General features: G+C 48.6%; 1 protein-coding gene across 4 annotated transcripts; it reads right to left on the reverse strand.

Moving 5' to 3' along the window:
- Positions 1 to 18,458: 18,458 nt before the first annotated feature.
- On the reverse strand, positions 18,459 to 112,745 carry TBX5 (T-box transcription factor 5). 4 transcript variants are annotated; one of them, XM_080391508.1, is made up of 9 exons: positions 61,792 to 112,745; positions 57,883 to 60,694; positions 56,130 to 56,224; positions 53,402 to 53,521; positions 52,512 to 52,659; positions 50,141 to 50,293; positions 41,358 to 41,449; positions 30,068 to 30,294; positions 18,459 to 21,761 (listed from the first exon to the last, which is right to left on the reverse strand). In XM_080391508.1, exons 2-9 carry the CDS (start codon positions 58,099 to 58,101, stop codon positions 21,178 to 21,180), a joined length of 1,638 nt encoding a protein of 545 aa, XP_080247634.1. In that variant the 5' UTR covers positions 58,102 to 60,694; positions 61,792 to 112,745; the 3' UTR covers positions 18,459 to 21,177. The 4 variants fall into 4 exon arrangements, with proteins under 4 accessions (XP_080247634.1, XP_080247635.1, XP_080247636.1 ...); XM_080391509.1 differs by lacking the exon at positions 61,792 to 112,745 and having other exon boundaries at positions 57,883 to 58,058; positions 60,539 to 61,531; XM_080391510.1 differs by lacking the exon at positions 61,792 to 112,745 and having other exon boundaries at positions 57,883 to 58,058; positions 58,230 to 61,530.
- Between the last annotated feature and the right edge of the window lie 31,434 nt (positions 112,746 to 144,179).

Raw genomic sequence — 144,179 nt, forward strand, 5'->3', positions numbered from 1 at the left:
CAAGCAAATGACATTTCCCCACTGTGGTAAACCTGGAAAGGCACTATGTTAGCACTGTCCAAGTCAATTTTTTCCTTATGTTCAAAGGAAACCCTAGATATGTTTTCTAAATGGCTTTCCAGCCCTTTCAGCGAACAGGAGGCTTTGAAAACACATTCTGAAACCCTTCTCTTCATCTCAGTGCATCTGTTCTTTTTCTTCTCCATCTGGACAGCAGCACAGGTACGCAGACTAGACCTTGGCCTTTGGCCGACATGGTCTTTCCAAGTAATTTTTGGACATGAAATAAAAAATCAATCCAAAGCTCACTCCTCAAAGGGCTTTTATTTCCATTTGAGTCCACTTCAAGGGGCTGCAATGGTCTTAGTTATGTTATTTTTGTTCCCCTTTCCAAAATAATAGCCGAGCAATCCAAAGTTTGGATTTAGAGAATTATCGGACTGTTACTGAAAAAGCAAATAGCAGAAGCTGCGTCTCTTTGCTTGTATCTCTAGAGCTGGGTCTTGACCACTAATTGCACATGAGATTAAGTCCTCGCTGTCATTCTCTAATTCAAGATCAGACTCCTGGACTAACTTCAGAGAGTTGCATTAGGCAGAAATAAGAGCTGGCACAGCCAAGCGATGCCATTATTCATCCAGAGGGAAGAGCAGAGCTCTGCAAGTGACATTGGCTGGTAGGCAGCAGGCACCTCCCGGAGGCAAGACCTGGCTGTGAGGTGGCACATGCTCGTGGAGCCAGGGCAGAGGGTCCAGCTAACACATCCAAGACAAGTAATCTACTGCCACACCTGCAGTTAAAATCCAGTAAGGGAAGAGGTGGAGGGAGATAATGTTGTTGGCAAGGGCGGGGGGGGGGGGGGGGGGGGGGGGGGGCGGGGAAGAGAGACAACTAATAAAGCAGCCAAATGCTTCAGGAGAGAAAGAAGGAATCATACCTACCTGCAGTTTTAAAGAAATAATCATACCAGTCTGGGAGGAGCATCTCTGCCAACTTCCCGCAAGGATTTGAGTTCACAGAGCAGGTGTTTTGGCTTCTCGCAAAGCGCTTTGGAAATCATGGAAGGAGCAAGTGAGCTGAAGTATGGGAAACCAAAGCAGCCAAGGCTTCCCAGCAGGGCAGCACCAAAGCTAGTTTGGGAAGAGGAAACCAGCCTCCAGCTTCACCCTCCTCTGCCAGAAGCTTTGCTGCCTACAGGTGACAGTGACACTGTGCCCTGGGGGGGACAGGGCCACCAGGAGGGCTGGGAGAGTGGCTCCTCTTCCTCCCAGGAATGCTGGCTGGAAAGGCACAAAAGAGGACAGGGCTGGAGGAGAGGAAGGCAAAGCACGTCCATGTTTAGATGAGGAACTTGGAGCTTGCTTTTCCAAAATAAACCCTTGGCCTTCCGAGCCTGACATCCTGCCTCCCCAGGCAGCCAGGACATGATTCCTCCTGTGTAACGAGCCACCCTTTCCATGTACAAACACTTTTTTTTTTTTTTCTCCTTTTGAGGCCAGATGGGAGGAAGACTTTAGTGCTGGATTCAAAATGGCCAATGTCTTTTCCATTCATGGTAGATTCTATAATCTATCTCCCCACACAGAACACACAGCCCCTGCTACATGACCTAGCATTAGACAAGAATTTGGTCTCTGAAGACTTCTTCAGCCGCTTCCTTTTATTCCCCCCTCTTTGAGCTGGGGAGGGATGCAAGAGGAAGCACAAGGCTAGGATTTTAGCAGAGATTAGCAAACTGAGAACCAGAATGAACTAATTCTGTTGTAGTACCAGTTGCCTATTTGTTGGACTGTCCAACAGTAAAATTCACCGATAGACCCCCTCCTGCTGTCCCACAGTATATGGCCCATTTTGCAGAGCTGATCATGCATGACTGTTGTTGACATCCAGGTTGTAAACCAGTGACTAATCCAAGCACAGCAAGATTGGAGCCAAGTCCTAGAAAGCTTTTTTTGTGGTTTCTACAGACAGCCATTCCCCTTTCACTCATGAATTGCCTTTCATGTTCATCTCTGAATGCAAGGAAAAACAAAAACATTTCACTTTTTAACTCTGAAGCAATGTTTTCTTTCTCTCAATTCACTTGGGCCAGGAAGAAAGTTTCCACAGATTTTCCAAGGTCTCTTCTTTAAGAGTAGAGCAAAACTATTCATGGAAAACAGTCCTCATCTTCTCGCATGCTGAAATGTTTGCTTTGGAGGGTAAAAGAACATATGCATCAGTGGGGTGGAAAATGGGGGTTAGGTATTCTCATGCAGCTATTGATCTCCTGGGTCCACCTCTGTAAAATAGTTGAGCAGGTGCATAACTAAATTCTCTGCCAAAAAGTGAAAATGCAAGGTGAGCCTGTGTTCCATCAAGCTTGAGAACAGCGCTGGTGAAGACACAGTAGTGTAAGCTCAGCTCATGCCCAACATCAGAGGTGGTTTTTCAGAAATGTTTTTCAGAAATGTTTTTCATTTTGTTGCCTGCTTGTGCAAGCAAATGCTATCATCTCACCTTCACTTATCTTGTGGCCAAAGGCTGGACAGTCCCTTAAGGTCAAGGGATGTAAACACATTTGATGTTAAATATTATGGATTTTCACTGACCTAAGGCTTGGTGAAATACAGTGTGCCCTAAGGTCATCTTTAGGCAAAGTTCTTGGCTTTACAGAGGCCATCTTGCCTGCCTCCGTACCTTGCCAAGTACAGGGAAACCAGAGAGTCTGACACTGGCCATTGATTTTGCAAGCCCAAGCCCACATCTGCTAGAAAAGTTCCCCACTCCACCACACAGCAGGCTTGCCAGTGCCTGTTGGGACTGTTTGCATTCCAAACCCCTTGGTCTGCAAGGGATTTGCCATCAGTGGACGTATTTCTGTAAGAAAAGGCAACAGACTCAGTAAAGGACTACAGGAGCCCAAGAGGGGCAACATCTGATGAGCCAAAAGCCACCCAAAACTCTGACCCCTTCCCAATAGCAGGCAGTGGCTGTTGTCTTTTTTTATCATCATGCTTGAGCGATCCATGGAACTCTCTGCTAAAGAAGCCATCATTTTTCTAACACTAGTAAGTCCACAGCTACCTTATACCTAAAACAAGAAGGAAGTCCTGGACCAACAGGCTTCAGCCAAAGCATGGTTGAGTCAATAGTCCATGTGCCATTTACCTCACCAATGCCTCGATCCCAGCAAATTTGGCTAAAGCAGAGATATTTTGGTTTTGACTAGCAGATTGACCTACTGCCCGACAAAGAACGGAAAATTTGTTCTTTACTTGCAGTGCTGCATCGGGCTCCTGGGTGTTGAACCACCAAGTCAGCCCTGGGGAAAGCCTGAAGCCAGTCAGTTTCCTTTTGTAGCACTGTATCTCTCTTTCTATTTCTAGTGCACTTTAAAGTACAGGAGGTTGTGTGCTCCTTATCGCTTCCAAGCAGTGCTATAACACAAGAAGCAAGCAGCAGACAGCCCATGCCAAAGCATGAGTTAGGAAACAGGCCTAGTGGGGATTTTTGGTTGTTGTTGCTATGATTATTATAGTGTTGTTGTTGACTTTGTCTCTGCTTTAAAAGAATGTAACCACTACCAAGAGCAAATATCAGAATAGAAGCTGCATTTCTGTTGATCCAGCCAGTTTCGCATTTCTGTTTATCTTTCTGTCTAGGCATACGAGAGGCTCAGAACAGAAATCTGACTCTGTGCCAACTCCACGTCCTCACCCAAAGCCAGTGCATCATCTCACACCGCTGGGGCATCCCTACAGCCATGAGCTTTTTCTGTACTTTTGCTGCGGTGCTGACCTGCAGCATCTCTAGGAGCCAAAGGACATGCATGTTGCTTCAAGAAAAGCCTGGACAGGTAGCTTAAATTCAATGCCTACACTTTAAGTTGCTAAAATCAGATGACTCCCAGCCCTGACTGCAAGAACAGCTGATGTCTCTGTGCTGGTTTTGGCAGGGATAGAGTTAATTGTCAAGGAAAGCATAAGTGGGGATGGGGTTACACTGCCAGCCATGCCCTGGAGGAGTGACAGATACTGCACTTGCCAAGGTATTGCAAATGCTGGTACAGTCTACTTAAGGTAAAAGCTCTCCAGTATATTTTAGTAGTTGAGGGGGTTTTTTCAGCAGGTTGATGATTACGATGCTTGTAGGAACATGCATCAGCTGGATGCAAGTACAAGATGCAGCTCACAGGCGTGTTCCCAAAAAAAGCTTATGGGCTCAGCTCCATTTGGACCTGCTCTCCTCTAGTCTTGGTTCAAGGCAGCCTCATACACAAGACAGAGTGAGAATTTGCTGGGAAAAAAAACCCTTTCAGGTTGGCATTAGGGAGGTCAGGACACAGATCACAGCAGACAGCCCTGCAGACAGTTCTCAAAAAGAGCTGTGAGCCCCAAACCACATCCCTGTGCCCATTTATCGCACCCCATCCCCTTCCCCACTTATGCTCACTCTTTTCCCTCTAAGCTGCCTGCACACAGTTCTTTTCCTATAAAAACATCTAGCTGGGTCTTAAAAGCACATAAGGCCTTAGTGGTCTTCTCGGCAACTGCCTCCATCACGCTACTGCCCTGTCAGGGAAGAGCTTTGCCTAGAATTCCCTTTTTACTAATGGCCAGACAGTAGCTCCGCTGATTTTGAACCTCCTCCCCAATACCAGTATGAGCCATTTACCCTGCTCAGTCCCTTCCTAAATTGGAAAACCTCAGTTTAGGGGTTTAGCTCTCCCCCCAAAAAAAGTACACTTTGGACAAGAGCTCATCCTAATTGCCCCAGCCCATAGGACAGTAACATCCTTCCCTACAACCACAAGCAAAAGCAGTCATCGTTTTGAGCGTGGTCACTCTCCTAAGGTGATGCCATCACTTTATCTTGTCTAAGTTCCCAGCTGGTTCCTTGCTATAGGGAACCCCAGCGTCCCATATTCTTTTTCTAGCTGTGGTTTTTACCCCATTGTAGCTTTAGAGCTGAAGACATCAAAAGATTTCTGTGATTAATGAGAAGGCTTTATGCCTTCCCTCCTTTCTCTTTTGTTCTAATAGTCTGGCTTCTCAATATGACCTTGAAAGCAATTCTGATGTCTCATCATAGGATTCAGCAGTGCACATTTTCGTGCCAAGAAGAGTGATTATTGACCGGGAATGAAAGAGATCTTGTTATTTAGTCTCTGGAGAGCAGAACAGAAAGAAGCAGCTTGGTACCTTGCCTTGAGTAAGAGCAGAAGCAAAGTCTATAAAGCTGTCTGCCTCACTCCCTTTTGGACACATTTTTTCAAAGCTTCACCTCCAAATGTGAAATTCCAAAAGCTACAACCTTATCAAATAGGGGGAACACAGCCCGGCCATTGTTATTCTTTAGAGAATTCAAAATGACATAAAAACAAATAAACCCAGAGATTACATTACAGAAAACTCTACTGATGCATTTGAAAGACAGTATATATAGGGCTGCATATTCCAGACCCTCAGGCATTGCAAGCTCCAGGGATGTTCAAACACCTTCATTTTGCCAACATTAATAAGACATAGCTTGAGGTCAATGCTCATACCAAAAGCGAAAGTTATCCAGCTTCTCTTATCTGCTCCCCTGTCTTCACCCAGCTGGAAAACACTGTGTATTCATTTAGCCATCTTTCAGACACCATCAAGTTATTTATCAGATCTTAAAATGGAGGTTTCGCTGCCTTGGACAGAGCATGAGCACTTAAAAGAGGAGGGATGGATTTATCAGAGCCATGGTTTGTGACTTGTGGCTATTGTTCCCCAAGGGCTCTGTGGCTTACATTCAAAGGGAAGGGTTGGTGCCAGCGGGCTTGATGCTCATCCCTGCATTGGGAAACTTTTCTGAGACTCCGGACAGACCGCTGATCAAAATTATGGTAGTTGAAAAGAAAAAGGAGGGGGTGAAAGCCTCCCAGGAGTTGGAGAGAAGCAGAGATGGGATGAAAGTACAGCCCAGCTTTATTTTCTTTCATTTCTAATGTAATTTCTGCCACTACATTTACTCCAAGGGGAGCCAGCCTGGATGGGCACCAGGGGAGACCTACAAAGCCGCGGTGGACTGGAGAAGAGAGACTCTGAACTCACCGGTTGCACTCAGCTTTGCTGCATGATTCCCACCATTGTGCCCACTGCCCAAAGGACTACTCATCAGCTGCTGTATCTCAAAACACCATCCCCTGATTTCAACTCCATCAGCCAACACACAGAAGACCAGTCCCTCTCCTTGCACAAGAAAACTCCAGTCCAAAGGGGCATCCTGGGAGCCCCTGATATAATCTTCTCCCAGCTGAAGCAGATAACCCTCCACCACACTGAATTGCCCCCAGCTGCCAGGAAGAACAGGAGTGACTGATGTCAGCATAAATAGCTAGATGGACAGACAGACAGGTCTACATATAGAGCAATGTGTATACACAAATATATACATACACATTGATTTGGATGCATAGAGAATCACAGTTTCTTGAAGCCAGTTTCTGGCCCAGAGCTTATTTGACCTTATATTCCATTTCTCCCTCGCTAAGCTAATAATCTCACTTGCGGAACCTTATCAAGTGATGTTTGACAATCCAGTAACTAGATTGCATCCAGGAGTCTTTTGTCCTGCACCATAGCAGCAATATCTCCAAAGAACTCCTACTAAAGCCAGGACCACTCCTCGTAAATCACACACACACATTGGCCGTCTCTTAATCAATCTTCCCCAGGTGTTCCCTCACTCAACCTTACCACGATCATCTTGAGGTTTTCCTGGCAACTCTGATTATTTTTTTTTTCCCCTAAAGCAACTGCCTGACTGTGTTCAGGGTCTTTGGCTTTTGTGTTTTCTCCCTGGTAACATCCTTCCTTTCTTTCTGCAGAAGACACAATGTTCCATAGATATCTCCCACAAAGATATTATGCTGGCATCTCTACCTCAGTGTTTGCTTGCCCACCAATCAAGCAGATTCAAAATACTTTATAGACATTTTACAAATACCATATATATATATATATTTAATCAGCCTGCTTCATTCCTTTTTCCTATCACCACAGCATGAAGTTACATATCTCCAGGAGCCCTTCCCTGGTACCCAGAGAAAGATTTTTCCCTTGAAACATTTTTTTTTTTGAGAGAGAGAGATAAAATGTAATTTTTCAACAGAACAATAATTTTTTAAATTCAAATTACCTGGTGTATTTGAAGACAGTTGATAAATCATTTAAAAAATGAAACATTTCTCTGCATTGAATGATCTTGTAATGAAAAAGATTAATTTTGCCATAGCTTCAGGTTTGGACTTCTTTTTTTTTGGCTTTCATCTAAGCCTCACATGAAAAACATACTCTTTGCTGGTAAAAACCTCTCCTACTTTTAATCTTAAAAAAAGCATTTTAAAAAGCAGTGAATGCATTTTTAATTCCTATTTTTGGTAATAGCTCAGGCTTAGCACCCCACTGACAAAGCTACATGCCTTCTAGTACGGAGCTGGCTGACATCCAGCCAGCTGAAGGTATGGGCAGCGAAGGTCACGTCTGCTTGCAAAGGACCACATAGACATCCCCTGAAATTCCTGAGGTTCTCTGCCTAAACACACAAGGTGGCATCAAAAAAAAAAAAAAAAAAAAAAGCCCCATTCCTGAGACAGTTTTTATCATCTTTCACAAACAGGAGTTAAGAAATAGTCCCAGGTTCACCCTTCTCCATTCTCCCTGGCCTTTTCCTAGCCCCTGTCAGGCTCCCAGAGAATGCTTGCGGTGGTGGGACGTGCTGTGTGACACCACCAGGTAGGGACGTCGCTGTCAATGTGCCTGCAGCAGCACAGAGCTAGTTTAACCCTCCTCAGCCAGCCAGAGCAGGGTTCCCCAGAGCCACCCTGGGTACACAGGCCACTTCACAGCGGTATTTGAAGTGCTTGAGCGTAGCCCCGAGAGCTAAGTGCCTTCTCCGGGGCAGCAGGCCGTCCCCACACAGAGCCAGGAGCTGCTGTGGGACGCTGCTTCCAACGTGCACGCCAGTGGCTTCCCCAGTGCCCATGCTGAGCTGGGTACCAGGCGCATCCCTCACAGCCCTTCCACCAGCTGCACCCTGGGGCTGCATCAGGCTCAGCAAGTGTCACAAGTCAGGGGAAAAAAAAAAAGCTTTTCAGAGTGGTGTCTCTCTATTGCTGCCCTGAAGCCCTCTGTTTGGGTCAAAAGATGAAAAGTTGTCATGTTTCAGCTTTTTTTTTTATTTTATTCCCTGTCTGGTAGTAAAACGTCACATCCCACTCTCCTTCTCCCAGGACCATTTACATGAGACCTCTGCTTGAAACCATCACTGGAACTACCTGAAAACCTTGGACTGTCCCAACAACCTGACCCTATTTGGGATGTTTGAACAGAAAGGATTTCATAGAGGCGGGGGAAAAAAATCAAGTTTCTAAGCAGCTTTACTATACAGCCATGGGAGACCAGCTCCTCTGAAATTGAGCCTGTTGTGTCTAAAGTGTTAGCCACTTGAGATAGCACAGAAAAGTCATGGTCACTGCCCTTTTTATATCTATTACCTAGTTCTGGAAACCATCCTGTGAGTAGCCACTTGGACTTTAATAGGATGAATCATTGTTAAAACCATCATGTGCTTATAAATGTTTACATGAGTGGGCCTTAAATGGAGATACCATCACAGGCAGGGTGTGGAATTAAGTGAAAAGCTGCAGCCAGAGCTGAAAGACACTCGTCTGGAGGGTTTCAGATCTGCTGTTTCTTGATTTGACATCAAACCATGCCCCCAGGTACAGAATTACTAATCTCAGCACTTAGGAGATCCCCAGAAGTAATTTCCTTTGCTAACAAGCGACACCAGTAACAGTAGTGCCTGATGCAGAAGTAATAGCAATAGATGAGTAATTCAAGGGAATAAACGTGTCCTGGCACTAGGAGTCACAGGACTATTCACATGGTGGGAATGGCTCGTGAAAGGGTCTAACCCTGCAACAAGAAGCCTGTGTCCATCCAAAAAGAGATCACTAGAAGCAGCAAAGGGCAGCCTGACAGTGCCTTTCCCCTGAGGAGCATCTGAAACACATGTACACACACTTATTTCACTCCAGTGGATGATGTTGCTCTCTGCCATCTACCTTCAGAACAACTTCCTACCATCCCCCAGTCATTAATCTGCTACATGTTCCTTAGTTTATCCTTTACTTAAGGTATCACATCGTGTATGCAATATCAATTCTAGTCTTAGACTAAAGTTTAGGAAATTTTTTGGGACTGTTGCTTGCAACCACATGTGTTATTTTTATATAATGTGCGCACTCAGAGTACTGCCAGATAGGCAGGGTATGTTTAAGGGCACGGTAAAAAAAACTCCTCAGGGTTAGCGGTAAGATTCCCACCAACTTTAGCAGCTTTCAGATCAAGCACTCTACAAGATAAACCTTAGGCCCCTACCAGACTTCTCTGGCATGGGATCTGGGAGGTTTGCCGTTGGCTTTGAGACTTTGAATCAGGGCCAAATGATTGCAGCTCCTGGTTTAGTGGAAAAGGAAACAGAAAGGAACTACAGGCTTAAAGGATTAGAAGGAAGATCTAAAAATAAAGTACCAGCAATGCCAGACCCCAACATTTACTGCTTTACTTGCATAGAGGATGGGTTTTCCTGTTGTTTTACCAAGGGGAATCAGCATCTGCACGACTTGGAAGAGCAAGACACTGATTGAAAACTTGGTGATATTACTCTCCAAGAGCAGACTTGTTCCTGTTGCTCTTCCTGAGGACTCATCCTCTGCCTAAACGTGGAGAAGAGCATATGATTCAACTCCTTCCTGGTGAGCATTTCTCAGGCACAACAGCCCATCAGTGCCAAACGATAACACAATTAAGGGGCATTGGGCATTTCTACTAGCATGGCTTGCGATGGGGACCTAAGAACAGAGAAATACTCCTGCCTTTACTTCCTCCTGGATTGCTGCCCATCTCCCCCTGCTTTTTCCTTCTGGTCTACATTGTCCTTTCTGTATCATCCAGGCAGAGATGACACTCAGGAAACAGGGGTGGAAAAGAGGGTGTGGGAGCAGTGAACTGAGGGACCAAGCTGGTTGGAAGGGGTGTGGAGTGGGAGGGTAAGGAGGGGAAAGCTGCATGGGTGATGCTGCTTTTGAGATGGGGAAAGGCAGTCCAACAGGTTCCGTGGGCTGGAGATATATTGTCACCTACAAATTGGGAACTAGATGTGATTCCAGCTGCGGAGACAGGAGGGCTCCAACACCACCATAAGCCCAGCTCCTAGATGAGCATTAGCCCAATCATGGGATGTTAGCAGAGCACCTACTGAGCTTTTGAGCATCACTTGCTGTTGACATTCAAATCCAGTGCTGTGTGAGGCCTGGCTCATAGCTAGGATTACCAAAATCCTGCCTGAGCCTTTGGAGCAAAAATCCTAGTTTTCAATCTAGGTGATCCTGCCTTAGGGCCTGGATGACCTTTTGGAGTCCTTCAGATCCTATCTCCCACCTAGTCCCTTTCCAGGTCACCCCACTGCAGATGGAGAACAGGAGCAGGTGCCACCGGGTCACTGCTCAGCCAATTAAGGTTCAATGAGGATTTTTTCTGGGAATGAAAGAACAGCACAGAACCCCATCCAAACTTCTCCTGAGCAGACAGTTCACTCTTGAGAGAGAGCCCAACACTTGGACCTAAAATACTGTACACACACAGATATGTTACATATTTATTCAAGGCAGAAATTGGCCAGGAAATGGCTATAAAACACACATTTTGAATAAAAGGAAGGAGATTTATGGCTCTTTTGCGAATCTGAGTCATATCTTTCTGCATCCCCCAGGCAGGAATACTCTAATCACTAACATACCCAAAACATGTACACACAGTGGGCCGAGAATTGCTTCCTTCTGGCCACAGCTCCAGCTAAAGACGTGATAGGGATTGAGCTACTTTATCTGACAGTTGGTAAATGAATTGCCAATTCATTCTGAGCTCGGAGGGGGATTTTTTCCCCTTTAAAAAAAAGGGTCTTTTTATATATGTCTTTGATCAGTCAGGGCCTTGACAAATTATTTTCCAAGGAATTTCTTGAGCCCTAATGCCATGAGGAAGGGGGGGAAGAAAGAAAAAAAAAAAAAAAAGATTTGCTCTCAAAGAAAAGCTTTTATGTCTCAAAAACTACAGCGATATAAGGGGGTTTCCTCCATTTCCCCTCATCTCGTTCACTTCAAGAAATGGAGGCAGGTAGCCTGAAGATTTTTCCATCCCACCTAAAGCCAGGAGGCAGATGGGTAGGAAGCACTGCCAGGTCTCCCAGCCTGATTCCTCCCCAGCACAGGGGAGCACCATGAACTCTAGCAGAGAATGAACGGAAAGGTCATGGTCATCAATGACACTAATAAAGAGGCCCTTCAGCACTAGCATGAGCAATGGGAGCAGAGAACAGCTCAGGGTTGTGTCACCAAGAAGCTGCTTGCTTGCTACAAACGGCAGCACTAAGCACTTTGGAAGGGTTGAGACACAAGGGAGCATCTCCCTGCCGGCACTGCTGGGGTCACTCCGAAGTGTGAGATTAAAGCAGTGTTTGCTTGGCTTTTACTAGAGCCTGGGGCAGTGGGGGAAGTTTCCTGGGTTTCTACTTTACTCTTTTTATGCTGTCATTTAATCCCTCTTCTCCAGGCAAGTACCATGTCCCCATCTGAATCCCAAGTGGTACAGGCAATGAGTTGCACAAGCCATGTCTGGACAGTGGCTGCGCTTTCTATTATCATTAATGTACAAATAACTTACCCCCTAGTTATCCCACTCATCTGTCCTGCAGGAGGACAGACTCCCAATAGCACAGGATTTAATTAATATATTTCCACCACACTGAACTTCATCAGGATGGCTCAGATTCAAAAAAAAAAAAAAAAAAAAAAACCACAACCACAAGACCTTTTTTCCAGCTTAACCCTGCATGGGCACATATGTAACCTGTCTACAGGAGCATTCCTACTGAATCCCAGTAACAGCCCCACTGCAGACAAGACTGATGGATAAAGCCTTTTGGTTAGAGGTTAGATGGTCCAAAGACTATGTTGTAGCTTCATTTCCTAAAGAAATGAGCCTAATCAAATCACTGCAGCTGTCTCTTGGGAGCTTTTCACATTCCCCAGCAAAATTCAACCACCTTCAACAGAAAGACAATTAAAAATTTCAAGTTAAATATTGTCAAGGGTCCTCAGTAAGAAGATCTTGAGCTTGAGGAGTTTTTCAAGCTAATTCACTTTTTAAATAGTACCTGTTAAACTTTTCCTGGCTCACAAAGCCTCCAAGATTTGGCTTCAGAGTAGGTGCTCATTTAGGTTATATATAGCTACCGTTACATCTCGGCTAGCTGCACCTCGCAGGAGTAGGGCCACCTCTCCAGTTCTTGGAAGTCAGTCCTGGCCAGAGCAGCAGCCTCCTGCCAAGCGGTGGGAACAGGAGACAGCACTACAGCTTGGACCCAGCTAACGAACTGAGGGGGTTCATGTCCCATCCATCAATACCAAATTGAGTTGTCCTAAAAGCTGCCACAACCAGATGAGAAAGGAGATATCACACACAGCTTTCCTGTACTTTATTAACAGCTGTGTAAATATGAGCAAAATCCAAGCAACCAGCATTAAAAATAAACCCATATAAGGATCAGCAATACCCTGGGATGGTGATAATCCTGCGCAGACCAACAGCTCACTTCCTTACAGGCAAATATTGGTATAGACTGAACCACGATGTCTGGAAGACAGGCATTACGAAAATACTTAAGACTTTCTTTTTTTTTTTTTTTTTTTAATGCTATAGCAAAATTAAGCATGAGGTAGTCATCTTCTTGGTTCCTAGTCCTGACTTTGCTATGTTTCATTTTTTCTTTTGAATACTGATTAGAGCTGAGCAATATTTTGGGATGGTGGGGTGGCATGAGGTGGGAATTGTCTTTTTTCCACCAAAAAAAAAAAAAAAAAAAGCAGATTACATCAAATTGCCTTTACATAAACGTTCAACAACCACCATGAGAACTACTTTTACCTCCCAACCCAGAAGCAACGTTTTATGTGAAAGTTTAAGCAGCTTTGATGTTTCCAATTCTAGGAGATGCTTTACATAGACAGATATTTTATTGTTTCAGGTGATTTGTTTAAAAATGGAGGGAAAAGTACACCTATTTCTTTGTGAGCTTAGCAAATGATGTCATTCAAGCCTAAGCAGTGTTTTGGTGCTGGTTAAATACACCCAAAAAAAGCAGTTATCCACATTTGTCCTAATATTGGTATTTAATTTCCTTTGCAAACCGTTTCTGGAGGCTTTGAAGGTCACCCAGCCACACAAGACTGCCTCACCTGTGGCCTGTGACCCTGGCTATGCAGCGCTGCCTCCTTCCCTTGCTACACCATCTCAGTGTAGGACACTTGGAAATGAACCAGAATAGAATTTTATTATTTGCTCCCCACGTAGGCAAGTGCTGCAGCCACTGCCAAGCTGGGTTCGTCATCACCACCTTGACTGGCATCGACCCAACAGTAATATTGGTGCCTGTCACTCAGCGAGGCTGTCAAAGTGTCTGTGTACAGGCACACGCTCTCATAACTCACTGACCAGCTCCAGACTGCTTACAGCATCATGGACCATCCGTGGTCCATTGACCCTCTGCCTTAAATTAAAAGCTCTCTGAGTTTGCAATTACTTCTCCTTCCCTGCCCAGGCAGCCCAAACGCCAGGCTCAGGCAGGGTAGCCAACACTACTTGAACAGCAGCAAATAGATCATGCTAACTTAGCTGCTCAAATAGGCTTCGGCTAGGCTTGCTTTCCACAGGTTTGTACCCCACAAAAACCATCCTGTGTTTTAGCGGGCTGCAGTGTTTCTAATTAAAAGCTCTGATGAAGAAGGTACATGCAGACATCCTCAGGTTTACAACGATCTTGAGATAGAAAATGCTGGGGGACTCCCAGCCTAAGTTTCTACTGAACACTGGGACCTGTAACTGCCTTTGACAATTTCCCATAGTGTTCTCCGAGTCCAAACTGGCAAGGTACAGACTGGTTAAGTAGACAACAAGGTGTGTGGAATATTGGCTGGACCATCAGGTGCAAAGGGTGATCATTAGCAGCAAAAAGCCCAGTTGGTGGTTGGCTACTAGCAGCATCCCTCAAGGGTCAGTATTGACACCAATGTTTGTTAATGTATTCATATATTAATGACTGGGGTGATGGGACAGAACACTCACCAAGTTCACAGATGATACCAAACTGGGAGAGCCACCAACAGACTGGAAGGCAGAGCTGCTACTCTGACAGGCATCAACAAGCTGGGGACGTGGAATGGCAGGAGCCCCATGAAGTTCAAAGGTTCAAAGGCCAAGCCCTGCCTCTGGCATGGCCAACCCCATAGCTGGGGCTAGAGAGCAGCTCTGCAGAAGAGGACCTGGGGATCCTGGTGAACAACAGGTTGAACAGGAGCCAACCATGGAACCTTGCAGCAAAGATCAGCTGCACCCTAATCTATACGAGCAGAAACATAGCCAGCAGGTCCAGGGATGGGATCATAAAGGATGTATTGGAAGTCCAGACACCAAAAGCAGGAAAAGAGGAAATAGTACTTCATCATGACCACCTCATTACCTTTTGATGAGAATGTTCCCCTGAAAACCCCAGGGACAACAAACAAATTTCTGATTCATCACAGCCGAGGTCTAAGTAAAAACTGGAGTGAAATATTGATGACTTGGGGATCCCTGGAGCTAGCAAGGAGGATATCATAACGAGCAATGAGGAAACCCTGCAGTGATACAGGCACACATTAGTAATGGCATTCTCCACATGCCAGATCACACAAAGTAGAGGAAAAGCAGCGTATTATCATAATCATAATAAAAATAGTAATACATTTGTTTGGACTTATGCAAGAAAAACATCTCAACACCACCCTTCACAGACGTAAGTACCACAGGAGCCCTCAGTCCCTTATTAAAGGGCTCACTATGTGCTGCAGCAGGTTTCTGCCCCTTCCCCCCTCCAATTTAGGGCTGTATTTTCTGTTCATAACTCAAGCAACGTTTTTTTGCCTTGAGGCAGGTTACAATTCATTTGTTAGGTCTTAAGCAGAGGCCAAACCCCTCCTGACTTGTAGCACATCATATGCTCCTGAGCGAGAGCACTGCATGGGTTACATAAAAACCCATTCATAGGGACCAATTTCCACCTCCTCATCACATCCCCATTTTTCACTTACTTGTGCTTAAACGTGTTCCTGAGAGCAGCAGGGCTGTGGAGCTGACAGCATCACTAGGAACTGCGGATGCAAAACCTCTGTGGCAAAGCCCAACCCTGCTCTTGTCTCTGCCTTTAACCCCTGTGGTGGGAGGGCTCATCCAAGTGGAAATGAAGCTGGGGGCAAGCCCTGGGGAGCATCTCCAGCTGCTGCTGCCTAACTTAGGGCAGCTGCAGGTCCCACAGGACTTTCCCCCTGCTGATGGGCAGCAATGGGTATTGCCCAAGTATTCCCAGGAGCGGGGTGATGCCAACAGCACAGCCACCTGGGATGCTCAGACAAGCAGCAGTGCCCCACCACCAGCCCTTCTGACTGTCAGTAGGAGCTGTCACACCTAAACGTCTGTATTTGTCCCATAGGGGAAACACGGCAGGCACTTGCTGACCCTTAACTATCCTTTACTGTAGCTGAGCCCTCCCAGGTGCAGGGCAAAGCCTGCAAAACCCACCGCCAAGCGCAGGCAGAACCAGCCGCTGGGGCTGGAGGGTTGGTTTCTACAAGGGAAGCAGAAGACATCAGAGCCACTGGGTGCTGTGGGCTCCGAGTGAAACACGTCAGTATTCCACTCGGAAAGGACTTCAGGTTGAACAATTTCCTTTGAAATTTCAAGAGAGTAAAATCTTCTAAATGTAAACAAACTATTTCTCCTTTTTTGGGGGGGGTGGGAATTTATTCCAGCCACTTTCTGAATGTTTTCCATTTGCTTAAAACTTGGAAATTTTTATGACTCAGAAAAATGCAGCAAAAGCATTCAGTTTTCCAGAGAGAACTCAAAAAAAAAAAAAAAAAAACCACCAAATTATTTTTTGTCTGGTGATGAGTTCTAGTCCCGCCTCCAGACAAGTCATTTCTTTTCTCTGCCTCACTTTCCAGTAAAATTTCCAACTTCTCTACGTATCCTAAAACCCAACAAAGAAGGAAAAAATGGGGTGGGGGGGAAAGACTCAGAATCCCCTGAGAGTCTCATATAATCACAGGACTCCAGAAACTGGAAACTTTAAGAGAAGAAAAAACAAAAAAAAACACAAAAAACAACAGTTTTGCAAATCGCATGAGATCCATCATAAAATTGTCAGAGTTGGCAGCACCATAAAATCTATGATATTGTGGCCTGGATTTATGACCAAGAATCCTGAGGCTTTGGGATATTTTTTCCCTCAGCCCTCAAGGCACAAAGGTAGTTTTTGGGAGGTCGGCTCTGCCCTGGGAGCACAGCACCGAGCAGCAGAGGGGTTACTGCCCCTCTCAAGCATCCTTGTCCCTAGGGAAAATCTCACCAGTGCAGATTTGGTAGCTGCTGACCCCAGCAGGTACCAGAGTGGGGAAAAGCCACCTCCCAGAATCACTCAGCATCCCAGCTGTTGAAACCTGAAATGCGGAGGGGAGCTGATAGGGGCAGACAAAGAGCTCTCTGTGTGCCTGCGCAGGGCATCTGCAGCCTCTCCAGGTACCAGCCACAGTAACTGCAGGGAGTATTTTAGCCCAGGAAGGCAGCTGAGAAAACAGCATTGTGACCACAGCCCAGGAATTCGCGTTCGCTCTTTAAAAGATGTTTTTAACTGAGGCTGGGTTTCTTTCTCTCCTTCTCCGCTTGAAGGAATTGTGCAGCCTGCACTTATTTATTACAGTTCATCTATAAAGCCCTGTTTTTCTTCTGCCTGGTGATGTTTCATGGCCACTTTCCATGCTGCCAGAGCATCAAGCTTGCTCCAAGGCTCCTCACCAAAAGGGAGAGGTTTGAGGCAAGGAGGTCCCCTGCCCATGAGGAGGAGGACAGGCCACCATTGCTTCCCCTACCCACCAGACCAGCAGCCCTCCTCCACTGGCTTTGCAGGGTTCCCTTTGGAGCCCAGCTCCCTCCTCACCAGCAACACAGCTCGCCCCCCAGCAAGTCCAGCTCTCCTGGGCTTCTCCAGCATTCCTGTCACCAGGCCCATGGCAGAAGCACCTCAGGTCCAGCCCACCTCTGACACCCTCAGTGGCACTTATGGGAAACCACCAAGCAATGCTGAGGATTGTTTTGTGGCTCCTGGGACTTGTAGGCAAGAAGGGAAAGGCTAGTGGTGGCCATGCTTGGTCCCCTGTACCACGGTCTTCCTCAAGTTTCAAGGCCTCTTATGGATAAATTGCCAGTTTAGCTCTGAGTAGGGTGAATTTTGCAACCTCTTTTGTCCAATTCTTCCAATGACAGTAACTCCTATATAATTTTTTCCCTTTTTTTTTTTTTGTTGGTTTGCTTATTGTTATCGTCATCGTTATCATACTCTGCCAAGGAATAAGTCTGTAAGAAGAGAAATGAAGGAAATTGCTTCAGGCTTTTTGTAACATTAAATCACCAACCAATCACACTCTCCTCCTTGACAGCTCCCAGTATTGTTCTGGGACAGCTGGGAAGAAGTACAAGCTGTTCCTCAAGGTTCAACATAGACCAGACATGCTCACATCCACGGTGGGATTCACCATGGGTCTTTGAACAAGTCACCTTTGTCTTTCGTCTCCTAGCCACCTCCTCAGAGTTCTCCTGCTCATTCAAATGGCACAGCGGGCTGCACTCATGCAGCACAACTGGGCTCCACCAAGGCTAAAGCCCAGAAGTGCTATATTGAAGCAGTAGCCAGTAACAAACTCTTTTAAGAAAAGGAAAAGGCTATGTCGCACCCTCCCACCCACCTTTGCCTTATCCCAGATTTTGCTGGTGTGACAGGTCCATCCTCCTGCTGCTGATGGCCTCCTTGCTCCTCATGCCACCTTGGAAGCACAAGGATGTGTCCTCAGGGAGCCACCTGGCTTTTCAGCAGCCAAAACCCAGCGATGAGAGCCCACTGTGCCACCGCAGACTCCACCAAAGAGCCTCGGCGCTTCCCTGAAGACCCAAAACAGCTCAGAGGAAATTAGGCACGTTGAAAGCTTGAGGCTTTCCTTCCAAAGCTTGAGAAGGAATGTACCACGTGTGTTTGGCTTCCTTAATACTCTTTGAGATGCATGGCACACATTTCTGCTAAGACTTCTTTACTTACAGAGTAACTGCTGGCCATTTAATTACATGTAAATTACCATATAGTGATAAGATGATTACATGATTAGCAGTGGGGTAACAAAGCCTGGAAAGTACAATGTAATTGACAGCTAAATGCAGTGTAATTTTCTTATTCCTTAACTCAAAATGCAACTTAACTTAGTCATTAATCTGGGACAACTTCACATTCTGGGAGGTGGCTTCACGAAGATGAAGTATAACTTGAGGTCCCAGCCATGCTCACAGAAGGGTTACATGATGCCTGCGTCTCCTCCTGCCTGCAGATGTGGCCGATACCCAGAGCAAGCTCCCAGGGTAGCGCAGCATCGCATTTTGACTGTGTCTGACCCAACATTTATGAAACCCAGTTGCTGCAAGCAGAAGCCTGTAGAAGCAGAGACAGCTGAAGGAAGAAAGCTGCGTTGTAGCCAGCGCTGGGATAGCCCCAGCAGACACCACCCCCTAGGTCCCCTCTGCCATGGGACACTTAGGTGGGAGCATCACCCGTGAAAGGGCTTTACTAATCCTACTCACCTTCTGTCCCTTTGCAAGGTGTCCCTAGATGTCTGGTGCCCAGAGGCCACCAAGGCTGCCAGCCACGCATTGGCAGTGCCACTACCGCAGCCGCACTAGCTGCTGCCAGTGGGCAGGCTGGGGACACCTCCTCTGTTCGTTCCCTTGACCTGGCCATGCTGCTCCCTGGGGTGGCCATGGCACACCAGCCACACGGAAGAGATGACTTCTCTGCTGGGCTTCTCAGTTGCAATCTCTTTACTTCTGTCAAGCTGATTTTCCCATCTTGTTTCCAACCCACGAAGCACCTAACATCCTCTCCTCCTTTGCTGAGGTTGGGACACGGCCCCACACCTCCCCTGGGCCAGATGTCCCCCACCAACCCCACCAACATGGGAATGGAGGGCAGCTCTATCTCCACAAGGGCTTCCCCATGTCACCCCAGCACCCACCCAGATTCCCAACGTCACTTCTAAATCTGCCTTGATGGGAAAGTGACCCCAGGAGAGCACGTCCCTTGGGGACGGGCTGGGTGGGAAGGACCTGTGGGACCCAGGCAGTTCTTCAACGGACAAGCAACAGCCCCAGACACAGCAGCCTCAAGCTCAGCCCATCACTGCCTAACAGCCATCCTCATAGGGATGCTGTACCTGTTGTGGCACACCAGAAATAAACAGAAGTCACGCCTATGGGCATCAAGCAGAAAGAACAAAAAAAAACCCACACCAACAAAAAAAAAAAAAAAAGTGGGCAGGTCCCTTGCCGTTGAGAGTGCGTGACATTTATTAGACATAAATTGGCACACAAGAACAGGAAAGCATAGCCAGGTAGGGATTATTTTCTTCTTCTTAGCTACATGGCTTTGGATACCTGCCTATAATCCCTTCCACGCGCATACTGGCATTCCTGCACATTCACACCCACGTTCTCAGTTGCTGACACACAGGTATACCTCTTTTGTTAATTAGAATTACTTTTAATTAAAAATATATGTAAATTATATAGTGTGCACAGCTTGGAGAGAAAAAAAAAAAGAAGAAAAGAAAGCAAACTTTGGTTTCAATAAAAACTTTAACCCCTTTGAATCAGCTGCTTTGCTGGCTTTGTGACATACTATGAGTTACTTGAACTCCCATGTATAAATAAATAGTACCAGGAAATTTTACACCTGAAAATTTTTGCAGTAGACATTTTTACTTACACACATCTGCTTTTTCTTCTCTTCTTGCCTCCCCCCACTCCCAGCCTCTCACGATCACAGTCTGCTCCTTTTAAACACATTTACTTAATATCTCACTTAACATACTCAGACCAGTATCCCTTTTTTTTTTTTTTTTTTTTCAGAAAGGAAGAAAAAGAACTCATGATAAAACAAAAGTCCAGGATTGCAAACAAGCATCATCATCATTTTTATGAGCAAACTTTTTCCTTTCGCTGTCTGCACGCTCCCCCCCCCACTCTCCCCCTGCCGCCGCTGGCTCGGAGCCTCGCTTTCCGCATGCCGGTAAAAATTCGGCAGGAGACAAGCTGCGGATGTTTTCAACTTTGAAAGATACCCCACGCTTCTGTCAGAAACAGCTGATGGATCAGGAAAGACCGGGAGATGGGAAGGAAAGAACAGTGAGAGAACTACACACAAGTGGGAAAGGAGATAAGTTTATGGGGCTGGCTCCTGCAGGGACACGTTTTGGGGCGTCTTTAAGGACACATGGCACCCTGCAAGGAGCAATTCCATCGTGGTACAATGTCTGGGCGAGGTAGGTACCTGCTTTTCTTATTTGTGGGTTAACAAGGATAACACTAACAAAAAAAAAAAGAAACACCACTCCAAAATCCACCCTTGGTAAAAAGGGCCAGTGTGCCGGTGTCTTTTTTTTTTTTTTTTTTTTTTGAGAAAATGGAAAGAAAAAAATATATATTATTATTTATTATATAACATTGTCAACATCAACACCACAAAAAAAAAAAAGTAACATCCTAGTTGTTTTCATTCAAGCATTCTGACTGTGTTGAGAAAGGCAGCAGGAGTTTGGTGTCCCTTGGAGAACAAAAAGAGCAGGAGGGTGGGGGGGGGACGAGGGCACAGGGCTGGTGGTGGCTGCAACACAAACTGGGTGGGGATGGTGGCAGGGGAGAAGTGTGCTGATTTGTTGATTTTTTCTTTTGAAACAAAAGAAAAAGGGGGGGGGGGGGGTAAGTCACACCGAGGCCGATGACTATTTCATCTGTGGTTTCAATCAGTGTCCGTCCCTCTCGAGTGCTATCGGTGAACATTCAGTTAAAGCAGTCTTGCAAAATACTTTCACTTTTATTATCGACAGGGTATTTTTTTCCTTTTTCTTTTCCCATATTTATTTTTTTCCCCCGTGGCTAATGCTCTTGCACTTTCCTGACCGCCTCGTTAGCTGTTCTCGCTCCACTCTGGCACCATGCCCACGCCGTGGACCGAGTGGTACTGGTGGGGCGAAAGGGTTCGAGGCACGCCGTGGGAATACAGGAATTCTGCGGGCTGTAAGCTGCTGGGGGGGGACTGGATGCCAGTTTGAGGTCCACACTGCCGGACGATGGGTTGGTGAGAAACCGAGGTTTGGTGCTGAAACATGCTATGGGTATCTCCTATTTGGGGGGAGGTATGGTTGGCCACGCTGCTGAGCCGGGGCATCAGCGGCCCCGAGGTGAAGTGGGCAGAGAAATGCTGGTAGGGTAACCTGTCCATCGGCTGCATGGCAGACACTGTGCAACTGCTGTAGGATGGCACGCTCGGCCAAGTGTTACAGCTGATGTCTTCCAGGCTGGGCACAGGGTCCGTGGGGGGAGCGGAGCTGGCATACATACATGCTTGGCGCTGGGCTGATTCAGTCCTGTATGAAGTGTTCAGTCCCTGCTGCTGGGGGTAACTGGACCTGTAGAAAGGATCCTCGTCTGCCGGAGAAGTTTCCATGTAGGGCTTCTTGTAGGGATGCTCGGTGGTGGAACATTCCTCATCTGTTGGGAGAGAAAACTCCTGGTAGCGGACAACAATACCATGCCCTCGACTGAACCTCCGTCTCCACAATCCTCATTTTCCCAAGGACACAGCCCGCACAGGGCTGATCCAGGCACTTCTCTCAGTTATATCAGTGTAAATCCAGATGCCTTCCTTGGAATCGATCTGGATCAATCCTGCTGAAACCAAGTCTTGCACTTGGCCCTGTCTGCTGGACTGGGGCAGGGATTAGTTAGAAGCTCCGGGAGGAAAATTAAGGCTCTAAGATGCTGGAGGGATCCTGAGGCTTAGCTTGCTTGGTGATACCCCATGCACACCCCCACACCCCCATGTTCCTTGTCTCCTTTCTGCTGCCAGCACTTTGACCAGAGGAGTAACATCTGCCTCCAGATACAGCGCACCTAACAGAGATCCCCGCTCCCAGCTGCGAGCCTCAGAGCTGCAAACCCAAAGCCTTTACAATGATATATTTTCGTGATAAATGAGAAAAAAATGGAGATCACAATAAAAATCCCCCCAGGAGAGCATCAGCGATCGCACAGTTGAGACAATCAGACTTGGCGTTTTACAGCTCCAGTCTTTAGCTGTGCCAAGGGAGCTGGGCACATAAATCCACGCAGGGCTGTGTGCTGGAGCCAAGTGTAACAAGAAAGAAAAGTAAATTTCACAGCTAGAAACAACAAGGCACAGCTTGCAGAGCCCTTTGTTTCCTGGAGCATCCCAGGCCAACAGAGGGAAGGAGATAAACAATTTAGGTGAAACCTCTAGGGTGAAGCAAAATGAATAAATAAATATGCACTTATTTATTCATTCACAGGGTCATCAAATGAAATCCAGCTCTGCTGGAATGGATGGCAAAGTTCCCAGGGACGAGCACTTCACCAAGAGATTTTAAGGACAACAAAGCAATGGAAGGGGAGCTTGTTCTGACCCAGATTAACTTTGCGGTTGCTTCAAGAACAAGATTTCTGGTGCTGGCAGAGAAACATCCCACTTTGCTTACAGCCTTCTTGGCTGCACCCTTTCAACAAGGGTAAAAATTTCAAAGAATACTGCAAGAAATGGCCCTTTTCAAATTTTTTCAGCCAACATGTTTTAAGCCATAATCTTTTTACCTCCAAACTACAAAGGAAAAAAAAAAAAAAAAAAAAAACAAACAGTTCCACAAAAGAAGAGGACTACAAGCATCTGTCCCCCAAGAAGCACTTGCAAAAACACAGGTGCTGTTTCTGGGCTGCTCCAAGGCGAATGCCCAGGTCTCCCCTTCAGGAGGTGCAGATGGGCAGTGCAGGCACCTTTTGTTTCTTGTAAGCACGCACAGCGCACACCCTTATTGCTATAAACAGCGCCATGCTTTCTCCTGGAAGCTGCACCCACTCCACTTGTAATACAACCCATTACTCCAACTCAGGTGTCTACCAAGTCCAGCTGCCGTTAGTCTTCCTGGCCCGACAACCCCAGAAAACCTCAGGTACTGAGGTAACACACCTCCGAGACTTTCCCCTTCGTGTCCTTTGTTAGCAGCTGCCTGTAAATCCAGCTGGAAAGCTGCAGTCCCATTTCATCCTTTCTTCCTGACGACAGCAAAATGTGGCTCCTTAGTCCCAGTGATGCAGAACCCTGACAATAACGTTACCTTCCTCCTCTGCCTCCTCTTACACCGGCACAGAAAGCAGGATGGGGTGAGAGAGCAACACAATTGCATCTTTCCAACAGCTGCAATGGTCAGCAGAGAGGCACAAAAGTGTGTCACCCTCCTCAATCCTGATCAGGTTCATTTTATATAGAAGTGGTGGAGAGGATGCCGTCCCCTGAAAGGCAAAAGCTGGACGCACGGGTCCAAGCTCCCTCCTGAACACGGGGCTGTCACAGGAGGTACATCTGGGAGAACAGCCTGAGCTCTAGCTTTTACAGACAGCTCAAAAGTTTTGGATCCCTAACCCACTACTGAGTAATAAGAACACTACGGTGGAAAAACAATGTCTTGTAAAATAAAGCATTGTTCTGCTAATAAAGTTTTCAGCATTAAACCGCATTACTCTGCTGGCATTAGGAATCATTGGCTTGGGGTTTGACTGTTTATTTTATTTTTATTTTTTTAAATATACAACACAAAACAGTCAAACTCTGTTTTTCCGTTGTGTAAAAATGTGCCTGACTTACAACCTGTGGTTGCTGATTTTTCCATTTAGCCCAGACATTTCACCGCCTGCCACAGCCCAGCCAGGCAGAGCCACAGCACTATGGATCCGCTTCCAGAATTCATCACAGGTGAAGAGAGAAAAACAAAAACAACTTGGATTTCAGTGGAAACCCTATAGGTTTCTCTCTTCTTCTGTAAGCTCTCGCGGGCACTCTGCTGGTTTCTCTAGAGCCAGGCTCACCAATGCCATATGTGGAAAGGGCACCATCGTTCCTGATTTTAAGATGTGTAAGGACACTGCACACATCTCCAAAGAGGACATTGTCACTAACGAAGGATTACTGCACACCCTAACAGCATCTGCCTGCCCTCTGGCCCCTCTTCCTGATGATTTTCCCATCTATGTAATCTCAAAGTGCTGGAGAGGGAAGAGAACAGTCCGTGTTCATCATCAGATGGGATGATGCAGACCAGAGATCCTCAGCTGGCACCAGCTGATGAAGTTACACTGGTCCAGACTCTCTAGTCTGATCTGGCATCATCCCATAGCTCCTCACAGAGGCAACCAGAGCCAGCACAGAGCAGGCAAAGGGCATCCCCATGGTGCATGGAGCAGATCTGGGAGTGGAAAGAGGACATTCTCAAGTAAGAGAACGGCAAAAGGAGGACAAGTCAAACAGAACTCTCACACAATGCTGAAGGCTGCAGTTTAAATTCATCCCCACTTGCTCTGGAGCCTGGACAGTCTTTCTCAAGACCTTAATCCTCTCTTTGAAGGTCCTCTCACCTCCTCAGCATCAGCGTAAGCAGAACATATGACACAACTGACCGGTCTGCCCTGGGTTTGATTCTTGATGTTGGTTCCCTGATAGCACTTCATTGTCCTTTTCCTGTTGCCACTGAGCCCTAGGAGGTTCTGGGCACTTCCAGGAGATGCTAACCATCCTTTGCTTTTGTTGCTATTCTTGGAAGCCAAGGGTGGTGATCAGCTCTTGTGACCAGCCCCTCGATACTGCGCAAACCTCAAAAAGCAAAAGGTTCTGCCAAGCAGGGGAAGCTGCCAGCGCTTGGGAGAAGCTGCTCCAAAGTGGATCCAAGGAAAACGGAGCCTGCAGAATGGGATGGAAACTGGCTTCCTCACAAGGAATTTGATGATCTATCTAATGAAGGAGCTTGAGCGAGAGCATAAGCAGTTCCAAGATTTCCGGTATTTACTACTTCCAGCTGGGTTGTAAATACCACACAAATGGCTTTTTAAATGGAATTTTCCCAATTCCAGGATTAGGGCCATCCAGAATAAAATGCAAACATGTAAAATCTCTGGACTTCAGGGTGCACTGGGCCCACCGCTTCCCCTGGTGTAAATCAGGAGAGCTCCTTTCCCATTCATGACAGTCAGCTCCCTGGGACGGAAGACAATGAAGAATGGGACCCAACTGGTTTAGTTTTTAAAGCTCACCCACACTTCCAGGGCACTACAGCAGGTTCCTTCTGACTTTATGAGGGAGACACAAAGGGTGATTATCACCAACACGGTTGTTTTATCCAGTCTGGTTTCTAGTGTGAATCTAGCATGAGCCTGAACAGCCAATACTGGTGTGCAAGACTGACAACGATTGTCAAAGAAGAAAAAAAGGTGGATTCAACCAAAATGAACATCCCTAGAGGGCAAATAAGATATACATCCCAGGACATGAGAGCTAAGACACAGTAATTATTTCAGCAGTCGCACAGTTTGTGATACAGCTGTGTTGCATTGCAGGGGAACACAACAGAAAAAGCTGGAACCCCTTCCAGAGGCAGCGAGCTGCTGGCACTGCCTGCAGAGGAGGGCAGGATGCTTACATGGTGCTGCTGAAACTACAGGACCGCAAGCAACGTGGCTGCACAGCAAAAGATGGGTGCACACCAGCCCCCTGAATATCTCCCCACCTTGTAGGCAGGCTCTTCTTCACCCTCTGTGTCCCAGCAGCCACCTTGCCCTGGGCTCCACTGCATCTACCCAAGCTGCAGCACAGTTCAAGTCTTGGCCAACTCGTTGCATCCGCTAACATCAGGAGGACAAACAGCATGTCCTCCAAGAAGACATCTCATACCTGACTTTTGTCCCACAGAGTCTTTGAGTGAAAGAAGGCTGGGTGGGATGAGGGAGAAATCAGTTCAGTGTCTCCACCCTAACAGTGCCTGTTCTTGGGGAGAAGAGGGAAAGGCATTGCTGTATCTCCACCGACCTCATCAGAGCAAGACGGAGATGAAAAATAGATTCTTTTTCCCGGTCAGGGTCATGTCCGAGCTAGGTGGCTGAAGGATACGGTCCTCGCTGGTTGAAGCCAGTGGATTCTGCCACGTTCCTCTTCTCCCTCAGAGTGCCAACATGACAACTTTTATAACCTCCCCGGGGAGAGGCTGTTCCAGTCGCCTCCTGTTCAGCATCACAAGCATCCCAGAAATCTGCCAAGTGGTTGAGATTGTGTAAGGCTGGGAGGGAGCAGAGGTTTAGAGGGATGGCTTTTTAGTTCACAGGAAATCTGAGGGAGAGGATAACACAAGGGAAAACAAGCCCCAATGCCTTAATTGGGACGTGGGGCTAAAATGAAAGACAGAAAGCAAGCTGCCTGCTGGTAAGTCCTTTTGGGCTTCTCTGAGCACAACAATGAGAGAGGGAGAGATGGAGAACAACCAGAAAAAAGGCAAAGCTCTAACTGGTCTTTGTTGCAGCCTAAAAATCCACATCAAGAACTGAAGCCACTCCTTGGTAGAATACAGGATTGGAGTTAATCCATCCGCTCAAGACCAGTGGCTCAGTGAAATGCCATAATCAATCTCAGTGTGGAGCTGGGATACAATGCAGGATGATTCTTGCCTTGAGGATTGCCATTCCCCAGTGTTCAGCACACTCAGAACATGCCTGGAGCAGCAACCCCACTGCACCACACTGGGGTCATTCCCAATGCTGCGACCTCACAGTCCCACCTGCACACCAGGAATTGCCAGATTTGGAGGTCTGGGATGTGTCCTTCCTTCCTTCCTTCCTCACCCAGAAGAGCATCACCTCCCTGAAACAGAAGACCCTTCAGAGATAACACCCCCTCGCAGCCCTGCTGCTCTCCCCTAATGTAACCGCATATCAGATCTCCTGAGCGAATCCATCTTTGCCTTGACAGCTAAGAACAACACTGTCAACCACAGAGCTAAATCTTTGTCTTAGGTCACCAAGGAAGTAGAAGTCGAATAAGGTGCCTTCGAGTCGCTTGAACACAGACCTATTCTTAACTGAGCCTAAACGAAGACTTGACCTCCTGATTAAAAAGGATACAGAGAACCACCATGAGATGTCAAAGCTGGAAGGAGCCGTATCTGAGAGACTATCTTGGAAAGCAGTGGTGGCATTTGCTACAGAAGATACAGACGCCAGCTGGACTCAAACCCAGCTGCCCTTGCAAGCACTTATCCTTTACCACAGCCTTAGGAAAAGGAAATAATCTGCTTGAGATAAATCCTAAACTGACTGAAGAGGAGTCCATGTTTGGGGAGCTGTTGTCCAACAAAATCAATAAAACTTCCAGTCCAGAAATGGGGACAGGGGTGCATTAGGAGTAAACACGCTCCTGCTTACATTTGTTCTTAGATGGTGAGGCTTGGCTTACGCAGAAAAGTAGGAAAGCAGGCGAGCTGTGAGGGAAAGCTTAATATTACACTTAGAAAGGAGAGGTTGGAAAAGGAAGAAAAAGACGAATATTACAGGTAAGGTTATTTTCCCAAGTTCAGTAAAGATCCTCACTCAGTGCTAGAAGAAAGTGCCACGCTCAGTTTGAGTTTGGGATGAAACCTTGGATCACTTTCTGATTTATCTGAACAGAATTGCTCATCTCTAGTGACTTTTTTTTTTTTTTTTAATTAATTTCACTTTGCAAAAAGCTGCTTGGCAGCTTACGTTGGCTCTCTGTTTCCCATTAACTTTGTGTTTCTTTTCTTTAAGCCCTGGTGGCTGTTTTCGATTTACTAGATGTGTGGGGAGGGGGAAATAGGCACAGAGAGGAAAGCAGAGACTCAGGCTCCTGAGACGTATGGCTTCGCGGAAGAAGCCGGTGGTATCGCACAGGACACTGCTTCTCTTTGATTAAAGCATTTGGCGGCTTCGATAAAAGGCCCTTAACTGCTTGTGCCACTCAAGCCATCGGAGAGATAATGAGGGGCCATCGGCCGTACACACAAGGGCTCCCTTTGCCAGTCTCCAGCACTTTCGCAAGGGCCACGCAGGCCAAAAGGGGCCGGGGAGCTTATTACAGGGCAGATAGTCGTCTCTTTTGTGACAATAAGAGGAAATGAGATAATTGGGGGATTGAGGGAAACCACCCATGGAGACACCACTTAGCGAGAATCCCAAAACTGGAAGGAAACCTCTGTTGATTCCTTATCACGTTACAATGTGGAAGCGAATGATGAATTGCCCTGCGGTGTGGGGACACGCAGCAGTCGGAGATTGTCCAAAGGGGTTGTTGCCATTTGGGCCAGCTTGTTTTGGTTAGTTTTTGCAAAGGGGAAGAGGAGCGGTGAAAGCTTGGCTCCCAGGGCAAAGGAACACTGAGGATGGATTGCAGGCTGAGGGATGCCAACAGTGAACGGGACCTGCCTTTCCATGGCTGACAGTGGGGCTCTGCAGCAACCCAGTGGTGTCCCAGCACCTCGCACCCACAGTCCCACACCAGCACGGGGGTAGCAAGGGCCACACGCGCCACCTCTGACCTTAGGGGACACTCTGGGAGGCCGCTGCAACTCCTTATTCCCTACCTTACAGCCAGCTCAAGTCCAGCATCACCATTTCCAATCACAGCTTTGATACACTCTATACGAGCACAAGGATCACCTGGTCAGCTGCAGGGGTCAGGAAACGATGCCTCTGTTTTCCACTGTTTAGCTTATTCTCAGGAAACTATTAAGATTTGTCAATTAGTTTTATGTATATATATATACTTGTACACCACACGTGTGCTTTTACAACATTCAGGGGATTCACCAAGGAGGTGACAGAGATTTCCACTGCCCTCCTGCTGCATCTGCCAGCACTTCCCAGCATCCGCCACCTTAGACTGTGTGTCTACAGCGCACATCCCAGCACCCCAGGGGTTACGTTACTAAAAATAATGACATGTGGCTGACTGATAGGACCATGCAGGGAAGCAGGAAGGGATCTGCAGTGGAGAGAGGCTAGTGGGCTGGAGAAATTCTTGGTGCATGTAAATGCCATGATGCATGCTGACTCCTGTGAGCTTTTCCCATGCAATGTAGACTAAATTGCTCTGAGAAAGGGCAACACGGCTAGGCAGCAACCATCCCCTGCCCACCTCACAGGGTTGCATTCAGCTCTGGAAATTCCCTATTTTTTTCTGTAGGCCTGTGGTGGAGCTGATCTGAGGCTTTTGCTATCTCAGTCCTGCAAATGTTTCTGCACCTAAGCATTCCCATTGCTTTGGGAGAGGAAGGGAGAGACTGCAAAGTGCTCGCTCCTGCCCGAGAACAATTATCCCATCGATATCATGGGGCTCTTCACGCCAGGACGAGCTGAGCAGTCAGTGTAAAGCCCTCACAGTTTGATCCCTCAAGCTCTGTCAAAGCAGGTCAGTCGCACCAGAGGGGAACGAACATGGATATCATGATTTTCAATCCCACGCCCCATTCATTAGACCGAGCATTTAAGTGGAATTGCTTTCTGCAGACAGGCAACTGTCTCCCAACTGTGAGACTCTTAGTGGAAAACTGTGCAAAATCCAAGCTGTCAAGGTATCTCCACTTGGAGATTAAGCCTGTCTGAGGGGCTATGGAGGCAGATAAGTCATCGTTATCTCCAGCACCAGCTATCATACTGAATGTGGATTCAACGTGGGTGAAAGGTACAGCCACCCCTCCAAACCACTCACTCCCAGCCTAGCAGCAAAGACAGAATTTTAGGCTAGTGCTGGTGAGAGAGAGGAGCCACCCAGCCCATCGGGGGGGAGCTGCCCACCTCCAGAGCACAGCCTTCATCCCTTACTCATCCTCAAGTGTCACCATAAAGCAGGCTGGGGCTGTCCAGCCTGTGGGCAAGGGGAAACATCAGAAAACCACGCTGACGGTCATGTTAGGAAGGGGAAAGAAGCGAGCGGGGAGCAGCCAAGGTCTGACCTTTTCTCTTGGTGCAGTGGTAGATCTGGCTGTGCTCCTGGGAGATCGGGTAGGGGTTGGCAGGCGGTAGCAGGTCCTGGGAGGTGCTCGACACCCCATTCTCACACTGGTACTGGGAGCCCAGGTTGGAGGAGGCAGAAAGGACCCTGGTCTCACCACTGAAGGGGCTGTGATTCGAGGACACTTTTTGTCTCACTGTGCTCCTGGGAACAACCGGGTACTCTTTACTAAAAGCAAAGAAACAAAACAACAACACAAAAAAAGGCAGAAAAGGAATCAATTAATAAATAAATCAGTGGATTAATAAATGAAGGCAGCACATTAGTGTCATGGTGTTTGTTTAGACTTTCAGAGAAATAGAGACGTGCCTCCCGGGAGAATGCAGCCCCGTCACACTTTATCCATGCAGCACTTTTCTATTTCCCTTTCCTTTTAGTATCTCTCCCTTTAGATTTGTGCCTCTCCACCACAACTGCTATTTTACACCCATAGACAAAATAGATATATGCATTTATAGCAAAATACACAAGATCAGTATTTACATACTATGATAGCATTTCTAAACTATATTTTATTTATATTGTATATGTGGACATGCACATGCCTGTAATTAAAAACTTCATTTCTGCCAAGCTGACTTGGAGGTGGATTAAATATTTAGGTCTACTTTTTCTACCATATGGTAGCTGTCCCCATTCCTTTTCCTCAGAGTCTGCCAGCCTGGTTGTCCTGGATGGGGGATCCCTGGACCAGGGAACAAGCTCTGCTCCAGAGCGCTCAGAAAAGAGAAATAAATAAATCACCAAGACCTGATGCATGCCAGAGCCACACGTCTCAGTGGAGCCAGGCTAGAGGGTGAGCACTAACGGAAAGTCTGGTTCGTTCCCTTGCTGAAATCTGGTTTGAAGCAGAGATGCTTTGCCAACACTGGCTGAAAATCCCCTCTCCTACGAGACCCTACAGTGTGTTTTGGAGACATTTCTCTAAGCACATCTGCAACGTGGCTGGACAAGATTATTCCTGCTCTGCAGGGGGAAGAACTGAAGCTCAGTAAGGTGTCCCAGAGAACTCCAGCGAGGTGCAAGCCTCCTCCTGGGCTGTCTCCAAGGCAGCTGGGTGCTCCCTGCACCCAAGGACTCGTCAAAATGCATAAAGATCAGGTGGTTCAGCACCATCTTGTGAAGTGCCACCAGGCTCAGAGCAGCCAGAGCCTGGGTCCCAACACAGGCTTTCTTCTTTGAGGACCAAGCTGGCTTTGAGGTACCCTACTCACCTGCCCCAAATCATTATGCTGGAGCAAGGACAGATCCTTAAATGCCATAAACAGGCTCACCTGGCCACTTACATGTGGAGGAGGAGCCTTGAATCTCCAGTTATGCCCCTTAGAGAGAACCTATCACTGTAGCAACTCAGAACTTATTTACAAACTTTAACAATACCAATTATATAAACCTACTCACAGCAGGAAGCTTTCATCCAAACCACTGCTGTGGTGGCTGCCAGAAACATCAGCAACTGAGCTGCAGTGGAGGGGAAACTCACCCAGGAGCTCAAAACCAAATAAATGTGTCTCTTATTGTGCCATGAAAGCTTTCCAAACCCTGGCACTGGTGGCTTGCTGCGGAGAGCCTATTCCAAAGGTGGGGGTTCTTCCCCTGAAGCCCAGCAGCTCCTCCCCACAGGGCTGTCAGGAGCATGGCTTTCCACCCACTTGGGCTGGCTTACCAGGCAGCTTTTTCCCAGAACTGAAATCCAGGCTGTGCGTGAGGAACAAGAGAGAGACGGATGGGGAGGAAGCAGAGACTTATGCCTCAAGATACCCTGGCATCCATGGCTGTCTTGCATATGCGGTGGGCTGCAGAGGACCTCTTTGCCTATGGACACCCAGCACTAGCACTTCCACCACAGAGGCTCTTGCTAGAGGGCAGCTTTGGTGGCTCTTCAGGAAGGTCAGGGTCTCCAAACCTCATGGGTGACCTTCAAATCTTCTAGGTTCTAGAGGCTCTCCCAGCCCTACCAGATCACGGTGCTGAGCTGCCTGCTCCTGTCGTGCTCTACCTTCACACAGCAAACTTCATGGAAATAGTACCAGCAGGACACCCCAGAGCTGCATCCCCACCATGTTTCCCTTCCAAGAGAAAATCCATAAGGAGGTGACACATGGGCCTTGCCCTTAGCTCTCCTCCCTAATGAGAAGATGCTGCCTGGATTGGCTGCTTCCTTATTCCTCAGCTCCAACACCACCAACACTCAATCCCCCAAGAAAAGACAGAGCCTCGGGGGGGGGTGGGTGGGGGGGTGTTTCAGTGGGATACCTGTGAGCTACCAGTAGCGGAGAAGGAGAGACATAACATGGCGTGATGTTACATCATGTTCTCTTTGACTTTTTTGGAGGATGCACTCTGGATGGGATGTCTCTGTGGGACATGGATTAGATCTGGATGGGGGTTTCTTGCAGTAAATCCTCACAGTAGCTCACAGGTATCCCACCACATCAGACCCTCACTGTCTGAAGCACCACACAAACACTAAGAAGCCATCCCCATCCCAGATACTTCTCACCTAAATCAACCCTTTCTCTGTCTCAATGGAGAGCTGAGAGGGGAAAATTTTAAAAACTCAATTGTTTTCTCTTGATAAAAAAGTATTTTCTTTCCATTAAGGAGCTGTATGCCCGGAACAGCAATATTTTTACCCTGAGTGCCAGCACAGGTGGTGTCAGGATCCCACACTACTGTTGTGCGCTGGGGACCAAATCCCTTTCAGACTGCACTTCCCAGGGGACACGGCAGCCTCCAGGGCCATAAGAGAGGACCGTGATGTTCTGCCGGAGACATGGCAGGAGCAGGGAGTCACGCTGGAGAGGGAACAGGTTGGAGACACCAAGTTTCCAAACAGCAGTTCCCAGGAGGTATCACCATGACTTCTCTCCAGACTGAAATGTTTCCATTTCAGTCAAAACATGTTGCGTGTTATTTTTGCCAAAAAATCAACTATTTGAGGAGGGAGAGGAAGGAAAGTATTTTTTAACTGAATATCTAAAATATTCTCTTCACTTTGCTGTTTTTTTATACACAAAGGCAGTTATCTCTGTATTTCTACTTTTTTCTTCCTTATAGGAACCAAGCTTTAATAAAAAGGTGTCTTTGGTACCTTGTAAAGCAACAGTCATCTTGACATTTATACTGTTCCCTGAGCCCACTCAATATGCAGTGTGCACAGCTACCATTATTGGTCTTTAAAAATGTATCTTCTTTTTTTTCCCCCCAGTACCTAAAAGTCACCATTTCCAAAATAGCTGGTTGTAATCCTGAGCCACAGTTTAATGGAATGAAAGGTTTTGTTCACTGCTGGCACAAAACGACTGTTGTGTCCAGAAATTTTGCTCTCAAAAAAAATTGTAGCAAGGTAGGTAGGGGAAAAAAGCACTAAAGCCTGACTCAGACAGGCAATATAGGAAATTGTCCACACAGCAAGGCAGAGACTGTTTGTTCATGGGCCAGAATGTAAGTTTTACACAGGGGTGTTAATGGGCTAGGTTTTGTTGGGTTTTTTTGCATCAAAAATTATAAAATTAGAAAGAAAAAAAATCAAAGTTGGTTGGGGAAAGAATTTACAAGGAAGGAAGCTGTCACTGGTCTATTTAAAGTCTGTTGGAGGCTAATGATGAACATTGTTAGCGTGGTCGGTGTATTACCATAGCAGAGGGGGACAGGGAGGAAGGGGGGAGCCACATCGTGCAAGGTGCTGTGCAGCTCTGCACCACCAGGCTTCCAGCTGAAGGGCCACCAGGAGAGAACGTTACCTGGATTTTCATTAGAGCTTGAGGGAAGAAATCAGGGATGAGGATAGATGTTTCCCAGACCCGTGGGATCAGACACCAGCTCCACATAACTGCCTCCTAGTAGCGCACACACATTCCTCTTTAGAGTTCAGCGTATAACCCTGGCCCTACGGATCAGGCCTTACAAGTAAATTCTTCCTGCACTTCCCGAACACTTCCACCCAAATCAGACCTCTGCCAGGTGGAATTAGCAAACTCAGTCTCCTTTTCTCTCATAGTATCTTCCCCCTCCCCCAGCCAAACGATGCTCTCACCACAACAGACTCAGGAGCTCCATAAGATCACTTATGCCACAAATTCATATCTAGCAAAGAAGTCAAAGGAGCAAATTCAAGAAGGTTTTGTAATCTCAGAGCTGGAAACCATTTTTGCTTCTGCAATCTAATACAACTTGTGGAAAAATTATAAATTTAATTATAAATATAAACCATCACAGAGTGACATCCAGTCCACTTTCTTTCTTATCACTATGCTGTAAGAAATTAATACTTTTCAATCTATTTTCATGTGCAGACTTGATGCTTCCTAATGTATCAGCCAATGCATAGTAAACACAGCTGCCAGCCAAAAACCTTGTTAGAAATCTCCTTGAAGCTCCACAGTTTATAACCAGGAAGCTTCTGCACTGAAGCATCCAACCCTACTGGCCCTAAGCAGATTATTTGAGATGAAGATGCTTCTGCTACTTCTGCAACAAAGCGTTATATACCAAGGCTTTCCAGAGCTGCTGTAGCTTACAGGAACAAGACTTCAAAAAACTTATATGATCCTTGTGACCTGACATTTGATATCTGTTCAAGGTCAAGATGAGGCATGATACAGATTTCCTCATGGTTAGCTGCCACCAGGTTCTTACAGCATCCTTTGAAGCTCCTGAGCTAAGCACTGTCTAGGTCTTGTTCACAATGACAATTCCCAACCTAAAATCTGACAGAAGGTATAGCAGTGGCCAAACACGGTGATTCCCCTCCACGCTTTCCAAATTGCCAGGAGATTTTAACACCTCCTTGGTCAGTCACTGCAAAAGGACAAATGTTTGCCATCCATCCTAACAGTACTGTTCCATCCACTCACCCAGCACCCATGGATACAATGGTACAGAATCAGACCCCAATTCCAGGTGTGCAAATATAACTCAAAGGCATTTGGGTTTATATTTCCCAGGCCACCAACTGTTGGTCCTTCCTGCTGAGACTCAAGAGTAGGAAAGAAATGGAAGTCAGCCATAGCAGATATAGAAAGAGGAATGAGAAAAAAAAAACAAAAAACAACTGACTGGAATAAATATACCATCTTACAAGAAAAATAATAAACCAGAGAACAATTGTCAATGTGCATTCATTACAGCTTATTTCCAGCATGTTAAAATAAAATTGAACCACCCTCAAGAGACTGTCTGGAGAGTCTGAAGTGGACAAACTACAGCAGGAAGGGTCTTGGTAGAAGAGGAACTGCTGAGTACTTCCTTCAGTCAACCTCAGATCAAGTACGAGCTCTCTCTGCATGGGGACTGCAGGCCAGCCCCACAGAAAATAATACCCTAGGCTGGATGTCTGGTAGTGCAAGTCAGAATGATCACTGAGAAATATGGAAGGCTGTTCACTGCAGCATTCTCCACCAACATATCAGATGTCCTGACTTCTTGCCAGAATGTGAAGGGGTCCAATAACCCTGGTTTGGGTGCATGGTATGTTAACAACCAGTGCTTCCATCACTCACCTGAGCAATGCAGCCCAAAGAGATCACTGCAACAAACCCAAGAACCAGCCGTGAAAAGAACGAGCTAGAGATCTAGAGCCGTCATTATCAGACAAATAAAAAGCTAGATTCCTGCAGACAAATCCCACTGTTCATGTGGGAGTAAAAGGAATACGAGAGGAGACAAAGAACGGCTGTTGGCCAACAGCGGCAGCATCCCTTCATGCTGGGCTGAGCTTCTGCAGATCAGGTCCTCCTGGGCAGATCCCCCAAAGATGGGGAAAAGGAGGAAACTGCAGCTACCCTGTGCTTCTTGAGCTGACTTTCTCACTTTAAAAGAGCTGCAGATACCCTCCAGTGAAGACTGTAGAGCCTTGGTTTGGATTTCCTCTGAATTCCATCAGATTCCCTAGAATACAGTTCAACCCTACAGTTTCCACTGGGGCTTTGACCAGGAAAATTCCCTTGGGGACATTTGCTGGAGGAAAGCATCATCTCTTCAGCAGATGTTATAACTCTATGTCTCACACTGAAAATGTTTCAGACAACACATGGCTCTTGGGAGATTTCAGTGACAGAACATGGGAAACAAAAGTGGAAACGTAAAGATGCAATGAGAAGGTGCAAGAAGAGCAAGGCATCTGCAGTGGACCAAGACCTACTTGCATTAACCAGCCTGGTACCTATCAGTCCAACACGGTGTTAGCATGCCAGTGTAGACAACCCTTTTGGAAGCCTAGAGGCTCGTCTATTTATTCTACAGGCATCCCAAAAGACACCCTCTTCTCCATTATGCCAGCTCCAAATCATGGTACTGATTTTACGTCCTTCGTGTCTGGCCCAGTTTCTGTTCTCAGCTACACCAGGGAATCCTTGGAATAATTCCTTTGGAGCCAGGAAGATTACTGTGGATTAATGCCAAAAGGCAGCAAACTGTGGTTCATGATCTTTGACAGAGAAAACACATACATAACATCAAACTACACTGCCACTCTTCTTTGTCAAGTGGATCATTCTGGATCTTTTTCTTTCTTTGAAAGGGCCCAGGATACCCATCAAGGGAGCTGAAAGCTACCCTTTCATGTAATCATCTTTGCTCTCAATAGCTTTCCCAATAAGAAGCTTCAAGGACTAAATTGCATTAATTTCAATGAACAGTAACTAGGGCCCAAGATTTCCAGAAGCTCTTCTGCACCCATAATAACACTGAAGACAATGGGAGCTACAGATGATCAGCAAAAATTGGTTAAATAGTTTAACAGTATTGCTCTTTTACAGTGCTCTAGCCCCAGACCCACAAACACTTCTCTCCCCTGCTGTCTTTTGGCAGTCACAGATTAAAAAGAAAAAACAAACAAAAAAAACAAAAGCAATGACTTGCATGCAGCCCCCCCCCAAATCACTCAGTAGCTATAGTTCATTAGTACAGTTCCAGTGACTCTCATGCATGGGGAATTTTAAGGGCGAAGTCCTACACTGGCATCTGCAATGCAGATCCCATCAGCTCTCTGCATAAGCTTCACCCTCTGTGGATTTCTGCCACGTGTTTTGCTCTTGCTCTCCACACCAAATTCCCCTTGGCACAGGCAGATGTTCCGAGCGGAGACAAAAGGAATTTTTACAGTACAGAGGGGCAAGACATCCTAAAGGAATACTTTGCCTAAAATTCCCAGCATCACAACTATGTAATTTTTACCTGATTTATGCTTTTCAATTGCAGCAGAACCACAGGATACAGATGCAGTATAACTCACATTACTCTACACATTTTCCTCTAGTGTGTTTTCCTTTATTTATTTATTTATTTAATCAAGGAAATAACAAACTTGATCTCATGCTCAGAAACTTACAAATTTTTGAAAACCCGTTCTCCCAAAGCACTCATCCTGTCAGAGAAACTGCTAAAGGGCTCCTGTGTGTCTCAGGAAAGAAAGGCAGTAGGGGAAAAATGAACATGTATCAGAAGTCTGTGTTCACTGGAATTTGGATCTCTCTGGAGCTCATGGCTATTCTTTCTGAATGAAGTTGTCTGCTGCTGCTGAAAGGCTTAATATCACCACTGAATGAAGTTTTCTGCCTGGACAGACTTACTAACTTTTCTTCTGGGAGATAGGAGGAGAAAAAAACGACCCAGAGACCTTGCAAAGGAGAAAGCCAGGGAGAGGGATGGACTTGCAAAGACATCCCCATCCACCCTGCAAAGCTCCTGTCCCCCAAGGCCACCCAGGCCAACACATTGCTCTTGCTTGGCCAGAGCACACAGAGGCAAGCAGAGATGGAGGGACAGTCCTCAGCAAGGCACCCGAGACCTCACTCTCAGCACTGGAAGTTGTTTGTCTTCCCTGCTTCCTCTTCCTTCCTCCCAGCCCCTACCATTTGCTAAGTGTGGATGTTCAGTGGATGAATTGATAAGGCCAAGCCTTCACCAGCACCTAGACCTACCCCTACCCCACTGCAAGACCTGCTCTGAGGTCAGTGAAATCAGTTGGGACCCAGCAAACTGGTCTTCCTCCCATCCTCTGACAGCCGAAGGTGCAAGGAGACCACCAGAGCCGGCCAGATGGCAATTCTTTCTGTTAGGGTGGGCTTTATCTCATGCAGTTTTAGCTGTTCAAAAGCAGGCATCTACTCTACACAAAACATTCGGAGTCTGCAGGCGAGACAGGCAGAGGGAGGGCTCCTCGCCCACCCTGCCATCCATGGGGTGAGCTCTCAGGGCAGCAGCTTTGCCCTCTGAAAGTGCTCATCACGCTCTGCTTTGCACAGAGGGAGCCCAGGCACCAGCCCAGCCCAAGGATGCTGCTTCCAGACGGCATCTTCAACCACCACGCACCTGATCCAAGCCCCACGCAACACACGAGGACCTCGAGGTTTAGGGCTGGAAGCACATCTTCCCCAGGACTCAGGCCTCCAAGGCTGCTCCAAGGTGGGCGAGCATCGCGGGGTGAGCAGAGGGACATGCTTTGGCCATAGCTGGGGCCAGCCTTCCCCAAAGCAACCCATGCAGCATCACCAGCGATGTCTGCTGGGCTTTGCTTCTCCCAGGGCTGCTCTCAGCTAGGAGACACCTCTGCAACAGCCCTACGCAGGGGATGAAGAAACTTTTGAGATTTAAATAAAGAAAACCTAGAGGTGCCGAGGCTTTCCTCAGCATGAAAAATTAATTCCCTTATTCCTTCCATGGGTAACCCCCTTAAGGAGATGACCAGGGACCTGATGAATGTCAGGTCACCAGTTTCCAGTACAAAAGGCTGTGCATTGTTTAAAAAAAGTGGGGGTTTTCCAGCTACTTCTTTTCTATAATGAAGGAATAGCACTAAAAATACATCCCACCATATTCTCCAAGGGCATAAATAGACAGCACTCCCCTAAAGCCAAGATAGACTTACTTATACCTGCCTGGTGGGGAGTGGGTCCATCACTGGGAAGCAACTTCACTACATACACACGCACACATTTATATATTAAAATATATATTTTATATTTAATTATATTTTAATATTATTTATATGTTAAACCTATATAAACCCACAAAGGCAGGTCAGATTTCTCTAGCATGCTCAATCCTGAATGGTTCTTTATGCTATATATGCAATTTATTTTTTATGTATATAATTTATTTTATATATGTTTTCATATATTTTTATATATCGTTTTGTATATATTCAGATATACATAAAAAACCACAAAGGTGGGTGCGTATTTGTCTAATATTTTCAACTTTGAATGGGTCTTTATTTTACTAGAACAATCTATCCCGCTCTCCCTTAAAAAAAAATGACATTGTTGTAAATGTGCTCAGTCGTTCCTACGCTATCGGTACAGAGGACAAGTTATTAAGGAAGTGAGCATCAGAAATCATCCTGTAAAGTCTACGCTGTCGAATTTAACCCTTTCGACCCTGCCAGCTCTGAGTGGGTATATTTATATATTCCAAGTGTTTCTGTTCACTGTATCACCAACTATGACTGCAGGCCAGCATAAAAATGCCAAGCAATTTTTAGCACAAGCTCAGCATGGCTAGATGCCGTGCTCTTCATATGGCACAAAGCCCTTCTAATAGTCCTCACTGTTCTACCTCCTCCCTTCTCCTCCAAAAAAAACTCACGATGAATGTAAACCTTCACACCTTTCCATCGATCGTAATTAAAGGGTAGTTTAGCAGCAAAAATGTGCGGGGGACATCGTCACTTAGGTTCCAGTAGAGGTTGGGAGGCTGGCACGGGAGGGGGGGGCAGGGAGGGAAAGCTATTTCAAGTGGAAGTGCACCCATAAATAAATAAATATTGACATATTATGCCAGGATCTGTGCTGTCGTTGGAAAGAGCAGGCAGGGAACACAGGACACATTCAGAAGACCACAGAGATGATTTAGATTGAGAAGAGTAAGTGTTATACATACAATTTTATATATATATATATATATATAAAAATATATGGGTTTTGGCTTTTCTGGGTCTGAGCCTGAAAATGTTTGTACACAGGGGTACATTTGCACATTTGAGCAGGGTTACAGGCGCAAGCGTTCGCAGGATTACAGGCAATATTTGTTGCCTGCCAGTGCAGTTTGCACAGCTACAGAGAGCCACACGCAGGTCACCAGGTATGGCAACCAGAAGAGACTCCGGCATCTGTACTCCAGCCTGCAGTGACCACCTACAGCCAGCTCCCGGGCAGGCTGTGGAGAGAGCCCACCCAACAGAAGGTCACAACGCAGGTCCCTACAGCCCTCCACCGAGAGCCAGCTCTGCTGGTCCCAGAGAACAAGGGAGCTGAGTCGCGCGTGCCCTCCCGGATGGAAAATGCTATACTGAGCATCTACATCTGTCTTAGCTATCATCATGGGTGTGGCACCATTCCTGCAAAACATTTGCACCAGGAAGCAACTTGACACATGGACAAAGTTCTCAGTGAAGTGAAAGGCATGAAGTTAATTACCAGCAGGACCTGATATTTAGAAAAGGGCTTTAAACAGGATTTTTAAACAGGATTTAGGTTTGATTTTCAGCTTAAGTACTTACATCCAAAACTGAGATTCAAAAAGACCTCTTCAGCTACCTGGCCCTGGAGATCCCAACGTTTTCTAACACCCGCCTTCTTCAACCTGAAACCATCACGTCTACGCTCTTGCCCTGCAGATCCAGAACCGACCAGGCAAACATGCCCCTCCTGCCAAAGACCCTCTGAAAGCCAAAAACCAGCACAACACAGGTCTCCACACCAAGATCTCTAGAGGCATCTCGAGCATCTTTAACGAACCCGCTCACTGAACAAGGCTGTGAGCTTTGTCTTTAAAGCACTGCCACCTGGGGCAAAAACACCCAACGGCTCTGCTGCCACAGCCTGATGACCAGAGCTTCTCCGAGCTAGTCCAAGTCTCTTGTTGCTTTCAACAGGTTCAAGGCCACATGCGGCTGCAGAGACATCTGTTTAGCACAAAGCTAGAGGTTGTTCTGATTGAGGATGTGTCAGAAAGAAATACAAGGTCCCTGTGGCCAAGAGAACAACCCGCACGTGGGAGCCTGCCTCTCTAACCCGGCAGCTAAGACATTCATCTCAGGGTGGGAAGTCCTGGATTTTGGCCCCACGTCCTGATGATATTTCAACAGCTTGACGTAAAACGCATATGCAGATGCCAGAGAGGGGACTGCCACCAAGTCTTGGCTTAGCTCAAGCCACAAGTGACATGCAAAGCAAAGCCCAGGCAGCTCTCATGGTCCTGAGCGCCACGCCAGAGGCACGCGTTACCTCTGCATCCTGGACATCCTGTGGAGCTCCATGTCGTCGCTGCCGCGGAAGCCTTTGGCAAAGGGGTTGTTCTCAATCTTTAACTGGGTGATCTGAAAGGGAGGAAATGCAACGAGTTCATTGCAAGTCCAAGGCATGGCCTGGGAGAGAGGGGATATTGTTTATTAAACCCAAGTCAATAGGGATGTGGAGGGAAACAGCTTTCAGGAACTCAAGTCATCCTTCAGCTCAGGCATTGACCGTTCCACATGGGCCTTCCCCTAGATCACTCCACTGGAAAAATACCTCCTGTCAACAACCTCTCGCTTCTCTCAAGCTTGTCCCGTAACTAACACGTGGAACTGCACACACACAGAGATTTCTCTCTGGGGGAAATCTGCTTTCTTAGTGTTAACTTTCTTTTTGCTTGGGGATAGAAAGGGCTGCACTAACCAGGCAACCAGGGTGGAAGTCATACTGCTTGAACAAATCCCACTGACACCAACAAGTATTTTCTCGTCAGTATACAGCCATGACCAAAACCTTACCTCACAGACTGGTGAGGCTCATCCTTTTCTGCGTTTCAGACCAGCTAAATGCACCCTAGGTGCTTTGCATCTGAAATCCTTCCCCAAGAAGCCCCACACCTGTAAGCACTGCATGGGCTACGACTTGGAGGGCAACTCCACCTCTGTCCATCATGTCTGGGAGGAATATTTGTTGCCCCGTTAATTCTGGCAGGAATCAAGAGGGACTAGTTTGCTCACTTAGTTGGCTACCTTCAGCATCTGAGGCTTGCTGGGATGAACCCCTCTCAGTCTCTTAACTTTGGTTCTCTTATAACATCTTAGTTAAACATTTAAAGTAGCTGCTGTACCGAACACACCCGTATCCAAAGCAACTGTGCAGCTCAAAGAGATGCAATTCCCCCCTTCACATACCTCTCCTGAGGGCTTAGGTGAGCAGGTTTTCTCAAGCCAGGGGTTGTCATTTAAGCAAATATTAACCGGCAACGCCCTCAAATGCCCTGCTGATCTTGTACAAACTCGCTCTGTTTGTCACATGCCAAATTTGATGCAAATGCTTTGGTGTCTGCAGAGCAGGACAGAGTCTGGACCAGGTGTGACCTAGCTGTGATACCCTAACAGGAAGAAGAGGCAACACTTCCCCTTCTTTTCTTTCTCCATCACCACCTAGCAGTGCGAGCCCTCAGCCAGGAGTTGGGAGAGCCACTTGTCCAGGAGGAGAGACAACCCTGTGTTTGCCACCAGAGGAACTTGATGCACTCACCACATTTTATGGAAACACTGTCCCTCCTTCCTATTGAAAGTTGGCCAACAGGAAGGAAAAAGTCCAAGATTAATGGCGGGAGAACAGAGAGAGGTTCATGTTCACCAAGTCAAGCACACACAACTGGACCCACCTCCTTGCCAAAATTCAAAGAGAAAAATCTGGCCCAGTTAGTGTCAATAGCAAACCTCGCCAGGTGTCTGCATGACCAGATGATTCTGCTATTTTCTCATCTTATAGCATATTTTTTTCCAAAGGCCATTTGTTTATTTGCCATTTTTGCCTAACGCAGCCCCAATCTCACACAAAGACCCCATCACCCCTACACTTTTCCCTATGGGCATTTCCATTAAATCAGGACCTAATTTAGTACATAAACAGGGCATTGCACTTTTTTTTTGTCACACATTTCAGATTTCAAAGAGAAGGGTAAACAAACAATCTATTTGGTCCAATTTGCCATTTGAGCTGTTCTCTAGCAGTAAAACAGGGGCGCATTTTGTAATTAAAAACCCTGAATAATTAGACAACCAGCTGTGTATTTTGCAAAGAAACTGCCTATCAATTTCCACGAGAGTGGTGGTAGCACTTTTATAATGAATAATAGGCATTATTCAACTTTTTGAATGTTTCTATGCAATTTGCGTTCTGCAGCACACTAAATGTACGAGTTGTCCTCACTTGCCGAACCCAATGGCAATATTTGCTCGCATAAGTGAAGTCCTTCACTGAGCGAGGATTTACAGTATTGGCACCAGCACACAAATGTACAAAGGGCCAGATTCATCCTAACCTAACCGAAGGCATTTTAACCAAGGTGCCTGCTCTGGGAACCTCGTCTCCCGGTGTTCCTGCTGGAATCAATGGAGAGAGATGGGGACTGCCAGAGGGCACTGGGGCTCTGAGGTGGGTAGCATTGCCTTCACAGGTCCCCAACACTCTCCATTCACCAAAGAAGCAGCCGTCAACACACTAGCCCCTAATATAAGATGAATGCCCTGTTTGATGAATCAAACCTTTAGTCACCCACAAAATGGACAAAATATCATATGGGACCTCGATCTTGCAAATATGTTGCTTCATAAGTAGAGAAGTCCCCTAACCCACATCAGGAACACACTTGCAAGCAAAGGTGTTAAGGTACGTGTTGGCAGCAGAAAGCCCCAAGCAAAGCATGGCTGACTTCAGCCTCCTTAAAATGAGAGATCTGCTAGATTGAAGGCATCTAGAAACCAGGGACTACAGAAGGTTTTATATTAGGTCTCAGCTCTTTGGTGTGCTTCAGATGGATTTCAGCAGCTTTCAGAACAGTTTCCCTAGATGATAACTTGTGGCATCAGCCCTAGCACTAAGCCAGGAGAATCCAAGCCAGATCTACCGAAACCGTACACAACAAAATAGAAAACAGAGAAAAAGTTGGTGAATCCCTGCTTCAGAAAACAGCCTGTGGAAGATATTTTGTTTGGCCTGGTTTTGTCTGACTTACAAACTATTTCAGAGGTGGAAAAGCAAACAAATGGATGGAAATAACCTTCTCTAGATCAACTATGCCATAGCAAAACTCTGTTTAATTGACACTAACTCATTGAGGAGGGAAAGAAAAAGCTGTCAGAAAGTCAAATGACAATTACATCATGAAAAATAAAAAACTACAATGTCCTGCAAGGTCATTAAGACAGAGTGCCCAGGGCCAAATTACATAGCACAGATTCAATAAAACTGTAGGGCTTTGTGTATCTGTTACTGAAAGAAACTGATGGCAAAATTTGTTTCTGACCACTGATTTCTAAAGCTCCTGTGGACCCTTCTGAGACAAGAGCTTTCCAGGGTGAAGCCTCCCAGATTTACACTTTTCAGGGCTTGTCTGACCCATGGGTTCATCTTCACTTTAACAGGAAGCGACAGCTCCAATGACATCTCAGCACCGCTCCTCTGCATTCTTTTCTCTGGGCTAACTGACCACAAAGCACCTCTGCTGAGACATTTCCAATGGCATCCTTAGCTACAGCGTGGTAAAATTTAACTCTGCATCTAGTTAAGTTGAGGAAAGATTTTTTTTTTCCTTTTTTACTCCCATATGGACATGTATTTATATGGGTATTTGTGTCTACGGGCTCACAAATATTGGTATGGCCAGGGTCAAAACTACCACTTAGTACTACTTTTTATCAAACACTTGCCATAATAAGCTTTTTCTGAATTGCTTCTACTAACTTGACGAAATATTCATAGGGCTGAAATGTTCCATACCAGGTACATGCCCCAGGTTCCATTCTATTTACTTACTTTTCTATAAATCAAACTAGTCCCAGGGTTTTTTGAGCCCTTCAGCTGAGGGAAAACACACCACCCTGACCCCCTTGGGCTCTTCTGGAGGCTCCTGAAACTGCCCGAAAGGCTGGGCATTCTGGGAGAGGGACTTCACATTCTGCGTGGGATGGGGATCTTTAGTTTCTGAGCTCTCATTGTGAACATCTGCCCCGCTTGGACAACTTAAAAGCCTGAGTGGGAAAAAAAAATCACCATTCAGGTCTCCCCATTTAGTGCTGAAGAGGTTGAGGTGACTACCCTTGAGCTGAGCATGCACGGACCTCCCCGTGCTTTGGGGATACATGCTGTCCTTGCCCCGCAGTAACCATGGTCCAGGACCATCACTGCCACCACTCCAGCCGTCTGTACCGGGAGCAACTGGGAGGCCGGGCTTTGGGCTTGAAAGCATAGAGCCTTTTTCTTTTGCACTCTTGCATACATATCCCAGGTGGAAACCAAGTCAGCGTGGAGGAGGAAGCCAAACCAGAGTAGTGGGAAGGAAAGAAGTTGATGAAGACAAGGTGCCTGCTAAGACTACGTACATCTGGCTTGGACAAAGACAGGAGTTGGACAGGGAGCTGGGACTCGGAGCCCGAAGTAAAGGCCAGGGGAAGGAGGGGCTGCAGGCTGGAGGGAGAAGATGCTGAACCCAGAAGCCAGTGAAGGAAATGGGAAGGACTGATAGCCAAAGGCTGGTCAGAGGTACCGGTGAGAGACAGAGGGGCTCATTGAGGAGGCTGTTGGCTGAACTGGGAGACAAGGAGGAGGATGAAAAGAGACAGACCTTGCACAGTGTTGGGTTGCGGGGGAAGGAGGTGGGTCAGGAGGCAGGAATGGGACTGGAGAGAGATAGGGTGCCTTTGCAGAGCTTTGGGAGGGGGTCTGGACTGAGTATCAAAAGGGCCCAGGGGCTCGGGACTGGCTGAGCACCCTGTCTTGGGGCTGGCAGGGAGACAGGGACAAGACTGAGAACAAAAGGGTAGAGGGAGACAGGGCTGGTTCAGACACAGGTTGTGAAGGACAGAGGACCACTGGAAGGAAGCACTCTCCTACCAAAGTCTGGGACAGGACAAAGCACTTGAGAGCAGAGATGTGAGGAGCCCCAGAGAGGGTCAGTGGGAGGAGAGGAGCTCACTGTGGTCCCTGAGCAACCAAGGGCTGCACAGAAGCCACCAGTCCTGGCAATGAAGAGGAGATACATGGTCTCACCTCACTTAACCCCAGGGAGCCCTGCCTCTCTCAGCTCTTGAAGGATCCCCCTTCGGAGAAAAGCCTGCCCTGAGTAAGGAGAGGGGCTGCCCCTTCTTGCCATGGAGGTGGAAAGACACAGGGCCACTGGCCCCAGGCGGAGCAGGGTGAGTCTGAGGGGGACAGCTCTGCCGGGCTTCTTCGGGGGACCGGACTGGGTCTAGTCTCTGCACAAAGGCACTCCATGGGATGCCAGCCAGGTGGCCTCTACTGAAGTGACAGAGGTGGCCGCCTGCAACCAAAGCCAAGAGGAACTGAGTTCTCACGGCAAAACATCCCAGCCCAAGGGCCTGCCCACCTCCAGCAGTGACTACACCTACTCAACCTTGCAAGATGCCTCAACAGAGTGGCACAGGGCCACGTGCTCAGAGGAGCCATGCAGGCAGCTCTCCAAAATCTGGCAGGATGAAGCACCAGTTAACCTGGCCAACTTAACACCACTCTTTTAATACAGAGATCTTTCCGGGGGTGGCATGAACCTATATATTCAGAAAGCCCACCAGCTACCTGGGAGCGCATCAAATTAGTCTTGGGCTAGGCCTTTCCCTGGTCCTCTGCTTTGCTGTAGTGCACATAGCATTTCTGGATGCCTATAGCATCCCAGCTGGGACTAATGTTTCCTCAAAAGAATCTGGGCTACCAAGAATGTTAAATAACTTAGGGGGGGGGAAAAATCAGCATAAAACTGGATATCCTGAGGGGGGGAAACCAATATAAAGCCCAAGTCCAGCTAACAGGGAAAGTAGGTTGTAAAAATTAATGAGAATAATTGTTGTGAATTCTTGCTTTTGAAAGAACCCTCATGAGGGCAGAACCTTAATTATTTCTGTCTATTAGGGTTCATTTCCTGGTCCTAAGCAGAGAGCTAGTACCTAATAAATACAAGCTAGTAACTCAATGATTTAAGCTACAGCAAAATGGTACTTAACTGCAGGGGAAGTTAATATTTAAGAATCAACCTGATTGCAAGCACCCATTGTGTAAATTTCAAGGAAATGAAATGTGCATGTGACCTATTTTAACACCTCAATATTTCTGGGGTATTTTTTCAAGGTTGCAGAGAGGGAGGAGGTGGTCGAGCAAGCTGCTGACAACTGCACTGAAAACTTTACCAAAACTTTCTTCGTAGCTTAAGCCTCCTTTTTGGGAGTAGAGCTGGGGAGGGGGAGATCCCCATGTGCTTAAATATCTTTTCAGGCTGTCTAAAATATCAGGGGAAATAAGCACAAGCCCTACACTGGGATTGCAGCTGTGCTATTGAAATAAATTGATGGATCTGAAATCAGGCAGGTATTTCTATAAGCTGTGTAAGCATAGACTCAAATGCATTTGTGGGCAAGTCATACAATTAATACTGTAATATAATTCACCTATAACGTAGCTCTGGAAACCTAAAGCACATGCACGTATAAATTTGTGTAGATCTACACGTGTGTGTAAAATACATGGGTGTATAAAAACTACGTGTAAAATGTGTTGGTGTATACAACCTGTGTGTGATTGAGTGGACAAGAAAGTTTGTATGAAGGATGCGCTGCAGGTAATGGGTGGAAGTGAGATGTGGCTGTAAATGGGAAAAAATAGTGCACTGAAAAAAGGACGTGGGGACGGAGAAGCAGACCCTCCTGGGGGGCCTCAATGCAGACGGGTGGTACTGCAATCATTGAGGGCCACAGGAAATAACAGCCTGCATTGCAAAATGAAAACATGTTTTGCCCAGCAACATCTCAGCTGTGAAAGCTGAGAAAACTCAGGTTTCTGCCTGTGGAAAAGACCCCACTTAGCCACTCAACTCAGCTGAAGGATCTCACCCCTTGCGCACAGCCAGCATCTGCAACAGCATCAGCTGCGCGCCGCCTCGGCCCCAATATTATTCTCCATCTGCAGTGGGGCAAGCTACAAATTCTATTCCCTTCCCTGGAGGGAGATGCCATTTAGGGTAGATCATTCCCTAGTTTATTTTTATGGCTCTATCTTTCTCAGTTGAGTCTTTAACTTGGGGCTACAGCCACTCTTTGGTTGTTCCCCCAGTGATTCAGTGCAGCAAGAGGAGGAATGCGTGTGCTGGGGGGGCGGGAGAGATGTAAGTGTATGTAAGATGTGTAGAGGGGTGTGTAAAATATGTAGTGGTGTCTGTGCGCGGGTGCATGCGTCTGCTGGGATGCGAGCGCGTGTGTGTCTGTAGGGATTCATGCATTTGTCAGTGTGTATGTTTTGACAGAGACGGATACGCAGATGTCATTTCTTATCAACCAGATGTTGCTGATTTACAATCAAATATTCTTGCTCCTCCTAATATGGCAGTTTTCCCAAACTACTGTACTGACATGCTTCTGCTTTGCTTTTGTTTTATTTGCATGATAATTTCTTTTTCTATAAAACAGTCCTATTTTTCTTCAAAGGAAAGCAGTTAAATTCAGGCCTGTTTTCTCACAGGGAAATGCCTTTAAAGCAAGCAGTGTGTCCTGTTTTATTAACTCCCAGTTCTATTAATATTATATTCTTTCTCTGAATCCATCAAGCAGAAGTTAAACTTGATTTTATAGCATCCACAGTGGAGTTATAATTTAAGGCATAATTTGGCGAAGACTCAATTTGGATTCAGTTTGCTTGTCCTGGTCGTGCCAACAGCTCCTATTTTAAAGGGCAGGGAAGTATTTTCTTTTCTCCCTAGTTACGGTGAAACACTCGTTCTTCCCCAGCCTGCCTCTGCTCTCTGCATCTCCCTTGCCAGCTGATGAACGGAGGAAATGCAATCATTTCACGCAGGTTTAGGAGCTTCCTACTTACATCTCCAGGAAAGCATCCAGGATTTATCCAGGATGTTAAATAACCTTTCTCCATTTGAAAAACAATGATTTTGCCCTGTCAAGTGCAAAGGAGCCACCCTACCTGCCCTACGTACAAGGAAAAGCTTGTAATAATCGCTTTCTATGCAACTGGGGGAGGAATTTTGGGGTTTTATGAAGGAAAATTGGCTTTTCATGGGGCTTGGCCCTAGAGAGTGTCTGCGGGCAGCAGTGAAGGACAGTGGTGAAAGGCATCCCTAAGTCTGGCTGAGAACTACCCCATGCCTAAATCTTCCTCCCCAGCCCTGCACCTTCCTCCTCCTCCTTCCTCACTGGGTGAGGAAGGCCAAAAGCTGAGCAGGGGAAGGACAGAGGGCAGCGTGGTGCCCCTGCAGGGGCGGGAGTGACAGCAGGAACCCACACGTCTGCCCATTAGCACCCCAATAAAACCCTCATCTTTTTTTTTTTTGTTTGTTTCTTTTTTTGCGCTTTGTTTTGCTTGGGCAGGGAGGGAGCTGATTTCAGGGAGAGAGCCTCCCTTTCCTTCCAGGGCCTCCTCACTGCCAACCCCGCAGCCCCCCACCGACCTCCCAGCAGGGGGGGGCAGCCAGGGCAGGACTCCTTCCCGAACAAAGGGCCGGAGCGCGGCCAGCCCGGGTTATCAGCGCCCCGGCTGCGGAGGGGAGCGCCAGGCTCCCCCCACCAGATTACAAGGCTTTGACCGATGCTGGGGTGGGGAGAAGATAAAGCCAACTTCCTCGCTTGGTCGTCTCCTCTCTGAGCAAACCATCCTGTTGAGCTAATTCCCCCTCAGCTCACCCTCAGCCCTGTCTTTGGATGCTTTGTGTGGCCAGGAATAACAGAGGGGATGGGATGGGTGTGTGGTGAGAGGGAAGGGGAAAAAAGGAGAAAGGGGGGAGGAGAAGGAGAAAAAGAAAAAAAGGAGAAGGGGTGGAAAAAGATGGGGCAAGGAGAAAGGAGACAGGGCAAGGAGAAAGGAGACAGGGCAAGGAGAAAGGAGACAGGGCAAAGAAGAAGGGGGAAAGAAAAAGAAGAAGGTGGGGGTGGATGGAGGAAAAAGGGGAGCTGAGGCCCTCAGGAAGATCCCTGGGAGCAGGGAAGGAGAGGGGACGTTGTGTTGTTCGCGAGGGCAGCCCAGCCGCTCACCTTGTGGTTTTGGTAGGAGGTGACAGCGATGAAGGCCGTCTCCGGGAAGACGTGGGTGCAGAAGGCGGTGTTCTTGGAGCCAAACCCGTTGTTCTCGTCTGCTTTCACGATGTGGAGCCGGGGCTGATATTTGTGCATGGAGTTGAGGATGATCTGGGCAAGGGGAGAAGGAGAGGACACCCCGTGGGAATGGAGGGGACACAGCCCAGTACAACCCCCCACTGCCCAGGGAGGGGGAAGAAGAGAAGCAGGGCCCACATGTCCTTGTATCCCTTTCCCCAAAATCTTCTCCTTCTTCAGGGCTCCCCCAGAGGGCTGATGTAGGTGCTGGGGTGGGGGGACATACCTTTCAAGGACACCCCACACACTCACACACATCCTGACTAAGGAGCCCATCAGGGCCTGGTGATGCTGCTCCTTACCTGCTGCCCCTCTGCCAGCACTGGGCTGTGCTGCTGTCCCCCCAACACCCTCTGAGGGGCGGGGGGCAGGTGGGGATCCGGAGCTGCCCCCCCAACACGTGTTAGCATCCTGAACCTGCTGCTACTGGGGGGGGGGGGGGGAGCTTGCCACCTTTCCAGGCCCTTCACAGCCCCCCAGACCTCCCAGCCCACCACCACGAAGACCTGCACACCACAAGCCCCCCCGGCCCCCCACCGGAATGGCAAAAAGGCAGGGAGGGGGAAGGGAAGCGGAGGGCTGGAGGGATTTATCGTGTCCCCCTGCCAGCCACCCGCAGAGGATAGGAGAGGAGGGTGGCAAAGGGCGGGGGACACGACAAGGACAGCGCTGTGTTCAAGATAAAACGCGGTCCCTGCTCGGAACCGGGTTAATCTCGGGGGAAGGGGGCGGCGGGGGGGGGGGGGGGGGGGGGGGGTGCGGCGGGGGGCCGCTCGGTCACGATAATGACTGCCGGACCCTGGCGACAGCGAGACGCAGCGCGCCCCGCCGCCGCCTCCCCCGTCCTGGGGGTTTAAGCAAATTGCTTTGACATCCAGGAAAGTCGTAGACATCAACGGTGAACGATCTAATGGTTTTTAATTTCATTACAGCGACTCTAATTGAGAGACTCCTGGTGCAGCTCCTCCTCTGAAGTCCCTTATTGTCCTCTCTGCGCCTTCGGTTTCTTTAGAGGGACTTTTCCCCAGAGCCGCCTGCTCGCAGCAGGGAGTGCCTGGCCCCGGCCCCCCCCCCCCAGGCCGGATCCCCAAAACCATCCCGGGGGTGGGCAAGGTCCCCCCAGCTGAGCTGCTGCGGAGTCCCTGCCCTCCCCTCCCTCTTCCTGGGGAGGAGCGGGGAAGGTCCTGATCCCTGGAAAGCAGCTCTTGCAAAGGGCTTTGCCCCCAGCTCAAAGCAAAAATGAAATAATCAAAAGAAAAAAAAAATCGACACCCCTCCCCAACTAGAGGTGGAAAGGAGTGCTGTAAAAAGATGTTCAGCACTTCGGTGTGCAGGGGACTCCGTCTGGCTGCTTTGCCCAGCAGCATCCCCCCATCGCTTCTCAGCGACCACGTGAGCGAGGATTTAATAGCACAAGATTTATCATTAAAAAGCGAAGAAATAAAAAACTTGGCGGAAAAAAATGAAGCCGAAGTGTTGAAAAAGAGACTGGAGAAAAATACGCTTTTGGAAGGGATGGCAGGATCTGGATTCGCATACCCGCTTAAGTAATTATATTTTTTTTTTAATAGACATATATATTATTCATATTGCACATATATATTTGCTCAGAGGAACACGCATCTTTGGAGACCTCCGAAGGAGGGCTGTTTCTGGCTGCAGAATTCACACAAGCTTTCACAGCCCCACGAGTCTAGCAAAGACCTTTACATGTCCAAAAAGCTCTAGCGGGATTTCAGTTTTTTATTATTATTGTCTTTAATTATTGTTGCAATTTTTTTGGATCGAGGGATTCGCGTGGTTTTATGTCCTATTTCCTCGAATAATTATGTCTGATTGATTTTACCTGTTAGGCAAATCCATGGAGGCAGTGAGCAGATTTGAACGCTCCAGGACTCCCCATGAGATTAAATCCAGGTAGCTAAATACTCAATTAAGCCGGGCGAGTTTCACCCACTCGTGGACTCCAGCCCCCACGGTCCGTAATCAATTCCCACACAGTGCTGCGGAACAGTTCATTTTTAAGGTTTATGCTTGCATCTGGGGGGGGGCCTTCACCGGGGTTCCTCCCCCCTCCCAGGGAAGAAGATAACAGCCCAGTAACGCAATGGATTTGGGGGTGGGTGACATCGCGTGACCTCGGTGGCACTGGCAGTGGCGGGGAAGACCACGTGTGGGTGCCGTGAGCACGCGTGGGACCCCCGGTAGCCCCCCATAGGCACGGTGCCCTCCTCCCACCCCCGGTACTTACATGTCCGAAGGGGTCGAGGTGGTTGTTGGTGAGTTTGAGCTTCTGGAAAGAAACCAGCTGCCTCATCCAGTGGGCGCCTGTGGCCGGGGAGTCGGGGTGCACGTACAGCCGCCCGGGCATGGCCGGCTCTGCCTTCCCCGTCACCGACCTGCGTGGGGACACAGGCACTGAGCTGCGGCCGGAGGGTGGGTGCCTCCCGTGGGCTCCTGCTCCCCATCCATCCCCTCCGGCAGGGTCCCTCCCGTGGGCTCCCTATCCATCCCCTCCGGCGGGGTCCCTCCCGTGGGCTCCTGCTCCCCCCTGTGGGTTCCCTCCCACGCAGGTGTCCCCGTACGCGGAGGCAGCGCGGTGCCGGACAGTCATGCCGTGCTTGGGGAGAAAAGGCATTTACAAACACTGCTCGGGGAATTAATTGAGCTCTTTGGCACCTTTCCCGTCGGAGATGGCTCTCGCTGTTTCCCCGTTTAACCCATCCTTCTCCCTTCCCGAATTCCTGGCACACAAAGCCAGGAGCAAAGGACGGACCGTGTACCTATCCGTTAAAGATTTTCCTACCCAGAGATATTCATTTCCTTAATATAATTAAACTATCGGCTCCACAACCGCCAATAATCTCATCGTCAAACAGGATTACAGCTATCATTAGCTAATTGCGACGGACTTTTCTCTTTTTTTAAAAAAAAAAAAGCATTTCTCTCCCAAGGGGTGTGGGAGCATCCCGAAAGGCTCAGGTGAAGCCCCTGCAGCTCAACATCCCTCCTTTGCAGGGGAAAAAGAAGAATGAGCTGCTGATTCAAGGGCATCCCCCAACCTGCGCTGCCTAGGTTTGGCCAGCCCAGAAAGCCCGACACAGAGGTCTCCTCCCTCCCCTTTCCCCCACGCATGCATACCATTTATTATCTGCAAATTTGTATCTGTGGTCATCCGCTGGTACAATATCCATCAACAGTATGTACTTAGTTTTTGGATTAAGCCCAGTGACCTTCACTTTGTAACTGGGAAACATACGCCTATTAAAAAAAAAAATAAATAAGTAAGTATAAAACCGGAGAAGGGAAATTTTTCCGAGGTGGTTTCGTGTGTGTGTTTGCAAGGAGGAAGAGGGAGGGCTCGTTTAGCAAAAGAGCAAGGCCACACTCCCAGCCGGTCCTGCCCGAGAGGCTGGGGCAGAGGAGGGGTGCGCCCTCCCCCCCGGCTGCGGGCGATGCTCGGGTACCGCTCCAGGTCCCCACTCCGGAGAAACAGGCGATTTATCCAGGCAGAATTGAAATTAAGAGACTGGGGGGCTGGTTTATTCACCAACTCATATGCCTGCTCGCCTATTCGTATTTTTATTAATTACTTGCTTCGCCAAAACTTCGACTCTCCCTTCCTTGAACAAATCTGATCGTCAGAACTTTTGGAAGCAAGTTACTTCCCCTCTATACATAAACCGCTGGAAGAGGAGGGGAGATTTCCGGAAAGAAAAAAAAGTGTATATATATTTCTATAAATATATTTTAAAATATGTATATTTCAGCCACCCGTGTGTGTGTCAACTGGTCTATGTGCAGATGCGAGAAAAAAAAAAAAACCACAAACCAAAAAAATAAACCCTACACGCACTCAGGTGTAGCACCAAATCTGCCCGTACAGGGACATCAGCAAACACACCTGACAAATACTTGGAAGCCCTCGGGTACACACTGAAGACAGGGGCTTTTCGAAATATTTTCCATTACTGCAAGGCAGGGACTTAAAACACTGGTGTTATTTTAGTTTGAGCTTTCCAAATATTTAAAAATAAAGCAGTTGAAAACGTATCCCTGGACTTAAAACACGCATAAACAAAACCCCCACACCTCTAAAAATACTGCACTCTTCTCCCAGGCTGGGGCTTATATCTCTGCGATAGAGCATCGGGGCTGGGGTTTAATTCGGTTGTAAAAAAAGCTGGGGCGGGGGGTGTGTGTGGTGTGTGCTATTAACGGGGATTTAGCTTTAACGCTTTACGGGTGAAGAAACTACTAAATTCCACCTGAAGAATGATCTGTAACCCCGTCGAAAACACCTGACCAGCAAGAACACAGATTTCCAACAATAAATATGGGGAAATATATAAATGAGGAAACTTATCCCGTATCTCCCCTCAAGCCCCCGCACTGTAAATGTCTATTTTATTACTCTCCAGATGAGATTTCTGTCTGCTGCCATATTTGTTTGAAATTTCTGCAAGGTGGTTTATGTCTCCCCTCCCTGCGCTGCTTTTTTTTTTTTTTTTCCTGTGAATTCGGCTTTTTCGAGAAGTCCCTCCGCTCCCCCGGCCCCTGGCCCGGCACCGGGGGGCGGCAGAACCTCGGCCCCCAGCAGTTTCCCCCCTCCCCTTGGACACAAGACCCTTCTTTAAAACCGATTTTTCCAGCAGCAGCGAGGTTCAAAAGGAAGACGAGCCGTAAGACTGATCTATTCGCTAAAATTTTATACAACCAGCTCTATTATATTTTTTTCTCCTCCCTCTTCAGGCAAATTTTGGAAGACCACAACAAATGCCAGATGACAGAGCAAAATGAAAGTTTGACTCTGTGTTGTTTATTGTGCCCTTGCAATCTAAAGCTACTACTATTTTCCACCCCACTTCCTCCGAGTATTATAATTTAAAATCACAACGAAAAGAGCCTCTCTCGGGCTGCCCCCAGTTTGCCGTGGGACTGGAGAGACTACTTCCCTGGGTCTCGCTGGCTTAGGCACTCTTCAATATCCTCCAGCACATTGATATTAAGAATAATATTAAATCGCCTCAAACGCACTCAAATACACACGCGTACACATGCAAGTATCTATGAATCAGGTTTACTAAGCCGGTGATGGAATCGATTACGCGAATCCCAATAAAGTTGGATTTGCAAGGCTGTATATTTTTCTACACGCCCACGCAGACAAACATACACATATAGAAACGCGTATCTGGACGCAGTTATATCCGCATGCTATTTATTTGCGGACACATCTATCTGTGCATCTAAACAGCTTTGCTATCAGTATATAAACAGTAGCTTAAGACCACATATATTTTTCAATGGGGTGGTGTGGGTGTTCGGGATACGTTCGCCTCACCGTGTGCAAAGTAAGAAAGAAACTTCTGTAAACAGCGTAAGGGGTTGCAAAATCGCAGAAAGGGCCGAGCAGCTCCTTTAATTAATAATAATAACGAAATCGCCGAGAAAGCTGCTCTAAACAAGGTTAGCTTTTGGCCAAGTAGTTGCAACTCGCGTTCGCCTGGAAAGCTTCCAAAGGCCTGAATTTGGGATTAACGATCCAACTGTTCTGGTTAAAAAAGAAGCCAGAAGAAACAATTTCTTCTGAATATAACCTCGCAGGGAGGGCTCTCCGCCCGCCCCGGGGGGGCATGGCCGGGCAGGGCTCTGCGGGCGCTCGGGGGCCGTAGCACACACACACACGCGGGGCGGGGGGGGGTCTCGTACACGAGCGACGTGACCGTACCAATGCCAGGGAGAGCGGGGCTACGGCCACACGCCACCCCCCACAGGCAATCCCCCTCCCCGGACCCACGCACAACAGAAGGCAGATTCAACCACGCAGACACGAAGGGGAACGCGCACACACCCCCACCCCCCTTACCTCCCGGCCTTTGTTATGATCATCTCCGTCCCCACTTCGTGAAATTTCAGCCACAGCTCCCGTTCGTGCAAAAACACTTTGATCCCCTCCATGCCCTGCGTGGGAGGAAGGCACAGACCGTCAGGCCGGGCCGTGCGGGGAGACCCCCGGCGGGGAGGGGGCGACCGGGCCCCCACGGCCCCGGCGGGAAGCTCGGAGGGAAAAGGCCGGGCGATGGGGACCGGAGCGCGGGGCATTCCCGAGAAAACCCGGCCGCTTGCGCCTTTGCGAAACCGGGGAGAACAGGGTCTCAGGCCGGAGCGCGGTGATGCTGGTCCAGGGGGGCGTGGGGCAGGATCCTGCGGGCCTCGGTGCTGCCGGGGAGGGGGGAAGGGGGCAGGGAGCCCCCGGAGCCGGCCCCAGCCCAGCCCGCCGTGGGGACAAACACCCCGGCGCTTCGGCCCGGCTGCCAGCCCGAGATTTACACCCCTCCGACGGGTGATTTACACCCGCCAGCTCCACTTCTGCGGGCTGGAGCACCCTGGGGGGCCACCTCTTCTCCCCTCTCCCGTTAATTTTAAACACCTCCCCCCCCCAGCCCACCTCCCCCCAGGGCTGCTGGCGTGGGAGCCCTGCGAGCCCCACGGCTAGCACCGCAGGGCCAATACATCCCTCTACCGTGGGGTGGGAGGCACAGCCCACCCCCTCCCCTAAGCCAAGCACGTATTGCCCCCACTGAACACGGCGCCCAAGCGCCCCACCAAACCCCGTCAGGGGTCGGTTTCCAAACGCGCCCGGTGGCCCCGGTAGCCGCGGCCGCTCCGGCCCCGCCGCCACCTCCCGTGGGCGGCATCCACGGCGGCGGAGGTCTGCCGTGGGGCTTTACCTGCCAGGGGACCGGCGGGGCTCTCCAGAGGGGCTCGGCAGCCGCTGAAGGCGAGGATACCTCGGTGGAAAAGCCCCTCTCCCCGCCTTGCCCCCCCCCCGGCCCCGGCCCGGGGCTGCCCGTGGGACGGCTCCCAGCGCCGCTCGGCCGAGGAGGGCGAAGCGGGGAGGGGGCTGGCCGCTGCGCCTCGGCCGGCTCTGCCGGGCAGCGCGGGGGGCGCCGGGGCCCGCCTGGGAGCCCACGCGTGTCATAGCAACACGTGGCACCCGGGGGGCGAGGGCTGATGGAGGGTACGAGGGGCACCCCAGGGTATGCCTGGCCCCAGGGTCGTTATGGGGGGTCCACGCGTGACACCCCCTGCCCTTAGGGCCCATTGCGTGGATGCGGGCAGAGCTGTGTGTGCGTTGAGTGCAGCTGTATCTGGAGGTGTGTGTCTGCGCCTGGGTGTACGAGGGGTGCATACATATATGTTTATCTCCTACACAAATATGCACGGGCATAGCAAATGCACACACGCAGCTGTCCGTGCATGTGCACCTATACACTCAGGCGTGGACACCAGTGGGTGTGCGCCTGCTGCTGCATCCGCGGGTTTCTCGCTCTGGTATTGCGGGTGCTTTTCCGTGGGTGCCCCTCCACACACCCCAACATCCACGCGTGCCCTTCCACGCCGGTTTAGTGCTTGACTGCCCCCCCAAATCGCACTAAAGCAGGATGAGGCCCACGGTCAGGTGAGATTTCCCACTCCCGTGGGGCCTAAAACGACCCTTCGCCGCCCAGAGCTGCAGCAGCCACCCAGCTGAACTGGTATTTGGGGGAAAAAACGCAGAGAAAAGGGAGGAAAAAAAATATTGGGGGGGGGGGGGAGAGAAGATTGTGGGGCCTTACCTGCTGGGTGAAGGCTGCCTGGGGCGAGGTGGGGGACTTGCTGGTGGCCCCCAGCTGAGTGTCCTGCTTGGCTTCAGCCTGGAGCTCCTTGGCCTCCGAGTCAGCCGGCGTGGTCGGGAGCCCAAAGCCTTCCTCGCTATCCGCCATGTTACGAGCTTCCTTCGCTGAATCCCCCACTGCAGGCACACATCGAGGAGAGAGCACAGATAAGAAACGCATAAGTTAATGCTGACGTTTAATAAAATATATATATATATATATATACACACACACATACAGAGGAGATGGAGAGCGAGCCAAAGCACTAGGCAGGGCTACCCGGCAAACCCGCTCTGCCCACAACTCACTTCCAGCTGCCCGGGGAGGGAACAAGGCCCTTTAACTTTGGGAGAGGGAGAAATAAAGACTTTTATTTATTATCGCAGCCCGCAAGGGATGATAGGATTTGGGGAGGGGGGGGAGGAGGGAGGGGAAGGGGGAGGCGGTATTATTAAATGCATCTTTTGGAAAAGGTAAACAGTGTATTTTAGCTCTGTCTGGCAGGACACAGGGAGCAAGGAATCGGGGGGCCGTGGACTGGCCAACTCATCACATAAGTGACTCCAGAGGTTGGGGGGGCGAGCTGGGGGGGTAGAGTGTCCCCCAAGCCTTGAACACCTCCAATTCCCCTGGGCTCACTGCGGCCGAGGGGGCTGAAAGCCCCCACTTTCCTCCCAGGGAAGTGGGAGCTTTCACCCCACTCCAGTTTCAACCAGGCAAATGCCATCGACATGCGAAGCCCCTTGTTTAACCCCATTTTCAAAGAAAATTCAACTTTTGGCACCCCTACGGATAAAAAAAAAAAGGGGGGGGGGGGGAGCCTCTTCTTCCCCCACCCCGTACAGTTGCAAGTAAAGCAAAGGATGGAGGAGATAATATAAAATATAAAAGTACAAATAAATCAATCATCGAGACACTGTGCAAGGTAACGCGCACTCGGGCTGGTGAACACGGGGTGGAATTGGGGCTGAACTAAACCATAACATTTAGAGTAAAACTGCACCAGCAGAGAAAACGAGCTTAAAAAATACACGGTTCACATCTGATGCGAGTATAACCACAGTGATTTTTAAAAGCAGTATTTTGACGTAGCTTTAAAGGCTCTATCAGGAATGGTAAAAGTTTCAAAGCAGCACCAAAAGAAAAAAAAAAAAAAGATAAAAGCAATTGAATTATCTGTTAGTTTTTTTGTTCTTAAGGAGTTTAGAGTTTTAGTAGCTTTAAAAAAAATAACTCTTGCATGTTTCAAAGAAGAGGATTCATTTTTGAAAGGCCAGCCATATGGAGACAATATTGGTTTTAAGTACATAAGAATGTTTTGAAATGAGTTCTTCTCCCTGCAACAATATTTAAAAGCCGTTTATAAAAAAAAAAAAGAAAAAAAAGGCAATTCTCCTTTAAATGCAGAGGAAAATTGGGAATGGAAAGGAGGGGGGAGAAAACGATCTTCCCTGCTAGTGGTGGGTAATATATACATACAGTATATATAATTTAAAAGGACAAAAAGCGAAGGGACTCCAGGTCCACACCTCTGGAGCTAAAGATCATGTACAGCAGCGGCCCGTGCCCCCTCCCTCCCCCCCCCAGCGCTGTTTTCCCACCGCACACCAGCTGGGCGCCTGGCAGTCACTGGCTGAAGGGCGAAGCAAAACCGCTGCGAGCGCGGAAAGTGCTCGGAGAGACGCGGGGCCGAGGGACACCGCGGGGGCCGCTGCCCCGGGCCGGGCCCGCAGGGGCAGAGCCGCAGCTCCAGGGACCATTTAAGGCTTTTCTCTTCCCCTCCTCCTCTTTTTTTTTTTTTTCTTTTTTTTTTTTCCCTGGACTGTTGCGTTGGTTGGGTTTGTTGTGGTGGTGTTTTTTTTTTTTTTTTCCTTACTGCAGCTTGGGAAGTGCCGGTTATCTATTTTTTAATCGATTTCCCTCCAGCTTGGAGCTATTATTGCCCCTGAGCTGGCAAACTTGCGGGGGAGGAAGGCAAAAAAAAAAAAAAAAAAAAAAAAAAAAAGGCATGTTTATTAAAACAAAGAGGGACCCAGCCATGGCAGCGCCGGGCAGCTCGGCTCCAGCCAGCCTCCCCGATGCTCTCCGCGTCCAGACATAATTAAGCAGATATAAAAATAATAATTTAAAAAAACAAGGAGGGGGGGAGCGACGGCAAAGAATAGCCCAACAATTAAGAGCAATTGGCGATCGGTGGCTTCTAATTTTTTTTTTCCCCTTTAAAGAGCTTCTGAGAAGAAATGGAGCTTGACAGAACCAGGCCGCGATGGCTGTATAAAAAATGCATCTTGCCTTGCTAAAGTAGCACCAAGTGGGTTTGCAGGAAAGAAAAAAAAAAAAAAGGGAGGGGGGAGAAAAAAGAATATCGACCTTCTGCTTTTGTTCCAGCTTCGCCCCGGCCCCCCCAGCCCCACACACCGTCGCGGGAGCCCTGGGGAGAGCAGCCCCCCGCCTTCCCCTGCACCCCACATCTCCCGAGGCCTCGCAGCTCCTCGGCACAGACAATTTGTGGCTAACAAAGCCCCCAGCCAGCCACTTTCGCTCTCCCTCGGTCACACACACGCACACACAGATTACAGACACCGACGGACATACATGGCAATGGAAGAGCTGTTACCTTGCTTGTTGAATTCCATGCAATCAATGCATCTCCATATATATAATGTATGTGTATATTTTCCCCTTTGCAATGGAAATTACAATGGGATCAGGCTTCTCGTGTGCATATTTCCTTTTATTTATTTATTTGCGGATCAGCATGTGAAAACCCAGCCTGGAAGAAAAAAATCTATCCAATGCAAGCCTGCTTGCCTGCTTCTCTCTCGCTCTCTCCCCTGCTCTCTCCAAACACTTCCAGGTTGTCAGACGCACTAGAAAGGATCCTGAGACCGAGATAAAGCCCCCACCCCTTTCTCAGCCTGATCTGGAAGATACAGTTTTCCCCACCCCACTCTTTCTACTCCCCAGCTAAAAATAATTTTTAAAATAAAAATAGTAATAAAAAAGAGGGAGAGGACGAAAGAAAAGGAAAAGAAAGCAGCACCCCCTTGGGGAAAAAAAAAAAAAAAAAAAAAAAAAAAAAGGAAGAAAAAAGAGAAAGTTTCGGGCGGGCTGGCAATCGCCGCCCCTCCGGGCAGGTTCGCGGCGCTGCCGCCGGGGCTGCGCGGATCCGGGCGCGGAGCAGAGCGCGGAGGTGACGTGGGCTCGTCCAGCTCCGTTCGCCAAGTGCCGGGACCCACTGCCCAACCAGCTGGGATCCTGCTCCGGAGAGACTGACTCTCACACAGCCCTCCCTCCCGCCCCCTCCCCCCCAAACCTCCTTTTCCAGCCTATTTTTCTGGCCGGCAAACAAGAACAAGGCACAAAGACAATCATCAAACTCCCCAGCAACCCTCCCCCTCTCCCTTACCTCCTTCCCCGCTCCCTCCCTCCCTCCCTCCTTCATCCATCTCTCCCAACCAAAGAGAAAATTCAGCGCCTGGGAATATCCCCCCACACCCCTTTGAATAAATCGCTGGCTCCGCTAACCTCGCGCCACCCCCGGCCCCCCCCACCGCCCCCAAAGGCAGCCTAGAGGTGTGGATTTAAACCCAACTCTGTATTTGCTAGTGCTCACAAAGGCCTTTTATTGGGGGGGGGGTGGGGGGGGTGGGTGGAGAATCCCCCTAAATGGACTTGCCTAATGGATATAACCGGGGGGGGGGGGGGGGGGGGGGGCGAAGAAAAGGGGGTAGGGGGGTGAAACGAGTGGGAGTGGGACTGAAACCCAGCGAAGGTGGATCCCGGGGGATGTGCGTGGGGTTGTGGCCCTTGTCCTCCCTTCTGAGGCATCTGAATCCTTCCCCTGCCCTTCCCCATCCTCTTCCTCACCCCTCGCCGCGCTGCCCGGCCGCGGCTCGGCTGCCCCGCAGCCCCCCGGAGCTCTTTGCCGTGCTCAAATAATCAAACCGTCAGCGAGGAGCGGGGAGGTGGGTTTATCTGCATCTTCCTTCGCTCCCTCTCGCTCCCTTTTTTTAATGTATTATTTGGAGGGTAAAGTTGAATAGGTCAGCGCAGGGTAAACAGCCTCCCTGTCGCATTCTGCAGGCTGAAGAGAACCAGATTGGCGAGGCGGATTTTTGATAAGACTCGGAATAAATGGCATGGTTTAGATCTGCCCACCCTCCTCCTCCTGCCCCCACCCTCTTCTCCTCGGTGTGTCCCAGCCCCCCCCCCGCCCCCCCCCCCAAAAAAAAAAAAAAATCCTTCACTTTTTTCTGCCTCTCGGTCATTTCTTTTGCATTTCGCGGAAGTTTTCAGCAAATCCACCCTCGCTCCCAGCTCTCGCAGGGCGCGATAACACCGGAGCCCTCTGAAAGTTTGAGGTGAGGAAGCGAAAAGTCTGGGGGTGAGCGGCTATTGGGGAGGGCGTGCGGGGAAGGGGGGTTAGTTTGGCATCTCCCAAACCCTTTCCATGTGCACGCCAGTTCAAACAGCTACTTGAGAAGAAACAGCCAACAGTAAACGGTTGCAAATCAGAATAATAAAATAACTGCACTTGTAGCCGCAGAGAATAAGCCAGAGAACGCTACTTAAACAAACAGAACAAAGCTTGCCCTATATTTCATTATGTTTAGAGGGGAAAGGAGCCGTGGAGCCCTTCCAAACACAAATAAACGAGCGAGCAAAGCGGGCGGTGTTTCCCCGGGGAGGGGGGGCGGCAGCAGCAGCCCCGGCCTTGGGACGAGCGGGCAGCTCCCGCGGAGCCCTTCCCACCGCACGGGCGCTGCCGGGGAGGGTGCACGTCGGGGGGCGAGGGGCGAAGGGGAAAAAAACATAATAAAGGAGGAGACCACCGTGCTGCTGGTGCTGGGCGCTGCGGGGAAGCCGGGGAGGAAGCGGCGGCTGCAGCCGGCCCCGCAGCGCCCGGGTGCTGGGAGCATCCCCCGAGGCATACATCTCGCCCGAAAGAAAAGCTTTTTCTCTTAAAAAAAAAAAATATATATATATATATATATATAAATGAAAGCAGTGGGAAGAAAGGGTTCTCGCAGCTGCTAGTGATAGAGAACACCAGCTCCCCTCCCCTCGCCAGAAAGAAAGGCAAAAGTGAAAATCCCTGAAGTTTGGGAGAGGGAACCCGAGCACGGCCGCTGCCTGGGAAAGCACTCACCTCTCCAGTGCCAAACTAGCTCTCAAACACCTTGAAGACAAGTCGAAAACGATGCAAATAAATCGAATTTATTTCCGTCTGCAGGTTGGGGGGTGGGGGGGTGGGGAGTGAAGAAGGGGTAAAAAAAAAAAAAAAAAAAAAAGGCAGCTGGGGAAAGGACAGCAAGTCCAGGCTCCCTAGGACCGTAATGTCAAGGTGAAGGAGCCGTCTAGCTAGAAGCCGATTTGTGGTCTCAGACAAATTAAATATTACTGTTTATTACAAGCCATACTCCGATAAAATAAAGAGAGTTCAAGGCGATAGCTGCTATCTCACGAGCTTTGCTCCTATAGGACACGGAGACGTCACCAGCCACGCAACTGGCCTATTCTGTCATGGTTGACTGCAGCAGTAATGGAAGGTTAATTTGTATTATTCTCCCCTTTTTAAAGCTCTATCAGTGAAATTCCTGCCTTTCCCCGCCCCCCCCCCCCCCCCAAAAAAAAAATCTATTCGGTGCAACGCCAAATACAGAGAGGCTGTGTGCCTGCAGCCTCTCTCTATAAACGCGTATGTGTATATATACACAGAAATATGTATACATGTATTTTCACAGGCCAAGACACGTATATATGTGGGTGTGAGGGGGTATATATCATACGTGAGTATGTATCACCCAAGCAGGCAGGTAGTCGCTGGGAACTCCATGAAAACCCGCTCTTTCTTGGAATGAAAAAGGAATAAACCAGTAGCAAAGCTCCCGCTTTACCAGGAACAGCCCAGTTAATCCAACGGTATCGGTGTTATTCAGTTTAATTATTTTAATTTTTTTTTAATATTATTAGAGCGGGCAGGAAACTTGTCAAATGAAAGCTCAGGCGCCTCTGAAAGCAAGCACGCTGGGCTATATATAGTAAATGATAACCTGGTTATTTGCACAGATTCAAGTGTGCTTCGGGAACCAATTATTTGCCCTGATTAAAAAAAAAAAAAAAAAAGTAGCAAATCAAGGCGAATTTTTGCCAAATGAGATTGACAAGGGAAGAAAAAAAAAACAAACAACCACCCAAACCCCCAAAAATCTCTCCAAGTGCAGCCAGTGGCTGCAGAGGAGCTGCTGGCGCTTCCCTGCGTCCCAGCTCTCCCTCAGCCTGGAGGGATTTTGGGATGCACTCGTGGGTCCTGCAGAAAGATTTCACTCAAAAAAAGATGCTAAACCGTTGTTTCCTCCAACAGAAAGAGAAAGGGGGAGAAGTAGGGAGAAAGAAAATAAAGAGCAACAGCTAAGGAAGATAGAGAAGTTCCTGCAGGAGCTGGACACTGCAGAGGGTGAGTGTTCCCAGGCAGAGACCCCCAGTCCTGCTCCTGCCAAGGGGGCTGCAGGCAGCCGTCCCCTCCCGGCCAGCAAAATCCTGCTGGATTTACCCGGGTTCCCCAGGCTGAGCTCTCCCCACCTAACACCAAGCTCTATAGACGCTCGGGGGAAGCCAGGCCCTTAGCTAAAACCACCAGCAATGATGGGGAAAAAAGGGAGGGGGGGGAAAGAAGGGAGGGGGGGGTCGGGGAGGAAAAGGCCCCCTCTTGCCCCGATATGCCCCAGTGCAGCGCTGGATCTGGCCACGCTCCTCAGCTCGGGGTCCTTCCAAATAACCCAGATGGAGGGAAAAACTCCTCGGAGGGTGATTCTCTTGCGGGGAGCAGGGCTGGCACTGCCTACCCAGAGGTGCTGGGCCCCGACCCGCCGGGGTCCCGCTGCTGGGGGGCCCGACACCCCGCCGCAAAAAGAGCAGTAGGAAAGCTAGCACACGTATGTATGCAGATATATAGATATCCCTATAGGTGTACACGCATATATGAGTCTGGACACGCAAACAGTTTGCAGACGCACACTATCCCTTCCCCTTACCCAAGTGTTGACGCAAATTTTCTCTCTTTAGATTCAACGTGCAACATAAACGCGTGAGTGCAGAGATACGTGGCTACGCGTGAATATATGTCTGTTTATATACGTATACAGACACAGACACACGCTCACATCCCAAAATCGTACGTGCGTGGGGCTGCGGATAACGAGACCGTTATGCACGCTTGCACAACAGCACCTCTGCAAGTGCAAGCCAGCAGTGCCCGGTCCCTTATACAGGCGCGTGAATATATACATTTCACCTATGGATTACCCGCAGGTTTTGTGTGCGCACAAGCATCCATCTGCCCTCATCCCCTGCACAGCTCAGTGCCTGTGTGTGCAAGCCTGCACACACCTAGAGCCCGGGCGAGCGGATAGATGTGTGCACATCGCCCATATGTCTTACCGCATACATATATATATATAATTTGTATATATAAAGAAAAATATTTTTTATATATATATAAGCTCCTGCACACATGGAAATACTGGAGCGTCCATCAGCATCCACGAACCCAAACACCCACACCATGGGCACTTACCTACGTGGGTGTGGGAGTGCGTGGCTGGGCGGGGGTCTCCCCGAGCCCTCAGCAGTGTCCCTCCCCCCGGGGCTTGATGCCTGGTGCTCAGCTCCTCGGCGCAGCCAGGAGCGCAGGATCAGGCCCGCGCAGCCCGGGCCCCACTGCCCCTCGCGGGGGCCTCAGGCCGCGGGGAGCCCCCGGTTTTGGGGGCCGCATGGCCGGAGCCCTGCGCAGCCCCTCTGCCTTCCTGCTACCTTTGGAGGGTGTCACTCGCCCTGGAGGTTTCTCCTTTCGGATTTTACCCTGGAGAGGTGGAGGGAGGGGGGGATGACCGGGGTGCTGGCTTGCAGTGGGGTCGAGGTGTCAGCAGTAAGAAATAGTGCCGAGCATGAACTCGCTCCCCCCGCCCCCCCACCCCACCCCCGGCTTTAAAATCACTCCTTGGGGCGGCTTAACCACATGGAAAAGCCTTTTGCATTCCGCCCGCAGCCTGCGGCTCCGCGCAGCCACCCTGCCCGGAACAGGGCAGCGCGCCGCCGGCCGCCCCCGCCTTGCACAACAGAGAGATACGCATATATATACACACACACATATATACACACCTCGGCATTTTTGGATTTCTAACGCTCTTTTTTTCTTCTTTTTGTCCCCCCCTAGATTTAACTACCCCATAGCAGGGATTTTTCCGCCCCCCCCCCCCCCCTTTCCTTTTTAGGTACTTTACTTCCCCTCTCCCACTAGTTCCCCTTTTATTCCCTTTTGTTGGCCGCATACCCGCTTTGGCGAAACACGCACCTGGGCCTAAGCAAGTATTTAAAATTATCATCCTCCCTGGAAGCGTTTTTGGTCCATTCACTTGGACCATTCTTTTTTCTAAATTACGGGGGCAGTGACTGACGGCATTGATGGAGGGTTTATCAGCGAGATCTTTGTGTCAAAGCAACGCCAATACCGTTCTCCTCGTGTCAGTATTTCCATTACAAAATCCTGCATTTAGTGGTCTAGAATTTGTCCGCTTAGACAAATCTACCCTTCGGGGGTAGATACCTGGGTCGAGCTTTGTTTTATTTTTGTATAATTACAGGTGAACAGCATTTTTTCATTTAAAGTTTGTGGGTTTGGGGTTCTTTTTTTTTTTTTTCCCGCCCTTCTGGCTGCTTAAAAAAAAAAAAAAAAAGTTTGCAATTAAAAACCATTCCCCCCCTCCCTTCAGCCCACTAATTTCCCAGGCGAACTCCAGACTTTAAAACGGTGACGAAAATGAAAAATAAGCAGCCGGGCAAAGGAGGGGTGCAGAGCCTCGCGTGGCGCGGCTGCAGCGCTGTCCTGCGCAGCCTCCCACGCGTGCCCGTGGGATGGAAGTCCCTTTTTCTCCCAAATGGCAAGCGGGGAGGGGGGCGAGAAATCCCAAAGTCAAGCTAGAAGCATCCCTGGAGCAAGGGGGATCTAGCCCCTCTCCACTGTCTGCCTCAAAAAAAAAAAGAAAGCAGCTGTCCCGGAATTACCCACAGCCCGGGGGAGCAGGGGCTCGGCCTCCTCCCCAAGTTTGCCCGTGGGCACAGTGCTGCGCTGGATAAGGGGGAGTTAGGCTGCATTTCTCCCCTCCTCACCCCCAAGAGAGGCAGTCGGGGTGATCTTTTGGCACGGGGTGCCCATCGGCTCCCCCTCCCCGCCTCGATCAATGACTGATGCTCCTGATGGAGAGGGGCGCGTTATCGATGGCAGAATGGAAAGGCTAATCCGCTCTTGCCAAACAGGGTGTCAATCAGGGCGTTATCTCGGCCCGAAGGAGAAAATAAAAGCAGATAAGGCCTTCGGCTCTCGCCCTGGGAAGAAAGCTAATGGGGCAAGAGGGGGAAAGTCTTCAGCGCCCCGTGCCTTTCCCTGAAAGTGATCTTGCAATGACCTTGAAGGGGGGGCGGGGATGGGGAGAGGAGCCCGAACTGAAAAGCCTGAAACCCCTCGCTGAAGGCAGGCGGCACAAGCGACACCTGCAATTGCTCCTACCATTGCCCCCGCGGCGGTAGGGCCGGGGAGACGATCCCTGAGCGGGGGGGACAGCCCGGGCACCGCACAGTCCCCTCACCCCGGCAGACTGGCTTCCTCTCTTTGCTTCTTTCTTTCCTTCTTCCGATCCATCTCGCATTCTTTCTTCCTCTCCTCCGTTTCTCCCCCCTTTTCTCGCCCCCGTTCGCTTTCTCTCCCCTGCCCTAAATACCGCAGAGCGAAGCGCAGCCGAGCCCGGCCGATCCGTGATGACCACATTATCCTTCGTTTTCACAGCATCCCACAAATTTCGGGAGCCAGAACAGCTCCCAGGGAGGCGGGGGGACGGCTGCGGCCCCCCATCCCGCTCCGCGGACGGGAACGGCGTTAACCTGGGTTCACGCGGCTATCACAGGCACCCCAAAAACCATCTTTCCCCAACAAATATCTTTTCCCTAAACCCATTTTTTATCAGCATGGAGAAAATACAGATTATGTGAATCACCTAAACGGTTCTGTGGCAATTTTTTTTTTTTTTTTTTTGCCTTCAGCAAACATTAGGTGCAAGAAAAAATATTTACAGGAGGGAAAGGGGGGGGGGGGAGCGTATTTTCCCCTTTATAGGGACTTGCCCTGCCTGCTGTGAATCTCAGCGCCCTGCGCGGACAGAAATGAGTCCCCGAGGGGCAGAGACCCACGGGTGTGCCAACGGCATCCGCGAGCCGTGGGGCTCGGCCGCATCCTGCTGCCCGGCGCGCAGGGGCTCGGACTCGCAGGGATGCAGGTAGCTTTCCCGGAGTATTTTTCCACGCCAACAGAAGTGGGGAACGGGGCTGAGGATTTGGCTGCGAATAGGTGCCGGTGTTGGCAACCGGTCTGGCGAACCCGGTTTTCTCTAAGCCCACGTGCGCCTCCACCTATACATCGCCACAGATTTATACCTGTTCCACGTATATAAAGTGTTCACGGCGGATACGTGCTTGTCTATTTTAGTCTAGATGTAGAAGTGGTTGGGGGCACAGAAAACGCTGTTGTTCACGCAATTGAGAAAAATTAGGAGTTCATGTCGTGCCTGACTGGGTTTTTTTTGTTTGTTTGGGTTTTTTTTGGGCACAGACACGCGTGTTTACCTGCTCCGGTGCGTCTCTGCAGGCAGCCAACACAGGGGCTGTGGGTTAATGCCTTTGCGAGCATGTTTTGGGTACTGTACGCTTGGAAATCGTTCGTTTCCAACGAATAATCCTTTTTAGAGGAAAGGAGCGGTCAAATCTCCGCGCAAAACCCTCCCTGGGCAAAGCCCGGAGCCCGGGCCGTACCTGCGGAGCCGAGCCCGGTTTCCCCCGCCCCGGCGCCGGGCTCAGGAGCTGCCAACCTCCCTGCTCCGGGGGCCGGAGAGGCCGCCGTTCAAGACAATGCCTATTTTCTGTCATTAATAACTCGTTTCTTTGGAAAAAAAAAAATCTCGTTTGGATCCAAGATTGTTTTTTATGATTCAGTTGGACAAGACGGAACACATGTTAGTTTAAGCAGGTTCATGAAATAGCTGTAAATCAAATAAAGTTTACGAGTTTAGCAGGAAATACTGAAAAGATGAAGAAAAAAAATCCACCGAGGCAGAGACCAGCAGGCTAAAATAGTTGGTGGAGTTTTGTCCTGCTCTGTGTTTCTCTCTGTTCTCTTGTGCATCTTGCCGATTAAAGGCCTCGAGACCCCGTGTTGGCGCCAAGTGGCATGTTATTAATCAGTTATCCCTAGGTTCAGTCCACATAAGAGAGAAATTTAATCACCAGAAACCAGACCCGACATAAAAGAGAAATCTAAAATCAATTCCCGCCCGCCCCCCCCCCCCCCCCGAAGCGATCAGAACGAGCAGAAGCAATCAAGATCTCGCTCCCTCTCCCTCTTAATTGCAGCAGGAGAATTGCAAACTTCTCCGAGCTTTACCCCGAAGAGCATTTGGAAAAGAAAAAGAAAAAAAAAAAAGGAAAAGAAAAATCCCCCAAACTCCAAGGACCCGCCACCACAATGCAACGCAACAAGTTCGTCCTTGATCTCGCTATAAAAACGTGATGGGGGAGAAACATCCCAGGCGGAGCCTTTTATAAATGGAAGGTGGGGGGAAGTCACATTTATGGTTGTTAAAATGATCTTTGAAGGCTCCCAGGGTAAGGGCCCGTTGGGGAGGGGTCCCCCTACCCCAGATGCTGGTCGTGGTATCCAGCCCCCCGGCGTAGGTTCCACTGGAGGACGGGAATGATGCGGGGGGGGGGGGGAAGTGGGGGTGGTGTGTCTTATCCAAAAGCTGCGTGTATGCCCCACGAGAGCTGAGCGCTTGCTTCGGGCTCTTCCCGACTCACCAGCAGTGCCCCTGCCTTCTGCCAAGGCGGTTTGGGTGGGAATGCCCAGGTTTGGGTTAGACCGCGTGGGTAGGAGAAGAAATTCTTGGCCCTTCTCCAGGACAGGACAGCAGGGAAGGTCCCCTCCTCCGGGAAGGGTCTAGAGGTGACAGCAAGGCACAAGGGACCAAAACATCCTATTGCCTCCCCAAAAAGTCTGTTGAAAACCGGGGGAAGCCGAGGGCGGCGGGGATCCGCAGCTTCCACGCGTGTTTTGCGTGGAACCAACCCCCGCTCCCCGCCCCGGGTCTGGGCACGGCGGGGGGGGTGTGTGTGTGTGGAAGTCGCGGCGGTCCCCTGGTGCGGCTCGGAGCTGTGAAGGGCACACGGGGGAGGCGGGAGGCAGACGGCCGTCCCGGGGCTATATTTGGAAAAGAATTTGGATGCCCTTCCAGCAAATCTGTGCGAAAGGTACCGGCCCGATGGGAGAGGCTGCCCCGGCGGCTGCTCCTTCCCGACCCCCCCTCCAAGGGCTGCCCCACGCTCCGGGGCCGCCCCGGTGGCAGCATCCTGCTCCCCACCCGCGTGTCTTATTACTCGAAAGAGAAACGATGCAAAAAAAAACAAACCCCAAAACCAAACTCAAACCTTTGCCTGCCCAAGCCCGAAGAGAGGCAACTTCACCCTGCTCCATCCCCACCCGCGATAGCCACGGTTTGGCAAATGCCCCCACAACCTCCTGTGGGTTAAGGTTTTGCGGGGAGGCTCTAACTTTGTCTGTGCCAGCCAAAGTTCTGCCTTAAAAAAAAATGTTTGTTCTGCCCTAAAAAAAAATAATCAGGGGGGTGTCCTGTGGGCCTGGACCTTGGAGGGACGAGGGGCGAGGTAGAGCCGCTGCCTCTCTGCCCTCCTCCCACGCGAGCAAACCTGCTTGGGGTATTTTAACGAAAACTGTGTTTGCCCCCTATTTTTTCACTCCACCCGCACTCCCTCAAAACCCTAGAAAGCACCGATCTGAGATTTGGGTTGCCTGATGGGTTTCTTTTCCCCCTCCACGCTCTATCTGCTCGTTTTCCTACAGCCCAAAGACTGGAAACCACAGAGAAAATAATCAAAGTGCAGCATGTTTTCCCACAGTAGGAATGCATGTTAGCACTCTCTCCACGTCTTGATCCCTTGTTTGCGTGTGGGTATCCATAAGGAGATGCCTTCAGATGCAGACGCACAGATGCAGAATGCAGTTGGGGTGTCCAGAAAACAGCGGGACCCACGGACGCATCAGCCCCACGGCCTGGGGGTGAGGGTGGCTGCGTGGATCTGAGTATTTCGATGTAAACACGGGAAGCTATAGGCACGAGTGGGCACAGAGCCAGCTTCTACCCACCCGCGCCCGTGTATTTGCCTGCAGCCCGTAGGTGCTCCTTCCCCACTCAGGCCACCGGCGTTGACCTCATAACTCTCCGGCTTCCCTGCCGCCTGACCGAGCCCCCCCCTCGGCATGATGCCGAGGAAAAGGGTGGAAAAATCAAAAGAAGCAACAAGATTTTGGGAAGGAGCGGGTGGAGGGGCCTCCTGCCCTGCGCAGGCTGCGGCAGGGGGAGCGGGTGGACTCCGCGGGGGGGGTTGGGGGTGGGGGTGGCGGGAGGGGGGAAGAGAGGGAAGGGCTCGTTCTCCAGCAGAAAATGGTTTTCCAAACCCCCTCGCTGTCAGGCACATCCCTAACTCCTCCTCTGTCTGCGGAGCGGCTCCGCTCCCCCCTCCCAGCTCCCGCAGCTGGGCGGCGTAGGTAGCTCCAGATAAGTGAAAGTGGTATTTTTATAGGCTGATAAAAGAGACTTATCTCGGTTTTCCCGAATCTGACAAAGATTCCCTAATTGGTCATTTGCCCACAGCCGCCGCCCCAGTCCCGGGCCCGGCAGACGCTATTTTCAGCCTCCAAAGGGGGTATTGCACCCCCGGGACCCCCCTCGGCTGCTGCTCCCCGGGCTGGTCCCTTCCCAAAGCCCTCGAGATCACCTCTCCTCATTTCCACCCACTCGAACACGCCAAGGCTGGGGCAGGCGGGGAAGCCCCGCATCCCCCCACCCCGGGCAGTGCTGCTGGCTCGGCCCCCCACGCACACCGGGGGGACCCTCCGAGGCAGCTGTCAGGGGATCGGGCCCCAGGGAGGAGATTCCCAGCCCCATCTTCCCTGCAGGAATCGCTCCCTCAGCATCGCCCACCGAGGAGGGCTTGTCCCACTAACCACCCTGTGTGTTGGCAGAGCACACCCATAAAGTGCTTATTAGGTCTTTTTGTGCCATCGAATACATTTTATCAGCTGGAAAAAACCTCCCCGTCACATTCAAACAGGGCCAAAGCTCTCTCCTATGGACACACAGGAGGTGGAGATGCACAGTTTTGCACCAACCCTGAGCCCTTCAACCCACCCGGTGCTGAGATTAAATGGAAATTTAAACCCTGGGATTAAATACTAAACAGCAAAGCAGGGTCATCCCCTTTCTCACACAGCTTCCCAGGGAGCACGGGTCCCCCCAAAACACACTACAACTACATCACTGCCAGCTCCAGCTCTGCTCCACACATCAGCCGAGATTTTTTCCCCCCCTCCAACGTCTTTTAGTCACCAGGCTACCAAAAAAGCCTCCCAAAGCAAGAAGGAAATACATTTCTGAACACCCAGACCTTGCAGCCAGCTCGCACCACAAGCCTTGAAGCAAGCTGGGAAGTCACCCACTAAAATTATTTCTCATTTTCTTTTTTTTTTTCCTGGGGAAGGGGGAAGGGACTCAGGGATTAACGGCCCATCTGACCTACCAGTGGTGTACACACATGAATCAAACACAATCAAAGGCCCCAGTGTCAGCATTAGCTTGACCCCTACAACTGGCTCAGGGTTCGGTGCACAGCAAGGCCTGTTCTGGCCAGAGCAGCATGAACCTCCCCCTGGGTTATTAATGCCTGCTGAGGGCTCTGCCCAGCCCGGGCGAGCCCATCGGTTGGGGTTACAGCCACCTCAGCTGCCCTGGGGCCCGTGGGGATGGACCTGGCTTTGCCTGGCTACAGCAGCACCAGCAGGATGGCCCCACTCGGCTGAGTGAAAACAGGTCTCACCGCTTTAAATCATCCATTCAAAATCATGGAAAAGAGGAAGGGAGGTGGTGTTTTGGAGGGTTTTTTTGAGGAGGTTGGATTTTTTGGGGTTTTATTTTCCCTTGAGCTTGTCTTTTGCCTTTTCATGACTTTGGGGGGATCATTTCCCCTGAGTGGTTTTGGAAGAGGAAGCAGCCATTCACATCCCATTGGAACCTCTGCAGCCAGCAGCGTGGGGCAAGGCCAAGTCCTGTGGGAACCGGCAAAGTCCCAGTCCCACCATGCAGTAATTTGGGACACACATCCCAGTAAATGTGCTCTAGACTTGGCCTTGAGGCTCGGCAGGTGCTGAAGCATGGAGGAACTGAGCTTTATTGAAGTCCAGACAAGTGCCCCACGGCACCTTCAGAAACCGGAGTGGCACCTGAGCACATTCTTTAATACTGTTCTTCCTCACAGAGAGGAATAAAGAAGAGCACAGCAGTTAGCACCCACATCAAATCTCCATCAGGAGAGCGGTTTGTCTGTAGGAGCTGATTTTGATGTATTTCAGAAGGTACCCTGCGATCCCCTCTTTTCAGTGAACTTTTTCCACACCCAAAAGGGGCACACTAATCAGCAAGTGATCAGCGGGAGGGAAAGCCATGCCGCCCTGGTCTGCAGGAGCAGTCTCCAAAGGGGATGTGCATGGTCCTGTCAAAGTTTCAAGCTCACCCTCCGTTAAAACTGTTATTTTTAACGGCAAGAGTGTAACCTCCTGTTGTCCCCCCCCAGTCCAGCCTGGGCTATTTTTATTTCTTTCGTGTGCGTTTATCATGACTTTTGCTTTTAACCTGTTCTTTCCAAATATATATAAATAAAATCCCCCTATTAAAAGGAAAAAAAACCCACGCCGACACTCAGCAGCACTACCTCTTCAACTTTAACAGGTTAGCTCTCATTAAATCTTGTTATTTTATATTCTGCAACAACTGGATGAGCAAAGGCTCACATGGGAAACACCAGTAGGAGCTGGGCAGGGGTCTGCTGGCTGGGAGGGCTGGCACCCAGCTCTGGGCATGGACCGCACTCCCGGCTTTCTCCAGGCATGAGCAGGGAGCCTGCAGCAAGGCTCCCATAAAAACCAAGCTTCCAGAAAGCTCAGCGTGCTCAGGAATCAGCCTGAGATTCCTGAGGGTGAATTCAGAGGGGCACTGGCCCTGGATGTCCACCCAGAGCAGATCTGGGGCCAGGAAGAACCATGAAGTTGCAGCTGCTTGAAGCAGTTGCCCTGGATCACCGCTGCTAGTCAGCCAGGCGTGCTGGAGACACTGCTGCTGCTTGTAGCGCTCCCTCTGCCAAAGCTTTTCTGCCACCAGATTTCAGAGGAGCAGCATGCTGCTGGATCCCAAACAGCAGGCACTGCCCAGGCTGCCTGTGAGCCACCCTCCTGGGCCAGAAAGGCTCCTCAGCACAGCCACAACAGAGCCAAGGTCACCGGGATGGGGCAGGGAGGACACCCATGTCACCCACCTATGGCAAACACCATGGCTGCAGGGCTAAGACCTCACCCTGAGGAAGTCCCTCGCTGGGGACATCCCTGCCTCAACTTGTTCCCCCATGGCTGCACCCAGGAGCGCTCTGCAGCACCCATGGAGCTGGAAATACTAGTTCCTGGCATGCATTACTGTCGTGACACAATCATAGACAAGCATGACCAAGAGAGTCAGATGTCCACTTCAATTTCAGTGGGCTGCAAACACCTACATTTCTGACAGCTTTTTGAAAACCTGGGAGTAAGAGCTGTTGCTCATCCCTGTAGATAGCTTCTGGACTGGTTTGATGGTGTCTGCACAGTCCCCAGTATGTAAGTGTCCTTATCACACCATGCGGTCTCAGGGCCAACAGCATGTCCCATGCTTGCAGATGATCCCTGAGGAGTACCCTGGGGAGACCTGTCATGTTCAGCCCTGATGCCCTCCCCCAACCTAGTAAAGGCAACATCTCTGCATCTCAGACACCGGGCAGGAGCATGGACAGTCCAAAACCTCTGTGCAATTCTGGACCATTTTTCAAACAATTGTGGGCCTATCTGTAAACCAGTGGAGCAGTTTGATGTCTTTCATGATGTCGTCACTTAGTACTAAGGTCTTGGGTAGGACAAGTACTTTGAGTTCACATGGTGGCCTCATCCACTGTGGAAACTGGGCTTCAGCATCACACCACTTCGCAAAAGGATGTAAGAGAACAAGTGAGCGTCTATTCATTCCCTCCTACCCCCTCGCTTAATTCTATCCAGAGCATAAAGCTGGCTACATTAGGAAGGCGGGAAACTCAGCAGAGCTCTAATTTGGGTAAGTCTTACTGGCAAAAGCTCTAAAATCCATCTGCTTCTACAGCCCTGGTTAAACTGCAGCCTAGATAGCTCTCACTGCAATTGCTGCCGTAACTGAGAACAGAAAGTCGAATCAAAGGGAGCAGAGATGGAAAAGAGAGAAACAGGGTTGGGGCTGCAGGAAACAGAAGCAAATTTGCCTTGAGAACAAGTCCTTCAGTATCCGTTAGTTAGATTTAAGTGGTACTTAGGGCTTTTACAAGCCCTGTGCATCAGAGAGAATTTCATCAGAGGCAGAGAGTAGCTGCTTTATGCTAAATCAACCATGATGGACGTACCAACCCTGAGCAAAGTTCCTCAGGCCAGGACCTTGAGTACACCCTCCAAAAAGCTTTGTCCTGTTTTCAGAAGACTGAGATTGATTATAAGCCATCAATTCAATGTACCACAGCTGTCTGGGGGACTCTGGCAAGAAAAAAAAAGCAGCTCTAGCTAAGTAATGCCTCTTCCCCAAGAAACCTGGGGTATCTACAGAGGGTCCTCCACCTAGCTGCAGTCAGGTGGTGGTGGGATGGAGGTACCTACCCATCACAGCATTTCTGAAAAAAACTCTAGCCTTTCCATTTCTCCTTCTACGGGAAGTCCTTAGCACACATTTGGCGCAGTTTACAGGATGATGATGACAATGTGTTTCTCCTAAATAAAATCCATTTTTAAAGAGTACATGTGCAATTACTTTGGGTTTTGGCCTGTATTCAGGAAAGAATTTCCCCTCGGGTCAGATTTGGCAGGGACTGGTAAGGTTTTCTTGCTTTCCTCTGTAGGGTGGGCCATGGTCCACTTCCTAAGATCATCTGGACATTTTCACCTAACAATTTCCCTGCTACTGCCGGGACCCGGGACACTGGCAATGCCCTTGATCTCTCCTGCATGTTCGAGTTTTTGTGGCTTTTGGTCTTTTGTACTAACGGTCTTAAATTTGTTATAGGGTGTTGGGAAGTGTTTTATGGCCTGCAGCGTATGCGGTGGATGTTCTGGGGACCCCTCCAGATTAAGCGGCTATTACATGGTCACCTGTAATTGTAAGCGCCTGTACTCGATGAGGCAGGTGGTCCCCTCTCATGCTCTGTCACCCCTCCCTTATCTCCCAGTAGCAGAGCTCTGACATCCAGCTACAAGGCAATTACACCCCCAGCATAGTCACGTGTGACATCTCCCCTTTCTCTTAAGTGTGATGCTTATAAACCAAGGTGACAGGGGATATTAGGATAATAAACAAGGTGAAGTCCTGGGAGTGGGAAATTATGAAACCTGGGCTCTGCTCCTGTCTTGCTACTAACCGATTGCGTGGAACCATCCCTTCCCTCCTTCACACCCCCTTGATTAGACATTTAGACCATGCTGGTTACCCCAGGCTCCCCATGAAGTCAAAAGAAAGGTGTTTTATCGAGCTCTTATACCTTCCCACAATAGCGGTGATGACTTGCCCCTACCCTTTCACAGATAACAGAGAGTTTCGACAATCAGCTTAAATGAAGTATCTATTTTTTAGATTTCTTAGTCCTGATGTACACAGCACGTGACAAGCTCAGCGCTGTGAAGCTGACCTTAGCTGGGTCTCCTGCAGAACAGGGGACCAGGACAGACCCATCCATGTGAAATACAAGACCTTGGAAACCAAAAAAGACATGAAGTGGTAACAGCACGATGCCTCCCACTCTGTGACGCAGGGGTATGCACTGGGGGGTATGTCTGATGCCTGGTTATGTTATTAAGTCTCCATGCAGACAGAGCAGGACAGATGCTGCTGTTGCCTCCCTCATTTCCAAGAGTGGAAGGTAACAGGAATGACGCACATCCTGCATAGCAACTCAGTCCTAAACTGCTAAATCTCAGCCTAGTGCAAAACGATGCCTGTGGATCAGGAATACTTTATGGATGAAGCATCATCCTGAAGCTCATACCTGCCCTATCTGAGTTCTGCTACTCATGTCTCACCTGCCTCTCACAGAGAGCAGCAATTTCGTTTAAAGCACATCGTGCTCCTTTAGACCCGCACACTTCCCCACCTAGAGAGGACACAGACAGCTTCAAGACCGCCTCCAGAAGCACAGAATACCCGATGGACAGAACTGCTGGTGCTAAGCCGCAGGGCTTGCTTGGGATCAAAGGGGTCTGTGTGCTCAAGGCTTGGCCACGTCCTGAGCTCCACTTCTACAAACACGGTCTGCACAGCCGGGAAATCTGGTCCAAAACTGGCAACAGAAACACCCCCTCCTGCTACCAGATCCAATATGCAGCACAGATATATTTCCCCCTAATCCTCCAAAGAGAAAAACAAACAAGCATACAAATGCCAAAACATTAACTACTCCCCAAATTACTCAGACTACTGCTAATTAGTATAAATTTACAGCAGCTGCACTACTGGAAGTGAGCTCAGACTTCAGCCCTGGAAATTACTAGGGAGTATAATTTTCTACAGTTTTTCTGAACTTATAGAAATCTACAGGAATGTTCCAGTATACTAACTAACTTCATCAGCATTTCTAAGCCTTCTTTATTCTGCTCATACTGGGGTAACCGTGAAGCTCACAGGCATGAAATCCACAAATGCATTCCCTCTCAAAGACTCCTGTACACAGCAAGTTCAGCGATGTGTGTCCAGAGAACCACATAGGAGAGGGTGTGGAGCGCTCTAGCCTGATTCCTTACACCTCGTTCATCAGCTCTTACTGATCAGCACAGATCAATGTTGAGGGCTTTGGAGGTGTTCATCGTGTTTGGATGTCGTTTCTCAGTTTCCTGGTGGAATTACTGAGCAGTGATTTTCTGTGTGCATTATGAAGGCTTGGTCTCAGCAGAATACGATGCAATGCATTTTTCTGGCAGGACAAGCCCTAGATCTGTTTGTTGCTGTTCTTTAGAAAGGTGATCTGGGTAATACTAGCCTTGAGTACCAGCCTGAGTTTGCAGCGTCCATTAGGCTCTGCTATCACCCACACGCCTTAACATCTATCTGTCTCGGCGAGACCACAGAGCTTCTGCAGTAAGTGAAATATAACCATCAATCTAATACAGCATTGACTAGCAGGTCATTTTGGTACTTTGAGTCACCAACTATTACAATCTAGCAGACTTTCTTCCTCGAGTCATTCTCACACACTTAGATCCCACTTCCTGCTCCAGAACTGGAGATAAGATCATAAATAGCTTATGTGTGCTTAAAGAATGGATACTACATTAACAGCAGGTAGGCAGACAGGTAGACAGACAGACAGACATGATGATAAGCCATACATCTGGCATGTAAGTATCATGGCAGTGGAATTACCATTCCCCAGCCAAGTTTCACGCTTTGGGGAGTTGTTTTGACATGCTGTCAATGCCGCACCAGAATAACCTGATTTATTTCCCCTGTTCTCTTTGAAAAGGTCTATTTGGTGCCATTTATTTTGCACTCACTTACTCGCCATCCTATCAGGAGGCGGGAGGTCAGCAGGGTCACTCCTAAGAGAGTATCACGTTCTGTACAGAATAGAGAAAATGCTCTAAGTTAGCGGGAAGGGAAGAATTCATGCTGGGGCCTCCTTTCAGCCTCTGCTCTCCCACAGTGGACTCGTATACCTCTTCCCTTCCCACATCCTTGCTCTTCCTTTCAAATGGAAAAGCCAGTACCACTGTTGCTGCTATCCCACCAGCAGCAATCCCTCCCCCCAAAGAGCCTGCTTTGGTCTGGCTTCATTTGTGCCTCCACTGAGCCTCGGCTGGGAATTCTTAGGGCTCCCATCTCAATCCATTCTCCCTGTATTGCACAATAAAATCCTTTAGTCTTTTCTGTCTTTGGATAGTAAATAGATAGCGAGTCCCAAGTGGCCGTAAGAAGAACTGAAGGCATAGCAGTAGGCAGAAGAGAGACACATTGCTCGTTCCAACAGGCATCGTTACAGTGGACCAAGGTGTTTTTAGGCAGAGAGTACACGGGGAATACCCATATCGGCATACACACACTTGTAAACACAGCACTCATGCCTGGTACCCAGCTGACATGGCTCTGAGATAGCAAAACTCACTTCCCTCCAAGCCCACCTCAACCAGGCAGGAGGCACAGTTCAGCAAGAGCTCCATGGCTTAGGGACAACTGCCACTGTCCCATGGAAGCAAAATATTGTGACAACAGTTCTGCCACTGAGACACTTTGAACCCCTAAACACGGACTTGATGGTCAAAACACATTAACTTCAAAGGCTGACAGCACGAGAGAGACACCATGAATGAGTTACGTGACTTTCTTCTTGTGGAACGTGACATGGATGGGAAAAGCTGGCACAGGAGTTGAAATAGAGCCTGATGGACCCATCTGTAGCAGAAGGAGCAGCCCAGGAAGGCAGAGAGCATAGGCAACTGTCCAAGCCATTTGAATCCAGCAGTAGAAGCTGAGACCTGCAGGGTAGCAAGGCAGGATCTCCCTCCTGCTGAACAACGCCTGCTTCATCACTGCCTCCTGCACACAACTAGTCTTCTGCACACTTTTCTTGATGGTTACATTGGTCAGGAGTATTGCCCACACGCCCTATGAACAGACCCAAAGTTCTAACAGGACAATTTTAACCAGAGACCCTTCAGCTGGTGCCTTTGCTTTGTTTAGTTCATTAGTTGGGGAACATCTAAGCTCAGTACTAGGGGGTGACTGGCCTGGGCATTAGATCATGGAACAACATGAGCTCCATGTGCAGCTGAGAGCCAACACTTGACACCTGCCTTCTTCCATCTTCACAGCCTGGTACTTCTGCTGCTCCAGCCTATGGGCCTCCATTCAGTTAATCACCCTCACACTTGATAGCTACTGCCTGGCCAGCTGTCCTGATGTTTCCAAACACATGAACCCACTCCCCTGGTCCTCTACACAGAGGAATGAGCATTGCACTCGCCACGTCCGTGTGTGTGTCTCAGAAATCAGTAGAGGACTGGAAGGATTACGTATGGTTGAGATGAGCACAGAGACAAAGCATAGACATTTATGCAAAGGTCTCCTTCCCCCCAGGCTGAGACAGCAGCAAAAGAGGCAACCCTGTTGTCTCAAAAAAAAAAAAAAAAAAAGCCAACAGTCAAAAATAGAAAGCAAGTACTGTTAGGAAGAATAATAATAGCACCCCAGAAGTAGCAATCAAAGAACCCAGGATCATGATCTAAGGTAACATAAAAATAGCTACAAAGTCCAAGGGAAAAGGGGGAGATATTTCTAGCATGCACACTGCAGAATTCCCTCTGGAAACGCAGACTGGTTTGCTTCATTTCCTCTTCAGCTTTTGCTGATATATCAAACAGCACAAAAGCCCCCTCTTTGCACTGAGAATACAACTGTTGAGTGCATAAGCTCTCTCCACATTGCATTAGGCACATTTCCATTCAGCAACCAGCCTCTTTTGACTCCTGTTCCTATTTCAAAAAGGAGAGAAATCTGAACCATGGAGCTGGCTTTGACAGTCTTTTATTTGCAAATCTGCTTGTCTTTCAAAGGCATTTTTGCTGGGAAACTTTACTGAATGAGAAAAAGAAGCTCTCAGCAATTCCTCCATGTGTCTAGAGCAAGGACTTCCTCCGAGGAAGAACCAAGCTCATCAAGGAGGCTCTCTCCTCCTGCTCCCCGCTGACATGCCCTCTTTTCCCTTTCCCACTATTCAGTCTGAGCTCTTCCACATCCTTATTATTTAAAAACCAGCTGCTCTTCCAGTCTCTACTACCCAGACCTATCTCCTCTTCCACTCACAGAGGACTTCTCCCAGAGCTGCCTAAGGACCATTTCCTATTCCATGTGTTCCTCAAATTAACGTAGCAGCTAGAAACAAACAAAAACAAAAAAAAAAAGAGGAGAAAGAATGGCAGATAAGCTTTCAAGCCGTAAATTGAGAGCCATGACTACAACCAATCCTGTAAAACTGAGAAAGGCTGAGGGACCGATTCTCACCAATTCACAGACATGGAGCAGGAGGGGATGACAGCCACATCACAGTAAACCTAACAGGCTGGTTGAGATCCCCAAACTGCGCTCTTGAAGACAAGAGTTAAATAATACTTCAACACCCTTCTTAGTTACCCTTTTTATTACCGTGTTTTAATTACCTCAAACAGAGTGTGCAAAGGGATTAGTAAATAACGCTTTCCTTTGTTAACCTTTCTGTCTACATTTTGCTGCTCTGCCAGGATCTGACACCCTCCAAAACAAACAGAAAATACACGAATAAATAAAGGTTTCGTCAGCTCCGCAAGGTGTTGAAACAAGAACGGTGCAAAAAAGCTCAGTCGTGTTAGCACGACGGATAGGAGAGAACATCCCCAGAGTTCCCACTGCAGGATCTTTTTTGGTAATATCGTGGGACTAGGAGAGTTGCAAGGTCTTTTCACATGTGGTTTTGTATGATTTTCTGCAGCTCAGGGGCTGTGCCCTGCTTCTTGCAGTATGGCAGGGCAGAGAAGACTCTCACAAGGACTGCGTGCATAATGCTGCTAGCAATGCTCAAGCTATTTACCTTTGACCATTTGGGGATCCACCGAGGACATCCTAGCAGTCTGAACAGAGCTGCCTGGCTTGCTACCTTGTTTTAAGCCTTGCTACCATGTGCTGAAACTGTATAATCTAGGCAGCTAAAAAAGCACAGCCTGCTTTCCTAATGTCTTTCTGTGGAAGCAAATACTGCTACAGGGACATCGTGGCCACAGGCGTTGGAAGGAGGTGGTGTGTGAGGTCATTCATGGCTGAGAAGTTGTCTTCAAGACAACCTTCCTCGTTAAATTGTGGGTCTGCGGAGAAGCAGCGACAAGAACAGCCCAAAGGGCGATGGTACGAGCATGGGCCAGCCCTCAGGTGCTGTGATGAGAAGAGAAGAAACTGCTGGGTATTTCTCTGCCCTCCCACAGGATAACAGCAGCTCTGGAGAGCTCAGCAGCGTGCTGGGTACACTGTGTGTCTCAGCCCTGCCAAAGAAAAGACATCCACTCTCCACCTGACCTCAGCAAAAGCTGAAGAGGCTCCTGCCATGAGCCCTCACCCTCCTGGTGGCATCTCAGCCTGCTTTACCCATCTCCATCTTCCAAGCACCAGCGGGGCTGTGGGGTGCGCTGCTGGGGCAGCACCAAGACCACATCACCCAGGACTTTTTTTCTCCCCATCCCCACTTTGTATTTACATTGCAGCCCCACTTCTTGCCAGTATGCTCTTCCCTGAGGGGAGGGAAAGGGAGGAAAGGGAGTTTCGGTGGTCAGACCCCAAGGTCCTTCCAATAACTTTCTTCTGCCACAGAAAGTGCCTTCATCATCCTTAAGATTAATATAAAAGCAGCTGAGGTTAATATCGGAGAAGCCAAACTATAAACTGAGAATTATGCTTTAGCCTAAATAAATCATCGCCTTCATGGCTGGGTCTGTCAAGTCGGGAGAGGAGAAGGGAAAGGCTCTGGGAAGCGCTGGGACACCCACTCTGGGGTGGAAGCGAGGGGATGCAGCATGCAAGGGCTGAACACTCAGAGGCCTCATTCAGCTTTGCTGAGACCAACCTCCTTGGTGGTACCCAGGGGGAATCTGCCCTGCTTTTGGGGGGACCCTGGAGGGACAGCCTCCCCCCCCACCCCAGGGCCGCTTCCTCTCTCCCTGCGGGACATGCCCCTCTAATGATTCCCCTGCCTCCTTGCTCTGCAGTTTGTCAGGCCGGCTGACTTCAAGCAATCCTGCATCTGTTTCGCCTAGAGAGCCGCACTCGCCTACATTTTAATAAACCCTATAATTTACACATTTCCCTCATACCCTGTAATTTCACCACCCCAAGACACAGCGAAGGGAGAAAGCACAGAGCTGGGAGTGCTCGTGGAAAGTGCTGCCAGAGATTCGAGAAATAAGTAGAAGGCTTAAATCTGCAGCAGTAAAATAATCCAGGGGAGGGAGCCAACAATGACTGAAAAATAAACATCTCCCCCTGCAAAAGCCCACAGCCAGCCCTGCTCCTCGCAGGCCAGCGCTGCCAAGAGATCGGGTGCACTGGGAAATGCGCCGGGGACTCCAGGAAAAAAAAATATATATGTAGGTTATATGGACCCCTTTTATATGGCAACTGTTAGCGGTAACTAAGTTTAAATTTATATGTTCAATAAAGTCTCTTCCCCCCCCTCTTCCAAGTGCCAGAACCACTCAAGGAAGCCGACACACGCTTCCCATTTGAAAATGTGTTATTTGACCATTTTTATTCTCTGCTTTTGTTCTCGGGGCTGCAGCCCCTCTAAAGGCGAGGGGGGGCATTTCTGCACCAAGATCAAAGTGGCTCTGTGTATACACACACTCGCGCAAATTATGTATTTGTGATCAAGTAACGCAGCATCAGGAAAAGCTAGGCGGGCATGTGGGAGAGTGAGATATTTACACAGGCCTGGCCAGAGGCAGAGGCATTATTTTAAGTGTTTTTCGTTGGTGCCAAGTCATCTGTTCACATATACGTGTGCACGCGTAAAGATGATGGAGACACCAGCTTGCCAGAGCCAGGAAATTCAGCATTAACCCTACAATTCCCCAATATATCCTGTCCAGAACCCTGACACCCTCCAGACCTGCGTGCCCCCCCACTTTGCTTATGTCCCGGTGATGGCGTGGTTCAGGGTCCCTGTTGTGACAACTTACAATCGTGTGCAAACCAGGACTGCTCCACAACACACATCGGCCTCTCTTGCTTCCCCAAAGCAGCTTTACAGCCCACATAAAGGAATATATATATTTCCCCTATAAAGACACAGCTTAACCAAAGGATTTCAGGTTCTTTAACATCGGGAGGAATAATAATATTTAAAAAAAAAAAGCGAAAAAGAGAAGAAATCTGGGCTTGTGCTGTGGGCTCCCCAAACGGGAAAGGAAACGCTGCTGCTTGAGCTTTGAGCCAGGAAGGGTAAAAAGTGGAGGGTGAGGAGGGAGGACCGAGGGATGGAGGATCTGCTGGGATCCCCGAGGCCCCTGGCTCTCCCTCCGTGGGGTTGCTTCCTCCTGCCCCTGCCACTCAGGACCTGGGCAAAGAGAAAAGCCCCCCTGAGGCCAGGAGTGCCCAGGCAGCCCCCCTGCCCATCCCTCGGGTGCAGTGGGGGGACCCCATCCCGGGGCATCCCAGGGAAACCGTTATCAGAAAGAGAAGTAAAGAGAGAAGCCAAACCTAGCAGCATGTTTACGATACAAAATCCACGATAAAACTTACACCGAAATTATTTCAAACCAAAGTCGGGGGGGGGGGGGGGGGGGCGGGGGGCTGGAATTGACTCGAAATGTCCTTTCCAGGCTGGTGGCTGCCAGAGGAAACGGTGGGAGGGTGGGTGGATAAAGGTTCCCCGGGGAACTGTAAAGCAGAAAGTCTCTCCTCTGCGCCAGCACGAAGCCTGGGAGGCGCAAACACGGTGGAGCAGCTCTAAAATAGGGCGCAAAAGCGCAGCGGGCCCGGAGCCGTGGGAAACGGGGAGCCCCTGGGCGGGGAAGGGGACCCCCACCCACAGCTGTCCTGCTCGTCGTAGGGACACGCAACCCCCGGCATCGCGGAGCATCCCCGGCCAGGCTGCATCCCCAGCGCGGCCGGCTGCGGGGCTTCTCCCCCTCCACCGCTTCCCCCTTCTCCTTCCACTCAATCCGCATTATTATTAGCAGTATTTTATCCTAGGAAAAACAAATGTCTCCCTCCCTTCCCACCACACACCGGGGGGGTAAGGGGTGGCAGGCCCAGATAACAAAGCAGCTGGTGTGGAACGAAGTTGTAAGGAAATAATTGATATGTAATAAGGCTGAGTGAATCTATCCCAAAGAAAATATTGCGTAAGCGGTTATGATTAAACATGCCCGGGCGAAAGGCGCTCTCATAAAGGAGTAATGGAGCTAAGGAAACAAATGATCATTGGGAATGTTAAACACAGAGGGGCATTTCATCACACAAACATAAATTCAGCTTGAAAGAGACTTGGGGGGGGGGGGGGGGGGAAAGAAGAAGAAAAAAGCCCCCTTCTCCCCCGCCTCCCCGCCCTGTACCCTCAGGTTGTGCGACGGACACCGTTTGAAGATGCTGGCAGTGCGGTGGGGGCGGCGGGAGACCCCGCTGGCTAAAGGGGGGGGGGGGGGGCGGGGGGGGGGATCCTGCCTCACGCTTGCAGACCCAGAGCAGTCCAGGCTCCTTCCCTCCCTCCCCCCAGCGTGTGGCCGGGCCCCCCACCCCCCCGGGGCTTCGAGCCGCGGAGCGGGGCCGAATCCTTCCTCCCGCCGCCGGTGAGGAGCCGCAGCACTGCCTGCATCCCGCACTGCCTCCACGAAGGGATATCCCCGGCCAAATCCCGGGCCTTTTCCCCGTTTTATTAACAAGCAGAAAGGAAACATAAAGGAAAAAAAGTGTCTAATATTACTCTAGATAAACGGGGGTGGGGGGAGGCAAATAAATCGCCAAAGCCTCACCCTCTTTTTAACATCGCTCCTTTCTCCCGGATAAATCCCGTTTCCGAGGGCAGGGAGCGCGTTCGCACGGTGGGAAGGCTGCAGCGCCTGTTCCGGGGCCAAACCCCCGCCGCTCGCCGGGGGCTGGCGGCTTCGCAGGCGGCAGCGTGCGCTTGCCTGGAGCCCCGCCGGGCAGGCACGGGAGCCCGGCCTGGGGGGGTGGGTACCGGCTGCCCCGGCTGCTTTGGGGTCATTTTGGCCCAGGGGAACCGGCCCCGAGCACAGCCAGGACCAGCTCCGCTCGCACCTGGCTGCAAAAGCAAGCGGTGTGCCGGCTCGTTACGAAGCATTTTAACCAATTTAAATCATCGGTCTCTTTTTATCCCCCCCCCCCCCCCCCAAAAGCAGCCGAGGCGGGCGTTTGCCCCCACTGCGGGCTGTGGACCGACTCTGCCAGTGCCCCCAGCTCCCCGTGCTCTTTGCGGGGCTGCGGGAGCTTGTTTTCGTTTGAATTAAAACCGGGGAAGGGGGGGGAAGGAGAGAGGAGGGAGATATTTGTGTAACAACTTGAAATAATTTACCCCAGAAAAAGGAAATCTGGGCAAGAGTTTATCAGGCAGTTCCCTTTGCCAGCATGTTTAAAATGTATAAGTAATTTTAAAGTGTGTCTTCACTTAATATATTTTCCCCTTTCTCCTTCAGATGACAAGGAAGACCAGTGATTGCAAGATGTCTACAGATAGCGCCCTTTAAGAGTTTCCACATTGTATGCTTAGGGGGGAAAAATGTGTTTGCGGTTCTACGTCCCTGCCGACAACTTTCTGATACTCTCGGTTTACGGTTCCCATTGCTGGGGCTGCGCAGGGCGGCTGTGGCATTGCGCCCCTCTCCCCAGCCAAACTGGGGGGGGGGCGTGCGATTTCAGGGGTGTCTCTGCGTGTCTAACGAGTGAGAAAAGAATTTCCTCTAAGAATATGTAAAAGGGAGGAATTCCTCAAAATCGCACCCGAAGTGACTCCCGGTAAATCCAGGTTTAACGGTGGCGCTGGGGGTTGATCCGGTGTTTTTTTGTTGGTTTGGTTTTTTGGGGGGTGTTTTTTTTTGGGGGGGGTGTGTGTGTTTGTTTTTGTGGGTTTGTTGTTTGGTTTTTTTTTTTTTTTTGGGAGGGGCGTCATAAAGAATCCCTGGATCTCTGTTTTGGGGGGCCAATAAAGCAGTTAGTGGGTGATATTAGCGAGGCACTCGTTTTCTTGGTTGCGAGAGGAAGGAGCTACCTGGCCTGGGGCAAAGCCCGGCTACCGTTAGGCTCGGGATTAAAAGCCATCACCAGCATCACGATCGCTACGAAATCACAGCCTCTCGGTAATTTAAATCTAGATAAATTAAAACGGCTTCGGCCCGAGAACAAAAAGCATCTTTTTTTCCTTTGGAAAAGGAAGCGAGTTCCCTGTTTTCCAGACAGAAAACACTTCTTTTTTTTCCTTTCCCCATAATTTAAACCACGAATCCATCCGGCTCCGCAGAGCTCGCCATGCACTTGCTGGAGCAAGCCCGGCCGTGCCTTTTCGCCAGGACGAGCTCTCGGGCGGCCCTGGGTGTCTGCAGAGGTTTCGCAGGGCTTTCTCCAGCTCGGAGGGAAGATGTTTAATTTCTGATTTCCTCCCTGCCTCTTCCAAAGGGATGCGGGGAGCCCCCTCCCACCACCCTGCACTCAAATCAAAGCTTTGAAACAACCTTGAAAGCCGGAGGAGGAACGGACTGTTCATTCCTTCGGCTTCATGGCCAATATTATGATTGTTCAGAGAAATTAGTCGGGGTTTCCGCCAGGATGGAGCAACCTCGGAAAGAGAAGGATGGAGGACACTGTCCTGGGCTCCAGGAAAAGACATTTTCTTGGAGCAGGCAGCGATGGCAGCCGGGAGTTGGTTGTGCACAAGCACCTACAGTGGAATCAGGCAGGAGAAACAAAATTTGGTGAATAACTGTGCGCAGGGATGCGTTTACCCAAGAGTTTCCCTACGCAGCGGAACAAGCCGTGAAGCCGACTGCAGAATCGCGCCCTTGAATTGACAGACACTTGGTTAATTTTGTTGGTTTGGGGAGTGGGCAGCATTTAGGATCCTGAAATCCATTTTACCCTGATGTGGGCGAACATAACCCAGAAGTTAAGTGCGTTTTAGGAGCATTTTAAACCCCGTTTAAACCAGCCCCGAAACGGAGTCGTTACCGTCGCGTTACCCCCTCGATGCTAATTCTCCACTCACTGTTTTTACCCCAAATCCAAATGCACACTCCGGTGCAAAGGCATAATTTCCCCCCGTGTAACGATCTACCTCAGCTCTACCACCGCTTTTAATTTTTAGAAATTTGTGAACGGGCGGGGAGACACCTTCGAGCTCTCTGGCAACAAGAAATCATCGAAACGCGCTTTTCCTGGCAGAAAATACATTTACTAAAATGGGGGGGGGGGGGGGGAATCACCCCTTTACTTGTCCCCCTGTCCTCGGGGTTTTGCTGGGGGCTGCCGGCGCGCAGCCGTCGGGGCCGCAGCTCGGCCCCCGCAGACCCCGGCCCGCCGCGTTTCGTGCCGCTTGGTTGACACAGCCAGCACAGAGCGGCCGGGCCGTGGGTTATACGGAATCATGGTTTTCATTATTTTCGAGGTGGGAGGGAGGCGGAAATAGGAAAAAAATATATATATTTATGTTGAGCTACTTCTTGGACATGAACAGCGGCAAAGGCGGAGATGCAGCAAAGAGACCCGAAAGGGTTGGGAGCTGCTCGGGAGCAGCTTTCCCAGCACACGCCTGTGTTCCCCGGGCCCCCGAGCCACCGTTCTGCCCCTCACCCGCCACCCGCGCAGGTTGCGCGCTGCCCGCGGGGGAGCTGCCCTCCGCACCCACGGAGCCGCGCCGGCACCGCGCCTCCTGCCCGCCCCATCCCTCGCAGCCACCGGGAGGGGACAGCCAGCCCCTCACCCTCCGGGACAAGCTGCTAACGCGCATCGCCAAACAGCGGCTGAGAAAACAAAACGGACCAAAAAAAAATAATAAAAAAACCCCAACCCTGAAGTTTTGTGTCATCTATGGTCAGGGAGTGCCGGATCCCACCGATTGTGCAAGGAAAGGGGAGGCGGGGAAAGGGGGTGGGTTTTTCTTTGATGAATTCGTAAACAATTCCTATTATTACTTTCTTTACCAACCAGGAGTGAATAAATGGTCCAAATGGCGAGATTTGCTTTTCAAAGAGCAACATGAAATCAAAACACCTGTTATACATTAGCCCTCTCCCACTTCCACCTCCCCTGTAAATGAAATCATTTAAGTAAAAAAAGAATAAAAAATATAAGAGAGAATAAGTGCATTGTTTTTCTCCCCTGACATATGGGATCAGAGCTGGCGAGCCGGGCATCACTTCAGGTGAATAAATGAATAATAAAGCATTTGGGAAGCGACCTGGCAAGCTCCACCAGCGCATCCTTAGGCACATTCACATCCAAAACCCGACAGAGGCAGGCGCAGACACCCAGAGGACAGCGAGCCCAGAGGCAACCATTAAACCCTCAGCACCCCATCCAGCGTACCCCCGAATCCTCCGCCACCCCCGGGTGGGGCCCCAACACCCCCCTGCCACAGCCAGCACACGTCTGCCCCGTTGGGTCCGCCCCACGCACGTCAGGCCAACCCCACCCATGCCCACCCATTTGGGTATCCCCACGCGTTTCCCCCATCACAGCTGACCGCACTCATGTCCACCCCATGGGTGCCAACCCCAGGTGCGACCCTGCAGGCCGGACCAGGGGAGCCCAAGGGCGGCCCCCAGGCAGGGGCAGCCGGGGGGAGCCCCTTTACCTTGGTGGCAGGCAGGGGCTCAGCAGAGGTCTCATGGATGCCGAGGCCGCAGTGCCCCTGGCAGCGGGCTCGGCTGGCTACCGGCCCTATTTCCGCTTGTAACTACGAGGGGACCCAATGCCTCCCCTCGATAAGGTATCACAGTGTCTCTGCAGTCGGCGGTCAGCACCTTAGCTTGGAGCTCCACGGCACTGCTGGCAGCCGTGCCGGGACAGCAGGGAGATGTCGAGGCATTTCTGGGAATAATCACATCACACAAGTGCTTACATTCCGGCTTCCTTTCTCTTTATCCCTACCACCAAGTTTGAAGTCACACCTTCTACCGGATTGTTTAAGGTCTCCGGGTTGGAGTGGGGGTGGGTGGCAGTGAAGGAGAGTGTGTGTGTGAGTGTGTGTTGGGGGGGGGACGACGGCGTTGTGCTGGTTGTTAATCTGTAGGGTTCCTCCAGGCCAATAAAACTAACATGGTCAAGAAATTTATTCTTTCAATAGAAACGTCTCCCTCTCCCCCCCACCCCAACCCCTAACTCTTTCTGTTTGTTTTTTTGCCCGGACTTAAGGGTCTGCAAGGAGCTTTGCAAGGTTGGGAGTCCCGAAAGCTGCTCAGACAGAGCTGCAAAGTAACAAAAAGACTTTGTTTTTGTCATACAGTCACGTAGGGGTTCTGGTATACGCATTGACATTGTGGAAAGCACACCTGGAAAGGAAACTATATAAAAGTATCTTATAGACAGACACACGCACCAGGATAGGTCTCCTGAAATAATACATCTGAAAGCCTTAAACCTGTGGCATCGGGAGGCTTGATACATGTGCTGGTACAAAAATAATCTGCAGTAAACATCTGTGGGTGTGCGCACACAAATAATTCTTTGCACATTTGATACACAATTCACATATACAGGCATTTATCTTAATTGGCTTCTAGTTCTTAAAAGCCTGAAAGGTGGGATTTCAACTGGGAGCTGGGTATCCCAGTGCTGTAAGCATCCCTAGAAATCCACACTTTTCTTGCAGAAAAATCACCCACCAGAACCTTTTTCATCGGGTGTTTTGCTATATGCCCCCTTTGCTCTCTCCCGTTTACCTATGGCTTTGTGATACCATCTGCTGCATGCTGTGCTCACCTTTTCATCCCTTTCATCTGAGTTGCAACTGGAGATCTACTGATCAACCTGAGTATTTGTTCGAGTAACAGGTCAGCAGACACAAGCACTGATGCAAAGGGCGGATGGGTCAGTCGAATCCCCTCCGCTTGTGTTTTATATCAGGCACCCAGCTTGTCTGCCGAGCAGCAGCAGCCCAGAAGACACAGGCTGATTTATATCTTCCCCCCCCACACACACCCTGCTAAGATACTAGATTTTACCATTTTACAAAAATGGCAATTCTGGGCAGGGAAGTTGGTCATGAGGTACGCAGTGCTCGCACACTTTAATGGGGAAGGTAAAATCAAGCAGATGGAGACAAGTGCTATCTGACTGAGAGGCAGTGTGGACTATTGCATGGCTACTGTCAGAGGGCGAAGCCTTTGGCAGTGCCCTTGATCTCGCTGTCACCCTTCCCATCCTTCATTTAGGTCTCTTTTCATACTGTAACCACCCTGGGACCAGTAACTAACTTCTTCATGTAGCTCTTGGACAAAACCAGGACCCCCATCACACTACGACTCTGCTGTTTTCTAATAAATAATCAGAGCATATGTGCACCATGCCTATATCACCACAAAACCTGGGGTTTGGCTTGGATTTCTAGTTATCACCTAGTGCCAATAATAATAACAATAATAATAATAATAATAATATGAACATTGCTTTGTGGATTCAAACCTGCCAGAAAGGCAGTAAGCCAAGTATTACACTTGTGGGAGGTATCTTGCAGAGTACTCCAAGGATCTTTTGTTAGGTCTGGCCTTATTTAATATTCTCATTAATGACCCTGTAAATGGATTACACAGCCCATTAATAAAATTGGCAGATGCTACCCAGTTAAGGGAACTCATGAAAAGTGAGAGAGGATTAAAAAAGGAAAAAAAGAGGACAGAGAGAACCAGGAAGAAAGGACAGAGAAAGAGCACAAAATTATTTGTGAGGATTAAATTAATGGGAAGGTGGCTAGAGGATTATTCAAAATCCAGATTCTTCAATTGTGGTTTTATCCAAATTCCAGTAAAAATAAATTATTAGTCCCAGAGAGAGCACAGGGCAGAAGGTTAGCCTGAAGTTTGCAGTAAGGAGTGCTGGGAAGGCAGGTACCACACAGCAGGAGCTCTGGTCACACATGGAGGTGGGGTACAAGGGACACGCACCCTCTTGCTGGGTAATCGCCAAAAAACCAGAGAAACTTTCAGAACAAAAAGAAATGCTCATCCTGAAAAAAGCAGAAAAGACCCTCACAGTTGGGAGGGCAGGAACCATCAGCTTCTGCACACAGCCACCACCCCCACATCTTTTGCGGTTCCCTGTGCTTCTGCCACATGTCATGGAACCGATCTGTTGCAGTTGGATCACTTAGAGTTTATGATGGCGGGCAGAAGATACCAGACCACAGTAGATATGGGAGAGGTTGCTAATCTGGGACTCTGACTGCCCACCTTCCCCTCTCAGCTCTGTCATGGGCATCTTGTGGAGCATCTGAAATAAGGCTCCCTAACCATGAAGGGTCTGTGAGGATGAGTGTGAAGGTGATGCATGCAGAGAAAAGGCATTTTCTCTCCCTCATCGAATACCTGGGATCCCATGACTGTTGTCCACCCCTCAGTTCACACTCTGTAGCAGTGCCAGGGTGCTGGTGGGGTCCGAGCACACAGTCCCGCTGCATGAACAAGAGCCTGGCAGTAAGCAGCTCAAGAAAGATGAGAAGGTACAATGAAGCACAGCCAAATTTAAGATGAATAAGCAGGAAAACCCTCCCCACAAGCTCTACTGGTCTGGGAAGGGTGGAAGGTGTTGCAATTCCCAACTGACTGGAGACTTAGAATGAGACAGAAGCTCATGAGCAAAAAGTGAATGGATCAGATATGAAGTGGAAACATGGAAACAAAAGGATGAACAATACAGCCTAATAGGTGTTTCTACCTCTTTCACCTCTGATAGCCATTTCAGGATGTAGAGAGGAATGCAAAGCAAGAAGCAACATGGGCTTTCCGAGCAGTTACACACGTTCTAGCAGAAGAGCTTGGTTACCAAACAAATGTACTGGGTGTTCAGAGGCCCTCTGTCAGAACAGGTCTGTGGATTTAAACTGAACCAGGGACATGACCACAAAGTACCAGATGTTCCACTGATGGAAATCAGAATGGATCCAATGACACCAGGAAACCTATAGCAACATAGGCTGGGCTGAGGATCTGATGTATTACATACTCAAAGGCTGTGGGTTTGGTGTGTGTCCTGCTTACAGAGACAGGCAGGCTTACACGGACAAAGTACTCATGCCTTAAGCTTTTACAGGTTATTGGACACTTAACTTTTGAGAATCTGTTATGCCAAGGACTGTAGCTTGATTAAAGTCTGCTTTCAGTTGTCTCAGGTTTCTTCCTAAACAGTAATGATACCACTACTTCCATAAGGCAAAGGAGGAAGAAAAACCCCAACACTGGACCCAGTTTACCATTGCACTACACCTGTTTTACATTGCACACACATGAAAGAATTATACCAGTATAAAACCTACCTGTTTCAAAGAATCAAACCTCTGTTCTAATCCTAACTATTTGACTTACAAATACCTAAAACCCTGAGTATTCTTAATGTTTTCTCTTTCCCTTTCAGCACTTGCTCTTTAACTTTCTGCTTTTTTCTTTTTATGCTGGGTCACCACTACAAAAATCGCAGCCATGCTATATGAAGCCATGAATATGATTATGGCTTGCTAACGTAAACAGGCAGGAAGGGGTAAAATAGGGTGGGGGAGAGAAAAAGGGAGAGAGAGAGGGAGAGGGATCCAGATCCAGTTTATAAACATCCATCTCCAGTAATGAGTCCTCTAGGAAGAAATGAAAAATAGCCCAGGCCTAGTAAAGTCAATTAAGTTGCTTTTAAATAAGAGGTTACCCAGAGAGGCCAAGAGTTAACATGTAAAGGCTTATTGCCAGTGCTGTAAAAAATAAAAGGAGGCTTGAATATTTGAAGACATTTGGTTGCTATTATAAACAAGTGGATCTAATAGTGTGGGTACATTCATAGACTAACTGTAGAAGTTGGGCATCTTATAAGGACACATTGAAAGGAAAAACTGCAAGGTTCCCTGGCTAAATAATTCCAAATGGGTCATTATAAAACCACTGATACAACACGTGTGGTTAGGACACAGGGCATTTATAAGAAAAGCTTTTCAAACCAACCAATAATGAGCAACTAACAACAAGAGCACAGCCAAAGGTGTATGTAATCTGCAGAGAACACATGGCAAAGCTTTACGGTGCAAATTCTTATAATGACCTGGAGAGCAGATGGCCCTGACACCGGTTCAAGCCGTTTGGAAAAATCAACCAAAGTTTATCGCATTCTTGAGATTCAGAATTGGGGAAGTGAGCTTAGTTCACCTTCCAGGGAGAAAGGGGATCTATTTCAAGAGACAAGAAAAGAAATGAAAGAAAAGACAAAGGGAGAATAAATATACTCCTCTTTTCTGCTGGACAGTCTGAATGTTTGTCTCCAGAGCAAAGATTTATTTTTGTTTGGGTTCCAAGGAGATTACAGCGGTCTGCTAACATAATCTGGGCGCAGACCTGTAGTTCTTGCACAGACAAGTAACTTGGACGTGAGAAGGCATCGTAAGCCTAGGCACCAAAGCCACCCTCTCCCAGAGGTCAGCGCTGACCCATGCACCCTCTCCCATGCAGGGGAGCTTCTCAAGACACTGCAGGCTGTTGACTCTTCCCATTGGAAGCAATGGCAATGTTGTTCTCTGGTCCAGCTCCATAAGGACTGATCCATTCCCACCGCACCCTGCGAGAGGTAGCACATCCATCCATGCCAACAGAGCTGCTTCCACAAGACTTGCTAGTTTTTCCAAGGGGAAACAGTCGCTGTTTGACTGGCACAATTGACAGAGCCACAGCATCCCTTCCCAACAGCAGACTCAAGACATCTGGCAGAAGTTTTGACCCCCACAGACCCTCACTGACAGCCTGATGGGCAGCTGGCCACTGACCCGACCTATTCATCCCTCCCACACCACAGACTTCAACATCTGAGCCTCTCCTCATCCTTCACACACTCATCTTTGTATCATACAATTGAGGGGCAGTAGATGGGAAAATGAGGTCCAAGGAAACAAGAGGGACCATGTTTTATGATTCTAAAGAGGCATACCGACCCCCAGCGAGGAAGTTTTCAGAAGCATCAACATAAACGAGTTAAGCGTTAAGCTGCTCCTGACTACCCAACAGCAGCAAAGTGCCTCTGGCCCATTTTAGACCCAGAGGTGAGTCTGCCCCAGGTGAGGCTAAAACGTGAAATCCCAGGAGACCCGGTACCCCTGCACAGGATGCATCTGTTCAGCACAGCAAAGGGGAATCTGGGATCAAGATCCCCATTTTGAAATTAAAATTTGAACAACAGATCCCTCAGAATGGATCAACAAGTTGCTGCTCCCACTCCGGAGTGCAGCACTGATTTCCTACGCCCTCAGCAAGCGGCAGGACAGTGGGACCACGTGCCCTGCCTTCTCTGAGCCTCCTGCCTGCCTGCCTCCTTCACACCCGCCTGTCAGCTGCAAGGGAACGCGAGATCAGCAAACACAAGGTCAAGCGAATTAACGTCACCAGAAAGGAAATGGGGTCAGAGTTAAGCGGCATTCCCCTGCATCGACCGCAGGCTGAGAGCGTGGATGGGGACAATTAACTCGGCAGCTTGATGAGGAGACTAGTCTTTAGCCCCCTTTTCCTTCAGAGGGAGGGGAAGGAAAGAGTAGTCACCAGAAATCATTGCCACCTTACAACATCCACTTGAAGGACCATCCAGGAGCACAGCCCCACCATAGCTGGCTGTGGGCAGAGCCCCGATGATCCAACAGCAAAGGTGGCTCCTGCCCTAGCTGCCCTCTGGAGCACAGCGTGGGATGGCAGAGGAGGAGGTAGGAGTGCAAATCTGCCTCTATTTGTTTAAGCCACCAGTAAATTAGTGCTGCAAATCTGCCAGGCTGACCCTGTGGTTTCAGTGAAATTTTTTCTGGCTTTCTGGTCTGGGGTATTATACACACAGGTTTCCTTTCTAGCCCTTGATAAACATTTCTGACCAACTACTTGCGAGGAACAGGGTGGGGGGAACATTCCCAAATCCCAGCGCGAAAACCCCAACGCCTTCCCCCATCATGTAAACACTGCTCTTGTCACAAGAGTCCTACACATGCTCCTGGCGTGGGGGACTGCCTCCCCCAGCCACAGTACCTGTGTGCTGTGGGGCCAGCCTGCCAGCCGGCTGCAGGTAAGGTCGGGCTGGGTGTCAGCAAGCGTGTTCTGCACCAGGGAAACCCTGAGCTTATTTATTAACTGGTGCCAGCGCTACCAAAGAGGAGAGCAGCGAGAGCCTGGAGACACTGGGGAGAAAGGAGGGAGAGGCTGGGTCTGTGGGGTGAAGAAGAGTCAAATCTGGGGAGATGCCAAAAAAAGGGTGTCCATAAAATCTCTAAAATCTGGGTCCAGACATCATGCAGAGCCCCACTCCTATCCTCTGGAGATCCCACCAGCACCTCGAGCACAGTGGGGAGCAGAGGTGGCTTGGGCAGCGCTCCCCCTCCTTGCCAGCCACGGGTGAAGCAGGCGCTGGTGGCTTTTCCAAAGCTGTGGTGATGGGCTCCACCCTGGAGCAAACTTGCAAAATAAGGTACTAAATAAAGCCTTCTTGGATCTATTTTGTGGGTAAAAAGCCCTCTCTTTTAGGGCTGTGCTTAGCATCACAGTGCTACATTCTCAGGGACTCCAGCTCGGCATGATCCTCTGCAGAAAAGGACTTAGTGCTTAGCCTACTTCCCTAAGGAAAGGAGATGAACTCTGCATGGATGTACCTGCCTCCATTAGTTCATTTGTCTCTCCTGTCTCCATTCTCAGTTGTTGAGTGTTTGGCTCCCATTTCCACCACATTAGCTGTTGTTCATAGAAACGATGTTCCCATGCAACATGGAAGAGGAAAAAGTCAGTGCTCTCACCCAAACAGCCATGACTTCAGCCACACCACTGGACATCAGAGAATCCACAAACGAGAGCGTCATTAGAAAAGCTACACATGCAGCAGTAAGTTTGTTGGACTAGATGCCAGAAAATCCGTCTCTCCGAGAATATGTTTGGCAACCAAGTTTCTTCAGTTTCACTGCTCAATTGCCCTTTCCAAACATGCTTTTAACACCTCCTACTGCCAAGGAGGTCACTAGGGGCTCACACCGTGGAAGGGCTGGTCCACCACCATTGCCCATGATGACAGTAGCCTTTCTGCTTATCAGGGAGGAACCACAAGCTGAGCTGTTCTCCAAGCGCATGGGATAACACCTAACAGCATGCCTGTGGTGGCTGGGGGAGCCACAGCAGCACCGCGAGCTGAGGTCTTGCCATTGGGGCAGGGACCGTTCTTGGATTAATGGCAAAGGATGGGAATCAAGTGCAATACAGAGGGTTGGCTCTAGCTAGCTTGCACAGTTTAGCAAGTGCCTTGGCAGCAGATGGCCATGCAAAGAGCTGTCATCTGTGCCAGAGCCCCGGGAAGCCAGGCTGGCTGCTGCTGTGGAAGGCAAAAAGCTGCCATGTCATGCTGAAAAGCTCCCCCAGCAGAAAAAGCCCAAGTCCTCCAGCAGCAGCAGCAGCGAGCCAAGCCCAGGTGAACTCCTTGCCAGCTCCTTCTCCTCCCCTTTCCCATGGCACAAGCAGCCCAGCCCCAGTCTCTCCAGTGTGGCTGGCAAGTTTGATTTGTCCTGCAGCACTGAAAAGTCTCAGACTTTTAACACTCAAACACATAAAACTCATTGCATACACCTCATCCCTTCTTCCACACACAGAGCATCTCTCCTAAATCCCCCTTGGGCTAAAATACAAAAGCAGGAAAGAGAAAAGAAACAGAGATGTGTGACTGAGTTACAATTTGGCTGCTGGGTAGGACTAAGTCAGGTCCCACAGCTGGAAGGAACTGGACGGTCTCATAAATCCTTGGATTCTCGAGGACAGCAACTCCCTGCTTGACTTCATTCAAACCTCATCCCTGGAACGCTCCACCTGTGCAGTAGGAAGGACCAGGAGCTGATCCGTGCCTGTGTGAGCATTAGCCCTGTGCTACCACTTGGCTTTGCATGCTAAAAGGTAGTGTGGAGCGCTCGACCTAGAGGGGACAGAGCAATGGGCTGGCTCCCAAAACCCCCATGCCTGTCCTCTGCTTTTCCGTGCCTCGTTTTCCCCATCTGCAAAAGGAAGACCATGACTCTTATATGGGGAAAAAACCTCTTGCATCAGCCAGGAGACAAAATCTACTTAGTACTGGATCAAAAAAGGAAAAGTGCCCCTAGAGGGAGATCAGTCAGCACAGGGTTATCCCTACACCCCGGCTTCGATTAGATCCTCCACCACGGAATAAACAACTTTCACCTTGCTGTGACCCCAAGGGAGTCCTACAGCCCGCCTACGTGGCAAAGCCGCCAGCATCCCCAGATGGAGCCAGAGGGGCCTGGAGCCCCCCACTTGCAGCCAAGCCCAGCCGGGACCTACAGCTGCCTGACCGTGCGTCCCACGCCACCGGCGTGTGGGACACCTGAACTGCAGAGCAACTGCTGCCCGTAGCTGAAATAAGGCAGCTCAGCATGTGGCAAAGGGCAGAGTTTTATTGTGCTTCACCTATATACAAATAAAATAATTGTGCTTCTTTGGGATGAAATACAGATTAAATATATGACATACTGTGCTTCGTAGCTAAGATACATGTATTCAGTCTGCCTGTATATTACTTCTATACTACTCGTCAGGCATCTCCCCCAAGCTGAGGGGGAGGGATCCATCTGAGCTACCAATTAAAGCCCAGCTCTCATTAAAGGCACCATTGTAGGGAAGGGAAAAAAAAAAAAAGATAATTCTGTCAGCACAGATGTCTCCTACGCTGAGGGGTTTGCAAAGAAATAAAACCTGAGCCGCTATTATATCATTTGCAAAGTTATAGACTGTAAATAAACAGACCAGAGCAATTCCCCCACCTATAAGACACTGCAAGTCAGGGGACAGCACTGACAAGCCCGAGTCTCGCTGTAACTGGCTTATCTTTCTAATCCTCTGGATTATTAATAGTAGTAGGGCTGTGATAGAGTCCAGAGGCCACGCCGTGACAGACACCACCGTGTGAAGCATCCCACAAACACACGGGGCGAGGCTGGTCCTGCCTCTCTGGAGTTCGGGAGGCAGAAGGATGGGACAAGGCAGGCATGGAGCGCTTAGGTGAGGTGCCCGAGGCCACGACGTGTACTAGCAGCAGAGGAGAAAACTATCTGCTTTCTGCTAAGCTCTCTGCCTATCCCACCAAGTTCAGATCAGGATTCTCACTGATCCTGTCTCCCTCTACAGTCCTTCAGCAATACAGTTAAAGAAAATATTGGCAGCAGCCTCCCCTGGTTTGATCATACCAAAGCCACTCAGAGGTGGAGATCAGGACTGTGCAGGATCCAGCCATAAAGTGGTGTCAGATCAGTACCTGGTCTGACACAAAATCCAGTTCCTCTGCCATATTTTTAACGGGGTTAACCTGCCATCAGCTCAGCAACCTGAACCTGTTCACCCCACAGCCAGACCCTACTAGCTCTGGGGCAAGGGATACAGGAGGAGTCAGCGGCTGAGGAGATGGAGGAAATACCAGGATTAGCTTCCCCTCTCCACAGAGGTTGGGTGATGCTAGAGCTGAGTAGGACATCAAACCAGGCACAAAGAGAAAAAACAACAAACCAACTTTCATTCAACTATTGCTACTCACAGTATGGAAGGAGAGCCACTGCTCCACACTGCTATTTTCTGATTTCTCACCCCCCAAAGCACCTAAAGCTTGTGATGGCTTGTATACTGGGATATAGGGAGGTAGACATGAGGAGCAACAGCGCTATGCAGCATCTGCTGTAAGAGCGAGTATGTGGATCCCTGCAAGACAGTGCATGCAGAATGGAGAAGAGTCATCACCCCATGTCATGGTTCAACATAACTGTGAGGCTGGCCCCGAGGAAGGACTGCAGCCTCTCATTGCTGAAACCACAGAGAGGAAGGAGATGCGCTGGGAAGGACAGATGCTTTCTACGATAGGTTTTCTAGCTCTTTTCTTTTGCTTAAGTAAGCTCCTGGATGTTCAGAAGGAGAGCCTAAAGTTCAACAGGAGCTCACAGCAATGCCAAACCCACGGTCTCTGCCTGCCTCCTGCCATCTCTTACTCACATGCACTGCACTACAGAGAACCCCCTTGCTCCTAGCTCTGCCCATGTTTCAGGGACAACACGATCCTGGGTGACCAGGACAACTTTTTTCCTGCAGACAGAACTCCTGAGCTGCCCATAGCCCTTGCCTGCATCACTAGCCTGCTTGCTAGAGTGATGCCAAATGCTTTGAACACCCTGATTCCATCAAGGTCATGGCTGAAATTCCACATCGCCCTCTTCCTGCATCCTCCTACCCAAAGCTGAGCCCCTGCTCTGAATCTGCTGTCCCTGAGAATGTTCACTTTGCCTCTTGCTCATTTAACTTGGGCTCCTGCCTGGACGCCCACAAAGCCTTGAATTTCCTGCTGGCTCAGGACTGCTCGAGCTCAGACCCGTTTCCTCTAGAGGCAAATGGGTGCATTCACCATAGCAATAAAAACCGAGTGGCATTCTGGGCACAGGGCCTAATCCAACTCCTGGTGAGGTGGAGGAGGGTTATTCCGTTCAAAGGGGGGAGCTGGGGAAAAAGGCAGGAGGAGGGTCACAGCTGCAGGGATGGGACAGTGACATTACCAGCCTAGTGGACCTCTTCTGAGGTTACCACTGGGAAGGCAGCAAGTGGTAAATGCCTTTTCCATGGCGTGGATGCCCCCTTGTTCTCATTCATGTTTTCTCAGTGCTACCTTGTGCTTCTTAGGCAAGCCATAAATTCAGTCATATGGGTTTTCTCTGTCGTCCTTTTTTTTTTTTTTTTTGACATCCATTTAATGACTTTTCTCTTTAATATATGGCAGGCATTTTCCTTCTAAAATACCTGAGGTTTAGGACAGGTAGTAAATGGAGACCTCTCACAGAACCACTGGCCCAGAACCCAGTCTTATTGGCGCTTAGAAAAGGAGATCCATTTTTCCTCTCTGCTCTTCAATTAGCTGTAATGTTTGCCTTTGAAACATAAAATTAGAAGCCTTTTTGGAAGCACAAAGCAATATTATACTGCAAAACACATTTTTATTCTCCCCTCCCTGCTACCAGTTTAGCACAGCAGATATATTAGACAGCTGGTTTCTAGGCACCGCTCTCTTCTGAAGATTTAGGGTCCGACTTTCAGTTCCTGTGAAAATAATGACCTCCCTTGCTCTTTGTAGGCCTGTGCTTGATCCTACTCATATTAGCAGGACCTTTCAGGTCGAATACTACAGGATTTAGTGCTGGAAAGCAGAGCCATTGAGCAGACAAACATCTCAAGTCCATCCGGCTGAGCCATTCACTGAATATATAGGTCACAAGTTCCTGCTCGGTACTGTCAGGCCTTCTCACATAGCTGAGAGCTGCTTTCTTAAGGGAAGGCATAACACAGCCACTCTCACCCATCTAGATAGCGCTTTACTGAGGAATCAAAGAACAGGGATGGGGAAGACTCTAGGAGTGGGTCACTGGTGGGACATGGTGATTGAGATCCCAGGGATCCACCCTTGAATGAGGCTGAAGGCGAGATCGGGTCTAGTTCCAGCCCCTTCATCCCTAACTCCTGCCCGGACCAGGCTTACCCGTGGAAGCCTCAGCCCACCATTGCCTCACCATGACAAAGCCCTGGCACAGGAGCCACATCTGAAGTACCGGAGAGCTGCGTACCGCTCACAAGTCACAGGTTGGCTACTCTTGGTTAAAAAGACCAGAGCACAACTTCATGCTTCTGCTGAACCTGAGCGCACACAAAGCCCTTCCCACTCCCCCCTTCTGCATCCAGTCCAAAACAGCTTTGAGCCCATCGGTGCTCCAGGTAAGCAGCTCAAGCTCAGATTATACCAGCTGACACATTTGGCTCTAAAGGCCTCTGCTTTGATTACCATGAGGCTGTACAACACAGCCATGGCCACCCGTACTTTTGTGACTCTTTAGTTGGGTGGTATGACAAAGGTGAAGCCAACCAGACTCAGAGGAACAGCTCAACCGGTTGTACTCTGTGGGGATATCCAGCTGGTCCATGCCATTCTCTTCCTGGCATTGGCCTTGCTGTCACGAATTCATAAATAAACACATTCTAAGACAAAAAGGAGTTGACATTCATATTTTCTTAAAGTGGTTCAAATCACTTACAGCACATGAGAATGAAAAATGTCCCAGGATGGGAGCTATTGATCTCAGAAGGCAGTGAATTGTGCTCCATGTTGGATCAAAGGGGAGTACAAAGCAGAGAAGAGCCACTTTCTCCACCACACGTCGATGATTTTCCAGATGTCTTTTATGGGAAATAATGGCACTCAGCACTGTTAACAAAAAGCAGCCAAATAACAGAAAAGGGAGTCTTGACTCTTTTATCTCACTAGTGTTACTCATCCATCTCTAGAGCTAGCTGATAGCAGAGTGTTTGATTCAGAAATTACAGGAAAAAGGAAAAAAAAGTCAATGAAACCACTAAGACATATTAGCAGATGTACCTGCCCCAATAATTCTGTCTATGCCCTCGATTCTGGTTCACCTTCCTTGTTTTTTGGGACACAGGACACATATTTGGCAATACCAGTTGCTAAAATGGAGAGGAGGATGGACAGGTCAGCAGAGCTTCAGCCGTTGCACCAGGACCCCAGCATTTGCAAAGAACCTACCAAACCTCAGAAATACCCACGAGAAATCATGACTTAGTTGCCTTGATACTTGCCAGCTGCAAGTAACAGAAAAATGCTGCTTTCCCTTCCTAAAAGAATTTCCCAGTGGGCATAAAGAAGCTGATTTTCCTCACTTTATCCTCATTTTTACTAGAAATGTCATCATCTCCCCCCTTCCCCAAGCACTGTGGCCTCTTTAGGCTGAAATGACAGGAAGGGAGACTCTGGGCAGACAAAACACTGAACGAAAATACAGAAAAATCCGGGTGTGTTCAAAATGGCTGAGCCCAAGATTTGGCAACAACGTGAGCCCTCAGGGTCCCCCGCTCTGACCCTGGGGTCCTCCACCGTTTGGCAGCTGGGTGGTCTCTCCTACCAGCCCTTGACTGTTCGTTCCTGGATGGTGGAAGGTGCTTTGTGGTGCAGATGCTCTGGGAACCTTCCGGGCTCCGTTACAGGACTGCCTGGGAAGGCAGGGCTGAGTGGCCAAGGTGGCTCCTCTCGGACCATCTCTACATCTAACATAAAGCAGGTGTGTTGCCCTACCACTCTCAAACCTTTCAAAATTCACCAAGTGCTTCAACTCCCTTACTTTGCTGAACACAGAAGTACTTTTCCTTGTTTCTCTTCCCTAAGAGGAAACGACAAAGGCAGCTGAACTCAACAGCCAGCCCAAGTGCCTGAAGTCACATGCGGGCAGCGAAAGAAAAGGGACTAGATTTTAGGGACAATGAATCAGAGCTGTCTTCCTTGTCTTCATGCAGATTTGTGAGGGTTCAGCACTTCTGAGAACGGCTCCGTTTCTATTTAGGTGCCTAAAACTGGCTGGAGAGGCATAAATTTAGGCTCGCCCCCTCCAAAGCCTTAGCGTGGAGCTTGACGTTTGAGAGCTCATTGAAAAAACATGGGATTTTGTGTGTGTGTGTGAACACTGTTCATTGACATGTCTGAGGAGCTCCAAGTTTTCCACTCCCTCTGAGTTGTTTCAAAACTATGCGTTTTCACCAAAACCATTCACCCAAACCAAAACAAAACAAGTGAACTGTTTTCTGTCAAAGTTTGAAAAACACCAACCCGCTTACAAGACACGGCTTAAGAATCCCTCAATTAATTAAAATGTTAAATCGAAAGGAAAAGAAAAATCTTCAGGAAAACCTGTTATGTTAAGTTAAAAACAAGTCCTTCAGGAAAGAGAATTTTAATTAAAAATAATATCCCAGCAGATAATTTATGTTTCTACGTAAGGATTTAAATTGCAGAAGCAGCAAAGTGGATTTTTTTAACACCATCAGCATCCAAGAGTGGAAAACACCAGATTTCAAATTCATGCATTCTGTATTTGGACATCTTGTTTCTATTTAATAGAAAAGGCCTTCTTTCTCCGGGTTTTTCTCTTCCCCCCCCCCCCCTTTTTTCTCTTTTTTTCTTTTTCTCTCTTCTTTTTTTTAAACACATATAATTCATCCTAATATATTACAAATGGCACACTAAAAGAGCATGCCCGGAAAATATTAATAATTGAATTCAAATGAGTTTTTCCTAAGAGTCTAGAATCGAAGGGAGAAATCCCGAATGGATTTGTGAGGGAAAACTTGGGGGGGGGAAATGGAGACAGAGGGTTTTTTCCAGGCGCTCTGAGAAACAGACTGTGTGCTGTGTGGAGTCTCTCCGAGCATGACAGAAAAAGGATTAAAGCAGGTGACACTTTGAACTTAGCTTAGATAAGTGACCCTCAAAATCAACAGTCCAAAAGTTTAGTACACAGATTCCCTGGACACGTCTAGTCAGGTCTCCGTCAAAACCTTCCCGACTTCAGTAAGTCAAATTAAAATAAAGAAGACAGGTTGCTCGGGTTATCTTCTAATATTGTTTTAGCCACTTATTAGCACTAATGGACAATTAGTGGCTGGCGCAGATATTTTCTGTAATACGGAGCAGAGGGGAAAATTCTTTGTTTGCTTCTGTGTGCGGGAACCTCTGCTGTGGTTGAATGTATAAAAATAGCAGCCAGAAAAGAAGTGTGAAAGACACTAGTTAAACAGTCCAATTTCCAAAGAAGAATATAGTTGAAAACAGATCCTTCTACAGAGTCAAGAAATCCTCCTGATGCACTTGAAGCATAAGGAAGTCTGCACTTTATAAACAACCAAATATATGCCCAGGATAAAAGGCGAGGCTTTTTGAACTCCTAGCTGGCGTGTTAGGAAGACCTTTAATGACATTAGCAGTTCTTCAAAACCAGAAAGGCCACATTATTTCTGATCCTATATGGTCACCACATGTAGCTTTATAAAGACGAAAAAAAAAAATCCTCTCTTCATGCCAATAAATAACTTGCCAGAAGAGAAAATATTTACCACTGCTTTTCAAAATTCTTTACGCATGCAGTAAAATCCTCCTCTGAGAAAATGAGCCCGTAAAGAAACCCAAGGCGTTTCCTCCAGCACTACCGGCAGTGCGGACCCGCCGCCCCGCTCCCCTCCGCGGGGCTCCGCACCCGCTCCGCGGCCCCCTCGTTAACACCTCGGGGCTGGTGCGGGTCCCAGCGCCGGGATGCGCGGAGTGGGCACCAGCGGCTATTACAATAAATAATAATAATAATAACGGTACTACCTGGCAATAGCTGCGCGCTTTGCCTCTGCTGCCTGGCGCGCAGGCAGGGCCAGCTCCTGCTCCGCGGAAGCGCTGCTGGCCACCGGCACCAGATCTGAACGGAGTTATAACCGAGGGCTAGCTATAACCGAGGGCTAACGGCCACGTCCCCCCGCCGGCGCTGCTCGGGCAGGCTCGGCCGCTTCCCCAAGCGGTAAAATTAAGTCGGGAGCGACAGCGAGAGCAGCGAGCGGGTTCCTCCCCCACCAAGCCAAAGGTTTTAGCCGTCAAAATTTACATTCCCTGGCTCCGAGTAGCGAGGAAAAACTCCCACCCCAACCCTGCGCCACGGCTGCGCGGGCGCGGAGCTCCCGCTGCCCCCGGGCGCCCCGTCGGCGGGAGCGGAGCGAGCGCAGGCTCCTCTCTGCCCGCGGAGCCAACCCTCCCGCCGCGGAGCCGGGGGTTTTCGCGTTTCAGGGAGATCAATGGTTTGTTTCTCTTTTGGGGGAACAATCTCAAACACACACACACAATACATCATTCTCCGGCCCGGCCGCTGCGCGGGGCTGCGCGGCTGGAGCTGCTTTGCGAGCGCACCGCACAAGCTCGGCACCGCTACAGAGCGGGGCTCGATGCCTCCCCCTCTGTTTTCCCTTCTCGCTCCAAAAAGCCGTCTTCTAACCACGCTGCACGTTACTACATTCCCCCCCCCCTACATCGGTAAATCGGTGTGTATTTTTAAAAAATTAATTATCAGTAAAACAACAACAACAACAAAATCCCAAGGGTCCCAACCTAAGAACACCCGTATTTTAAGCCTATTTTAACCCCCGGAGCGCATCTTTCCCCGAGCGGTGCAGCCCCGAGCAGCGCTCGCTGCCTGCCGCAGCCCCGGCGGCTCAAGAAATTGGTTTCTGCGGGAACAAAACCGACAAACCAACACCTAAGCAGGCAGAAAATCTTATCCTGGGGACCAGGCTGTTTCCCGTCTAGTAATTCACCACATCGTCATCGTACGAAGCAGAAAAAAAAAATATATATGTACATAACGAATTAAACAAAAAATTAAGGTAATCTATAGGATTTTTGTCCCTACAAATAAACGTGGAAACCAGGAGAGGGGAACACCTCAAGCAGCAGGACCTGGTATCCCTACGAGCTCTCACACAATTGCACTTTTCCCTTTTCTTTTCCTCCCTTGTATCCAGCATTCTGCCCCAGGGAGGGATTTTAGGGGAGGACGGCAACTCTGCCCGCTCGGGAAGGGCAGAACAAGCTCCTTTGCCCAGAGAGGAGAGACACTGGCACCGTCAGTGGGTGACAGCACCCAGGCGCACACCTCCACGAATAAAATCTTTGTTTTCCAGTTAGTTTGCCTTTTTTCCTTTTTTTTTTTTTTCTCTCCCTTTCCTCCCCCCCAACTCCGATCCTCTCATTTGGAGCCGCTTTCCTCACGCTTGGCTGAACACAGGTTTGTTTTTAGCCTGAGTGCTCTTGGCTCCTCCGTTCCTATAAAACACGGAGCAGAATTTATTATTCTCCGCTCCTTAACAAAGGCGCGGAGCAGCCGCGGAGCAGCCGGTGTGTCCGTCCCGGGCAGCCGCCGAGGCGGGAGCACCAACAGCTTCCCACGGCGGAATCCGCTTTCACTGAGGAATTTACAAACTCAAGATAGCCCTGTGCCGTGCTTTTTTGTTTTTTTCTCTTTTGGGTTTAATATCGCACAAAGCCAACGACGGGGATGCCCCAGTTTTGCATTTGAAATGCTGCAAGTGATAAGATTTTCTAAAGCTGTTTGCAGAAGCACTAAATGGCCCGAATATTAAATAGATATTTTATCCTCACTGTCTTCCTCTACCTCTAATTTGACTTGGGGGTTGTTCCTATCGGTTTTTCGGCTGGGTGAAGGGGAACCATGCCAAGCCCGGAGCGCTTGGGGCGGGCGACCCGAGGGGCTGGGGAGCCTCGGCGGACAGACCCCCTTTCCCTTCCCGAACACCCGAGCCCGACTCTGCCCAGCAAACTCTTCAGCTACTTTCCAGGAACAGGAGGGAGAAAAGCTCTTTGCCAAACTATTCGCCAGAGCATTTCAAAATAAATGAGTTGCCTACTAAAACTTAATGTTATACAAGATGTCCATTTGTCTATATTAGATTTTAAGCAGCTGTTCGTATGCTCAAATCCACTCCCCCTCTCGCGAATTTAACCGAAGAGGGGGAAGCAAAGAGATAAAATAGAGCATTGTTTATTTTCCCGGCTCCTCTGGGCTCCCCCTCCGAGGTGCGCTGGAGCGGAGCCTCCGCGCTCAGCCTGCGCGGAGCGGAGCGGCGCGGCCGACTCTGCGCAAACAACGCCCCGTCATTAGGACGGGGCTGCTGGTTTCCCTAGAGCCGCGTTTCAATTGTTTCTTTGTTCTTAGAGGTGCCCTGAAAAAAAAATAAAACCACCAGCTGAGAGCCGGGAGATGGGGGGAAACGAGACAAAAGAGGAGCAGGGGGGTCGGCGCCCCCCACCCCGCTCTCCCGGCCCAGCAGCCTCTGCCTGCGCAGCGCCCGGCCTTATCGGAGCCCAGGGCTGAGAGGAGATAATTCGGACCGTGGGAGTGGGGTGGTTTGGATTTGGTGGGTTTCCCCCGCTCCAAGCGCTGGAGCCCACCCCGCAGGGCAGCCGCTGCCAGCAGCGCCGGCCGGGGTGGCTGCGGGGACCCCCCAGCCCCACGAATGGGGTCCTGCCGCCGCTCCCCCGGTTAGCCCGGCGGAGGAGCTGCCGCCGAGGGAGAATCAAAACTAATATAGGAGAAACGAGTTTTGACCGTTGGAAACGCCGAGGCTGGCCGGGGAGCCGCGGCGGGCAGGGGTCGGGGAAAGCGGCTCCCCCGCCCCCCCAAACCCATCCCAAAAGGCACTCCCCGCCCTCGCCCTCCCCCCCATCACAACAGTCCTTCCTCCTCAGTCCTTTCCCGGCCCGCTCCGTGTCTGTGGGACAAACCCCCTGGGAACCCCAGCTCCCAAACCCAGACTGCAGCATCGCTCACAGACTCAGCACAAGCTATACATATTCTATACATCCCCACCCTGCACATACAGACACACACACTTCCTGCCGCGTTGAGCTACTCCACTACGATTTACTTTGCTCTTTCTACATCCCTCATTAATCTCGCTTGCCAATTTAAACGGTTTCCCTTCTGCTGTACGGATTTACTTTTTTTTTTTTTTTTTTTTTTTTTTTTTGGGGGGGGGAAGGGTATTTTCCAAGCTTCTTGCAGACAGGACCCGATCTTGCCTCTCCCATCCTCTACAGCTTTTCGTTTGGCAGGATGGGACCCCTAAAATTCTTTCCCCGCATTGTTCGGTAATTAGAGAGCCGAGGTCTGTGGGGAGAGGTAATAGAGGATTTTTTTATTAAACCAACTGACATACCGAGGGAGGGGAGTGATAAACTTGCCGACACACAAGCCCTTCTTCGAAGTTTAAATATGTTTGCTCGAAGCCAAAATCCGTTGCTCTTTACTCCGAGAGGAAAAAAAACCAAAAACACAACACCACAAACCTACAAGCGGGAGGTTAATAGCTTAAATGAGAGACTCGGGCAAGGAATGCAGGATCGGCTCCCTCCCCCCATTAATAGCCTTAAACGACTTTACATTTTTATACCCGGAGTTGAGTACTCAAGAACTCTGAGCGTGTTTGTAAGACTAGAAAGATCTATTGAGAGACTTTCTTTTTTAATAGCGCATTAATGTTTCCCAAGACTTCGTATTAACTCAAGAATCACTGAAGGTCGATTTGTAAGTGTCTGGACACTATAAAAGTGTTTGTAAAGCAAAGTCAGTTGCGTGCATTAAAATAAGGAGGTTCCTTTGTGAGATTTCATGCCAGGCCAGGAGCCCTTTTAAATGCTATTCAACTGCCTCATTAGAAGGAGCTAACAGGAGTCAGGCCTCCTCTTTAACCCCCCCCCCCCCCCCCTCCCCCCGTGTCCTCCCCTCAAATCAGCCCCTTAATACAGAGACTGGCAGATTAGGGGCTTTTAAAAGCCGGGTCTGTCCCGGAGAGCCGGTTTCCTATCCTGCTATTGTGACAGCTCTTCCCTGCTATCAATTACATCCCACCCCAAGCTAAACACCCCTCCCGCCCTCCACCGAGCCCCTCCACCAGTCCCTCCGAGGGGAGCAAGCCCGGCTGCAGCCCCCCGGGTACCGCACCGGGCTCCGGCCCCGAGCAGGGGGATGAACATCCCTTTCTTTCCCCTCTCAGTCCCTCCCCCCCCCCCCAAAAAAAAAAAAAAAAGTATGCCTGGACCCGAAAATCCGTTTCCGAATAGATTAACAACCCCTCCTGTGTTAACACCAGCTCTGTTCTTTTTCTTATTAGATCGCAGAGATGAATGGGGCGGTGGGGGGAGAAGGAGTGGAGCGGCGGGGGAAGGTTGGTCACCATTATCTGCGCTCCACATGTTCTCTGTGGGTATATATAAAATATAGGAATGGAGTCCCCTTTAAGTAGTTCTTTTATGACTTGTTTTAACAGAAAACACAGAATAAGCCAATGTTTGATATTACAATATAAAACACATTTGTGGTATGCTAGGGGCTGGCTTGTTCCTCCCTCCTTCCCCCAGTTCTGTTCCTCACCCAAATCTGGTCCAGACCCCACCCTTCTTAGTTGAGCGGGCAGAGACCTTCCACCCCCTGAAACGGAGTGTCCTCCCTGGTCTGCAGCCATGCAGAGGTTCAGTCCCTTCAAAGAGAATTTGGGTTTGCAGCTCATCTGAATATGAACCTCCAATTCTTTAATATTATTGCTACTAGGCATAATGTTAGAATCATAATTCTCCATTTATATAGGGGCCTGGATTCAAAAAGCCTATTGGAGCCTGATAGAACAGAACAACATATAAATCTGAAATCAAAGCCAAACGTGTCCTAATAAAAACCAACCCAATGCAAAAATCTGGTGGAGAAACAGCAAACCCATTCTTACTCCCATACACTAAGCCCCCAGTCCATAACTACATAACAATAATTAAAAAGAACCCTAAGCCCTCAAGCTGGCCACAAATAGTCCCAAATGCAATGCGCAATCTTGACTGTGTGGGCAGAAATGCCAAGTGTCAAGAGAAAAAGCACAGCTGAGAACTCACTTGGGGCACTTGCTTTTGCGAACGCTCACAGGGCTGTTACCCAAGAGCAGAAACAGCCATTTCACCCAGGCTGAGGTCTGATCTCTGCTCTAAACCTAAAGTCAGTCTCCCTTGGAAAGTCTGCATGCTTTAATTTTAATTCAAATGGCAAGGTCTCCTCTTGGATGAGCTGGGACAAGTCTGGGACGATGCAGTTAGAGCCAACTGCAAGCCATCACCTTGCCATTGCAATGAAATAAGTTTGCTTGACACCACGGCTGGGGTTAGAGCAAGGTCCCTCTTGAACCAAGGGAGGAGGATTGCTGAAGGTTCGTCCCATAAGGAAGTACTGGGAGGTTCAGGCACCACAGATGTATGACAAAGGACATCAAGACAAAATGAAGCAGCATTTGCACTGATTCAATCTTAAATCTGGGCAATTAGTGCAGTGGAAGGGGATCCTGATACAGGTGAAATGTTACCGGGCATGGCACACACCACAACCGACCATCGTTTTACGTTTAAGCCTGCCCTAAAGAAGAAAAGCAGCCCTTCCTTACAATTCCCTCTCTTTGCAGGGAATAGGTATCACTCCTTATTTTCAGGGCCAAATATTCCTTTCTATTCACAGAAGCTTAGCCACCGAGCCCTGATGACAGTCATGTCTTAGCCTGGAAGGCCCCAGTTCAGAAACATACCCCATTAGCAAACCACTTCAGCACCTGCTTAACTTTGGGGCTGGGTTAAATCGACCTCTAGAACATGCTTTCATTTTATTGATAGTTTAAAGCAGCAGGAACAGATTGCAGGAGGTAGAATTAAAAAAAAAAACCCACCATGGTGCATTAGGATCTCTATAGGGGGGAAAGCAACCCAAAAATAATAAAAAAAAGAGAATTATTTAGGAGAACAAAAAGGTAAAAAGGATGAAAAAGTAAAAAGTATGAAAGTCTCCTCAAATGATATATTTTAAAAGAAATGCCTCTGCCCACCCCCTCCCCCTGCTAGCATATTTCAAGCACTTTGGATGTTTGTGTCTGTCTTCCTTTCAAGGAACTCTGAGCACATGAATGGGCAGAGCAGCAGAATGAATGGGACACTTCAAAGAAAATGAAAACCATTACTGGGAAATCTGTTTATAGAGAGGATGAATGATTATGAGAGAAGATGCCAGCAGAGAGAGAACACAAGTGAGGGTGCTCTCTGCACTGTGCGCAACATAACTCAGGGGGTTTCAGACCCCTCCTTAGCAGTACACACTTGCATAAAGTTTTGGGTGACACCCCCCTAGTCTTTCCAGCAAGCCCAGAGCCCCTCCAATGCCATGGGAATGGTAGCATTCCTGAGACCCCTGTGCACCTGCTCCTAAGCCCCCAGTGGGGTGACTCCCTCCTCCCTCCAGTGTCAAGACGGGATATTAAAAGAAATTATTTCCATTGCCTGGTGTAGATGAGAAATGGATAAACAGCGTGTCACTCACGTTCCAAGTGGGTAAACTCCATTTACCCTCGACACCACCGCACAGAGGCCCTGCCCTGAGAACTGCAGATTTTATCTGAACCTTACAACATTCTCACAGAGTCTCATCCATCTCCACTATTGCCTCGTGCTAAGTTTGCAGAGAGCTCTGCATTGCATGTGCGCTGCCCAGGGACCAGAAAATTCATACTGGTTCCTCTGGACCCAGACACAACCTTTCCTGAATCCACCCAACCTAATTGCTGGCAGCCAAACCAGCAGATGGGCCTCTCTTGGAACAGGGATGGGGAAAAAGGGGGCTGCAAGTATTCCCCCTCTTGGCACAGATTATACAACCACTGCAACCTTCCACACAGGGAGCCTAAGAGATTTCTGTGCCTCCATTCAGCATCTAGGCTGATCTACCAAGGCAGAACACATGGCGCCTTGTCATCCCCACCTTCATCAGCCTTGCTCAGCAGAGCATACATGCCCAGACACATGACAGATGGACAAACGCATCGGTTACCCACCAAATCAGTGCTGTGGTTGAATATTGCTTGCTGGCAGATAGAGAAGAGAGAAAGGCAAGTGATACAGACTACAGTAACAGTACAGTAAAGCCCTATTTAGGAACCACAGCCTTACTCTAAAGCAAGGAGGTGGCAGTAGAAAATAGCCCTCAGCCACCCTTGTTGGTTTTGGCATAAAGCAGCAGAAAATATTTGTGCTTCTTTGAATGCTAAGAATATTTGTACCATTACGAGTGTAGTTTTCACAGTGCTCTCAGGAGACACAGGGAGAAAAATGCCAGCATCCCTGGGGCTGGGCCAGCAGCATGCAGTACGCTAGCATTCATCCTCCAAGAACGTAAGGGGTGATGCTAACTCTACGTCATTCAGAGCACTAGCTGATGGAGCGACTAGTTTTTCCCATGCTACTGATTATTTCAGGAGAGAACAAATCTTTCCTAGACATGTTCAGGGTAACGGAAGACTCCAAGGAAGCTTGATGCCTTACACTAGAGCAGCTCATATTCTCTAGGATCCATTTAACAAGACAAGGGCAGAGCTGGATCATGCTATCACCTAGATTATGCTCCAAAAAAAAAAGCAACTGGTGGATCACCAGCAAACGTAGTTGGGAAGCGCCTGCTAAAGTCCTTCTGAACCTCTACTGACATGGCATCTGCTTGTTCCTCCCCTCTCCATAGCAGCTCACTACCTACCATTGGCAGCAAGTCAGATCTGCTGCCCATCCAGCTTTCTTGGTGGAGCCCCACACTGCCTTTCACGTAGGTGGGCACCATCAGCTCTCTGCCACTCTAATCATCTCCCATTACAATTTGGACTTCAATAATCAAAAGTGAAACATGAAAGTAGGCTGAGCTCCAGCAGAGCGTGAAGGCAGCAGCCATGCCAACTAGCTTTCAGTGGCTCGTTTCATCTCCTCTCAAGGGAGCAACAGAAAGCGCAAGTTGGTGATGGATTGGCTCGGTGTCAGTGACCCAACGTGGATACCCACTTGCAGTGCTCATATCTCCCACGTAATCCTTCCAGCATCTTGCCAAAGTGATAATTATTTGACCCATGTTTATAAAGAGGTTCTCACCTATTCTTAAGTATCTGATTGAGGTTGTGTTTTACTGATGAAGCAGGTAAAATGCCCTTTCTATCTCTGTGCCTGGGCACAAAGCACTAGAAAACCCCCAAAACAGCACAACCACCCAGCTACCTCTTTGAGCTTGAGTGCACAATGCTCTGTGCCAACGGCCTTAGTCCTCAACCCCTGCCCCAGGAAACATCTCCAGCTTCTTATGAAGAGACCTTCAGGTGAACCAGCCGCCAGCTGGTACCATAATGCTAATGCCAGCCTACAGGTGCTAACAGAAAAGAGGGAGAGGAGCACACAAGCACTTCCCATGCCTTGTTCCAGGGCAACCTCCCACCAGCATCACTCAATGTGGGCAACCACGGGGAAAGCTGCGAGGCTCCAGCCCAGCAGCGCAATCAGAAAGTACTCAGGCTTCACTCCCATGATGTGACTGGAGCTCCCCGTCCGTGTATTTATCTAACAAGAATAAATGATTGGGAACCACAAATTACAAAGTTATAAATATGTCTGGGGAGGTGACATCATAACAAATGAGATAACAGAGCTCTAGTGACCGATGTCATCACAGCCTCTTGTGATGGATACCCTTGGATACAATTCCACAGGCTTTATTTTCTTGGGGGGTGATTGTGTGGCTTTTATTTTAAATAAAGAATAAAAGAATTTGGTCTTATTTCTCTCCATTGTGCTTGCCATCCTACCTGAGGCCAGCTCCCATATTTACTAAGTGTTGCAGAAGTATCGCCAATAGGGAATGTACTCTCAAAAGAAAGAAGTAGCAATTTAAGCCAGGTAAGTAAAGGTTGGCTGAAAACCAGGAAAGGATATGAGGACATGACAAAGTTATGGGGTTTGTTCCTAAGCAGTTTTTGATGAGGGTTGAAGAAAGTGAGAAGAAAGGAAAAAAAATCATTTTATGTTAACACAGTACTTTATTTTGAACCTGACTTAGAGGGATGCTGAGCATCTCCAGGTTTCATTTGTTTTCTGGAAACACCGGGGAGTTCAGGATTGCAAGCAACCCTTAAAAAAAACAAGGACTGAAGGAAAGCTTTCCAAAAAGCTCAAGTCTGTGACTTAGATGCCAAAGCAGTACTGGAAGGAAAAAAAAAATAAATCAGTGGAACCCAGGCTTTGAAGTCACATCTTTTCCTGCAAATTTTACATTTACATCCAAACTTACACACACAAGGTATGTGGCCAATGTTAGAGTCTTAGGTACTACCCTCAGAAGGTCTCAGAACAGCACAAACATCCACATTGCAGCAAAGTTCAGCAGGACCTGGGATGCCAAAACCCATTTGCCTTCCTTGGAAATCCCAGTCTGAAGTTGGGTGACTAAACTGGAACCAGCACTGGAAAGGACCCCACTCCAGTGAGAGCAGAGGCTGCTGTTCCTCATGTTTCCGCAAAATCAGCGCAGTGAAGTGCAGTTGAGTGTGTTCTACCACCACACGAGCTTAACATGCTGCCTGTAGTCCAAGGATGGACTAAACAGCCTCACAGTGTCACCCCCAGCCCTGTCAGCAGCTTCCCCCCATCACAGTGCTGAACCTGCAAGGTCTGGGGTTTATTACCCACAGCTAAGGTGCAAGTGGGGCAATTCCTGAGCACCAGGCTGCATAATTGCTCCGAGGAAGAGCTCTGCCAGACCTTAAAAGACTTTCCTCTTGTTTAACTCTTAGCTGGTATTTCCCCAGGACACCATGCCAGGTTGGTGTACCAGCTTGGGGGGATTCTTCTCCATGCTTCATGTGCAGACCTTCTCCTGCTGTAAACAGCAGCAACATCCCCCAGTGGAAACTGAAACCTAAACCCTCTCTCCTGCAAAGCTGGAGAGACTAGTACGGAGGGTAGGAACCGGCCCGCTGGGTAAAGTGCAGGGTTGAAAGCCTTTGCCCTGAGCTTTATAGAGCTCCAAGTCAAAAGAATACAGCTGGGTCCACATCAATGCAGGAAAGTGAGTTTACTGACAAAAATTTTGCTTTTCTTAGGGTTTTTATATTTTCAGTCCACAGAGGCAGTTCTGCAAGCCACATGCTGGCATGAGTCTTGGGAGGCCAAATCAGTATTTCCTCTCCCCCCCTTCTCCCCCAACTTCCTATGACACGGGCATGTCCCTTAGCACCTCTGGCCAGGTAGGGAGCTGTGGCACAAGGTAAACATACCGCAGGGATTAACGCAGCACACTTTTGAGACCAAGCAGCCCACATGCATGAAAACCTGGGGATCTACAGCCAAAATTTTGCATGAGGGCTCCTATTGCTGTAGCCAGACAGCACCAAACTTCATCTCAAAGCCTCACAAAGGGGGTTTTCCAGACCTAAAACCCCACCACTGCTTCTGATACAAGCCAAAGGTTCAAACTAACTTCAGCAAAGCTTTGCTCCAAGATCCAAGGTCTAGAGCTCAGGTTTTAATGGTGTATTTACTGATGAGGTGAAATATGAATCTGGTTTTGACTTTAAAAAGCCAATTGTATTTTGGGGGTGGAGGGAGGGGGAAGGGGTGCTCTGACCTGACCCGCTAATCTCTTTTTCTTCCTTTAAAGTTGTCTTCTAAATCTGAACATTAAAGGTGATTAGATACCTAAGGGACTTCCCATGTCATTAGTTAATACTTTAGAGCTTGTTTTGGTTCCAGCTAGCAGTAACGCAGAGCCCTTTTGATAATACATCACCCTGCTCAAATATGCCTGCACAGTCTCCAGATGATATACCCCACCAGTGTCTGCCTCTGTACAGCTCGCAGATTGGAAGGGTCGGAGACTAGTTTAATTTAAAGATGAGCCGCCCTTGGGCTGCCAAAGGAAATGGCGTGTCAGCTACGTCAAAAATAGATACTGTTGTGCAGATATATGGAGGGAGAGATGGACGCTGCCAGTGCTATCAATTACCTGGATTGCCTTTAAATGTCAAAGCAAATCCTTACCCATTCCTTCTCTAAAACCTAAATCACTGAGAGAGACAAGGTCAACCCAAGCAGGCTGGAATGCTGGGAGAGGAAAACATGTACATAATGTTGCGTGTGTGAGGGGATAATTTGTGTGCACACACATACTGAAGGAGCATTAAAAGCATATTGACTCATGGATTCAAATTCTGAAATAGCATTGCTGGGTTTTCAGGTGTCATCAAAAACATCAGTCCCCTAAAGAAAGATCCTTTCCAAGTCAATAAAAGTGGCCTCCTGGACTAAATACATTTAAAATCCTCATGTACCCCTGATTTTGTATTGTTTCAGTTGTTTTTTTTTTCCTGCGGGGATATAGGTGCCTTTGACAAATTCAAAAGAAGCTGCACAAGTCTAAACCGCCTTTGGGAAGGACCAGAGCAGCCCTTCTCTGTATATACATTTCCCTCTTGCTGCTAAGCAAATAATACAAGTTTAACATATGTGCACCTACATATCAGCATCCTTCAAGGCAGACCTCCTGGGAAACAGCATGAAATGATCCCTTGGGAAGGGCCCCAGCCCTTTCGGGAACAGGATATGGGGAAATTGAGGAGTGAGGGAAAAGGGGAAATCATCAAATCCTACAGGTGGGTAAATAAAAGGAGACAAAGTTTATTACAATAGAGAGGCAAACATAAGGTTTAAGCTCGGTCTCTTAAGAAATGAGGTTTATGCAATCAGTCTGCACGTGGGATACATATATAAAATATAAATAAAATAAACATACTTATCTCCCCCGTCTCCAATAACTTTCCAATTTGTTGGCCAATTCCAACCCAGCTTGGTGGAGGGGGCAGAGGTCTTACAGTTCCTATAAGTTTTATGAAAATAGGGCCCTCTCCTGTATCCTGAGACCTATTAATGCCCACACTGAAAGAAATTGTTGAGCTCATGTTGCAGCTTATTAGTAATATTATTAGACACTGGAGAATCCACAGGGGAGAGAGAAATATTAAGAACGCCCCAACGGCAGAAAAAGCTTCAGTTGGAGTTCACACCTTCTTAGACACTAAAGGATCCAACCACAAGACACCAACTGGTTGAAACCCCAATTTCATTGCATCTCCCGCTAATAACCACTTATTTTACATAAAGATACTTTGTGTATTCCCAGACTGGCCTCACAGCAAACTCGCGCCAGCCAATTAAGCAGAGCTGTAATTTACAGCTCCCTGCTCCCCTTCGCCTTCTTCCTAGGAGGGATTAGTTAGCCATGCAGAGACGCACAGAAGAGGAATGTAATCACGGGGGTACATTTATCACCTGCATTTTCACTGAGGGCACTGGCCTGATTTCTGTACTCGTCTTCCTTCAACAGGATCATCTCCTCTAGATAACTCCGCACCAGGCCAGCGACCAGATGTACATTAAGCACTGATTTCAGCGCAGGGCATCCGAGAGCCCAGCCGCTTCCCATGCATGGGACGTAGGGTAAAAATGTAAAGAATTTCAGATAAACACATTTGGAAAGCCACTTAGGGCTACTGGACGGATGAAGGCAAGGAAGGCAGAGGAATATTTTTTGCAAAGAACAGGCAGAGTGGGATACTATCCATCTCTTGTGAAGCGTGTCAGTGAGCTGCTCTCTAGTTCTAGACACTTCGGGTTTGGGTTGGCCAGGAGATCCTCAAGCACAAAAGACTTTAAAAACAGAGCCCTGTAAGAGCAAGTAGGCCACAGGGGAGGTAAAGGACATGGACTGAATTTACGTTAAGACTTGCCTGACAGCTCCTCCCTGGTTTGGTTCCAGTGGTTTGCCAAATTGGAGGAAATACTCAACATGAGTGGGCATAGGGCTCCCCTAGGGTGGTACCATGCAAGTAATGCACAGAGGAACCAGCACTTTTGGTACCAGCACATACACATGGCCGAGCGCATCCCAAGACAAAGACAATCCACCTGGAAGGTTTCTCTTCATTTCTAAAGGAAAACTGATGAAAAAGCTGTCGGGCTTTAAATGACAACCATATGGCACCACAACAACGTATAGTCCTGACCTGCTCCCAACCCTATGAGCCCATCTCCAGCATCATCAGGCATCTGCTCAGGACATGTCAGCCTTATTGTCCCCTTTTCTACCCATTCCCACAGTACGACAAAACACAGCTCCCTTCCTTCAAGGGCCGTTTGCGCACTTGCATCCGCATATGACAAGCTGGGGTTCTGCAGGTAGTTTCAGTGCAAAATAAGAGACCATTTTAAGTTTATGTATCTCTGCCAGCTGAGTCAGGAGGATGCAGGTGGCTGTGAGAACAAGTCAAAGAGTCAGCGATGGGTTGAAGTAGAGCAAGCTGAAGGCAAGAGCTGCCTAAATACTGCTTTTACAAAAACCCTCCCCTTCCCACAAAGCGGAGGATCAAAAGACTGTTATGGGAAGGACAAGCAGCTTGTTAACTACACCAAAGCATTAGGCTGGCTAATTCCACGGGAGCTGGGATGCCACTGATTTCTGCAAGGCTGGGATCCAATCCTTCCTTCTTCCACCAGATTACTTTGAAAAGCCTGGAAGCAACCACAGCCCACCAGCTCTGTGGAGCAAGTGCAGCAAAGGCTGGTCAAAGCCACCTGCCCTGAGCACCCTGGGCTCTGTTCCAGCCTCCAGAAACCAGTTTTGGGGTCAATGGGAAGTTCATCTTGGTCCTCAGGAGAGGGGAACTTATCCATCCAATTAACAGCTAAAACACTGCTGCTTCTTATACATGCAGACTCCCAGTGGTGTTGGGGTCTATATGAATAATTGATGGCCAGATGGAGCTGTGGTTATCAGTATGACTGCAATACTGTGCTGGGAAGAAATTTCCAGTCCATAAGGAAGAGAAAATGCCTCCTTCCCTCCTCAGGCAGGAACATTACGACCCACTATGATGCTCTCATTGCTCATTCAAGCCTACTTTCATGCGCCAGACACAGACTCCCATGATGGTCTACAAGCATTTCACCAGGTATGGGCTCGATTCTGCAGTCTCAAAGTTGCAATTTCCCCAAGAATGCCTGGAATTTCCCCCTTTATGCAACACACATTTGGCAGGTTCCTGCTTTGATGAGTGAATATCTTCATTTACCAGGGGAAGTATTCCCACACACATGCTATCTCTTTGAACAACCCAAGCCACCAGCTTAAACCCAAGGCAGATGAATTGCCCTTCCTCCTTCTCAGGGCCTCTAAAGCCCCCGAGATTTTTTTTCATTTTTTTTTTTTAAGGGTACATGTTTTGATTTAAACCTCACAGCTCTGAGCTGACTGTCTTTGCTCCAATTGCTTGTTTGCCACTTTGCAGCAAGTACTGGGGTTTGCCAACTGGAAAAAAATCCTTTTTTAGTATTATTAAATTACCAAAGCTTCACCAGAGATCCTTATTTTGCAAGTGAGGTTCCCATTTCTTGGATTATTAGTTGAGAAGGGGGTTGCTTTAATGTTGCACTATTTGATAAAGGACTATATAGAAGAGAAATTGCAAACAGGGGACTGGAGATTCATACTTTGGAAAAAGACCTCTTCAGAGCACACCTGTCCTCTGAGTTTTACATAAACTGCATAGCTTGAAGAAACTTCTCTAACCTGAGTGCCATATTTTTACTGGAATAAACTTATTTCGTGTAAAGATTAATATTGGGAAGCCAAAGTCAAGTAATTCCTCTCCTGTGGCACCCTTCCTCCCCTAGGAGGACCTCCTAGGAAGGTGTGAGCATGCACTGGAAGGGATTCTCTTCCCTGTGGGACCTAGTGCTTGCCTGGCATTTGCTGACCTTGGGGAGGTTTGACATAAAAGCCAAGGATCAAGCTGATCACTAGGAGGAAACCTCCGGGCCAGAGCCCAGCCTTGTGCCAGCCAGCTGAGCCATGCCAGGCTGCATCCAGCTACAAAGCCTTCAGCTTTGGGTGGAGAAGTGGGGGAGAGCAGAGCTTGTGAGCACAAGCAATTCTACCAACAGCAATTTCAGCCCCCAAAAGCTCAGCCCACCAGCACCACACACACTCCCCCTCAGCCTCAAGCTCTTATGGAAAAATCACTAGTTTTAGAAGAATGATACAGTAATTTCTCCCCTTTGGAGGTTTATCCTTGGCCATATCTGAATCCCCAGGCTTGTTCAGGTCAGTCCCTGCGCACAGCAGGGTTGGGAGTCAGAGCACTGCCATCAGCAGGGGAAGCAGCAGAACTGCTGGGGACCAGGCAGGGGTTCAGGCTCTGCACGACACCGTGATTCTCTTTTGCAGTGTCTGAGCTGCTATTTTGCTTGAAGGACTCCATTTTGGTGCAGCTTGCAATACACCATACCTACTGAGGTCAAAAATATTGCCTCTATATTTGCAACTTCTTGGCAACATCCCTGCTCCATCCCCAGCTCACGAGCTTTTTTTGGTAACAACAAAAAATGCCAGCTATAATACCGTTTCCTGAGAAGCTCCCCATCTGTCAAACTCAAAGTGTGGATCAGTGTTCAACGGGGACTCAAACCAGCATCTGGGTTTGCCTTAGTGCTAAATGCCAGGAAGAGGGTGAAGCAGAGACTGCTTGCAGATGAGCTCCAGCCTAGCAAAGCCATCATCCTGGTTCAACACAGCAGCAAAATCAGAAAGCTGGTGTCAGGAAGAGATCAGAAAACAGGATTTTGTTTCCCAAAGAGACACCAGAGTACTGATTTAATTTCCTCCTGATTTCAAGTTGAAAAATAAAAGTTAAGATCTTGACATATTTTCCAGAATGGAAATTCTGAAATATTCCAAGACTGATTTTTTTTTTTAACTTGTGGTCCAAAAGTCAGAACCAAATTGAGTCAGAACAAAAACAAGGTCAGAGTGAGAGGAGAAAATAAACATTTGGGTTTCAAACTGTGTCTGAGTTTCCTCTGAAGCTCTGTTTAAGTCAGACACAACATCTTCCTCTGCAGGTAAGACAGGCACTTCTTAAGGAAGCCTCTCCCTGTCACCATCTTGGACCAAGAAGCCAAGTATCCCATGCTCAAAATAAATTCAGAGAGACCAGACAAGCTGCAGACTCACAACCAGGACAAAATACACCTAAATCCTGTAGCTGGAAAAGACAAAGCAATGCTTTTAAGTTTCTCTTCTGCATATCCCTTTTGCCTTAGTTAAGGGTCCCATCTCCAGCATTCAGGATGCAGAAAACAGGATGTTCCCTTGAAGACCTGTTCTGCTGCAGCTTAATAGGACTCCCTGATGCACTGAAGGAAGATGAGCAAAACTCAACAGGCCTATGAAAGCTGTTGGAAGAACATCCCCGTACAAAAAAAAAAATCAGAACGAAGAAGTGATGTTGGGGTTTGCCATTCTGACCTTGTTTCAAGCTCCAGAGTGCTGATTTATGATTAAAATCAGAAGTTTAATTTCATTTTCAGGGAGTGGGGAAAGTCTTTTTCCTGGGTAAAGCACTTGGATGGTTTGGGGCAGCAGCAGCATCGCCCCGATCCGCATCATTTCAGCGCCCTCTCGTGGCCGCCGCTCCCGCTGCAGCCCCGCAGCCCCTCCAGCCACCGCCGCGGGTCGCGGCCCGAGGGAAAGCCCCTCGGCGCGGGGGGGACGGGACATGGCGAATGACTTTCCCAGGGACGTTGGCAGGACCTGGATGTTGCTTAGGGACAGCAAGATACGGGGCTGTATCCAGGCCATTATGTTTATTAGCCGGTTTGCCCTCTCAGCAGGTATAATCTCTTTTCAAGACTAACTTGGGTCTTCACTTCCTGTAGCAGTGACTTCCACCACCTCATTAAATCTCACATTAGAAAGTCTCTTTTCCACCTGCTTTCTGACAGAGCCCCCAAGCAGCCAAACATCTTCCTATCAATCCCTTCCCCAAACAGCAACACTTCCACCTTGCACTGCACAACACCTGGCACCTAACAGGACCCTCACCTGGCCACTGCAGGCAAAACAAACCATCTTCTTCAAGGACATCACCTCAGGCTGGGTCCTTTCAGGTGACAAACAGTGCCACAATAGGGACCACATCTGGAAGAGCATCAGGTCTTCATCAGAGAGAGAAGATGGAGTGACGCTGCAGGCTGGGAGCATGCCTTCACATGCACAGAGCAGAGCAAGGATTCCTACCTCTTCCCTCAGCATGTTGTAGCCTCCCCAGGGAGGTCAGCAGATGAGGACCACAAGCACAAGAGGTGCTACAACCACACCCAAGTGTTGCCTTGGCTGAAGGGAGAGGCTCTGATGGGAGCCAGTGGTGAATGTCTCCCCACAGGCCTGCCAGATCTGATAGCTTGGTAAAAAGCATGGTTTGTACGTGCAATGAGATGAAGCAATAAGCAATTAGAAAGGTGCTTGCCCTGGGTAGAAAGATGGCAGGAGGGACTCTGAGGACCTGCTTGCTCTGCAGCAGGACATTTTCCTAAGACCCCTTCACCATCGTACCACGTTCAAGCAGTGATCTGGGTATGGGTTACTCAGTTTTAACACCTTGAGTGCTGACCTATAGTATGACCCACTCCTTTGCCCAAGGATAGCAGCAGCATTCAAAACCTTACTTATTCTGTGCATTATCTTGCCTGCTCTTTCAGCCTGTTTTGATGACTTACTCTATTTCCACAGCAGACAAGCCTCAGAAGATACTCTGCCTTTGAATTTCTATCTAATTCTAATAGCATCAGCATTATGTGGTCCCCAGCGAACTCTAAACTGTCCCTTTTGTCCACTGAGCTTTGCTCCTCCAGATTCACAGCAGAGTAACTCCAGACTAAGTGTCAAGAGAACAGATTAAGTCCAAACCTAATCCCATTTTGTTGGTGTGGCATGACTTGAGAGTTGCCCCGAGGAAGACCCGTTTTAACCTAGCAGGAGTTCATACACTGAAAAGCTATCCCATCCAATCTCTCCTGGACACAGCTTTTGCATGTATATGCAAATCAAATTTTCTCTCTGCAGTTCAAGTGTTATATTCTTAGATATTCTTAGCATTCATGACAACTGCAAATTACTCTTGCAAATGAGCTCTAACTAGTAAATTTACAAGCAGTACTGGAATTTGTGAGAGAAGGATGCTCTCTGGTGCAAGTTCAGCTGTCCATCTGTACAGCTGAGGCAGCTTCATCTTAACCAGCACATTAACATTTACATTCCCCTCTCAACACTGTTGAAGGGTCAATCACTCTCCCATTACGTTTCCCATGAAAAGTACAGCACATGTAGCTGTGCAGAAAATCTTAGTGTCCTCTAGTTAGAGAATAAGACAATTACAGATGGTCTTGGGATTTCTATATGGGAACAGGACCCTGTCTTAAGTGCTTTCAGTCTGGACACATTTCTGGGTTTAAGTGCTATTTTCTGTGATACCCTTCACCTCTCCCTGCCACATACACTTTAAGGGGGAAAAATTGTTCCTTTTATTAAAAAAAGATTTTCACTTGTAGGGGGGAATATAGTTCCATTATACACTGTCAACTGAGGAGTTTGTGTTGCCTCTGGGCAGGTGATTTATCAGGATGAGAGGGAAACAAAGTGGTTTGGTTCCCCCACACACACCTTCTACATTAGTGCCAATGGACAGGGAATGGACAGAAGAGAGGGGAAGTTCACCCCATGCAAAGCTGCTTTGCTCTACAGTTGTTCAAAGAGCCTAAGGACACTCAGGAGGGTTGAAAAACCTCCAAATCCTTTTAGTCACCCCCATTCTTGGCTCCTCTAGTAAGGGCCAAGGTGAATCTGGTTCTGTTGCAGTAGCACCTTCCCCACATCCTCCCTGCCGATGCTACTATTCTGCAGCATGGAAGAGGTCAGCTTTGCTTTGGGTCCTGCTGAATGGGAAGGAATATTTCTTCATAAGGAAAAGCAGGGACAAAGGACTGGAGTTTGGGTTTGTGCCTGATATCTCATGCTCTGATCCAGTAAGGAGGAGTCTGTCTCTGGGGCGTGACTATTTCAAGGATTATTTTTAGCTTCCCACTCTTTTACCCCTGTCTCCAAGCAAGAAACAGGGAAAGGATCACACCCTTGTCCTTCAGCTGGCAATACCTCAGCACTCCAAAATCCTCCACATTTAGCCTGAAACAGGTTACTCCCAACTTCTGGTAGACAAGGTTGGACAATGACCTTGTTCATCTGACCAGAGCGCAAGACAGGGCAGGACTCAGGGCCGAGGTGTGGGGAAAATCCAGGCTCTTCACCCCTCAGCCGGGTCTGGAGTTCCATGCAAGCCCAACACCCAAGTACAGATTTGCTCGAGAGTGACATGGGCAGAAGGAAAACGCTCTCTGACATGAGCCCATTGCAGCCAGCAGTAAATCCACGCAGGAGGAGGGGAGATGAGAGCAAGCACTTTGCAGAGACAGACCTGTAATGCCAGTTGTACAGCACCTATGCACAGAGCTGAGCCTAAGGCTACACTCTCACTACTCTTCAAATTTCCCAGTTCTGTGCATTTCTTCCAAACTTTGATGGAGGAGCTGCTCCTCAGATCCAAATCCCTGCCTGAGGCATCGCAGGATGGAGTGAAAGTTTCTTTCTGAGGTTGGATTTCTCTGTCTCCAGCCTGTTTGCACTGTTCCACCCACTTCCTAACCCTTGCCAGGAACATGGATTTCTGCAAGCTTGTTCTTGTGCAAGGCAGAGCCCTGGAAATGTCAGAAAACATGCTTTGTTCCCAAGTTCTGCCTCAGTGAAGGCTGGAGGTGGAATAAGAGGATGTGCCCAGGGAAACCCAGCTTCAAACAGCCCTGCTTGTCACCAAACTGCCACATTCACTGGGCCTTTTCCAGCCATGCAAAACAAACAGGGAGGAGACAAGGTGCTCCCAGGCACTGCTTCAAGCAGTTGCCCCGCCAGTGCAATGCTGGGGGCAGGAGGAACGAGATGCTTCACTTGCAGCTCTGTCTCCCAGCTCCTGGCAGGACTGCTAGCCCTCCACACAGGTTTGCCCTCCCCTGCCACAAAACCAGCTACGTGACCTCAGACAAGTCCCTGCCGTGTTCACCAAGCACACAAGAGGCAGCAAGTGAGAACAGACCAAACCCTTCAGGACAGGGACTGTCTTGCACAGGGTTTCATCCAGATTTTAAACATGCCAGTGCCCAGCCCAACCAGCTTGGGACCACTTCTCAGGTATAGCCATGCTGTTTGCAAAGCCCTGCTGCCAACCAGCTGGGTGAAGAGCATCAGAAGGAGAGGCATCCTTCAGTGGCCTGGTGAGCCTGGAGTGAAGCGTGGCAGCGAGCTGAGCTCTGCAGTACCACACGCAGAGGATGCTCGCAGCAGGCTGCCAGGCTCACTGCTGGCACAAACAGGCCAAGGTGTTTTCCTCGCACTCCACCCAAAGCTGGAAGAGCCTAGACACTTCCTTGCAGGCAGCGCAGGGCCTCAGGCAGGCAGGCAGGCATGCTGAGCTCACGCACAGCCCTTCCATCTACACTGCCAGCAGAGATTTCCCAGGTGAGAGATGAAAAGCAGATGCCATAAACCAGCTTGGTAATTCCAGTCCTGTGAAACCAGAGCTCCCAAAAAGGACTTTGTGTTGAAAGAGGGGGCCTTAGCAAAAGCCTTGAGACCAGACATGTTACCGGTGTCTCCTCAGACCTTGCCTCCAGGACACCACTGCTCACTTGGCTTCCCTCGAACGCAACCATCCTGATTGCAAAATGCACTGCAGACACTGGTTGCATTCTGGCAGAGGCAGTTTGCTGTTGTGGCTGCTGCACTCCCTGCAGGCTGAATACACGATGGTGACAAAAGGACAGTCCCAGTAATAAACTGCATCCATGGAAGAGGAAATCAGATATAACACAAGGAATTAAAGTACCCGGACATTGAATTGGGCTTGCATACCCAGGTGTTTGAGGCTTCTTTGAATATCCCTGCTTTTAATTACAAGGTTTTCTATACTCATCTACTCTCCCCACACCGTGCTGTGACTCATGGCTTGGACTACTAAGCAGACCAGGGATTCCCACAATTGTTGGACCTGGAGGTAACACCCCCAGTATCAGACCTCCAGGTGTACAACACACTAGAAGGGCAGATCGCCTGGCTGCATGGCAGATACACACATAGGGAGATGTTTCCTTTAAAGGCATGGTACAACCAGTATTACCATTCCCTCACAAGACTACTGGTGACTAGTCACACAAGCAAATTCGGCTATCAAGGGTCTGCAAGTTTCTTGTTCAGCCTCAGAGCTGGCCGAACAGCCCACATCAGCAGTGTCCCCTCAACAACATGATGCTTTACCAGAGGACACCCAAGAAGAACATCCACCCGTCCTCTTGCCCATGGGTTGCACTACTCTTGAAGCATATTCCCATGTCCTGCAGCTTCCCAGACAGAGATGATGTCTGGCCCATTGATTACAACCTTGGACATCTTCCCCCAACCACACTGCTTCAAAATAAGCAACGAGGCAGAAATCCAAGATATTTTCATTTCAAACTTCAAAGAGGATACTCAAAACAAAAGGAAACACTTCAGTAAAGCGTGTATAAACAGGGAGCATCTGGTCTTTCCCCTGGCAGCACTGAGCCTCGACAGATGCAAGAAAAAATTATCAGTAAAGTCCAGTAACAACAAAGGTGTCTTGGTGTGGGTACAGTTCTCTGTCAGAGCCCAGTGAGTGTTAACCTGCTGCCTCTACAGAGGCAAAGCCCCATACAGAGCGATGCACACCTGGTTCAGCTAGTTGCATTTGTTTCAGGAAAGCAGCTTTGCTCTCCAGATCATGCACTGGAGGAGGCAGCAGGCAATCATCTGCTTCTCCAGGGATGCAGATAGACAGCGAGGTACTGCCACTTCATGGAAGCATTGCTCTGCATCAAGTGGCAGAGCCAACTGCTTTTTTCATGTAGCTATCTTCATTTCAGGAAGGAAGAGAGCACCAATTCACAGCCTCTGAGCCGGGAAGTCTCCTGGCGAGCAGTCACATCTCTTAGAGATCATGCCCCATGCATGCTCAGAGCCCAGCTTTTAGTGCACTTGGGCTGGTCCTCCACTCCATTGCCTGCCTCTGGTTTCACCCTGGAGGTGTCAGAAAACTTCAGGTTAGAACTGTAGCCCCACGGAAACATTTGGTAAGCGAACAGTAAGAGATAAAGCCACTGACAGTGACAAAACAGATCTGTTAACAAGACTGCACCTGTTCAATAAGGATGATAAACAGAGCACATCCACAAGAGAAGTTTCTCATCTCTGGGCAGAAATGCTCTCCTTCTCCATCATATCCTAGGTGAATGTTGTGGGGTTGGTTTGTTGTTGTTTGTTTGTTTTAAATACAGACATCCCAGACATTCACAGCTTCATTTCTACAGCTCACTCCCCCACAGTTCCCTTTTTCACTGCTCAGCTACTATAAACCAGAAGAGATCCCTCTGCTCCTGTGAGCTTGGAAATCTCAGGCAAAGTTGAACTGCAACCCAACTCTTTCATCTCTGGAGGGGCATTTTGGAAGCAACTCTAAAAATAGCTAGTTCTGACCTTCCTCCAACCATCTAGAGATTCATACGGTGCCTAATCAACCTTGTCACAAAGCTATAGCAACAAGTCCTTATAGTATCAGTAGTGTTACTACCTCAGCTGCCTCTTAACCAGCAGTCTGGCCACGTATCTGAAAATTAACCAGCAATTAGCTCATACTATCAAATTCTTGTTCCACGTAACCCAGCTCCTGAAGTGACATTTATTTTTAAAAAGCTTTCAGCCCAGGTAATTTCCTAACAGAACCCTAAATCCCTAACCTCAAAGCAGAACTTATTTTGCAATTAAGCCTTTTTATTTCTGTGGGACAGAGGCTCCTTTGCTGGAGGTCAGGAGATCAGAACATGGCCAGCAGGGCTGAGAGTTTGGGAAACACCTGGACAATACCAATACACTCCTGATATGATCCTAATAAATAACAATGTACATTGTATCAGTAAGGAGATCATTACAGACACAGACTTAACTACAGGTGTGTTAAGCAACAGCAAACCTGTGAAGTATATTAAGGGATTTAAAGGTCTGTATGGATTGCTAAAAAACAATCAGCCAGGCAGAGGAAAAGACCATGCCTTCTGCAGCTGCAGGTGCCAGCCTTTTCAGATAGAAAATTAAGATTTCACCCAACAAACCAGAAGGATGTTCAATAAACCAAGAGCAGATTGCCAGCCTGCAGTGTGGAAACTGCTACAGCCTCTGAAGAGAGTCAGTAAATGTCAAAACGTATGGTATATTCGAGTTAAGAAACAGAGACATCAACTCTGACAGCAGTGTGAAGCACAGGCTCACCTTTCACTTCTCCAAGGACCAGCTCAGAAACCCTGCCTTAACATTTCAGAGGACTTCATACAAAATTAAATCCAGTTCCCAGCTAACAAAACTGCTGTGTGATCATTTATACCCATTTATAGCCCTTGTTGGGAAATGCCACTGAATTTAGTATGTTGCAAAGGTGGTGCAAGAATGGGCACCCATGGCCTAAGGAATGCCACCAAGTTGCATTCAGCACCTCTGATGTGTTTTCTGCCTTAAAGCTGTTGGATTTTGTTTCTTTGGTTTGGGTTTCACCACCACCAAGGTGAGGAGGAGTAGAGAGAGCACTAGAAGACTAGAAATTGAGAAAGCCATGCTGTCTGCCAAATCAACAACACAAGAATCACTAATCTGACATGAACTCTACCCAGCATGAGCCCCTGAAGCAGCTCCTGACAGGGGGACATGGGAGTTACACTTGATGAGACTAAACCAAGCCAGAATCTAAGAGCACACAATCAAAATTTTCACTTTTTTTTAAACCAATACAAGAAATGCTGTCCCAGCATTCTGGGGAAAGAGATCTGGGGTAAAACCTGGACAGTCAAACCTAAAGCTATGATCCAAAAGAACTTTGCTCAGCTGCCTCATGAGTTCACAATACACTCCCCAATGCAGCTGGAAGTGTTTTCAGGAGCATTTTCAGCAGCAGAACACTTCTGTATGGGCAGCCCAGACCCGTACAAGAACCAGCTACTACAGAGGTAAACAAGTGTGCTCCAGAGGACCTGGCCTGAAATCCCAGCATCCCAGGTGAGCTAGGCCTTCCACACACTGCAGCTACGGGAATGGTTTTTGTACTATAGCTAGTGGCTAAAATATTCGTCCGGTGCATGGAAGACCCAAATTTAATTCCTTTCTGAGAGAAATACTTAGATGCCAGTGCAGAGCTGCAGCCACACTGAACTTTGTTGGGTTTGGTGGGGAGCTACCCAGCTCGCTCTGTCCTTTATTCCCACTGAAGTCAATGAGCTTCCAGAGACAATAAAGGCAACAAATGCTAAACCAACACCCCTTTACCAGAGAATCCTGTCTTATAATGAACATTCTGGTCTACCCTGCTTAAACGTTGCTTCTTTCCCTCTGCAATAGCAAAAATGGACTTTAGCTGTCACTCAAGGCTCTGGTATTTTTAACAATACCATCCAACTATGGATGAAGGATTCCTCAAGTCCATTTAAGCCCTGTCTACCAATAGTTCCTGCTACCAGCCTGCACTGCCATCACATGCTCAGTGCAATTCATCAGATTTGTGCCAGCATTCAGAAAGAAGAGGGCTCTGAATTCCCTGGAGCATCTACATCTGGCCTCAGCCTCTTTGAGGATGCTTTCACCAACTTAGATTAACAAAATAATCAGACCATGGCTTTGATTAGAAATGCTGTCAAGCCCCACTTTCCCTCTCAATTCCCTCCCTTCCTCCACACATACAGAAGAACAGGAAGAATTGCCTTAGTACAACTTCTATTTTTGTTAAAATGGACATCAGTCTTGTTTCTACTAGAAGTTGGAAACCCAGACATGAGTTTCAGCAATAAGCAGGGTGTAAAGTAATCCACTTCTTGCCAGGACTATGTGTTTCTCTAATAACTTCAAGACAAGAAAAAAAAAAAATCTAATGCAGAGCCAAAACATACCACTTGGCCTCACATGGGAGCTGATCAAACATCTAAAGGCACTGAAATTCCAGGGAGAGCTTCCTCATTCTTAAGGAATATACCAAAACTTACAGAAGGAATGAATTTGTTTCATTGCAAGTCCCCCATGATTTACCCCCGTGATCAATATAATCCAAAAGCTTTGAAGCAGACCCAGTATTCCAAGCACTCACCTGCAGTCTATGGGAGACATAGGACACCATTCAATTAAAAGATAATAAAACATGCTATGTTCAGCATTTGTTTGTTTGAAATTCAAAAGGGTTTTCAGATCTGTCTGCTTAGCCTATCTCCTACAAAAGCCATAAATCTCTCTTCTAGCTAAACCAAACCATATTCTTACATTTAAATCATATGAATGAGCTCAAAGACCAGAGGAATTTGCAAGCACCAGCCCTTTTCTCCCTTCCCAACATACCCTGTGGTCTTCGACAAGTCTCTAAAAAATCCAGCTTTCGGGAGCTTAGAGATTTCTTGTCATTCACTTGGGAAATGTTTTTTGAAAATACACTGCTGATGACCTGCCAGTATTTGCACAAGAGCATGCTAGGGATGAAAAGGATACGTCTTGATCCCATAAATGCTATTAACAGGCAGGGATATACCATGCTTACCTGGATGGTAACCAATACACATCTGAAAGTCACCCTGAATAACTGGGGGGAGGAAAGGAGTCACTGATAAACAACCAATTAATCATGTGAAGCAGACAACAGTATCTGATCATGGTAAGGAGGACTGAGCACAGTAATAGTGGAAAGACAAAATTCTGGGCAGTTCAAGCACAAGAAACAGGCAGCACATATCCACCCTGGCTGTATTTCCCCCGAGGGTCCTAACACACCATCACCCACTCTCCCTGGAAAAGCATCTTCCCATTGCCAAAGGTGGTCCTGCAATACAGGCCCTCCATCTCAGGGGGAAAGTCCTCCAAAAAGATCAAGCCCATCAGCCACAAAAGGCACCACGTGGTTCTTATGGGAAGTCAAGGTGAAAACCAATGTTCAAACCCAAGAGGCTCAGTTAGTAACAAGTTCAGAAATCATCCTTCTGCAAAGAGCCTGGGGGGGTGCCTCATCCCACACTGGGTGCATGACACTGAAGCAGGGCATCAGACACCCCATTGTACCATGAGGGTGCTGAATCCAAGGTCTCATCTTCACGAACAGGACTGAGCTGATATTTTGTTGGTATCCGAGTGATCTTTCAGTCTCTGCTTTTAAACAACAGCAGCGTAGCTGTTGCTGCCTAGACTGTAAAAACTTCAGAGGGAGATACAGCCTTCTAGGTAACTGGCGATACCATCTGCAAGGAGAACAGCACTCCTTCCATGCAGAAAGCAAGCCACTCAAGTTTGTTTCTGCAGAGGGTTTAAGCTCCTCAGCACCCCAACACACTGCAGCGCAGGAGAAGAGGGAAAGCCAAGAGCAGAACACTGAGAACAAGGCAAAAAAAAAAAGCCTGTGAATTTAAACCACTTCCACAACCCTCAAATATTTTTGCTTCCCTAAGGATCCATCATCCCTCTTCCAGACAAGCAGCAGTGAGGTGGTCTCCCCCTTCAGAAAGCTTTGGATGATAACCAGAAAGAGCATTATGTTTAAGCTTCAAGGACTGAGCATTCCCACAGGATTCATGGATGGCGATGCTAAGCCAGAAGGATGCATTTAACAGTTGCTTAAGTTCTGGCACCCACACATATTTCCTTATGATAGAGTCCAACACAGGCAGCCTTCAGATGTTGTGTAAATATTGTCAGCGCTTTGGCACTGCTCCTTTTTTTGATTTGTTTTACACAATCCCCAAGTGTTTCATAAACACTAATTATATCTCCCAATTCCTCTAAATGAGCTGCAAGTGCTCCACTTACGAGGAAAGTCAGGCGGAGTGAGTGAGGATCTCTGCCTCCCACCAGCACAGCGGCAGAGGTGAGCAGGCTGAAGGAGCTTTCCCTCCTCCCATGAGTGAGGCCACTACCTGACATAACCTGGCACATACACTGAGCTAGTGCTGTTGCCACCTCAAATGTGATTTGGGGTTTCTAGCCCAGCGAGGTAGGAGTTCAATGTTACTAACTTCTCACCAGCCAGCTTAAGCCCCCCCAACACCGCAGGGATCTTCACTTTGGGCATCTTGTCTACAAGCTGTACCATCTGCTGAACCTTCAAACTGTGTACGGAGTTCCCAGACAAGGGATCCTACCCCAACTCCCTACCTAGATCTTGCAGATATCTTCAAAGCAATAACAGTACAACCAGTTCTGTCATGGCACAGGTATTTCTCCTTTTGCATTTTGCCCCAGTACATAATAAACAGGCTGAAGCTATCACCTGGGTCCATATTTTCTTAAAGACAGTTCTGTCAATTCTTGTGTGCTTGCCAGGCGCCTTATAGTGCCAGTAAATATCAAAAGAACCAAGAGCACCACAAATGAGGCTGAAGTCAGAAGAGTTCTCAGTGCATGCTACCTCTGTGCAAAGCTTATTTTATTATTTATGCCTTATCTGCCAAAAAGGAGCAATAAGCCCCAGCACAAAAGGTACATCTAGAAGTCACTTTGGTTCAGATCACTCCTCTGGTTTCCGTCATCTACTACTGAATCTAGAACTACATGTTGTTTTGCAAGGAGTAATGGGCGTTCTGAAGATGAACCAAGAGATTAAACTCAAAAGCATTTTATGGAAGATAAATGCTTGGCAAAGAGTGAGGCCCTCAAGTCTTAACAATGTTTCCTCATCACCCATGAAGACGATTTTCAACAGCTGGAGGTAAGTGGAACATGACCAGCTGAGCTCCTTTCCTTCCCCTGGAGCAGACAGAAGCAGCAGGGAGCACTGCAAAACCGCATCATCTCACACCATAGCATGCTGCCCAACACGGAAGGCGTTTCTAAGCCAATGGAGCATGCTAAGCACTGTTGTGTTTTCTGCATTTTGAAATGAGACCAGCCTTAAAGAGAGGTTCATAGGTGGTTCTGCTAGAAGAAAAATACAGCTATTTATTTTTGCTAAGCCTCCACAATTCTGCCACAGTTACCCATCCCTGTTTCAGACAATAAAACAGTAACAAGCTGTCACTGATGGGGAACACACCCACACCTCACAGGTGAGCTCCAGTGCCAACACCACCACAGTATTTCAACCCAGCACTCTGAGAAGGTGCTCCCTTCAAGCTGAAACGCTGTCCAAGCACAGAAGATTTTACACCAGCCTGCAGAAAGGCTGGGATGTCACCTGCACCCTGGTTTTGCAAAAAGCCTTCAATATACCTTAACAGCCTTAAAGATAATTTAAGCTCATACATGGCTCCACATAGGAGCTAATTGCTTTAGCTCTAAGGAAAATGCAACAAGATACTAAATTTGCTGCTGACTTGCTCAGTCATTTGCACACCTGATCCCTTTTCTCCTCTCATCTTGGTGTTACAGTAGCACTGCTGAAGCCTCCCAGCACCTGCAGCCAACACACTGATGCAGCTGTGTTACAGAGCTCAAAGCAAGCCTGTGCCACAGCACCAGCAGCCTGGTAGCAGTGCCTGGGATAGGTCAAGAGTGTTTTGGCAGGAATCGTGACAACAACTCGTTTCCCCCAACATCTACCAGTTAGTTGCTCACTGCACAGCAGCTCAACTACAGAGAGCAACCCACAGCCTCTGCATCACCCTCAGCCACATCTCCCACCAGCTCTGCATCTCAGCCCTTCCTCCTCTTCCCATGCGATGGGAAAACCTTTGAATGAAGAGGAAAAAAAGAGTGTATCATTTGTGGCCCTGCAATGCCTCTTAGGGACAAGAGTCTGCCACAACAGGCAAGTTCTGCACCATTAACCAGGGCTGTGAGCTCTCTAGAGAAGGAGCTTGCCCCAAAATATAGAGGTTAAATGCTGCCATCAAATACAGCTGGTTCAGCTAACAGAGCAACTTAAATATTCTAAAGCATCAGAGACTATCAGGTATGTAACCTAGAGGTGAAATGCTATATACTACATATTTTCAACCCTTCAGAAAGGTCTTATACAGGGAGAGATCCCTTCTTTTTACAGGAGCATGTTACACCTAAATAAGCTTGTGTAAGAGCAAAGAGGAACAAGCAACTTCATTCTCACTGCAAAGCACAGCTGACAGGAGTTAATACCCAGCATTAATTTATTTGAGCATCAAAACTCTGCAAACATTTACTGTGCTCTGACATGAAAGCACCAGGATTTGGGGCATAGGTCGTGCTTTTACTATGCCTGGCACAAAAAAACCTCTTGCTCTTCAACAGCATGAGAAAGATGTAAGACCAAGAGGCCAGAACAGGCTGTTGCATCAGATCCATCTCAGGGGCACAAGAACCACTGAAGACAAAATTTGCATCCTGGATTTCTTAACGCTAACTTTGTGGACAAATTGAATGAGAACCACAGATTCACTGCTGCTGCTGCCACTGCTCTGGAATGAAGGAGCCTGTGCCAACTCAGCAGGCAGATTTCAGTGAAGTTCAGAACGCAGCATGTGCATGCCACTGTTTTGTAATTAGAGCAGTTTATTGCGTCGCACCTTACATAAGAACTAGATTCCTAAATTTCATTCTTAGACCTAGTGAGCAAACCTGGCTTTATTTGTGGCTCATACATACACCTCCAATCATACACTTCACTCTGTGTTCCAGCATGAATAGCCATCTGGAAAAGGCACCAAGAGGAAGCAAGCAAACCCTGTTGTGCTCTTGTACAACCATGCAGAGTGGCCCAGAGGACATCCATCTACATAGGAAAAGTGAGTTTGACTGTTCTAGCCAAACCTATCCAGTCCTTTTAGTGTTCACAACGCAGGCTGTGGGCTGAAAAATCCGGTCACAGCTTTTGTTTTTACCTGCCACTTCAAGACAAACAAACAGTGTCACACATTCTAGAGACTAACAAGCCATAGCATCCACTTGTTTCTGCATTTGAACCATGAAACAGGAAAAAGCTTTATACTATCTTAAGTGAGCAAAATCACAATAAACAGGTAACACCTGGGAGGAGTATTTTTAAGGCACCCAGAACTAGGCTTTGTCAACTCTTTAGTCAGAAAGCTGTATTGGAAAACCCTTAAGAAATCATGAACCATGACCTTATGTTGTCCCTTCAACCTAGCCTGTCTGGCATGTAGAACCTAGATCTTGGTCCAGACTGGAATCAGAGCAAAACTGATTGAGAAAGTTTAAATTGGTGAAGAACAACATTTCTAAGCTTTTGTCAATTTGCACAAAGCCTCATATGAGGGATGCAGCCTGAGCAGACACATCCAAGAAGAGGGACTGCACCCCAAAGAGGCTGAGTGGAAGCTGGAGGAGCTCCTGACCTGGGGAAATCACCATGCCCAGTTGCTTCCCAGTGCAAGCAACATGTACTCAAAGCAAACAAACTTCTCAGAGGAAGGCACAAAACACCCACTTTCTTCGTTCTTTGCTGTTTGCAAATGACAGTATTTAGTGCTTGCCGCTCACACACCAGGCAAGAGCAGGCTATAGTCGAGACATCAACAGGACCAGGGGAAAAAAATAGCTGGGAAGGGAGTCCCAGCACTATGGACCCAGAACAAACCTGCCTTCATGCACAACACTGCCCAGCTCAACAGAGGAGCAACTGCTTGAAAGCTCTGCATCAAGGGGAGAATGCTCTACACCTGCCATTTCCCTCTCTGGAAATGCAAATAACCACACAGGCTGGGAGGCAGGTCTCCATCTTCAGAGGAATTTGACATGCTAATTGTTTTATCTGCCTTTCCTGCAGGACACAACTTGACATGCGGCTTGTGGCGTTAAACAGCCTTCAAAAGCTTCCCCGCCATCGCAAATTAATCTCAAGGAGGGAAGAGCACACCAAAACAAAGCAGCCTCTAAGCAGAAATGCTGCCTCCGGGGAAGTTACATTGCCTACTTCTCCTGCCTCCTCCATCTTACCCCTTCATAAAACTGGTTCAAGTCCCAACAGGCATCACTTAATGCTCTCCGAGCTGCACAAAGGAGCAGGGTACACGTGCTACTGAGCCAGTAACACACTGCCCCATCTCCTCCCACTCCCAGTACCTCCCCTTCTGCACCTCTGTTCACCCCAATTTCCAGGACACCAATTTAATGAAGATTAATGTGTACCCTCCAAACATGCACCATACACTATTTCTGGAAAAGCGGCATCACCTAATTTTAATATTAAAGGATCATTTTTCCCCACCCTGAGCACATGAAGTTTAAGTACCGCTTAGCAGACAGCACCGTGTGCATGTTCCATTAAGTCATAGAAATCACCCCAAGCTCCACTTAAAGCAGCACAACTCTTTCTCCTGGTTTTTCGCCAAAAACAGCTGCATGTGCAAGAGTGCTCTAGGTACAATCAGCTGGCTATCAATCATAGGGCATTAAGAGGATGCAAAGGCAAGAATAACTTCATGTAGCATCAGATGGCTTGAACAAGATAAACATACAGCAATTCAAATATTGATATTTTTCTTTGATAAGCTTTTTCTTGATGACTAGCAGAATCATGAGCTGGGCATTTTGATTGTACTCCAAAGGTGACCAATATTGCCAAAAAACTCAGATACTTCTCAGTATCTGGAGCAGGGGAGAAAAGACACAAGCTAATTATCAGCCAAACTGGGTATAACCAAAGATCTGAAACCTGTATTTGTCTAAGAGTGAGCTCAAACCATCCTTGCACTGGTCCCATAAGTAAAGCAACTTAAGCTTTCCTTACTTGGGGTCTGAAGAACCTGATACATACCAGATTCTCAGCCTCAAATAGATGGTTACACCATCTTTAGGACTATTCTTCCACTTCCACACCATTGTAGGACTTGCAGGAAGCATAACAACTTGGCCATTAGGACATCCAAGTCATAACTAGGACATCCTAGCCCTGCCTCCTCTCACTTTGACTTCAACCCACTTCTAATGCTCCCAAACTCCTCCTGCACCCTGCACCATGACCAAGTACTAAGCTAAAGCACAGGAGGGTGCATTTCCCTAGACTTTTGCTCAAATTATTTATGTATCTCCTTGCCTTGAAGGTACTTTGCTCTTTAGCCTATAGTCACTGGCACAGTACTGGAATTAGCTGGCCTGTTTTGCCTCTTTCTGCTTGGAAAGGCAGGAATTTTCACTTTTACCCCAGCTATATGATCAATCCTCTGTCTAGTTACAAGGGGAAAAAAAAAGTCTTTGCAATCTGTAACAATCTCATGATTTAGAATGCAGCCTTGTTTGACTAACAAGTGCAGAGCATGAACAGCAGCCCTGAGAGTGCTTTTTGGGAATACGCCAAATTCATATTTCTGTCACTTTCCCCATCTTGCATGTCCATATATCCATTTATACTCATTTCATTAGTAAATCGCCCTATCCATTTACTTAGCTATTTGTCAGTGTGGCTGTCACTTTAATTACCTCTGTCTACGCGGATTGCTATTATTTGTCTGTCTTGTTTGCAATGCACCATCTACCAAAATACATTCTTCCCTTCACGATAGATGCTGATGTTATCTGTGAGCCTGACCTAGGGAGCAATGCTCTCAAGAAACTGTTTCAAAGCAGATTTGTGAATTATACTGTCTCATTAAGTACTAACATCAATGACACCCCTGGAAAGCCAGTCATCGCCACTCCCTTGGACAGTAAAGGAGTTTCACACAACAGACATCACCCATCTCTACAGCTACATGGGGCACGTGGACACAGTAACAGGGTCAGGCACAGCTACCTGAGCTAGCTGCAATCCACAGACATAGCTCAAGCGACGTGGACAGTCATAAAGCACCGAGATTTGGCTAGATTGGGGTTCTCCTGCACATACCCCTCTTGCTAAGCTTTTCTCACGTGCATCTGTGGGATGGAGCAGAGCTGCTTTGTTGTGACACTGTTGTGTCCCTTTCCCTGTGAGATACCCAAAGGAAACACTGTCACTCCAAAAAGGTCATACCCTGCACGCTAGCTCTGCCTTAACTCTTTCCCTACACATTCCACTCTATCCCTTTCTCTGGAACATTTTTGAAGGAACCTTACAGATTTCTTCCTAAAACAAATAGCTTTCTTGCTCCACTGCTTTTCCTTTTTCACCAAGTGGAAATCAAAGCCAAACGCATTGGAATTAATCCAGCTCTCAAATGCAAGAGCATTCAACTGGATTCAAGGAGGAGACTAAGCACCTTTCGCCAATAAGCAAGCACACAAGCCACCTCGCACACATCTCCATGCCTCTTTTGCCCATCTCTCCTCCTCCACAAAGTCTCCTATGACAGAAATGTGCCAAGAAGTGTGGTGGAGATCCCTCATATGCCTTCGTGCTGAAACTGGCAGCCTCAAGCCTGCACACTTGGATCAGGTGTTAGTTATAGGGAAATCCCATTCCCCTCTCTAGGAAGGGACCTCTTATGCAGCAGCTATGACAGTTAATCTGTGGGGTGCAAGGTGCTCAGCAGAGCAGCAGCCCATCATCCACACAGCCTGTTCAGCAAGATTTGCTTCAGAAGGCACCACACTGTGATCACACTGCCCACCTGGAGTGTTTTTCTCTGTCTGCTCATCACACAAATGAGGATTAACTCAGACCTGTTGACAGAGACCCTGGGCACCAGCTAGTGATTTATGGATAAGCACCAGGGAGAGCACAACCATTTTCAACAGATCATTCCAGCTGTGGTCAGTCCACATGTCTCAGCTTCTGCACGCAGCTTCCACCCATGGAGCCATACACAGCACCAGCTAGGAGGCTGCGTATCTCTTCGGGTCTCAGTTTTAATCTGCACATACTCATGCAGAAATCAGTTCCCTCAAATCCTTGAGGTATAGCTTATAAAACAGCTCCTCTAAGCCCAGCAGTAGCAGTCAGACCCCAGGTCAGAAAAGCATCCTGACTCTAGCTAGGACCTTAGCCCACACATCTTTCCCAGCCTCCAGCTGTCTGTGGTTAGAGTCTTGCAGTGCTCACATGTGCATGCAACCCTGATATTTCAGCACAGAACTGCTGAAGTCACCCACTTACTATATCTACATTTTCTTGGTGGTAACACCAGCTGGATCACTGCCCACCTCAGTGTCTTGCAGGCTCTGCACCAGTCTCATTAGTAGGGCAATGCTATGGACTTCACTACATTTTCTATGTGTCCTTTCCTTCTACCAGGTTCTTCTCCAGCAAGATCTGTCCCACCTAATGTGCCCCACAGACAGCAAGGTCAGGATGGGACACCTTCAGCTGCTCTTGCTGCTGATGGTGCAACAACTTAGATCTCAGCAGGTATCAACAGCAAGTTTTCTTCTCCCTGTGATCTCTGGGAGAGAAATTCTTAAAACAGAAGGACTCCTAGAAATACCATCCTCTTCCCAAGCCAATTCAGCCCCTTAGGACAAGCTTAAGGGTTCAGTGGAGAGACTAAAGGCCACAAGAACTAGTCTGTCACAGGGAAGCAGCTGCTGAGATCAAGGGCACAGCCAGTGTCTGAGGTCCATAAGAAGGTGGGAAATCTTCTCAGTGAAATAAATGCTAAGCACGATCTTTAAGGTATAGAGAAGTGACAGTCTTCTCTAAGGCAGGCAGAGGAGTTCACGTGATCTTTTCTTGAGAGGTACATGCATGGGTGGAGGCTGAGAAAGAAAACCCTCAGCCCTGGAACGGTGGAGTACTGCCAGTTGTGATGGGTTTACGATAAGCTAAAAAACATCCATAAGCATTCAACTTCAAACGCAGGGAAAGAAGGAGGGGAGCTGCACAGAGTCAAATGCCTGGGGCATCCCATTTTCAGTCAGTGTAGGGAGGCTATTTTTAGAAAGCCTGTGTACACCTACAGGAGTATGAAGGCTGGAAAGGAATTAGTCATTTTAATGGTCTCCTTCACACCACCTGTAAGGTGGTGTGGCATTTCTACAAGAGCCCCTCCACCCTCTGTCCCTAAGGAAAGCAGTCTGCAACACGTTCTCCCTAAATAAATAAATAAAAAAACAAGACAAAAGGCATTAATTACCAAAAAGCCATTCCAAATGTAGATGCAGACAAGCTTCTAGTCAGCCTCTTTTTCCCTCTGTATGAGACTCCTGCCCACTTCCCATCTCCAGTGGTAGTTTGCATTAGCCTGTGGGAAAAACCACCAGAATACCCAATGGAGACCTACAGCTATGGTCTGCCATGGGAGACAGACCAGGTGGGAAACCTGTTCATGAAAAATAGGCACATGAGACACCTGAACTGCAACTACCGCACTAGTTGCTTCAGGCACCCTGGAAAGCAGATGAGTACCGGATCCAAACTAACATTTTCCAACACTTCTTCATATTAAAGAACCACCAGCTCCGAAGGTTACAACCTAAAAGCACATGCTTCGTTCAGGCCAAAGACAGTATTGCAGTTTTCTGTGGGGTGAAGAGTATGAGGGGGGCCATGGCTTGGTCTGGGGGTTAAGGTGCTTGGTTTTTGGTTTATTTTGCTTCCAGTTCAGAGGGACATATTGCCATCAAGACAAAACAGCTGGAAAAAGATGGAGCAGAGTTATCCACCCCACCATTGACCATTTTAAGATGTCCGAACACAACAAGAAGCTGGCCAAAGAGGAGACCTGTAGGACACAGCGGCTAAGCTCAGATGCCACAGAGGCCATCAGAGATGCCCAGTCTCCCCAGAGTCTGAGCCTGGCATCCCCTTCCCTAGACTGTCACCAGCTGAGAGGATGCACCAAACATCCCTACACCTGGCCAGCAATGGAAAACAAAAGGATGCTGCAAGTCTTCTCCTTAAGACATGCCAACTTTCACTCCAAGGAGCCAGCTATCTTAATCTCTTAAAAAAAAACAACCCCTAAGGAACTTGCCAGTTATTCTCTTTCCTTCTCCCCTGCACATATAAAAAAAAGATCAGCTAAGTGACAGAGTCCCCATAACATGAATACATACTTCCAAAAACTAACCACCTAGAACACTGTATTCCCAATCCTTCTGTTTCTGCTAATCAGGAGAAATTACATCAGAGTCAATGAAACTACATTCCACCTTCCCAAAACCAATCCCAATTGATACTGCTTTGCACCTTAATCCATGAAGTCATCAAGTGAACCAAAAATCCCACAGCCTCCCTAACCAGGAGCTCACTGTCACAAAGAGGTTAGTGAGGTCCAGAATTTGTATAGACAACTTTCTGTGAGAGTCTCTAGTAACACCACAAGCGATTCGGAAGAGCTATCAGCCCCAAATGCTTTAGGCTGACAGCCACCAGCTCAGAGGAGAGCTCATCCAAGGGCTAAGCTATCTCATCTCCCTGTGACAATTTTTTCCAGGTGATTTTTCCATTTCTGCTGCTGCCGCAACACAACAACCAACCCCTCTGTCCCTCAAAACACATACAACGGTGCAAGGTGGCACTGCTCCACCCCATGTCCTTAACATTGCTCCCTGTTTCTAGTTTCCACAAGTCATACACAAAGCCCACAAAATAAACACTTGCTAAAAAGCAAGCTACTGTTCTTTGTCCTTGCACACAGTTGTTGAAGGTATAGGTGCAGTGAAGGTGGGGGGCATAAATGAGGTTACAGAAACCTATTTTTCTCCCCAACTTTCTCATCAAAACTAGTCTGGGACCAACCCACCCTCCTCTGGCCACTACCTTTTCCATCACAAAGGAGCAGGACATTTTCTTCCCCTCCAAGTGACCAGGGAAACACTCTTCAGGAATTCCTGCTTGTTCAATATTTTAAGACTGCAAGAGAAATCTTCCCTTGAAAGCTTGATAGCATCCCTTTAAATGAGCATTGTGGTTTCAGCTCAGCATTTTCTTCTTGTTTGCATGCTAGACACACACTTGGATGGCATCATGTTTCCCAGCTGAACCCAACCACATCCCTGCACCTGCATAGCTAGCAGCAACATGAGAAGTCTTCAGCACGAAATTCAGATAGAGATCTATTCAAGCAGCTTTATTGATGTTAATGGAGTTACTTGGGATTTACACACACATAAATCAGAGCACAGGTGGATGATAAATTCTTGCAACTGGCAACAATATAGGGAAGGCCAATTTCACCCCTGGTATAACACTACTGATGTCAAAAGCCATGCACCAAGCAGCAGCTGTGTTCATAAGCCACCTTAATCAGGCAAATCAGTTCATTGCAAGTAAACCTGCAAATTCACACAGCATCACTTGCTAGCTCCAGCAGTGAGCTACACAGGTCCAGGACCCCACCCAAGCAGATTCTAGAATCATAGAATTATTCAGATTGGAGCAGACCTTTAAGATTAAAGCAGTAAACTTGCAACATAAAGTACTGCCTTAAAATAACATTTTCAGACTTGGATGTGCAACAGGCAACCACATTTGTGCATGGTCCATTTGTGCATCCTTTGCAAAGCCATCACGTCTAGACATGGATCATTTTGTAGTAGCAGTTGCATACTGTTTGGTGAAGTATAACCCTAACTAGCCTTCAAAACAAGCCTGCCAGTCTGACATGCAAGTTGGCAGCTGGTAAGGACTGTCAACCAAAGACATTCCTGTGCACACCACCGCTCATTCCTCAGCACAGCCGACTGGGAATCAGGATACTCAGTCCCTTGCATTTTAAGCCTTTGCCTTCTCACGTTGGAGTTGGCAACCCACTTCCTAAAGTGGATTTAGACTAAAGACCTGACAAGTCATTCAGCAGTGTCTTCTGCATTTTCATCCTGTTTCAGAGACCTATAAAACACACCAGTTTCCTGGACTTTTGTATGACCAGAGAGGCAAGAAAGTCAGCTTGCAGTAGAGCTCACCAGTACACGAGAGGAGCCCAGAAGCAGTTGACTAATGCTCTCAGAGACCAGCAGATCCCGAGGCTAACGATGACCTAGGCAGCACAGGTGGGAAGCTATGAAGGTCAAATATACAGGAGAGATGGGAAGTGGCCAAACTACAGCTTCTTCCCCTGGCTACAGGGCACAAGCCTGAGTCTTACAGCAAGACTCAGGACCTTGCAAGTCAGACAGTCAAGGAGGTCATAACTAATAGGGACAGCGAGAGTCACATCTGTGAGCAGATTGCAGAAATATGGATTGTTGAAGTCCCAGGCTCTCAACCCTTCCAAACAGCAAATTCATGGGCAGGTGGCCTCAAGATGTCCTCACTTCTCCACCTGGCCGCCAGGGTGTATTCACTCCCCAGAGGCCACCACTCACACTCCCAGGGTTTAACCTCCTACTCCATTAATTGTTTGCCACCCTGCCATGACTAATCTGGATTTACAACCCGGAAAGCAGTAGGGAAAAGAATCTGATCAAAAGGATGATCCTCACAGCCAGAAAACAAGAAAGAGCTGTGGAGCCAGTTGTTCCAGGACACTTAATCCATCAAGCCTTCTCCATTCTACCCTTGGGCTTAGGCTGAGTCAGTTGTGATTTGCTTAAAACCATGAGAATTCCCTCCTCCTCTCGAAAAAAAAAAAACAACACCCAGTAGTAAAGTTTGTCAAGAAGGAGGAAAAAAAAAACCAGGGACTCACACTACACTTCTACATTATGAGTCAGTGGCTGGTGATTAGCCAGCTGGCAGCTCTCCATCTGTGGCATCTCCATGCTTCTGAATGCCAAAGCAAACACTTTGTTTTATCTAAAAGCCTTTGCCTTCAGCTGGGCAAATTTGTTCTTATGCTGCCAGTTATACTGCAGGTCCAGGACCACTTAGTCCCACAAGAACCTCCCTCAACATCTTTTGGAGCTAACAGCTACAAAACTACCGGAGTGAAGCCTTGTTGCAGTTATCACTTTCCTACTGGGAGGAAAGTGGGAGGTTTGGGTCCAAATACTTGAAGCAATAGATATATCATAGCAGAGGCCAAGCCGGCAGCAGGAGTCATGAAGCATCAGTCATTCTCCTTTTACCTAATAGAGGATATCCCAAAAGACCAAGAGGAAACTGCCAGTTCATGAGCTTCTCAAGTACCCCAGTACACAGGGCTTTTTCCTTCTATCCCTTAAATCCCAGCTTCTACCATTTTGGGTCAATCACTTGCTCTGGCACTAAGATCCAGACTTTACCAAGACTATTTTCCACGCCCAGAAGTAGAGAATTTCCCTTGGCTTCTAGATCTAAC

Source organism: Falco punctatus, assembly GCF_963210335.1.
Source record: "Falco punctatus genome assembly, chromosome: 1".
Lineage (NCBI taxonomy): Eukaryota > Metazoa > Chordata > Aves > Falconiformes > Falconidae > Falco > Falco punctatus.

Excerpts from the sequence above, each read along its gene's own strand:
- TBX5 (XM_080391508.1), bottom strand. The coding sequence starts at position 58,101 with ATGCGTTTCTTATCTGTGCTCTCTCCTCGATGTGTGCCTGCAGTGGGG. Across the intron at positions 56,225-57,882 it reads AGGCAGCCTTCACCCAGCAG|GGCATGGAGGGGATCAAAGT; the intron begins GTAAGGCCCCAC and ends CCTCCCACGCAG. Across the intron at positions 53,522-56,129 it reads ATCATAACAAAGGCCGGGAG|GCGTATGTTTCCCAGTTACA; the intron begins GTAAGGGGGGTG and ends TTTTTTTAATAG.